Here is a 144,179-nt window from a genome sequence, read left to right as displayed (position 1 = left end):
ATTTTATTTTATTATTTTATTTTTTAATTTATTTTGAGAGAGAGATAGAGAATGAGCAGGGAGGGGCAGAGAGAGAGGGAAACAGAATCCCTAGCAGACTCCACCCTGTTAGCACAGAGCCCGATTCTGGGGTTGAACTCATGAACCATAAGATCATAACCTGATCCAAAATCAACAGTTGGACATTTAACTGACTGAGCCACCCAGGTGCCCCCAGAAATTAACAAACTTTTTAAAGGTCCATGACTGCTAGCAATACTATTTTATTCATTTTACTCATAGATATCAAATAGATTATGCATATCTTGTGTGACCTACATCACCAAGGAATGTCCTAACTTATCAATAAAATTACTCATTCTATTAACATTATAACTTCATGCTTATACTAATTTAAAGGAATGTATGTTATTGCTCTTGAAAATAAAAACATACATCTTCAATTTCCCTTTCCCTGCCTCCTAACCCAGTGCCAACCTCACTGGCTACTCTATATGGACCTAGAAAAGTTAAAAATAAAACAAGGAACAACCCAGTGCCCAGGACTGATGGGTAATTGATTTAATTGGCAATGCCCAATTTACTACATAGGAAACCACTCTAGTAAATTATTTTATAAGGTATAAAGAATTCCCATTTATACCACTTGTTAATTTTTAAAGTATATTTCCTCAATCTGAAAAAAAGTCTATCATTTTCCAGATATGGTGGTTCTTCTGCACAGCCTCTACTAGATCCTTTGCTATCTGTCTTCCACTTGAGTCCGGCCACTAGGAAGTAATGACAGAAGATCACAGGATGGGAAATGAGAAAAATCAGAGGATTTCTCCCTACTTGCTCCCTGCTTCCCTCCCTAGTCTCCGACTGTGTGTGTCTACCCATCTAGAGCTTCCTCCACACTCCCAGCTCTCCATGGACTCCAATGACAACAATTCCTCCCAAAGGTGGTAATGACCTCCCATTACTGCTGGTCTCCATCCCCAGATTGTTCCCATAGCCCCGACCACCTGTCTGTAATTAGTCTTGTCACCAGAGTCTCTTGTCACCAGGGTGAGCTCTGTTTGTGGTTGAAACCCTGACAGGTACACTAGATTTCAGAAATGGCATAGTTCAAACCCCAAAGGAAGTGCTTCAAACCCCAAAGGAAGGATGGTATTTCTACTGAGAGTCACATTGGGCCCTAAGTAAAGCTCTGCCACCTCAGAGTTAGAAATTCTATTGATGTCCCTAGATTGGTGAGATTGTTTTAGATAACTAGAAGATGTATTTCTTTAAAAAAATTACTGTTTTTAAAGGTGGCTTCATAACTTGCCCTTTGAAATATTTGATACAATTGGTCCAGTGGTTCTCACCATCAGGTGAGTTGTTTAATACCAATTGTGGTAGGCCGAATTCTAAGACAGCCCCAAGATTTCCTGCATCCCCATTCCCAGTTTCTACACCCTGCATAATACCCAGGACTGTGAGTTTGATAGCTTACATTTCTGTAATTAGGTGCTGTTGCATACCATGTGGCTGACTTTTAGAAAGGGAGATTATCTGTTAGCTAACACCACAATGCCAATCATATTGCAATATAAATGTATCAGATCAATGTTATATACCTTAAACTTACACAATGTTATATGCCAATTATATCTCAATAAAAAAATTGAAAAGCCAAAAAAAAAAAAAAAAAGGGAAGGAAGAAAGGGAGATTATCTGAATAGGCCTGACCTAATCACTCCAGCCATTCAGAAGCAAAGAATCTTGTCCAGCTGGTCACCGAAGAGAAATCAGAGATTTGAAGCATGGCTTTGACACCACGGAGGTTCTCCACTGCTGAGATGGAGAGGGCCAGGTGACAAGGACCTCAGACTGACCTCCTGAAACTGAGAGTGAACTCCAGCCAAAAGGTAGGAAGACAACAGGGACCTCAGTCCTAGAACCACAAGGAAATGAATTCTGCCAACAGTAGTGAACTTGGAAGAGAATCAAGAACCCCAGAGGGAACTAGCCAAAAAACTGATTTCAGCTTGATGAGAATCCAGTCACCATGTGCCCGAACTTCTGACATATTGAGACTGTGAGAAAATAAATTTGTGTTGTTTTAAGCTCCTAAGGTAATCTGGCAATTAAGCAGGTAATGTGTTAAATGTAATAGAAAACTAATACAACAATGCTTCAACCTCCAAAATTCTAGGTTTTTTTTGGTTCATCTGGGTTGGGGTCCAGGCATGGGCATTTTTCAATACCTTATCCTAGGCAATGCTAATATTCAGTCAGGAATTTAAAAACACTGCTTCCCCCCTGCTCCATAACAGAACTGGAACTAGCTAAAAAATAAACCCCCTACAATAGTTTCATCTTCCCAGTTCACCAATTCAACAAATAGTTATTGAATGTTTACTGGGTGCCAGGTGGTTGGCCCTGGGGATTTATTTAAAGGTAAACAAAATCAGACAGTCACTTCCCTCATGGAGCTCACAGTTAAGAGTAGGAGATAACACGTGTTTTTTTGAACACCGTATGTATTTTCTGCACATACAGCTAGGTTTCTTTTTACAAAAATTGGCAGAAAATAAGCATTTCTTAATACTTAGATGTTTGTGCTGCCTCTCATATTTCAGGGTGCCCTCTCTGTTACTTTAGTTTGAACCACAAAGGCCTGTGTGGGAAGATAAATTTGCTTGAAATGACCTTGATTAGCACTAGGATGGTGTGCTTATAGAGGTCATTTGATTAATTCAGGAAAAAAAAAAAAAGGATAAGAATTCACCATAGACCCAGTCATCATTCTTGGCACTAAGACACCAAGATTGCAAGTGTTGGCTGTCATAGTAAACAAGTCCTTTACAGATCACTTTAAAAAAGAGTTGGGAGAAGAAAAACATTAAACAAATAATGTCACAAAGAAATGTAAAATAACTACTGTGATAAGAGTTTCCAGAGGGAGATGCACTTTCAACAGGGGGATATGACTTAGGTTGGGACAGGGGAAGATCAGGGAATGTGTCTCCAAGGAAGTACAAAGCCAAAGGAAGCTTAAGATTAAGCAAGGAAGCCAAAGATTGAAAGGTGGGCTGACAGATTATGGCTTACACAGTGGTTGCAAACTGAAATACCCTGGGAAATTTTACCCCAGAGATGCTGATTCGGTGTACGGGAGGTATGGTCTGGGCATCCCCAGGTCACCCCAGTGTACATCCAAACAGGAAAAAAAAAAACCACAGTATGTGTAAAGGCCTTGTGGCAGGAGGGAACTTAGATTCTAGGGGCTGAAAGAAGGCTGGGCTGAAGGAAGTCACGGCCCTCCCAAGATTTTTGATAACTATAGGCACGTTACAGACACATGTGACACAAACTTGCCTTCTCTGAGTTACTGCTATCCAAAGTATTTCTAACATGTTACCTTGTGTTGAAAAGCACTCTCTAGGAGTTCAATATATGAAGTAAGAGAGATTTCACCAAAATGCAAAGAATTGCCCCAGGTTAAAACGTAAAGGAGTCAGGCACCTGGGTGGCTCAATCAGTTGAGTGGCTGACTTCAACTCAGGTAATGCTCTCATGGTTCCTGACCTGAGTTTGAGCTGCACAACGGGCTCACTTCTGTTAGAGTAGAGACCGTTTTGGGTCCTCTGTCCCCCTCTCTCTCTGCCCGTCCCCCTCTCAGGCATGTGCACTCTCTCTCTCTCCCTCTCTCTCTCTCTCTTAGAAATAAATAAACATTAGAAAAAAGTAAAGGAGCATATAGCTCATTTCAACAAGCAACCCCACTCCCTGCCACGGAGCCTTGGTCCAGGCAGAAACATGTTGAGAGAGACAAGAGCACTCTCCTGAAAATGAGAAAGAAGGCAGCATTTAACAGCCCATGCATTTTCTTTCCGGCCTGCCCAATTGTGCAGTCAGTTATATTCCAGATAGCATGTAAAGAGTTCACTGCTACTGACAGGAGTGCAAATTGTTCTCTTAATGGCATTTTGGGATCAGCTATATAATTTGCATATAGCATAGGGAATAAAGTTGATTGACATAGGATAATAATCTAAAAATCTCTTTTGGCATAAAAAGACCTGATCACTCTCAAACTGCCAAATCAAACAGGCTTATGGAATTTACCTCAGCCACTGTCCTCTCCCTCAGCTTCAGCCAAATTGGCTTAATTGCTATTTCTCTAAAAGCCCAGCATGCTCCTGTCTCAGGTCCTTTGCACTCTGGATTCCCTCTCTTGAGATGTCCTGTATGCCCACCATTCACTTCGTCACTTCCCTCAGAGTCATCCTATCAGAGAGTTTCTTGACCACCTAATTAAAAGCACTCCTCGGATACTCTATACCCCCACCTTGCTTCAATCTTACTCACACCATTTATTGACCTGTGACATATTATAAAATTATTTATTTTTTGTCTATCTCCTCAACACTGACTCAGGCTATAATCTGATTTGGTTACTAAGATAGTACATACTTATAATAGTGCCTGGTGCATACTTAGTGCTCAATATATACTTTTTAAACCAAAATATGACTACCAATAGTAACATAAAAGAACAAAAAAGTGGTCTTTTTTCATTTTTTTTAACATTTATTTATTTTTAATAAACAGAGAGAGACAGAGCAGGAGCAGGGGAGGGGCAGAGAGAGGGAGACACAGAATCTGAAGCAGGCTCCAGGCTCTGAGCTGTCAGCACAGAGCTTGATGTGGGGCTTGAACTCGTGAACCATGAGATCATGATCTGAGCCAAAGTCGGACGCTCAACCGACTGAGCCACATCAGGCACCCCACAAAAAAGTGTTTTAACAAAGAATATGCTCTTACAAAAAAGTTAAGGCTCTAAGATACAAATGGACACATGAATGAAAACTATAACATATTTCATAGTTATTTTCTAGATAGTTGGTGATTAAATTTTACAGAATGTCAACCTTCATTGAAAATTGCTCTTTTATAGATAGAGCCACTTTAATAAAAATTAAATTACTTTTATGTAGCATATTCCATTAAATTCTGCAGGCATTTTATTTCATCAAGGCAAATAAAAATAATATGATTTGAAGCTGAACAGTTCCTCATCTTTCTGTTAAAAATCTCTGTGGAATGGACAGTGATATGTAGATCAAAAAAAGTTACATAACTTTTTAAATCAAAAAGCAATATACAAGGTACAAAGATGTTCAAAGCATGGAAAATAAAAAGTGTGAATAAATATATTTTCAGTTCCATTCTTAGTTCTTTACTTCCCAATTTTGTTTAGTATTGTACTAAGATAGCTAGTATAATAATAGATATATTTAGTTACACCAAGAACTGAAATCCCTACTTTAGATACCCACATTTCTCATTGTAGTCTTCTGGAAACCTCCTATATGCATTTCTCATGGAGATTGGAGTAACCACATGTGACTGCTATTTGGTGAATGTGGGAATTGCTTAGATACATTTAACTGTTCACCATTTGAAAAGAAGTTATGATAGTTTTTCAAAGCTGGGTGTACACCAGAATCAAATGATGGCTAGTTAAAACAGACTGCTGAGCGCCAGCCTGAGTATCTTGATTCAAAGTTGAGGGGCAGGGTCCAAGAATTTGTATTTCTCTCAAGCTCCCAGGTGATGCTGACGCTCTTGGTTCATGGACCATCCTTGGAATAACACTGGTCAGTTGGGTTCTGAGGGTTCCATTCCTTTCCCCTATTCCTATATTTCAGAACAACCCCATGAAGTGGATCCACCGAAGAAAGAGTGAGTTAAGCATACACACATAATTGCATGTGCAAGTGTGTGTGTGTTTTCTTTGTTTTAATTTTCATAAATAATATCATTCTCTATAATTCTTACCTCATCTTGCTTTCTTTTACTTAATATTTTGTTTTGAGGATTCATGTCAAGTGCTAGCTACATCTAGTTTACTCATTTTCACTCTGTCATGGGATGTGTCATATGACTATCAAAACTTTAACTTTTCTCTTGGTGAAGGGTCTTTCCATTTTTTTTTAAATAACTACAAACACTACCATAATCAATGTACCTATACATGTCTTCTTGTACATATGGGTCAGAGATTTTATGAATGGAATTGTTAGGTCACATAGGTCACATAGGATATGTGAATCTTCCATGGCACTAAATGAGTTAGATAGATTGGGTGAATGGTGTCAGTTAATTGCATCCTTTTCTCAACACTGCTTCCTATAATAGTGTAACCTTGAGCTTGGGTTTGTGATTTGCTTTGGTCAATTGGATGGTAGCAAATGTGATGCAAACAGGCTTAATAAGTGATTGTGTGTTTCTGCTTGCATCCTTGCATGATTAAACAGGTCACACTTGCTTTTCTGAGACTGCCAGGAGATTGTCCCTAGTCTGCTGAAAGAATATAACAGACACATATATTAAAGAAAAATGAAGAAGAGCCCAGGCATCTCATTGGCCATCTTAGACCAGCCTTCAGCCAAAATCAACAATGTGACTTGTCTACACTTGTTTGATGTATCTAGCTGACCTACAGCCGACCACAGATGCATGAGTGGGCCCACCAACAGTAATAAATGGTTCTTGTTTTAAGACATTCTGAAATAAGCTCTGAAATGGCTTGATATTCAGTATTATTGTTGTACAACATAACAGATACACTTGATATTGCTAAATATTTTCCCAAAGTAGTTGAACCAATTTACATTCCCATCAGTGATAGTTTCCCACATCTTCCTAACACTTGATATTAAAGACTTAAATGCTTTTGCCAATAAGACGATTATGTAACTATACCTTGCTAAGAGTTTACCTCCATAATTACTAGTGGGCATGACCGTATTTTCACATGCTTTTTGGCCATCCATTCCTTTGCATGTTGTACATTTCATTGCCTCCGCATGAATTAACAAGAGTTGAAACCATTTTAAGATTTTAAAAGTTAGACTTTCTGAGGGTGCCTGAGTAGCTCAGTCAGTTAAGCATCCAACTCTTGATTTCAGCTCAGGTCATGATCTCACGGTTTGTGAGTTTGAGCCCCTCATAGCACTCTGCACTGTCAGTTTGGGATTTTCCTCTCCTCTCTGCCCCTCCCCTGATCACATTCTCTCTCTCTCTCTCTTTATCTCTCTCTCTCTGTCAAAATTAAAATAGACATTGAAAGAAATCAGACTTTCTGAAAAACAGAATAAAACTTGACTAAATTGGGGTGACTCCAAAAGTTAATTAATTAATTAAAATAAAATGGCAGTGCCCCCTTTAGAATTAGACTTTCAGATAAAATTAGGGGAATATGATCAATGGGAATCATTCTCCCAAAGACTCATTGGATTATCAATTATTCTGACGTGTGTGTGTGTGTGTGTGTGTGTGTAACACATATGTCATTATAATATCCAACTTAAGTGTAGAGTAACATTGCTGGATTTGCCATAAAGAATACTAGCAACAACTGCATGAATTTGCAATTTGTGATTGCATGAATTTGGGCTGCCAAAGCAGTGCTGACTTGCTAAAGTCAGTGGGTGAATCTCACTCACACAAGACATAGGACAAGATCAGGGCTCCTGGCTACCAACAGTGAACAGCTACCCTCGGGCTTGAGCAGCACTCAGCCATTTGTATTCTGATCCTGGGACCTCTGGAGGTGTATAGCACCTGAAGGCAATGGGTGTGGCAGAGTCATCCTTTTACCCTGTGAGCTCCCTGCAGCTGGTCCCCAGCATAGTCCCACCACCCCTCCTCATGTCTTGTGTCAGGAAGTTCTCCAAAGTCGACCATGCCTATCTCCTCTAAAGGATTTGGTGACCATTAGCCCCCAGGGCCAATGGACTCTTCAATACATGTGGTAGAACGATGCTTTCCTAAATAAATCTTAAACCATGTCTCATAAGGGATGAATATCCCTTGCTCTTATGAAACCATTCCACCTATCCCTCTCTCTCCCCTTCTCTTCTTAACCACATCTCTTTCTATTTCCCGTTTCAACAAACATTCATTACATATCTACATGTGCCAGCATGGCAGTGTAGAGACCTGCCACGCTGCTACTCTCTTGCCTAGCACAGAAGAAAGGCATTTAAAAGGTAATTACAGTTCTCCCAGGGATTACATTAGCCATCTATTATTAGCCCATACCTGAAGTCACAGCTATAGTTCAATGCTTTGCATTGAGTGCCTTAGAACTTGAAGTACAACCCATATATTTAAGCTGCTATTTTTAAGTTAAGATTGATTCCTGTCCTTAGTCTATAGCCAGAGCCCCATTCTCATTTTCTCCATAGTAAAGAACACACACACACATAAAAAAAGAATAAATTTAATTATGAATCTGAACATAGTGTCACATTCATTTCAATCTTGTGGAAAACCTGGTTAAACCTCCCAGAGGATCCCTCTCTGTGTCACAACATCATCTTCCTTGTGACAGATTTCACATTTCTTTTATATCATGGGGTAATGACTAAATTGCTGCTCAGGGAAATGGCATTTGGCTAAAGGAAAAAAAAATATTGGTGCAGGGGGAGAGATTTGTGCAGTCTGAATGCCTAGGCCAATGTCTGATCTGAAGAACAGAATACAAATTATGTAATGAATCAATATATTCCCCATACCACCACAGAAAAGAAAAGAGGCTGGGCTAATCCCAAATAAGATACGTTGTAGAACAGAATATGACATCAATTCATGGAAATTTTCTACTATATGTGTCCCATGCAAAAAAAGAAAAGGGGGAAAGTGCCTTTTATGCCAAACATATATCAGATAATGACATATAATGAAATGCACACATCTTCTGCGGGAAAAAGAGAAACTATTATATTCCATTGAGAAACGTAATGTATCAAGAAACTAAAAGCTCCCTTCAATGCCATAATTTTCTCCAAAATATTTCTGGAAGCATTTCACCACTTTAAAATATACCCATTAAGACCAAAGCTATCTACAATAATTTGGAAAACTATAGATTGAACTTCAGTATAATCCTTCATATATATTCCCTTGCATACTGATAGGGTGAGAAAGAAAGCAAATTCTGTGTTCCATAATGCATACTGCCAGAACTTCCAAATAGTTCCACATTTCTCTACAGATACTTTGTGATGGGTTTTTTTTTACATCCTCCACTCATTACTATTCAACAAAAATACATTAAATACCTACTGTGTGCCAAGCCTTCTTCCATGATTAAAAACAAAAATGCTAAAAAGAAAGATTAAATCTCAGGCCTCCTGGGACTTATGTTGGGCAGAGAGATATTAAACTTTGAAACAAGTACACCTGGGGAGTAATAAGAGTACAAAAGAAAATAATGGAGGGCAATGAGATAGAGAACATTGGGAAGAGTTGGGACCTACATTAGATAGGGTGGTCACAGAAGGCCTCTTTGAGGGCATACAAAGGCATGAAGGATGAAGGAGGCAGCCACGTGTAGATATGGGGGGGAGCGTCACACAGACATAGAAGACCAAGATGGTCGTGGAAGGTTTGTGAAGCTACACTGCTCCCATAACCTTATCTCTGTAGTGCACATTATTGGTAATCTGCCCAGATGCCGACACCAGTTTCCTGCATGCTTTACTTCTAATATTGTGTACCTGCAGCTTTGTTCAGAGGCCTTCTCTTGAGCAACTTTTGAGCCACTTTAAACAAAAAAATCAAAAGTCTGTGTTTCCTGAGCGGAGCTGAAGAAGGATACAGGCATGAAAGCTTAGTTCTGTGGCCCTGAGTGAGGGATGGGAAGTCTCTGCAGTGTAATTTGCACCCTTGAGACCCTCATGGGATCTGGCTGAGGCTGAACCTTTGCCTTGAAATCACATCCTTGCTTGGCTTTCTCTTCTTCCTTGACCTGCTTCTTCTGTACCCTCATTGGTTTCTCCTGGGAACACATTTTAAATGAATCACTTTCATTCCAATTCTCATTGTAGGATCTGCTTCAACCTCCATGCCAACATGAATGACTGAAAATATGTCATGGTGCATGATTTGAATTATCCTAGTATTTCTGATAATTGTGGAGTTTGGGGAAGAAACTTTGTTGGTAATGATGATGATGGGTTCTGCTTCCAGCTTTTCTAGCATGTAATTTTGTGAACCTAGGCAAAGTCACAGCTGTGGACTTCAGTGCTTCATCTGCAAACTGGGGTGTGGGAGGATTGATGACCTCCAGGGAATGTTTCCTAGTTTTCCTATTAGAAAATAATAGGCTTGGGGCACTTGGGTGACTCAGTCTGTTGAATGTCTGACTCTTAATTTTGGCTCAGGTCATCAGCTCACAGTTCATGAGCTTGAGCCCCACATAGGGCTCTGTACTGACAATGTGGAGCCTACTTGGGATTCTCTCTCTCCCTCTCTCTGCTGATCCCCTGTTCCATCTATCTGTCTATCTATAAAGAAACAAACTTAAAATCATATGCTATGTATACACATGGGTACAGATGATATATTGATACACAGTCACATATGCTGCACACATCTAGAGAGATAATGGTGTTACACCCAACGGGATATGGAGAGATCAGTGAGTGAGTGTTCCAGTAAGTCCGTAAGTGATCTTTACTCGGTTACTGCTGTGAGAGGTAATGAAAAGCAGTTGGTTAAGGCCAAGAACAATGATCAAAGGAGGTCAGGAGGGTTTTGGTGTAATTGTGCTTTTACCTTAGACCTAAGTAAGATTGAGAGATGGGCAACCTACTCAATGAAAGGAAAGAAAAAGGAGCCAAATAAGAACACACGTAAGAAATGTCTGCACTCACAGGGGAAAGGTGGAAACTGATAAGAATCATGACAAAAACTGCCAAATCATGATTGCTCCCGAGTCACTGGACCTGGACATGTCCTCTAATTCCTGCTCATTGTGGCTAAAAAGTAACCTCCAAATCTTACAAAAGGAGGGGGGGAATAATAGAGAACAAGCAAAGAGAAGCTCAACTTTACATCATGCAAAGGAAAAAGGTGTTCAGAATGCATTATTTAACATTACCTTAACAACCATTGTGGTAGAAAAAATAGATCTAAAATTAGCTGTGTGATGTCACTGACACTACTGTGTCTAAGATTTCCTGCTCTGTAAAATGGAGAAAATGCCTGAACTTCAAAGGGGCATTTTGAGGTTATAGAGTAGAGAAATAGCTGACATGGGAGGCACCACAGCTTGTAATGGATGCTTCAGAATTAGAGGCATCTGAGTCCTCACTACCCCTCACCCGATCCCTTGATAGCTGTGTGATCTCAGACAAGTCACCTAACTTCAAGTCTATAATATGTGACCATCATTGTACACACTTTATGGAATTGCTAAATGTGAAGCACTTTTGCCTGTCTCATAATACGATCTGCCCTCTGGTCACATTTGCTAAGTAAACTTTTTCTGGAATACGTAAGTGATGTCAATAACATCATATCCAGTGCTCACTGAGCTCTTTCCACCCCAACTATACTCTCTCTGTTATTTTTTTCTTTTTTCAAGTTTATTTATTTATTTATTTTGAGAGAGACAGAGCCAGCACGAGTGGAGAGGGCCAGAGAGAGGGAGACAGAGAATCCCAAGCAGGCTCCACACTGTCAGCACAGAGCCTGATGTGGGGCTTGAACCCATGAAACCATGAGATCATGACCTGAGTCAAAACCAAGACTCAGATGCTGAACCGACTGAACAACCCAGACACCCCTACTTTCTCTGTTCTCGTCCCATGACTAACTCTGTCCTTACTACTCAGTGGTAATCCCACCTCCTTGATAAAATACCAATTATTGACATGTTTTTCTAGTTTATCCTTTATACATTTCCTCAGAGCACAGATTCTGGCATTCACTCCTAACTCAATACATGGTAACCATAGATATGAGACACCCCACATTCCACTAGTCTGTAGTCTCTGGATGCCATTAGCCAGGGATATCAACATTGGAGAAGAGTGCCTGACATCAATCCCCTAGCTCCTGCCTTTACTTCCCTTCCAGTGAAAATCACAACATTCTCAACTTATCCTGTGCTTCCTGCAAGCTTTTCTACACAATCTGATCTTTTAAGGGGAAAAAAATATATCACATCTTTACATCCCCAGGCACTTTATGTCCTCAGCTAAAATTAGTATAGTTGCTGCTCTACTATTTTAGGAAATGCAGGACACCCCTTGCTCTTCAGACCCACCAGCTTAACCAGTTGAGTAGCAATTATGCAATATGTAGTATATAGGTTAGGCAGCAAACCCTACAACACCAGGCTACTCTTTCTACCTCAGTTTACCAACATAGCAACAGTGTGATCAGGTGAGCACAAGAGCTGTTAGAATGGACAAATGTAAAGATGTAAGTGAAAGAATGAAAACCCCAGAAAGATAATGTTTTAGGCCAGTTTCCCTAGAAGCAGAATCTGAGATGGAGATCCTTGACAAGTGATGGAGTGTTCTCGGGAGACACCTGTCAGGGAGAGAGAAAAGCAGGGTAGTACAAAGAGAGAAGGTAAGCAAATATAAAGCTTCTGGTGAAATCTAGTCTCAGTTTGACCCTCCAGGGAGTTGGAAGATGCGAATGGCACCGGGATCAGTCTGTCATTGTCTGAAGGCTGCCTCAATAAAGGGTACAACCTACATGCATTTCTGGATGATATGGCTCCTGGAAGCCTACAGCAATCCTCTCAGGAGAAGGGGGCTGCTGTGAGCCAGTAACAGCCAATACTCATGGCGGCTGGGAGGAATCTTTAAATTTAGGGATGATATTTGTTACATGGGTTAAAATCTCCAGCACTAATATCAGTCCATAGGTGAAATACTCAATGTTAGTAATCAATGACTAAACTAAATATGAAACAAAATAGCAATTTATTTGAGATGGAAAGAATAGGAAGAGGAAATAGTTATTATTCTCCAAGTAGGGACATCTGAGTTAATAGAACATGGAGTTTATTTCAAGAAAATGGAAAATCAAGTCTCAAGATTCTGTCTGATTTTACCTCCGTGTCTGTCAGCAGCAGGTTAACTGTGTGTGAGGAAGAAAAGTGTTGGACTTGATATAAAAATTAAAAAAAGAGAGAGAGAGGGAAGTTCTAATCACAGCCTGGTCACTTACTAATTTGTATGTCTGTAAATCAGCATCAAATGAAGAGTCTCAGGTAATTAAATTCCATTATGGGAATTATAATAACTAAGATGCCTAAATCATGGGGTTCTTCTGAGGCTCAAGTGAGTTAATGCACTGGGAAGGAAACCTGTGTCTTTTCAATGCAAGTGAAAGACCCCAAGTCCACAGGCCCAGGGTAAAAAGTGATGTATAGGGCCAGGGATCAGGTGGCCACATGGAGTGGCATGACAGTTCCCTGCCACCATCTCTCATGTCTCTTTCTATTCCAGTGTCAACTTCATTCTCATGGATTGGGCTGCCTTTCTCATGAGACTGGATACATGACAGTGAACAGCCTTAAGCTTTATCATATGAGAGGGAGGAACCTTCTTCCCTGGTTCTTACTAGAAAAAAATTGCTCTCTTGATTGCACTGATTGTAAGCCCTGTGAAAGAGATGTCAGTAGGGCACAGTGTTTGGCAGCCACTCTCTGACCTGTGAAATTGGGGAAGCAATAGTTTCCCAAAGCAAAGGCTGGCCCCAGGAGCAAAGATTTGGGGGAGGGGAGAGAAAAGATGGCTATCCACGGGGTTGCTAGATGTGGTGTCAGAAGATTGAAGCTAAAGTGTCTTTTTTTTTTTAATGTAGCCTGTCCTTGAGTACATCAATAAATCTCTCTGAACATCTTCTTCATCTACAAAATGGGAACACTAAAATATATTTCACCAGGATGTTTGAGGATTAAAATAGATAATTTATGGGTAAGGACGCTTTGAAAAATGTAATGTGCTTTCAAAATTTATATTAAGGTGTTATTATGAATTATTGTGCATTAAATACACAGCACTTCCCAGGCATATATGCATTTTCAATTAGTTTTTTAAACGAAAAACAAAAAAAAGAGAGAGAGAGAGAAAATGTTTTAATGCCTACCTTCTCGCAGTTTGCAGCTGAATCAATCCACCACATGGCAAGAAAACAGACAAGAGGTCCAAGAAAACAGCCTTAGATGAAGGTGGCGCTACCTTCAGTCAGTTCGCCCTTCAGAACAGTTATTCCCAGTAGGGAGTGACATGGGGTACCGTTTAGAGAGGTGTCAGTTCTACAGAGGTTTCTCCTTTCATTCTGAGAAATCGAAAGTGATCCCAGCAGAAAGCATTTGCGGCTGTGTTGGGAAATGAGCTAGTCACGCCTCGGCAATTTATGGCCAATTTTCCATTAATAAGAGAGAATGGAGTGTGGTTCAATCACTTTACAATCTAAACATTTGTTCTTAAGAATGGGGGAGACAGAATACAATGGTTTTGTTCTGTTTCTGAAAGAGCATTAATTCAATATTGTGTATCTTTGAAGAAAAACATTTAGATGGCTTTAAGTGATGGGAAGGTAAGTTTTACAGGAAAATACTTATAACGACATGCACTAGAAATACCGCCTAGAGTTCACCGGTGAAAGAAGGGCCTGAGGCCATGACCATGGTACAGGTAAGAGGAAGAGTAGAGTAAAAGAGAGAGAGAGAATTGGAAGTGGGACTGGAAGTTTCAGAGCATAAAACCAAGACAGGAGTCTCAATTAAGTGATGGATTTCTATAGTCAGGGGCCTAGAACCACAGGCACATTGAAGGCTGGGTGAAGCAGAGGTAAGAATCAGGGTGGGAAACAGATACTGGGACACAGATGAGGCTGTAGGCCCAGAAGAGCCAGGTGGTAATGTTCAAGGCAAACTGACAGTCATAGAGAATTATTAATTCAGGGAGGAGGCTTGCGATAAGACACCAAACTCTTACCCCAGCCAGAAGCTTGTGACATATTCCCCAAAATGTGTCTTCCTAGGGTTTGCAACAAGAAAAGCAAAATGTTGGCTGGCACCATGTGTGTAGAAAATGAAGATGGAAATTGCTTACAGGTCTGAAGAGGCAGAGACCAAAGGAGATTTCCTAGAATAGTGGAAGGTTTCTTCTGTGGCATTCAATCCACTGGACATATCCATACCCTCAGTTCTCTTGACACAGCATATCGCCAGGTGCTTCTTAATGTAGGTTCCCTCCAAAGAACACCTGGAGTTGAGAATTTGGGTGCAAATTTGGGAGGTGATATGGGGAAGACCCCTGAAGGAACAGAAGCCAATAAAGGGGATATCAATGAGCAGGTGACCTCCGTTGGCACCTGGGGACAGAGTAGAATCTGGCTCAGAACCCACCAAAGCACAAGACAGCCAGAGTGTTCATCCATCAATTTCTATCTATCATGAATCGCATTCATTGAGGGTGGCTCCTTGAGATGCTAGCTCCCCAGCATTTCCAGACTCTCCTTAGTCACTAGAGGGAGGAAGTCCCCAAAGCTACAGGTGACATCCAAAGTGGGTCAAGGCACCAAAGAAGGGGACAGCCAACACCTGCCACAGAGCCCTGAACATCCACACCCTTCACTCAAAGACTTCTCCCTAGGGGTGCCTGGGTGGCGCAGTCGGTTAAGCGTCCGACTTCAGCCAGGTCACGATCTCACGGTCCGTGAGTTCGAGCCCCGCCTCAGGCTCTGGGCTGATGGCTCAGAGCCTGGAGCCTGTTTCCGATTCTGTGTCTCCCTCTCTCTCTCTGCCCCTCCCCCGTTCATGCTCTGTCTCTCTCTGTCCCAAAAATAAATAAACGTTGAAAAAAAAAATTAAAAAAAAAAAGACTTCTCCCTAGTAAACCATTGCCCTTCTACTCTGACTTGAAAACTTACCAGTGCTTTCCAAGAGTCAGCTGAGTTTATTACCAAAGATGTTAGAGTTCTAATTGTATTGTTTTATGTAAGCAAATTAATTTTACGTAAATTAAGTGTATAGAATCCATGAAATATGAGTGCACAAGAAGAGATGTTTTCATGAAAGATCAGTTGAGTTCTTCAGAATAGTTTGATGCAAGCAAGCCAATAAAAATTTATACAAACTGTTGAATTAGGTGGGGCTGAGAAAACTGAGAAGGGCTCAGGGAGCGATTATAACAATCGAGGAAGATTATTCAATCAGATTGCTTTGCAAGTCACTTCAATTCTCACTTGAATGTAAAGAAACCAAAGTTGAGGATCTTAGGGGATGCATTAAGAGTGTGATTTATGATGAGAGACCACACATCATGCCAATTAAGAGAAAAGGCCTTAGCTTTACATCAAAGATTGGCAAATGAATGTCAACTTATATGTTTTAAGTTAAAATAAAAATGTTTAAGGCCTGTATGAATCATTTTTTATGACCCCATGCTTTCAGTACTTTTTTTCCCAATTAATCAACCAATTGCTAGCCTTGAGAGTGTTGCATGAGAGGTACCTCAGCAGCACTCCCAGAAAAATGCTCTGAGACCACGGCTCTTTACCTCGTACAAAGTCAGCTGCCAAGAGTGTTTTATTTTAAGCATCCCACGAAAATTGAAGTACAAGGAACAAGTGCTTCCTCAGGGGAAGAGAGGGGATTAAGGGTCAAAAAGGTTAAGATTTCACTCTGGGAGCTATTTGGCCCAATCATAAAGAATCACAGGAGAGAAAAGCTAATGAAATGAAGTAAAGACGGGATGGTGAATACCCGGGCTTAGCGGCTTCACCCATATCTCAGTTAGCCTTGCAAAGTTACAAGAGGCACAGCAGGACAGTTTTGAGGATAGAAAAGGGAAGACCCAACAAACAAACTTGTAACTAATTTTCAGAATAAGAAAGGTGCCAAATTCTTAAAGCCACACAATGTAGATGCTGAGACTCTGGAGATTGCCTGGAGTCCCCCCTTCTTCCAATCATTTAACACCAAAATCAATTTGTGTCATGCTTTGGCTACCTGAATGCTTGTCAATTTAGAGAAATTCATTATGTGGCTCTTCAGGTTGGCAAGATTGAGAATCACTGAGGTTTGCTACAAGGTTTTATAACTCAGAACAAGTACCTGGCTTACCACAGATATGTTCTTATTACCCTGGAAAAGCAACATCAGAATAAACCTAATGAGTTTGTTTTTCATAATGATTCAAATTTTCAGGACACCAAGGTAACCACAGCATGGCCTCTCTTCCTCCTCAGCCCTGGGGAGCTTTCAATGGTAATGGGTCTGCATTCATAGGATGGATGAGATAGGCTTAGGTCTGCTTAAGAGGAAGATCCTGGAGTCCTGGTGTGGTGGGCAGAATAATGGCCAAATACCCAGAACCTGTGAATATGTTACGTTACCTGACAAGGGAGAAGTAAGGTTGCAGATGGAATTAAGGTTGTTAATCAACCAACCTTAAACTAAGACTAGCCTGGATTATCTAGGTGGGCCCAATATAATCACAAGGGAAGCAAAAGTCTAAGAGTCAGAGTATTTCAATGTGAGAAAGCCTGGACTAGTCACTCTGGCTTTGAAAATAGAAGGGATGTGAAGAATACATGTGGCCTCTAGAAGCTGGAAAAAAGCAAGGAAACACATTCTCCACTAGAGTCCCTAGAAAGGAACCCAGCCCTGCCAACACACTGGTTTGGGTCCAGTGAGACCCATCTCAGACTTCTGATCCGCAGGCTGTGAGACAATAAATTTGAGTTGGTTTAAAACCACTAAGTTTGTTGTAATTTGGTACAGTAACAATAGGCAATGAATACATCTGGGTACCTGCTGTTTGGTTTCAAAGGAGGTGTAAGGGCTCTGAGTAGTCACACTCCTTGACTCTGTAGACCCCTGTCCTTGGGGGAAAGTGTGGCTAGAAATGAACTAAAGGAGATCCTTCAGAGGGCAAGGGCTTGAATGCTTGGGTCAAAAGGAGGTAGGTGCTTCAATGTAACAGGAAAATGATGCAAGCAAAGAAGAAAGCCTTACTGGACAATGACAATGGGGGGACCTGAATTTACCAGGCAACTTGGAGGGATGAGGTAGACCAGTTTACTGGAAGGGGACAAGCCCTCATGCTATATCCCCCTTCAGACTAGTGTTTGGCCTCTGGGTTAGAAATGGCCACATTCTGCTTTGCATAATGGAAGGAGGGAAGAAGGGGATTCTGAGCAGAAAAATGAGGACAGAACAGAGGGAGTGGAGAAAGAAGGAACTGAGCCAAGGAAATGGTGTGAAGACCACTCCCCACAATCTCCAAAGCCTGGTTAAATTATACTTACTAAATACTTTGTTTGGATAGATTTCTTATGGAAACTGGCCAACTAATGGAGCTTTGTGCCTGCAACAACGTGGGCTACAATGGATGCCAAAGCAGATCACACAAAGCCTCTCAGGAGCCAGGCTCTCATGCTCTTAGCTTTCAACATTGTCAGCTGCTATTGGTGCAGAACTGAGCCTTTCCCTGAGAAATGTCCTTGCCAAGGTCACATCCCACCCAGGGAACAGCCTGCATGCAATGAATGCCATTCAGAGTATGAAGGCTCAAATGCAATTTGAGACACAGGGCTACCCCCAGCTCCAGAGCACCCCTTAGGTCAGATGAATATTCTATGACAATTAAATCACAGCTAAATTCTCCCCGGGGTCCAACCTGCCTCTTTCACCCTCCCACCTGGGATCCCAAGAGAACTTCCCAAAAGAATTCCTACATGGAAGGGGCGCCTGGGTGGCGCAGTTGGTTAAGCGTCCGACTTCAGCCAGGTCACGATCTCGCGGTCCGTGAGTTCGAGCCCCGCGTCGGGCTCTGGGCTGATGGCTCAGAGCCTGGAGCCTGTTTCCGATTCTGTGTCTCCCTCTCTCTCTGCCCCTCCCCCGTTCATGCTCTGTCTCTCTCTGTCCCAAAAATAAATAAACGTTGAAAGAATTCCTACATGGAAATCTCGGAGTCTCAAAATCAGCTTCCTTCAGAAATGGATCTATGATAGGGGTGAAAAAGATAGCAAAATGACCTCTAGGGCCATGGAATTAGAAGAAAATTGGGGAGGGGCACCTGGGTGGCTCAGTCCATTGAGTGTGTAACTCTTGATTTTTGCTCAAGTCATGATCCCAGGGTCATAGGATTGAGCCTCACATCGGGCTCTGCCCTGAGTGTGGAGTCTGCTTAAGATTCTCTCTCTCTTTCCCACTGCCTCTTGCCCCTACTATCTCTGTCTCTGTCTCTGTCTCTGTCTCTCTCAAATAGAAGAAGGAGGAGGAGAAGGAGAAGGAGAAGAAAAAGAAGCAGAAGCAGAAAGTTGGGGGAGAATGGCTCTCCATTAGAGTGAAGTCTGGATTGTAACAGACAGCAGAATTGCAGTAAGTTAGATCCTTAAGGACCAGAACACCTTCCAGCCTCTCACCAGGAGCCACAAATGCCTTGTAAATCCATATGTGGCCTACCCAGGCTGCACAGGAAAGGGCATTAGGGAATTTTCATCCTCAGGTCACCCAATAATTTCCAGGTCCTCTACATTTCTGTGTGCTTGACTAAGAAGTTGCCTTTTAGGTTTTAATTAAAAAGCAAAATGTCTAGAAACTGGAAGGCAGGGCAAGATATGATTAAAGAGGCTGAGGAGTGACCACATATCGACAATTTGCCTGTACTGTCTACATTCATTCAGAACATAAAACCCTACACGAATGTCCTAAGAATGGGCCAGGTTGCCTGGATAATCAGTCTAATTTGGCTTGGCATTTGTGAAGAATGAAGAAAAGCCTTAACAATTCAGAACCCTTAACCCATTCATTGCAATAGCAGGAATGGCAGGAATAGCAGGAGTATATACTTGAGAGTAACCATCAGTTTATTTCTGAAAGCATGAGCAAACCATTATTTATAATGCTCAACTTAGGAAATCAGAAATTTCAGTGATCACAGAAAAACATGCACAATTTTTGCAACTTCTGACATATCCATGTGACAGAGTTGTGCCTCCAATAAGAAATCCTGTTTTTAAAGGACTTGGAGTGGTATAAGGAATATGATACTAAGCAAAAACAGGAATAAAATTATTTATACAGTCTGGTCTTTACCATGTAAAAATATATGAATATGCATTATTAAGTTTTGGTTTTTCAGCGGGAGAACTAAAAGCATGCAAATGACTCTTTTTAAAAGGCAGCCTCTTTTTACAATAAATGTTAACATTTTAAAGTAATTTTAAAGGCCAATTTCTTATATCCTTCAATTCCCTGAAAGAACATTGTTCGTATTTTAAATAGTTCAGTTGCAAGATATGAATCAATACATGAAGAACTATTTAACGTTGCTGTTTTGATCCCAATGGTGTCCTAACAGAGGCATCAAGAGTGTAGCCCTTATAATAAACACAAATTGAGACTCTTTAAGTGGTCAAGTCTCACTCTGGAAAATACTGTAGAGTTGGAGACGTGTGATATAGCAGAGCTAGTGACAGAACCATCAGTCTAAGGTTGAGAACAGTGGCTTTCCATGTCTGGTCCCTGCACCAGCAGTGTCCACATTACCTGGGAACATGTTATCTTGTCAAAAATTCAGAATCTCAGGTCCCATCCCAGCTCTACTGAATCAGAAACTCTGGGGCAGGACACAGAAAGCTTTTACAAGCCCTCTGGGGGAATATTGTAGAGGCTAATGTTAAAGAATCACTGCTCTACATCAATGATCCTTTCTTGAAATCCATGAACTGGGGGGCATGTGGGGGGAGTGTGTATGTGACCTCATGCCCCTACATTTTCCAAGGGAGTTGATATAAAGCTCTCATTAGATTCTCAGAAAAATTTGTGATCCAGAAAATGAAAAAAATATATATATCACAGGTACAATAATAGCACCAGTAAAAACAAGAACATAACGGTTCTGAGCAATCAGGAACCTCTCTGTCTCAAGGTCCTCAGTAACTTTATGTGGTTAACATGATAGATTTTGATGTCTCACTATAAAGCCCGTGGTGACTGACTGCATTAAAGTCCCCAATTATTGGCCTCCCCGCACCCTGCAAATGGATGACCTGTAAAAGAGTGGTCTCTACTTTTTTGGTATGCCCAGCATTTCCCTCCCCTTTCTAGTGAGACCACCTCCCAATGTGGGGGACAGGCCCACCCTCCATTCCGTGTGATACTAAGTAAGGGAGCTGTTCATCACTGCATCCCATCTCCATGGCCACAGGAATGAATACATGGTTTCCAAAATAGTATGGTTAAGCTGATTAGCCAAGAAATGTTCACTTGACCCAAAATGGGCCAAAGGAGTCCTTTCCTGGGATTTTATATGCATATACTTAGAGACAAGAAGTGGCCCTTTTCCTCTGAAGTTTCTAAGCTGAATGGACATGAGCCTGTACCTGAGTGTAATGCACCTACACATAGAGGAAACCATATGTGTCAGGAGAATGAACGTACTAAGAATCACAAGAAAGAGAGACAGAGAGAGCTAGCAGATTATTCACATCCTGGGCGAGAAAGAAAGAGAGAGAGAAGGTGGTGGAGGACTTTTTTAAAAATTAATTTTATTTAGTTTACTTTTATTGTAGTGGAGAGTTCTGTGAGTTGGCAAGTGTATGCAGTTCTGTGTGTCCATCACAGTCAGTACATGGAATAGTTCACCACCTAAAAAACTTCCTACGTGTCTGTCTGCAGTCATCACTCCTCCTACATCCTGGCAGCCATGGATGTTCCTTTGGCCCTGTAGTTTGCCCTTTGCAAAACTGTCATATAAATGGAATCATATAGTATGTGGTACTTGGGGTCTCATTTCCTTCACTTAGCGCAATGCATTTGAGATTTTTCCATTCAAGTGTCCATATAAATACTGACACTAATCTTATCAGTAGTCAGTTCATTTCTATTGCCGACTAGTATTCCATTGCATGGATAAACCTTTCCCCATTTGAGAAACATTTGTTTCCAGTTTGGGGCAATTATGAAAAAGCTTCTAAAAATGTCTGCATACATAGGATTTCATCCAGTTTGGGTAAATATTTAGGAGTTGGATTTCTTGTTTATATGGTAAAGATATATTTAACTGCATAAGAAACTGTAAAGCTGTTTTCCAAAATGGCCGTACCATTTTGCATCTCTCCCTGCAGCACATGAGAATCTCTGTTGGGTCTATCCAGAAGTTCTTAAGGCCAGTCCTTCCCTTGATTTCCTATGTGAGTGAACTAATAAATTCCTAACTTGAGTTCACTTTCTATCACTTCCAGCCACAAAGTCTTGACTAACATACGAAGTTTCTAATTAATATGGCCAGCAACCCTTGAATATTTTATTATTCCTCTGAATTCACCCTGTCATTCCCAGAGATACTTATTAGGTATCTACATGAAAAATACCATTCTAGGAATTACAAAAGGATATAATTTTTAACATTAATTTTTTTTCCTCAAGGGGTTCTAGAACCTGTTGATATCATCAGCCAGGACAAAGTCTCTCTCAGTGGCTTGGATGGAGAACTCCAGCAACATCATGCCTCCCTTGTCCTAACACCCACAATATGATCTAGCCTACTGTTAGGAGTCTGAGAAGGAAACATAAAACCATACGACAAAGATGCATTATTAATTAATGTTTGCTTACAGTGATGGGGACCATTTCCATGGCTATATCAGAAGTTGTTTTATCATATATTATGTGGGAATGTTCTTTGTTATGTCATATATTACGTGAGAATATTCTTTGGGAACACCAGAGATTTTCAGGGAAAGATATTTTTGCCTAGACAATTCCCACCAGCTCAATGAGGTTGAGTATCATCTTACAAGAAACAGTTTCCCAGTAAATACTCAGAGGTCATGCCATAAATAAGACCCCTTTGCCCTTAGGGAAAAGTGGGCAAAAGATAAGTCTATCTGAGACCTTGAGCCAGGGAATTTGTTACTAGCAGAACCAAGAGAATAACAGTTTAACAAATTTTCATTCATATCACATCTTGATACAAAGCTCCTAGATATGCATTGAGGAGTAGCTGTGCCCTTTCTTAGGAAGTAAAATGTCCAGTTACTTCTAAATCTCTCCTGCATCTTCAGCAAACACAGGGTGGGGGAAATGGACTACATTTTCTTCCCCCTTCTTTCATTCCCAAGAACAGCCTGTAGAACTTTTATGTGGGGCTACTAGTAGGTTCTGTCAAAAATATGGCATGAAAAAGTGACATATCAGATAAAGGGTTAGCATCCAAAATCTGTAAAAAACTTAGCAAACTCAACATCCAAAAAACAAATAATTCAGTGAAGAAATGAGCAAAAGACATGAATAGACACGTTTCCAAAGAAGACATCAGATGGCTAATGGACACATGAAAAGATGCTCAACATCATTCATCATCAGGGAAACACAAATTTGAATGACAATGAGATACCACTTCACACCTGTCAGAATGGCTAAAATTAACAACTCAGGCAACAACAGATGTTGGCAAGGATGCAGAGAGAGAGAATCTCTTTTGCACTGCTGGGGGGAATGCAAGCTGGTGCAGCCACTCTGGAAAACAGTGGGGAGTTTCCTCAAAAAGTTAAAAATAGAAATACCCTATGACCTAGCAACTGAACTATTAGGTATTTATCCAAGGAATACAGCTGTGCTGTTTTGAATGGGCACATGCACCCCAAAGTTTGTACCAATGCTATTGACAATAGTCAAAGTATTGAAAGAACCCAAATGTCCATCGACAGATGAATGGATAAAGAAGATGTGGTATATGTATATACAATGGAGTATTACCCAGCAATCAAAAAGAATAAAATCTTGCCATTTGCAACAATGTGGATGGAACTAGAAGATATTATGCTAAGAAAAATAAGTTAGTCAGAGAAAGACAAATATCATATGACTTCACTCATATGAGGAATTTAAGAAACAAAACAGATGAACATAAGGGAAGGGAGGCAAAAAGAATATAAAAACAGGGAGGGTGAAAAAACATAAGAGACTCTTAAACACAGAGAACAAACTGAGGGTTGCTGGAGGGGCTGTCTGTCAGTGGGGTGATGGGCTAAATGGGTAAGGGGCATTAGGGAGGACACTTGTTGGCGTGAGCACTGGGTGTTATATGTAGGGGATGAATCACTGGAATCTACTCCTAAAAACATTATTGCACTATATGCTAACTTGGATGTAAATTAAAAATAAATTAATTAATTACTTAATTAATTTTAAAAATATGTCATGAAAGATCTCCACTACATACAGTCCTCTTTCAATGTCCAGATTTGAGATTAGTTGGGAACACTTTTTTTCTTATACTATACATGAACTACATCGCTGAACTATTTCCCTGCTACTAAAAATGAAAACTGTTAAGTGTGAGTGCTTTACCTACTGTCCAAATAGGAACAGAGGGTTGGACTAAACCATTGCTCAATGTCCAGTTCAGTGACATTAATCTCTGGAAATGAAGACAAAGCGGAAATAACCAAGAGTGTTCAGTCTGCCCCAGTTAGAATGTAACAGAGAATTGTTCATTTCACACAAATCTATGAAATGGTGAATAACACAGGTTAAATCAGAAAGACTTTCTGAGAATACTAACGAGTGATCCTAACTTTGGGAGAATAAAAAGAAGGCATTGAGGAGTGTGTGTGTGTGTGTGTGTGTGTGTGTGTGTGTGTGTCCTGGTATTTCCTACACATTAAATGAATCCAATGAGGACAGCAGGAAAGAATTTATAGCACAAACAGCAAAAACTGATCGGACTAGGAGTATCTACCATGCAAAGGCTACGAAGGAAACAAAGATCAAAACAAAGGTTTTACTCTGGTAGAGCAATAGCGAGATTAGGCTGAAATGAGAAATTTCATCATTAGTCTGAGATGGAAAATTAAAGTTGGTAGACTTAGGGGGTTGGAAAACAAAAACAAGACCAGAGCACAAACACCAATGTGTGACACTTCCTTGCACCTCAGAGGTCACACAAAGAACTGTGTTTAAGCCCAGTGGCAGGACAGGCAATTGTCCCACACCCAGGCAATTTGTCCCACACCCAGGCAATTACTCCATTTTGATCTTGTGGCTGGTGATTGCCTAATGAATCCTTACAGATGCAGTGTCTCTCCCCAACCAGAATAAAGATACTCACCTGCTTTAGTAGATATTTTAACATGCTAGACCTCTATATTCCTCAGATTTAGCAATGTTTCAGTCAAAGATATAACCAAAGTGAAAAACTACAGCTGTGACCATATGCCCAGCATCATATTAGGCAATAAAAGGGGATAAAATATAGGTAGTATATAGTGCCTAATCTCAATGAATGTATAGCTCATTACAGTCAAGCTAAGAAAAAAACTTGTGGCTGGGTGGTATTTGAAAATATTAGCTTACAGTTTTCTCTCATTTTATGTCCTCATTTCTCCCATTCAAGCATGTATTCATTTGAAGATATTAAGAGTTGAATATAATTACTTGGAGATCCTCATTTGTGGTTTTCTCCAATTTATGTTTCCCCTCCGATCTTCATTCAAGCACTCCCAGAGTAAGATGGAGAAGGAGGGGAGGCCAGTCCAAGGACATGTTATCAAGTTGTATATCTCTATCCTGCTAGGGACCTCATGAGACACAGAAACACCTCTGACTGCCCTCAGAAACAGGGAACAGGGGAGTGTTTATCCACCAGCTTCATAGGTTAGTGTGTGTGTGTGTGTGTGTGTGTGTGTGTGCGTGTGTGTGTGTGTGTGAGTATGTGCATGTGTGTCTTCATTTGGTGGGGGGGGCACTGTTTTAGGTGAGAAATATAAAAATATTGTTTGAAAGACATCTTGGCTTTTGTTTCCAAAGACCTAAATCTAATGAGGGGGAGGATGTTGGAAGTAATAAACCGAGTGACCTCAAGAGGCAGGGAGCCTTCTTTTCCTGATGAGGCAAATGAAAGATACTCTGTAAGATCTGGAGAGTAGAGAGGTGAGTGGGTGAGCAAGCATTTGGGAGCTGAAGTCTTGATTAGAGTTGGGTGGGGATTTCCTATCAGGTTATCAGGGTGAGTAGAGGGGATTCAGATGTTTCTCCAACAACACTGAAGCAAGAGCTCCAAAAATGTTTGGTTTTGGAAGAGATAAGGAGAAGTATGGAGCTAGCCTTGTAGTAGGGTCCCCTCCCTAAGGAGAGAAAAAAAGAGAGAAAAGAAACTTCAAGGTAACCTGGCTATGCACCTATGTGACAACATCCCTCATGACCTTGTAAACTGAGACTAGTTAATCAGACTACATGTTTGTGTGTGTTACCATATATGGGAGACAAAGAAATAGAAAATGTATTAAAAAAAAAAACTGCCACAGGACATTCGGGGCTCAGCTCTTCAGGTACGAACCCAAATGAGTGGAGTTGGCAGGAATAAGTTCGCTTCCAGGAAAGAAAAGCCTCAGTGTCATGACTCTGTGTGAGAATCCTGCTACAGTCTAACATTTACTCCACCTTCTGGCCCTGAGGTCCAACTTTGGCTTGATGGGTGCTGTAACACAGCCTCTTACCACCTTCTTACCTTCTGTCTCCCTCTTTCCCAGACCCCACTCCTGTTCCTTGGGATCACTTTCCACAATAAATTCCCTGCACTCAAGCCCTTTCCTTGGGCTCTATCTAGGGAAGAGGGCAGGGAAACCCAAGCCAGGACAACAGAAGAGGTGAGTATGACTTGAGAAGCTTTCAGACCCATTTTGAAGACGTTGGTCCCCATTTAAACTGCATCACTACAAATCACTCTTTGCTCCTATTCCAATTGGTTTTGTAAGACTCTATTAATACTGGAAAGTCTCCTCCTGGATGTCACACTCAACTAGCTGCTCTCACTTTCAATCCTTCTGGAACCTCTTTACAATATTTGACAGTGATGACTTGATAAATCCTTTAAGCTCAGGTCTTCTTAGCTCCCCAGAGTACTGCACTGACCATGTTCTTTCCCTTCCTTTCCAAGCATTCCTCCTCTGGCTCTCTTTCCTGCTCCCATTAGCCTCAAGAACAGGTTCTTGAACCTAATCTGTCTCTATCTCCATCCAGTTCAGTGTCTTGAAACTCACCACTATGTTTTTTCATAGTGGGTTTCAAATTTGGATTTCTCTGAGATTTCTCCTGAATTCCAACCCCATACTTTGAATTCCGTTCAGGATGTTATATACAAGCTCAGTATATCCATAACTAAATCAAACATTCCCTCCAAACCGGAAATGCAAACATTTAAAGCAACAACAGAAAAGAATGAATATGAGGAAAACAAGAAAGAAATAAATCGCACATCTGGAGGTCTCATCTTAGGGAAGGATGAGAAGATAAAATACAAAGAAATAAAAAGAATCAAAAGTAGAATATTCCAGCCTGGTAAACCAGAAGAATGGTGACATTTTGGGAGCAGGCTGGGGGGAGTTGAAAGAAAAGCAATTTTAGGATGAAAAGAAAGATGAGGAGTTCTGTGTTGATCATATTAGGTGTCTGTCCTGACTTTTCTCCCTGCTATGTTGCATACATATCAGAAGACCTGGGATCCTTTTCCATTTTTCTCACTGATCTTGGTCACATGCTATGTCACCTCTTTGATTTCTACTTTCTTTAGTTTCATGGGGACTTCTTGAGGAAAATGTCACCAACTTCCATTTCTTTTAATTTTCTCCTGAAGCCAAACTTGCTACTTTATAAACAAAACAAAATTATAATACATGCATAGAATCAAAAATAAAAACAATAAGAATTAAAACATACAATGTATAAACATCACCACCAAAACTCCCACTTGGAATCCTACAGCTATCAAATCTTCTAAAACCATTCCTTACTTTCCAGAAATGACTTAAAAGGTTTACTTCATATTATTTTAATACTTGAGATGCACCAGGAAAATACCACTCAACCAAACAACAGAAGGCCTGTGACTGGAAGCAGGTCTACAAATTCATGTGAAGAGAACCAACGCATAGAGCATCTATTTTATTTTATTTTTAAATCCTTCAAGCCCTTCACTCTGTTTTTGAGGTCTGAAAGCAGCCACCTTCCTAACAGCCTGTTTTACTTGTCACCCACCTTTGTGCCATTAGAAACCTGTTAATTGCTGTCTTGGTAACAAAGGAAAACAACAGCATTGTGCTACTAATAAAAGACTGTGTGAATTGCTTCCCCTCCAAAAGGCAATGATTTTAATTGACTTTATTTTCTTCCAAAAAGAAACAGAGATGCACAATCATAGTGAGGTCTGCCCTCGTGAATGGAGATGCACCGCTAATTTAAGATTAAAACTGAAGGCTGGTGAATATCCATCTTTCAGCTCCCGGAGCCTGTAATACACAGAGTCTGGTGCGTGAGCTTCTCTTACTCCCCTCCCCACTCAGCTTCCTCCTCCCGGGACGGAATAAAGGCCCTGGGAGAAGGTAAAAAGCTACATGTTATTCTGTAGCTTTATCCTGCCTGCACTTTGGAAAACAGAATTGCAGGCTCTGAACCAACAGGCAATAAGTCACTCAGCCCATTTTCTGAGAATTATGGCTGTGCCGTTACTGTTTGCTTCCCAGTAACTATAATCACGGACAGTAACAAATATGCAGAGACATTTTCTTGTCTGCACCTCAGAAAGCTACCCCTTCATGAATATCTCTTCTTTAGCTATTTTCTAATCCAATTTTTTCATGTCAGAGCTGGGAATTTGTGTGACAGGGTTTCTAGTGCATTTCCATAAGGCTACAATTAGCCACATTCATGCTGATTCTAGGCAGCTTCTAGTTACAGCTTCACAGGTTAAGTCTGTGATGATTAGCTGGATCCTCAGATCTGGGAGTGGCCATATTCATAAGAGCCCCAGATTCTAAAAGAAAGCCAGGGGACAAGTATTAATGGCAGGTGTTAGATAGATGCCTGTTCTGACCTGTTGGCAGAATTAGGTGATAAAAATTTCATGTACTCAACAAATACTGTGTACCAACTCTGTTTATGGAGCACCTACTATGCTATGTAGGGGGAATGTAGCTGTGAACACCATGCCTAATATTCTTGCTCTCCTGGAAAGTGCATATTTGGCAGGGAGTGACAATTGAATTATGCAATTAAATTCATGCATTCACAGAGAAAGTCTAGATAATTGTCCTATGAAAAAAATCCAAGAGGTTTGTGACAAACAGTGATTCTGGGGAGAGGGGGCCCAGGAAGGACCTCTTGGAGGAGATGACATTCAAGATGATGTGGTCATTTTAAAATGTGTCCCCCTAATTCTTGGTAATCCTTCCATCGAGAAGTGGAGTCCATCCATGTCCCTATCCCTTTCCCCTGAATCCAGGCTCTCTGCTGGGCAAACAGAATAAAGCAGAGGGAACACGATGCCAATTCCCCAGCCCTGGTCTTAAGGAACTGGCAGCTTCTACTTCTGTGTCTGAGGGGGCATGCTTACTCTTGGAACTGGGCCACCATTCTGTGAAAAAGCCTAATCAGCACACAGTGAATGTTCTACCACATAGAGGTCAGCCCCACATTGCAGTCTCCTGCCACATATCACTTCCAAAACCAGAGATGACATCTATCATTGATCTATAGCCCCTTTCTAACCCAAAATGCCCCTTAGCATGACAGTGTAGAAATGTAGCTACTGAGATGTAATTCTAACCTCCCAGGCCATTTGCTATATATGTGGTATCTATAAGTCAAAATATTTATGATCCATATACATGCCTTATTCTTTGCATAGGAAAAGGACACCAGAAGACTGCCACCACTGGGATGTAAACTTTAAATGGTAGACAAGTGACAGGTCAACATAAGACATAACTTGGGGTCAGACGAGCACTTGACCAGCCTTTGAATATATGGCACTTCGTTGGCTTCTATACACTTTCCCTACATACATCTGTGCTTTGGCCCCCAGATAAGACAAAGGGAAGTCAAAGCCAGATGCCTCTTCTTCTTGGAATGTCAGCGGTTGAATGCTTCATCAGTATTTTAAATGGTGACTCGAGATTCTTTTTCATTTATTCTAGGAGGAGCTGATTAAGTCATTTTATTTCGTGAGCAATGAAGGGTTTAGAGTTGATTTTTCTCCTGGCAACAGTTAATTCTGGTAAAACAACATCATGAAAATATTGATGGAGAACAGCAATATTAATCCATCAGATGTTATTTATTAGCAATGTGTTATGTAACAAATACAAGCCATAAATTTAAGGAAATTCAATGTCATTAATCATTCACCATTTATAAGGAAGGCCCACAGAACTTCATCTGAACATTCTCTTCTCCCAATCTGCTTATTACAAGCTCAACTGTGGCTGCCTTTTTTATCCTGGGACAAATCTCCTTTCCTTCTTTACTTCCAAGTCACTAATCTCCCTTTCTAATTCTGTGAAAAGTAACTATTCTCTCTATCTGTTGTTATGGTTTACCAGCCTAAAGCAAGTTCTGTCTTCCTTCTTGCTGAGAGTAAACTGAATTTTTGTTTTCAGGTAGTAATGTGCCAAACCCCCAGAGGACAAATCTGATTTGGTCTAAGCGAATCAAAGAACCCATTCTGCTTCATCTATAATTTGTCTAGAAGTAGATGATGTAACAAGTTTTAGTCAATATGACAGATGGAGCATTCTGCTGGGGCATGTGGGTAAGACTTTTCATACTGAATAGGAGATATTAGGAGAAGAAAACCTGCTTGATGCCTCCTTGCTTCTCACTCAGGGCACTGTCATGGGACAATGTGATACTTAGAGCTGAGGCAGCCATCCTGTGAATATGAGGACAGACATCTCTGTTCTAAAGAAGGAAATGGCCTGAGTCTTTGATGCTGTCCAAGTTGCTCAACCAACCCTGAGACTGCCTGACAACAAGATTCTTATTAAGTAAACAATAGTCTCTTCATGAGTTTAATTCATATTTATCCAGGTATTTAGCCTAATGAGTCGGTGTTTAGCAAACTGAGAAAAGAGCAGGACCATTCCTATCACTTATGAGACAAGGGCAGGATAGTAACAATGGCCCATATGCCCAAGTACTTAAAAATAGTAAGTTAAGCTACAAACTGCTACTACATAAAGTATGTTCTGTCCCTATACCTTGGAAAATATTACACCATAATAATATGAAAACCCAAATTGTAATTATGAGTATTTAGACTCCTTTTGGAGCATCATGTTGGGACATAGTGGTGCAAAGTGGTGCAACTCCAGTCCCAGACCCATGGGTCAGCCCTCTTCCTTTCTCATTCTCTAGCCCTATCCTACCTGTAAGGTGTCTTGAGAGAACATCTTTGGACACTTGCTTGCAAGTTTAATTTTCATTCACATTCTCCCACACTTCAAACAGCCATCTTGGCCATACCTTGGGCCTGACAGTATGTGCACTTTTGGAAGAGTGGACCTCAGGAAGAGGCACATGGAAGCCCTGAAAGCAAATTTTCACGGCCCTTTGGAAAGAAATTTTAGGGCTCTAGGTACCTGAAGAGTAATCTAGACAAAAGGCTTGGTTGGTTACTCTCTGGATCACAGTAGGCATGGGCCCTTCCAAAGTACAGGGCTTAGAGCAAGGGTCCCTCCTGACTGGGTTTAAGTCTATTAATAGATGATGTTAACCCAAACATGACAGGAGGATGGGCTGAAATGCAAAGACCCAACCAATATGTTTGTCCCAGGAATACCAAAAATAATTTCCATTTTTTTAACTTTATTTGTAAGATCAAAACTTCAGCAATTTTCAGCAAATAAAAAAAGTAGCTGTTTTTAGATGTAAACACAGACATGGGTTTATCATGAAGCTAATGAACCTTAAGCTCCAAGACTCCTCACTGCAAAGGTTCTGAGAAAGAAGGCTTGGCAATATGCTCACACGATAGATGCTGATGTCGCCATCTTGTGAACAAGAGGGCAGACATCACCATATACTGAAGGTAGCAGAATGTTTTACTTGTAAAATGTGTAAAGGTAAAATTTTTGAAATTCTTAACTTTAAAAGGAATGTCTGGTGTGATGAAAAATTTCTGGAAATAGATAGTGTATAAAGGTCTCCAGAGAAACAGAACCAATAGGATATATACAGATATATATAAGAGAAGATTTATTATAGGAATTGGCTCACACAGTCATGAAGGCCAAGTCCCACAATCTGCTGTCTACAAGCTGGAGAACCAGGAAAGCTGGTGGTATAATTCAGTTCAAGTCCAAAGGGGCCCAAGAGCCAGGCAGCCACTGGTGGAAGTCCAGAGTCTGAAGGCTCGAGAACCAGGAGCTCTGATGTCTGAAGGCAGCAGAAGATGGATGTCCCAGCTCGATAAGAAAGAATTTCCCCTTCCTTTGCCTTTTTGTTCCATTCAGACCCAAAAGAATTGGATAACGCCCACCCACATTGGTGACAGCAGATCTCAGTCTACCAAATCAAAGGCTAATCTCTTCCAGAAACACTCTCACAGACACACCTAGAAATAATGCTGTGCCACCTGTCTGGGCATCCCTCAGCCCCGTCTAGCTGACACAGAAAATGAACCATCACAGGTAGCCATGGTTACTCAATATTATGAATGTTTTCAATGCCAATGAATTGTACATTTAAATGGCTAAAATAGTAAATTTTATCTTATGTATATTTTACTGCAATAACAAGGATCCTCCACATTTATCACATTTAGGCCTCACAAGATTGACTTTTTCCTATTTGCCAATCACTCAGTCCTTCTATCACACAAAGCATCATGAGCGTTTAAGGAAAGCAGACAGCATCTTGAAGGCGCTGCCATCCTCCTGCCCCTTGCTTCTTCCCTGAAGAATATCCTGTGGGTGGGAATTTCCTCAGTCTTTTTAGTTTGTTAGACATGGTGCTTGACCTCAAAGAGCTTTGGCTCCATGTCAAAGGCCAACCTGTGCAAGAATAAATCTCACACAAAGCCAAAGTAGAAATTTCACAACATAATGTGTGTAAGGCACTCAGCATGGGCCTGACAGGTATCAGACACCATCCGTGTAACTTCACCCTGTGATTCACAGCATTACCCATGCCTCTCCCAGCTCCTGGAGGGTATTATGACAAAATCTAAGAGAGCACGGACTAATGCATTTTAAAATATCTTAAGTATTTTGCCAATTTTATGCTCAGTGTTTGGGGAAAACCAAAGAAGAAAAATATCATTGCCTGTTTCTTAAAAGTGCTGGACTCTAAGGAACACAGACAGGAAGGATTCAGTCTAAATCTGCTTGAGGTTGGCCTTCACCAGAGGCTTCCTTGATGGAAGGTACAGGTATTTGCAGGTGAGCCTGGGAAGCACTTTTAAGGAAGGGAGGGTGAGAATAGCAAGGGGAGGGGACTGAAGCAGAGTGAGTGGATAAGCAGGTCACCACTGTGGGTAACAGGGGCTCAGCTCCACTGGGGACCTCTGGGACAGAGTGTAGAATACCTCACGGTAGCCCTGCCTAGGGGAGAAGCTGTGCATTGATCTTCCAGTTCCCCTCCACTGTTGGCCAAAGGCAGCTTCTGGAGGTGTTAACTTCTTAGCACATCCAACCTGCCTGCTTCATGGGCCAGAGAAGGCGCTTAGGTGGAGCAGTGCAGGTGTCTGCTGACTGACATGACCTGTGAACAGTGCATGCGAAAATGGCAAGGACTGAGGGGATCTGGGAGGGGTCCTGCCAGTGTCTGCCTGTACCACCAACTTGGATAACTTTGAGTACAATACAAAAAAAAATCCTCTGTATTATTTTCCTATGGCTGACCTAACAAAATACCACACACCAGATGGCTTTTACAAAAACAAACTCTCTCACAGTTCTGGAGTCATCAATGTGTCACAAAAATCCAAGTGTCAGCAGGGCCACGCTCCCTCTACGCCTCTGGGTAGAATCCTTCCCTGACACATCTTAACTTTTGGTGTGGACTTCAATCCTTGACATCCTTTGGCTTACAGATGTACCACCCCAGTCTCTGCCACTGTCCTCACATGGGCTCCTCCCTATATGTCTCTGTCTTCACCTGGCATTTTCCTGTTTATGAGGACAGCAGTCATATTGAAGTAAGGGCCCACTCTAGTGACCTCATTATAACTTTCTTATATCTGCAAAGACCCTAGTTCCAAATAAGGTCACATGCACAAGTACTGGAGGTTTAGAATGTCAATGTCAAAATATCATTTTAGGGGACACAATTCATCCCACAACGACTCCTCTGGCTTCAATTTTTTTTTGAAAAGTGGGGATAATAATTTATATTTTATAGGTTTGTTTTCAGTGAGGGGAAAAAAACAACCTGAATTGCATCAAACATCACTGAGCAATCTGTGAGGATCACACAAAGCCTGCCCTGTGGTAAATCCAAGGAACTTTGGATTAAAGGAAATAGGATTGTCCAGTAATAGTTCAATATTGAAACAAACAAGGAGTCAGAGCAGAAATATATAAAATCATTTTTAAAAAGGAATAATGGGTGACCTAACTGAAGTATCCACCTGTCTAAAGAATGTTTTGATCGGAGGTGGGTTTATTCAGTCCCGGAAATAAGAATAACAGAGTCAGAGAGCAAAGACATGCCTGTTCCTATCCTGGCAAACAGCAGGAAAGAGGATGCCCTGGAACTTTCCCTGCATGCCAAAGGTCATCACTACTGGAGCCCTTGAACCCCAGAACCTTGTCACTAATTTCTGAGCCTGGCTTTTGCTCACCTGTGCATCTGCTGAATCTGACTGGATTTCCCATGTCACCTGCCATCTTAGGGAGGTGTCCCTGTGCCATATCTCTCAGCATTTTTTATTTTTCTGATTTTATGCCTCAGACCTAGCAACTTGCTTCTGCACTCCTGAGAAATGCATCCTTTCCCTCTGGTGCTTAGGACATGGTAACTTTGGCCAGGTACCCTGGAGAGGACAATAGCCAGGCCTTCTCAGCTCAATGTGCCTCTTAATTGCCTTCAAAAGCACCTGTCTTCCTTGTTGGTGTCTATCCTGGTGTCTCCCTCTCATGAGCACTTGAATAACCCAGGAACCTTTTTAAAAATGCCAATCCTGGGGCGCCTGGGTGGCTCAGTCGGTTAAGCGTCCGACTTCAGCTCAGGTCACGCTCTCGCGGTCCGTGAGTTTGAGCCCCGCGTCGGGCTCTGTGCTGATGGCTCAGAGCCTGGAGCCTGCTTTGGATTCTGTGTCTCTCTCTCTCTCTCTGCCCCTCCCCCATTCATGCTCTGTCTCTCTCTGTTTCAAAAAAAAAAAACAAAACGTTAAAAAATTAAAAAAAAAAAATGCAAATCCTGGGGCACCTGGGTGGCTCAGTCAGTTAAGCATCCTACTTTGGCTCAGGCCATTAATTTGCGGTTGATGAGTTCAAGCCCTGCATTGGGCTCTGTACTGACAGCTCAGAGCCTGGAGCCTGCTTCAGATTCTGTGTCTCCCTCTCTCTCTGCCCCTCCCCAACTCATGCTCTGTCTCTCTGTCTCCCAGAAATAAATAAAAACATTTAAAAAAACGCAAATCTTGACTCAACACCTCTGGGATGGATTCTGAAAGCCTGTGATTCTAACAAATTCACTGGTGCTGCTGATGCTGCTGGTGTGGGGTCTACACCTTGAGGTGTGGTCCAGGGACTGGACCTGGGCCCAGCAGCCTGGGCATTGATAGGGGCTTGCTAGAAATGCAGTCCCTCAGACCCAAGACCTACTGAATCAGAATACAGTGTTTTAACAAGCCCTCCTAGCTCTCATACTCATGAGAATACTGGTCTAAAGCTTGTGCTAGCATGTGTACACTTGGTACAGCTTCATTTCCCCCTTGCCTTCCATGAAAGATGGAGGGAAGGAAGACATGTATATGATAAATCATTCTAGCATCAGTGAACACAAAGAACAGGAACGTTTGAGGGACCCCGGAAATTCTCTGTGATCATATCAGATAAGTGAGCTTATGCATGCCAGGGGGAAGGGAAGGAGGAGAGGGCCAAAACCTAGAGCCATCCAAACCCAAGACTATGCTCCTTGGTCCCAGAGGACACAGAGAACAATCTGAGATAAACAAAGGGACCCATGATTAGGGGAACCAGGAAACTTCACTCATCACAGCAGTAAATACTTATCTTGAGGATTTATACAACATGCAGGAAAGCTTCTCTCTCTCTGTCTCCTTTTATTGACTTTCCTGTGATTCCAAAAGCAATACTTTATAGTCATAGAGTATTTAGAAAGTATAGACAGACACAAAGAAAATAAAAGTTACCCACAATCCTACTTACTGGATATGCCATTTTATCCATTTGATATTTTGGTGTATATTCTGTATCCTGTCTAGATAGGGACATACACACACTGCTATGTTTGTGACACATCTTTTATAAATATCAATATACATATATACCCATATTTATACATGCTTATATAAAATATATATATGCATAGACATTTATCATATATATTACAGATGCATACATACTGATACCATATATGACATGCATATATGCAGTGTATACATATATATATTTAATGTTTATTTATTTTTGAGAGAGAGAGAGAGAGAGAGAGAGAGAGCGCGAGCAGGGGAGGGGCAGAGAGAGGGAGACACAGAATCTGATGCAGGCTCCAGGCTCTGAGCTGTCAGCACAGAGGCTGACACGGGACTTGAACTCACGAACTGTGAGCTCATGACCCGAGCTGAAGTTGGACTCTTAACTGACTGCCCATATACATATATTTTTAAAACCTTTCAGAACACAAATGTACATACATGCACATATTACACATACATAAAAATATGTTTATATTATAGATAAATGATATTTTTATACAAAAAAATGAATATATACATAGAAGTACAAATATATACTATTAAGATATAAATACACAGAATATATAAATATATAATATAAGTATAACCAAATTTTATATAAATATAAGCATATATACACAATTGTGTCACCTACTTTTTTACATTTGGCACTATATTGTACTTCACCCATTTATAAGGACATTTATGGGGTGCAAATTTTAAATTATCCAAGTGTCCACTAATCACTCCCCTTTCCAGCCCCCACCCCGAGCTAGAAGCAATACAACTTTGCGGATTACATGAAGACTCAGCAGAAAGTGAAGAGGTAAAAATCAGCTCCTCCTTCCCATTAGAACCAGTGAACCAGGTAATTACATTGGGAGAGCCAGCTCTAATCCCCAGGCACCAGGTCACCACCTCTCACATTGATGCCCTTCACACCCCAGCCCACATGACAGAACCAAGTCAGGGGACAGAGCCACCCAGCCAGCCTCTCTCACACTTTTCTGTACATTTCAGGCAGCCGCCTCAACTCTCCAGTGTTACATGGAGTCTAAAAATTAGAAGTGAACTGAAATCAATTGGTTTTTGAGATTTCTGTGTGTCAGGGGACAATTTCACATCATCTCTGGAGCTAACAAGTGATCCACTGTAGTGTCTTAAACACGGTTAGAAATCATGGTCATAAAACCATGCACAGCCAGTCTCAGAGGGTTGTCCCAGATCTACCACAAAACCTAAAGCCCTCTTCTTTCCTTTGTCTTTATCAAGAAGTCTATCCCAGTGGAGTCCAAAAAATTTTAACTAAAATGATGCAAGCTTTCATTTAAATCCTTTAAAAATAAATGATTTCACAGAGCTCATTTCCATGTTTATTCTATTGATTCAATTTAAAACAAATTGTAACATGGAGCTCATAATAAGCCCAAACTATCCAGGGATCATTTTCATTTTTGGAATAATAAGTCTTACTTTTTTTTCCTCTGCTGCTGCAATTATGATAGAATAGAAAATTAGATTTTAATTAATCAGCAAGTGTTCCTCTCCTCCAATCACTGGGAATTTTGAGGCTGCAAGCTACAGTGTAGAGAAGTCACATGGCTCCAAAAATAGCTGGAAAAAACAAATGGGTCCTTGCCCTGGTGCTTTTCTCAGAAGTTGTAAATAGTCCAAAGCATGTTTCTCGAACAAGGGTGGAAACCCCATGGGGGGTGGACCGGGGCACTTGAGCAGGAATGCTCTTGCTAAGGATGGAAACTAGATGCAGCACCCATAGTCCTACCTATGGTCTCTGAGGGGCAAGTTAGCTGCTTCTCTTGTGGGAGGAACTTGAGCCATCAGACTTCTTACCCAGAGACACCTGCTTCTTTCTGTCACCGGGAGCCAAGTTGGTATGCGGTAGGAACACAACCATAAATGCCCTTATACACTTCTCTGCTCTCTCTTCCCAGCCGCCCAGAGATCTCTTCTGTCTCAGGTACTGGCATTATAAGCCTTATTAATTATAGATCAATCTCTAATTTGAAGGTATGAGCCAAGACTGCAGGGGGTCTCATTAACATAAGATTAAAAGCTGACTCAGAGACTAATTATTTTGTTAAAACAACAACAACAAAAACAGGCTGTATTTAGGTTTGAGCAAAGCAGTTTTTCAGCAATGAGCACATTTGTAAAGGATTATTGTAAGATACACATGCCATTTTTGAGTCTTTCGGTTGACTCTACCTTTGTTTAATTTTTTATTGCTGATGGTTAAATGTGCATATGTGTGCTTCTATACAGACACACATATCAGGATGCAGCAGGTGAGAGCAATTTATGAACAGATCAAAGGAACTTCTATAGGAAGGTGTTGACTGAGAGTCCTTGTGTGAGCCAGAAAGATAGTCAAGTTCAAACATACTCATGAAATGCTAAATGAGCTTCATTTGTTAATGATTACTGATATAAGCTAAACAGAGACTATTCCACAAATGAGTATCTTCAGTTGCTTGGACTATAGTTCATCAAGGAGACAACGTAAGGCATCTGCTAGCAGCTACCAAATGTTGGTCTGGAGATGTCTGGAGATCTCTGGCAACTTTTCACTTATCTTCATCAAAATGAAGAATAACGATGTTTTCAAAAGCTAGATTTAGTCAATTAAATTTTTCTACCTTTTTTGGGTAGGTTAAAATGCCCTTTATTATTCACCATGATGATGGTGCTAAATGGCTGTTTTGTAGTTTTCTTATGTTCCTGGGTTTTTTTTGTTTTGTTTTGTTTTGTTTTTATGTTCTTAAGAGAATAAAGTCTGATAAGCTTAGGCCACTTGTTAATTTTTTTTTAATTACACAGATGGTTTCTTATCAATTAGGAGTGGTTTTGGCTATAAGTAACAGAAAATTCAATTCTCTGTGGCTTAAACAATCGACTATTGTCCCACATAACGCAGCCTTTGAAGGTAGAGGTTTTTAGCACTGGTTCTGTGTTTCTAACTGGCTACTTTGGCATCTTTATTTTGTCAGCCCATGGCCTTTTTGTATGTATGCTTGTGGTCTCAACAAGGCTGCTTCATTTCCAGCCATCCTATCTGTGTTCCAGGCCAGACAAGGGAAAATGCAGTGCCATTAGAGTAGAGCAGTAACTTCCAGGATTGTCCCATACCCCTTGCAGACTTCTGCTTAGGTCCCAATGGCTAGAATTTTGTCAGAATATCACATGCTCACTCCTAGCCGTAGACTAGTCTGACAAAGTGAACTTACCTTTTCTTAGATTCTGTATTGAATAAAGCCATGGGAAAAATGGGTCCTGAATGAGTATTTGGTTGGCCAAACAATAGTGTCTACCATATGAGTGATACCAAGATCTGACCCACGTCACAGTATTTTGCAAGCCCTTAGTTTAATGTTTGTCAAAATGTGGTCCCTGAATAAGCAGCATAAGCATCAAGGGAGCATTTGTTAAGAAACACAAATTCTGGGACACTATCCTAAACCAAGTGAATCATAAATTGGAGGTTGGGCCCAATACTGAGGTGATTTGATGCACTTTCAAGTTCAAGAACCACTAGCTTGGCTGTTGAGAGAATCATTTCCTGGCAATGATTCTTAATTGGAAGAATGAAAGCATGCCTTCTAGAAAAATATCAAAATAATCACCTGGAGGTAAGAAGTGTTTCAAACTACCCATGGCCCTTTTGTCCAGATTTTGTTGAGCTCTCAACCACCAATTCTCAAACCTAAGCTTTAAAGTCACCCTGCTGGTCCCAGCCCTCAAATCTCTAATTTGAGTCTTGGGTGGGGCCTCCAAATTTGCTTTCCTAATAATTATGAGGTGAAGCTGATCCTGCTGGTCCCAATGGTACCACTCAAGTGTAGCCAGCAAACCAATAGCCTTGGCATCACCTGTGAGCTTGTTAGAGAAGCAGACTGTTCTGGCCCCACCCCAGGACAACCAAATCAGTCTCTATAATAGGGCACACCAATCTATATTTTAACAAGCTCTCAAGGTAACTCTGATGCACCGTAAAGTTTGAGACCCCTATCCTAGACTAGTACTTTCTCAAATCCCCTTATACACTTGTTAAAAATTCAGATTCTAGGGACACTTGGCTGGCTTAGTAGAGCATGAGACTCTTGATCTCAAGGTCATGATTTTGAGCTCCACATTAGGGATAGAGATTACTTAAAAAATAAAAATCTTTTTGAGGTACCTGGGTGGCTCAGTTGGTTGAGACTCCGACTTCAGCTCAGGTCATGATCTCACAGTTCATGAGTTTGAGCCCCGCATCGGGCTCTGTGCTGACAGCTCAGAGCCTGGAGCCTGCTTCGGATTCTGTGTGTGTCTCTCTCTCTCTGACCCTCCCCCATTCATGCTCTGTCTCTGTCTCAAAAATAAATAACCATTAAAAAAAATTTTTTTAATAAAAAAAATAAAATCTTATAGAAAATTTTTTTTAACATTTATTTGAGAGACAGAGAGAGGCAGAGCATGAGCAGGGGAGGGGAAGAGAGAGAGATACAGAATCTGAAGCAGGCTCCAGGCTCCGAGCTGTTTGTTAGCACAGAGCCCGACATGGGGCTTGAACTCACGAACTACAAGACCATGACCTGAGCTGAAGTCGGATGCTCAACCGACTGAGCCACCCAGGTGCCCCTAAAAAATAAAATCTTTTTTAAAAAAAATTCAGATTCTCATTTAATTGGCCTGTTAGTCTGCTAGGACTGTCATACAAAGTACCACAGACTGAACGACTCGGACAACAGAAATTTATTTTCTCACTGTTACAGAAGCTAAAAGTCCAAGATCAAGGTGTATGAGGCCTCTCTCCTTGGCTTATGGATGTCATATCCCTCTATTTTCACATGGCCTTTCCTCTACGCACACACACATGTGTCCAAATTTCCTCTTCCCATAAGGACGCCAGTCATGTTGGATTAGGGCCCGCCCTAAAAATCTCATTTTAACTTCATTACCTCTTTAAATTCCTTATTTTCAAATATGGTTACATTCCTGAGGCACTGGGGATTAGCACTTCAAATATGAATTTGGGGGAAACACAATTCAGCCCATTATAGTAGATACAGGGTTAAGTCTGAAATTCTGCATTTCTAACAAGCTCCCATGGGATATCTGTGCTATTGATCTGTGGACCATCCTTTGAAAACACTGCTCTAGGAAAGAACAGCTGCCATCTCTGTGACCCTGCCATTATGCACAGCTGTTATTAATGGAAAGGTGCCCTATTCCTCAGATGTGTTGAAGCCAAATTAATTTCTATTGTTCTCAGACAGTTTCTCTGCAACTTTAATGTGCATCCAATTCATCTAGGGAGCTTACAAAATTTCAAATTCCTGAGTCCCACCTCCAAAGGCTTGAATACTGAGTGGGTCTATGAAAGGGCCAAATGTATCTTTCCTTTTAGGTCACTCAGATACAGATGATCCTCCAGACCAAGCTTTGGGAAGCACTGATCTACCATGTTTGTATCTTAGCTCCTCAACCAGCCTACTTGGTGGGAGTTCTTTAAGACAGGAAACATATCTATGCCAGTGTGTCTGAAAGTTTAATATGCATGTGCTTCACCTGGAGACCAGGTAAAAATGCAGATTCAAATTCGGTAGTTCTGGGATGGAGTCTGAGAGTGCTGCATTGCTAACCAGCTCCACGTGATGCTGATGCTGCTGGTCTGTGTACATTTTGAATGACAGTGACAAGATTCTACATCTCACACTATGCCTGGACAGGGACTGATCTCACAGGCTCGTTTAAGAAACTCTTTGTATAATTCGTGCATTGACCATTTATCTTTCATACATCTTTATGCTTTAATGCAGTACATAATATAATAAACCTTCCATTATCTGATCGTCTCGAAATTGATTCCTCCTACTGTTCATATAATTCTTAATTCAATTGTCCTGGGGACTCTCCTTGAGTAATAGAAATTAGAATGTTGGACTGCAGGATCAGAATTCTAAGTAACTGTGACAAATTGAAGAAATGCTACATTATAAATGAACAGAATAAAGTCCAGTAGGGATAGGTACAAGTCAGTGCCCTTAGGCATGAAAAATAAAAGATGTGCCATGAGGAGACCTGTAAAGCACACATGAAGGGGAAATCCAGAATCTCATCACTCAAGGTGAGATGTTATACTAAAAATGAGCATCCAGGCAAGAAATTGCGGAGGAGCAAGGCAGCAAATGTCTCTTTTATAATGCAAAGCCTGAGTTAGGAAGAAATATATAACTAAGCATTAAAATTACTCTTCAGATTACTATATTTTAAATATTATACTTGTGATACTTATGTTTGCATGGCTTCTAAACTGGTTTTGACATTTTCTACTCAGGTTATACCTGCGATACATTTATTTCTCTTAATAGTTATGAATACCAATCCTGGCACATTAGAATCATCTGGGCCACTTTTAAAACTGCTATCCAAGACCATCTATGTTAATCTCCTAGAGGTGCTGTAACAAAGTACCACAGCCTGGGTGGCTTATCACAACAGAAATGTATTGTCTCACAGTTTCAGAAACTAGAAGTCCAAAATCTGGGGATCAGCCATGCTCCCCCTGAAACCTGGATGAAAAGGATCCCTCCATGCCTCCTCCAGCTGCTGGTCACCTGGAGCTCATCTTGAGGCAGCAAAACTTCAATCTGATCTTACCATGGCATTTCCTTTATTTCTCCCCATGTCATCTCTCTGTGCGATTCTTTGTATTTGAATTTCCCCTTTTTATAAGAACACTAGTCGATTAGATTGGGATTCATGATAATGGCTTTAATTTAACTTGATCACCTCCTTACAGATCCTACTTCCAAATAAGGTCACATTCTGAGGTACTGGGGGTTGTGACTTCTACAAATCTTTGCAGGGGGCAGGGGCGGGGATGGGGGCAGGGAGGGGCACAGTTCAACTCATAACAACATCCCAGACCAATTACATCAGAATCTCTTCAGTGAGGCCCAGACATCAGCATTTTGTAACTGCCCCCAGGAGGTTATAATACACAGCTGAGGCTGAACAGCTCTTCCCTGGGAGAAGGTCTACAACAGCCACATTGTCATGGGAAGCCACTGGTACTGAGAGTAGTGAATGTTTTGGTCGCTAAGCACCAAAACTGAGGCAAGGGGAGATGAATAACTAATATTCTAAAACAGTTTTTGTTCAATACAAAGTGCATATGGAATAAATTAGGAGCTTTAAAAGGACACTGCAGCCTGGGCGTACCCCAGAGATTCTGATGTCATGAGTCTGAGGTGAGACCTGAGCATGGAAAACTGTTTAAGTTCCTCCAGGTCATCCTGCTATGCAATCAAGATGAGAACCTCTGTTTACTGAGACAGATTTGCTACCAAGTGACCAGCCTGGCTCTCAAGACCAGAAAAGCTGGGACAGGAACCCCATGCTTCTAACCGTAGACTTTGTTCTTTCCACTTACCATCTTACCTTTTCAACAGATCATCTTACAACATCACACTGAAGGATCTTTAAATATTATCTTTCCATTTCTCATGTAAACTTGGGCAGGCCTTTGTCATCTTAAAAAATATAACCTTCCCCTAACTCTACTTTCAATCAACTACCTTTTCTCCCCTCACTATCAGGCAAAGGGAGATACTCCAAACTCGTCTTGATTAACTTCTCACTTTCCATGTACTTCATAAGCTTCTGAAACATGAGTTCTGCCCTGATCATTTCCCTGAAATGGAACTCACCAAGGTCTGCTCAGAGGCCAAATACAAAAGATAGGCAGTCCTCATCTTACCTGAACTGTGCTATATGGTTTTCAAGACCTTCATTGGCTCCGTTTCTTCGTGTGCTCCTCCTTTCCTTCCATGGAATCTTCCCTTTCACTTTCCTTCGGGGGCTCCTCTTGTTCATCTGCCTGTTAAATTTTGGTATCCATTTTAGAGTTATTTTTGTCTCATTGTGGCTTAGGTTGAAGCATATGAAATTGTGCTTTCTGCAGGCCAAAAGTGGTTAAATATTGGTCACATCATCCTGTTTAATCTAATGCCCTATCTCAGTACACTGTGGACCACACTACCCATGGCTTCAGCCATCACCTGTATACAGTAACTGATACTCAGTTGTCAAAATATTGTAATATTTCCCACCAGTTGGTAAATGGTTGGCAACCAGTGCCCTCCTCTGACCAGTGCCATCTCATGACCAGGTCTATCCTACCTCTTTTCCTGGGACTCCTACAACCTCCCAGTGATCCAAAAAGGGAAAATGTCCAGCATAACCAAGGACTCTCTGAATCCTGCTTCAAGGCTACAGCCAGTAACTGTTCTGACTGGTTAGCATCCATGTTATACTGAGTATGGAAAATTTTCATATTACCCCTATGTATCCATGATTTCCATATGAATCTGTCCAGCTAAATCACCTTTTCCTAGCCTCAGACCCATATTGCACCTGACTTTTCCCACTTAGGTATCACATAGACACATCAGAATCAATATGCCTAAGATGGAACATCAAACCTCCCAGAGTGACAGACTAACTTTGATAGCTCCAATGAACTACATCTCCAGGCATTCATGCCCTTGTGTAGTCCCTTGTCACACTGACTCTTGCTTTGGCCAATGGGACAATATCAAACCTAATGGAAGCAGAGGCTTAAGAAGTGCTTGTCTATTTGGAATGCTTGCTCCAGGGGACATCAGCCAAACTCTAAAGTAGCTCAGACTTGATTTCTTTGTGATGAGACCACATTGAGAAGGAGAGGCCAAGGGTAGGAGCATTGAGTCCCCAAATATCATAGAGCATCCACACTCCATCCTGTCAAATGTCTGACCTACAGATTCTGAGATTTAAAATAATTGTTGTTTAACCTTCTCCATTAGGCAAGGTTCTCCAGAGAAACAGAAGCAGTCAGATGTGTATGTGTGTGTGTGTGTATTTATATGTATATGTTTGTTTGCTTGCTGTAAGGAATTGGCTTATGTGATTATAGACACCTACACATCCCAAGATCTGCAAGGTAAGCTGGCAAGTTGGAGACCCAGGAAGGCCAATGGTGTAGTTCTAGTCTATGTCCAAAGGCCTGAGAACCAACAAAACAGATGACGTAGTTCTAGTCTAAAATGAGAAAACGCAAGACCCAGAAACAGCTGATGCTTCAGTTTGAGTATGAAGCCAATAAAAAGCTGACATCTCAGTTCAAAGGATGTCAGGCAGAAGGAATTCTCTCTGACTCAAGGAGAGTCAGCCTGTTTGTTCCTTTAAGGCTTTCAGTTGATTGGATGAGTCTCAGTCACATTAGGGAGGGCAATCTGCTTAACTCAGACTATCAGAAAAGATGTTAATCTCATCCAAAATACCCTCACAGAAACACCTAGAATAATGTTTGACTTAATATTGACCTGACCAGTCAAGTTGACATATAAAACTAACCATCACAACTTGTAAGCTTTGGGTTGGTTATGTACTAAGACATGAGAGAGAAAAAAAAATACTCCTTATGCAATATGATATAAGATTGGCTTATATAATACAGACTCAAATATACACCTTGCATAATATGACCCACTTCAAGAAATGACATTATCATTTATCTAGTACCCAAATCCAAAATCTAGGATTATCCTAGAAAGATAGTTTTCCTTCATTGGCAGTAGATCGCCAACACTTTTTAATTCTGCCTCCTAATTGATTTCAAAAGACTCTTTAACCTCACTTCACTGCTCTTGGTAGAACAAAAATGGCAAGTACCTGGTACTGTACTGTCATTCCTCCCATCAATGACCATGGCAAACATAGCCAATTCATCAAGGCTCTGTATTCAGCTCACCCAGGAAAGTGCCCACATAATTCTCCTCAACACCCCACTCCAGGCATTTACTATAAATCAATCACACAGCATGCAACCTATTTGCTATCCCTGTTCTAGACACTCCTGATTTATCACTTTTATTAAGGCAAAAGCCATTTTGCTGGTTACACCAACCTCCCCTACCACTACCTAAATCAATTTATCTTCTACCTTTTTAGAAGGATTACCCAATTAATCTTTCTCAAATGCATTTAACATTGTCTGGGTTGCCAACCTGTGCTCACCTCAGGACTCAGAAGTGATTTGGGTGTGTGGCAGATTGGTAGCAAAGATAGCTCCAATTCTCTGCCCTTTCCCATGTCAATGTCCCTTATAATGTAATTTTGCAGCTCCTCCCACCAAGAGATAAAGTCTATTTCTCTACCCCTTCAATCTGGTCTAGTGAGTGACTTGCTCTGAGTAGAAGTCACATTGTGGAGATTCTGAACCTAATCCTCAAGAGATTTTGAATGCTTGCTCTCTTTCTTAGAAGCTTGCCTCTGCCATGAGAATAAACTTGGGTTAGCCTGCTGGGGGATAAGAGATGATGTGGCATGGAGCCTCATCTCCTAAGCTAAATGCCCTCCCAGATAGGTCAGAGAGCATGGTCAAGATCAACACAACCACCTGACTACCCACAGCTGACCACAGTTTGATGCGCAAGCCATGGCCACTCAGATGACCCATAGACTTCTGAGGCTTTCTGGTTGTTTGCTACACTGCATTTCATGGCCACAGGTAACTGATGCAAGGGTTATATGAAGGACCTGTGAAGCAGACCCATCATAGCTCTATTTGCATGAGGAACTAAAACACTACTCCAAGAGAATTCATCCAACTGATTCAAAAACCCAACTATAACAACCAGTAAAATCCATAGGTGGCCATTGTAGGACAACCTTTATAAGGCTATAAGAATACAATGGGGCACCTGCAGACCCAACAATGCTGATGCTAGCACTTTCATCCCTGGTGGGAGACAAAGCCTGCATCAGCACCTAAGTATCCCCAGAATCTTCAAAGGGCATTTGCCAGCATCAGCGGCCTTAGCAGCTGACATCCCTACAGGGGACTGAAGCAGAGAAAAATGGTAGACACCACATGGCAGCTAAGAAGATTATATTTGTGAGAACATTTGAGATGCCTCTGGGGACTTCCAGATATAAAAGAAGGCACATTGAAAGGTCCTGCCAAAGAAAGAATGCTTTGTGATAATGTTTTTGACTCTGTCTTACCCCACAACCTGGTATGCACTTGGGAAATGATTTACAAAAGTCTAAAATCATTCAATGATTCTCCTTTGCCCTCAAAAGAATAAAGCTGGTTAATGTTGAAATACAAGTTCATTCATCCCTCACCTCCCATGTATGCATACCCACACATTCACACACACAATTTTCACCTGCATTGTTTCTACTCATTTCTATCTTTGCTCTCCCCACAACTCTGACATCATGTGGTTTCTCATTTCCTGCTGTATCAATGGCCGAGGTGAATTCCTCTTTCTGAAAGAGCATCTCAGAGGCCCCACAATTGACCTCCCTATAGAACACAGGATTTTAAACAAGGAGTAGAAGCTATAGTTCTTTTCTTTAAGCTACAGTGTAAGCAAGGGGAAAGGTGGTCCCTTCCCTCAAGTGGCAGCAGCAAAATTGAACTTGCAGTAGAATATGCACAAAAAAAAAAAAAGAAAGAAAGAAAAGAAAAGAAAAGAAAAGTCCACAAATTTAAAATTCAAAATTTAAATTCATTGCAGGTCTTGCCTTTAAGAGTGAAATCTATTTCTCCACTCCCTGAATCTGGGCTTGACCATGTGACTTGCTTTGGCCAATAGGACATCAGCAAATGTAATGCCAAGAGGGGGTTGAACAGTGCTTGCACTCAATTAAGGCTTGCTCTTTTTCTGCTGTACTTGGAACTCTGAAGTAGTAATTTGAAGGAGCCCAAGCTAGCCTACTGGAAAGGCCACGTGGAGGAAAGATAAAGCACTCCAGCTGTCCAACCACCAAACATGTAAACGAGGTCATCCTCTCCTATCTAGTTCCAGCTGAGTTGTCAGATGCGGCTGTTACAAGAGTGAGCTTAGGCAAAACCAGCTAAGGACTGGCCCGCCTATCCCAGTCCAAATTGCCAACTTACATAATTGTGAGCAAATAAATAATTGTTAGTGCAAGCCACAAAATTTTGGGATAGCTTGTCTACGCAGCAAAGGCTAATGGGTGCATCACTAAAAAGAAGGTACCCAATGTCAGAGGAAAATAGTGCAGTGGGGAGTCATAACAATGCCTTGTATAAGATGGGCTTTCTACACCACAGCTAATTGCAAAGGGGATAGGATGGGAGAATTTATTTCTGTCTCTATTAACAGGATCTTATTTTAAAGCCTATATAGGAGAGAAGACAAAATAAACAACAAAAAACAATATAAGATAAAATCCAAACAATAGCTTCTTTCAAATCTTAGGGAAAAAAAAAAACGGGTGTATTTTTCTAAGAAGAGTAGTTATATGTACATAAATTATGTAATTGTCCATGTTGTCTTCTTTGGTTTAAACAAATTCAGGGGCATCTGGGTGGCTCAGTTGGTTTAGAGTCCAACTTTGGCTCAGGTCATGCTCTCAACAGTTCCTGAGTTCGAGCCCTGCATCGGGCTCTGTGCTGATAGCTAAGAGCCTGGATCTTACTTCAGATTCTGTCTCCCTCTCTTTCTGCCCCTACCCTGCTCATTCTCTCTCTCTTTCTCCAAAATAAACATTAAAAAAATTTTTTTTAGGGGCGCCTGGGTGGCGCAGTCGGTTAAGCGTCCGACTTCAGCCAGGTCACGATCTCGCGGTCTGTGAGTTCGAGCCCCGCGTCGGGCTCTGGGCTGATGGCTCGGAGCCTGGAGCCTGTTTCCGATCCTGTGTCTCCCTCTCTCTCTGCCCCTTCCCCGTTCATGCTCTGTCTCTCTCTGTCCCAAAAATAAATAAACGTTGAAAAAAAATTTTTTTTTAAATTAAAAAAAAAATTTTTTTTAATTCAGATCCATATTTACATCCTGCCTCTAACATGTGACTAGGATTTTTCAGATGCAATGCATGTACTGGTCATTTATTTATTGGGGGATCACATTTTCCACATAATATACAAATTTTTACTTCTATTCTACTGCTTTTTCACCTTTTACCTATTATATTTGTCCTGATAGCATTCTAAATAGTTTTTGAATGAATATATGATATATGCAACATTCACTTGTTCATTTGTTCTATTTTGACCTATAGGCAAGTGACAATGTCCATTCTTCCTTGTTATCACCTTCTACCTTTTTCCACATGGCCACCCAGAGTAATGGGAAGGGAGGAGGAAGTGGGAAATAAAAGTGGTAAAACATTTTGCAATTTTCCCAGTGCTAGATATAATCTAAGAGATGTGAATTTTCTATTGAAATAGTTTCCCCCAGAACAATACACACTCTTATTAGAACCGTATTTTTGCTGACAAAGCCAAGTTACTTCACTCAGCATTCTGCATGTAGTAGAAGAAGGAAAAAAAAAAAAAAAGAAAACACAAAACATGCTCATCACTGTGATATTAATATACTTTGATTTGCCCAGTCTCTCTTATTTATTTTTTTTAGAGATCCACAGTCTTCCTTGACACTTCCAAATGACTCTGAGACTGACTGCATTCAAAGAAACTTATTTGAATTTTGATCTACATCTTTAATCAGGCACCTTGCTTTGAATGCATTAGTTTGAATAGTAGTAGAGTCAAATGGCTATTGTTTTTTCTGTAACGTGAGTAAGGAAATTAAAAGGATTTAGGGATTAGCTTGAATGTCTTCTTTTATGTGACCTAAATAATATAGTGTCTTATTATTACTGCATTCCTGACAATAAAGCATACAGTGTTTTCCAATGAGTTAAAACAATAGCTATATAACTAGAAAACATATTACTCATGTCTGTTATGTATTTAGTTGTCCATTATTAATATTAATCATCTTTGCTTTCTTCCAGAGAGCTTAAAGTCCTATATATTTTACAATCAAAACTGTCAAGAATTATAACACTACTCTATGTGATCTCTATAAAAGGAGATATAAATGCCAATCAAAAGGACCATTGGTTGCTTCATTTATATTCAAAATGCTTCTGTCCACAAATTACATTAATAGTTTATATTCTCCTTACCTAGTCTCAGAAAGAACTCAAAGCATGTCCGTTCCTTCTTTCTTGTAACCTCTGCTTGAGGAGGAAGAAGCCCTAGAAGAGCCCTGGGAACCCCCTTGCCCCACACCACCCACAAGACATGGAGAACAGGCTACCATTTGCCTCTCTTCTAGACACTCCCAGATTCAGGGTCTTGATGCAACAGGGAGTAATGGAGATCCTGTGTGCTGCTGAGCTGACTCAGGTGGCACACTTAGGTCACCATTACGGTCCTGTCCACCATATTGAAGATGTCTGGGCCCATGACTCTTGTTTCTTTCTACTTTGGCAAGGGGAACAATTGTCCAATGCTACATACACTGAAATGTCACTGTAAGCCTATCTCATAACAGAGTCTTTTTCAACTTCTGGAAAATATACCTGACAGTGGGTCCAGGGCATTCCAGTCTGATTCCAACTTTACTGACTACTACTTAAGAGAAACTCAAAAGTACAGGTAATTTAAAGGATTCTTTACTAATCCATTTTGAAATGTCATTCCTTTACTCCAAACACATCTGGAGAACATGCTAATAAGCACAAGGCAGGGAATACCTGTTTAAAGAGCCACGCAGAAACAAGAGAGGCCATTCCTCAAGGATGGCAAACTGTGTGATGACAACTGTGTGATAACATTTGAACAATGACTTCAAATTTAGATGTCCCATTTTCTAGGACATCTAAATTGTGGACATTGGACCAGATTGGGGGAAAGCCACCTTCTGACTGACTTACAGGTCAACCCCTTCAGATAACAGACAATGGAGGCAAGATCAAGCAGACACCTAGAGGTTCACTGCCAGAGCTGTGTCTATTCTCCTGGTCATCCCCTGTGATTTTCTCTCTTGCCATTCTTATAACTTCCTGGCTCTAACTGGAAGCTGGAGTGGCACTGTTAGAGCAGAATTTAATATCCACATTTGCTGGTGCCATGACTTTGCAGATGAGAAGGGGGTATGCATCGTGAAGACATGACTGTAGATGGGAAGCTGATGGTTTATTGTTGATATTTTTTCAAACTGAGAAACAGTTTAAAACCACTATATTTAACTAGTTCATTAATGAAATCATCAGAGAGTGTCTATAGGCCTGGCACTGCACTCGGGACCTACAGATAAAAGTAAATGAGAACAAATGGTCACTGCCATTTCTTGTGTCCTATGATGGCAGATGTTCATTAATTTACTCAAACAAATATTTATTGAGTCCACAACTATGTGCCAGGCACTCTTCTAGCTCTGGGGAAAAAGCAATGAATAAAACACTAAAATCCCTTCCCTTAATGGAAGCTTACAATTTAATGAAGGGAATTGTAAAATTAAAAAAAGCAGAATAAGTAAGTAAAATATACAGTATGGAGATTGTGCCAAGTTCTATGGAGAAAAAGCAAGCAGGGAGGGAATTAGGAAGTGGGGTGGGTTTTCATTTTGCACAGGCCACCCAGGGAAAACCTTGAAGAGAAGAAAATGCTTGGGTAAAAAACCAAAGTTATCAAGGAAGTGAGCCACATGCATATTTAAGAGAAGAGCTTTCTAAACAAAGAGAAAGCAAAGGCCAAGCCCTGAAAGAGAGCATGCCTGTTGTAATGAAGGGATGGTTCCTGATTTTATATTCCCCAAACATGGCCACCACAATATTTCCCATCCCATATGACCTTCCAGAGCCTTGCCATCCTGCCCTCTATCAAGAGGTGGAGTCTATACCTCCTCCCCCTGAAACTTGACAGGGCTTTGTGACTGCCCTGACTTGTAGAGTCTGTCAAGTATGATAGAAATGACACAGGGTAACTTCCAGGCAAGTTCATGAAAGGGAGTACAGCTTCTGCTTGGCTATATTTCTTGGGATGCTTACCCTGGGAACTCAACCACCACGTTGTGAGGAAGCACAGGCCATACAGAAGCCCACATTATGAGGGACTAAAGCTGAGCTTCCAATGATGGCCAGCAGCCACATGAATGACTGGTCTTGGAAGCAGTTTCTCCAGCCCCTTGTTGTCCACTGTCAGCTGATACCATGTGCAGCAGCAATGAGCCTTCTCCGCTGATCCCTGGTCAAAGTGCAGAGTTGTGAGCAAAATAAATTGTTTCTGTTGTTTCTAACCACTCTATTTTGGAGTAGGAAGAGGGCCAGGTAACCAAAGCAAGTGAGGATGGCATTGCAGTTGGATTAGGAGGCAGTTGGAGGAGAGGAGGCAAGCCAGACCCTCCAAGGTTTATAGATTATTGCATATCCTTTGCCTTTCACTCCATTCAGAAAGCTACTGAACTAACAAGTAAATGCTGGTCCCTCTCTGGGTCCTGGGTGTCATCAAGAAGACAGCTTCTAACAGGCACACATCTCCTTAACCCTCCTTGAGCAGAGATCTTTTTCCAAGAGAGGGAGACCTCCTTCTACTTCCCACAGTTTTACATTTATGGTGACAAACTCACACAGGCTAATCTGACCAGCCTGTTTCCTGACACCAAAATTTTAATATTTGCCAAGAGAATATCCCCCAAGGAAGCCCCAAGGAATGTTGGCCCAGCCACTGCCTTCAGTTACAGGGAGACTTCAATATCCATGCTTATATAGGTTTCAGCCAACTTAGACCCACAAATGCCCAAATGGGGTAAGAAAAGGGTACTTTCCACAGAGGCTTCTAGACTTTGTTTTCCCTCTGGCTTAATAAGCCTCTAGTTTGCTGACTTTGAGGGCTGTGGTGTGGCCCATCTGTCATGGAGACATTTGCTTGGTCGTGTGGGAGGACAGGCAAACACAATCCTGGAAACAAAGTGTTTTTCAAGGGAGGCTCAGGAAGACAAGCATTAAAATAATCCGTCCTTGCTGAGGTTTTAAACAGGTTAATGCACCAATGTGATGACGTGCAGTATCTGTCCCCATTTGGGGCCATATTTATAAAATTTCCTCAATCTGGGCATTTGTAAAGCTAGACGAAAAGTGGGGTGAGGTGAAGCCCCAGGATAATGGCACCTAAGATGAGTCTGGAGGGAAACAGGTCACTGCTCCTGAGTCACAAATGGATTAGGGTCATGTCTGACTGCCTCTGGGGACAAGGATTCTGGACTGAGGTCTAGGACTAGAGGGAACAAGCATTCTATTAGTCATTCACTCAGTTTGAGGGAACTAGTAACAGTGATAAATTTCTAAATGTTACATTATGTTCCTGGGCAGATTCAAAGGGAACATTTGGGTAGGTGGATGAGCAATAGGATCCAGCAAAATACCCATTAGATTAGACCCAGTCAGGAAGAAATAAACACTTCTGTTCTTGCTGTTTTGTTTTGCGTTAACAAACAGGATCATAGATAGGATGGCGCTATGCTGAATAATGTTCGGGTGAATGTCTTCCACGGCTGCTTTGAGAACCTTAATGTTCTCATGGAGAGATAGAGGAGGGTGGTACTTGCAATGAGGGGTAGACCAAGCACATAGAAGAATACCGGCACAGTTTTTTTTAAGTGCTTATTTACTTTTGTGAGAGCATCAGTGGGGGAGGGGCAGAGAAAGGGAGACAGAGGATCAGAAGCAGGCTCCACACTGACAGCAATGAGTCTAATGTGGGGCTCAAACTCACAAACTGCAAGATTATGACCTGAGCCGAAGTCAGAACTAAACCGACTGAGCCACCCAGGTGCCCTCATGGCACACTTTTTGATTTTTAATTTGTTCACATAGATTTAAAATCATGTCATTCCATCAGAGGGATGTTAAGCATTTCTTAAGAGAATTTGGTCAAAGAAAGTGAGAACTAAAGGGTTTCTTCAAGATGTTCTTCTCATCTCAAAGATGAGAACCCTAAGGCCCAGAACAGTTAAGTTTCTTTTGCAAAGTTCTTAGCTGTTTGAGGACCAATAATCATACATCCTAGAGTTTAGGACCCTTAACACTATTTACTTCAGTGGCTGATACATAAATCAGTCATTCCAACATCACCAGCATTAGCACCTGGCATATACAAAAGTCACTCAATTGGGGCGCCTGGATGGCTTGGTTGGTTAAGTGTCCAACTCTTGATTTCAGCTCAGGTCATGATCTCACAGTTTGTGAGTTCAAGCCCCATATCAGGTCTGCTCTGACAGTGCTGAGCCTGCTTGGGATTCTCTCTCTCCCGCTCTCTCTCTGCCCCTCCCCCACCTGCTCTTTCCACTGCCCTAAAAATAAATAAACTTAAAAAAAATCACTTAATAATGATGGCCACCCCCCACAAGCCTGTAAGATCTTTCACGGGTGGGTCTTGTTTATGCCTGACCCCTCCACCCTCAGGGTCTAGCAAATTGCCTCTCATAAGAGGGGCTCATTTTCAATAGATAAATGGACAAATGCTGGATACCACACACACTCAAAATGTTAACATTTTTGTTGTTTCTTGTTGCTGAAATACCAATATATTAAGCCTCTTCTTCTTCTTCACTCATTCAATAGATGTGATTGAGTATCTTCTATGTGCTAAATGCCATGGATATAGTAATGAGCACAGCAGATGGACAGATCTGGCCTCATGGAGCTGATATTCCTATGACTGCCCAGCTATCACTAAGCAGTCAAAGAAGTTGACCTGGCTTGACCAGGGCTGGCAGGCCAATCAGATGAGATGTGATTACATATTAAACCAGTCACAAAGCTATTCAAGACAGAACGGTGTCAGTAGTTTCAGGTAATAAGTTACATGGCTAGTCAATGGATTAAAGGATCGGTGTGGCCAAAATAGTCTCCAGAAACCCCCAAGGGCAGTGTGAGTAGCTTCTTGAGAATATGGTAAGATTTGAAAGAGCAGGGAGGAGAGAAGGAGGATAGCATCCCAGGGAGGTGGAGTGAGTGGGAGAAACAACATGAACATGAATAAGGGGCCAGGAATGATTTCAGTCCAGTCAGATTTTAGGCCCGAGGGTGTAAGTTTAAGTAGGAAAGGTAGGACCAGATGGGAAAGGCACCAATTATGGAAAAACCCAAAGATAAAACAATATATTTAATATTCACTTTGAACAATGGCTGGAAAGTGAATGACAGATCATCTGCAGGTGTATAATCTATTTCGACATGTTTCTGACCAGAGTGAAGGTATACCTCGAGACTCACTCCTCCATGAACCTTCCACTCCCTTCAAAACAATAGTTCTTCAGGTAAGGAAACCCACAAGGCTATGAACTGTCAAAATGTGAGAGATTAAATTCCATGATTACTTTCTTAGCTTACACTCCCGTTGTTAATACTTTACAATGAATGCTCCATAGTTAATACTTTAGAAGATGAATTTTAAGTATGTGCTTTCACTTGTCCGTCTATCTGTGGATCTACTCTCTGTAAATGGAGTCCAGAGCACAAATAGAATTAAAGCAAATTAGGCTTTTAAAAGTAGAGAATAGGTGCATATTGTATGCCAAAATGTCAATGCTATAGCTATAGGTCAAAGTTCAAATATTGCCCATAATGAAGCGGTGTGAATGGGGAGGGATGAAGGTAGAGACAATGAACAGATGTGTGAATGAAATACCGAACTAAGCCTTAAATTAACTGCTCTGAGAAGTCAGTTGTAACACTGTAAAGTTAGGGATTTAGGTCTAGGTGGTAGATTCCACATATTGTTGGCCTCAGTTATTGACCTGCCTCTGTCCATACACATGCCCTCTAACTTTGGACTCCCTTCCTGCTCTGACTCTGAGCCAGCCTTGGGACTTGCTCTGGCCAACAAGATGGAATAGAGGGAAGACATACCATCTCTGAGCCTAGAACATAAGAAATTCTCTGTGTTTCTGCTCTAAATCTTGGAGCCCAGCCAGGCCACCAACTGAACATGCTGGGCTACCCTGAAGGATGAGAGACCACAGGGAGCAGAACCCAGTTGTCCCAGTTATGGACACCTTAAACCAGTTACCAGCCAGATGATCCCCAACAATGTGACCAATCTGACCAAGATTGGCAGAACCATCTATCCCAGACACAGCTGACCCCAGATGCATGAGTATGCCCAGCCTAGACCAGAAATACTGTCAGCTGGCCCTCAGACTCAAGAATAAGGACAAATGCTTGTTATTTTAATCCACTGAGCTTTGGGCAGATTGTTGAATAATAACAGCTATCTGACAGAGAACAGATCCTGGCTGTACATTATAGTCTCTTGGGAATTGTAAAATATAGCAATGCCTACCAATTTTCTCCCCACACCAAGATTTTGTTTAATCCACATAGATATTGTTGTATTTTTTTTAAGTTCCCCAGATTTCTAATGTGTAACCAGTGTTAAAACTTCCTGACGAGAAAAATCTCCTACCCCCTTGCCCCCATCTCTCCAAATATTAAAATTCTAGGTGGGTGAGGCATTTGTTGTCTTAGGTCTGGATAACACTAAAATGTGTTTGCTTTTGCACTTGCATCACTGAAAAGATGCACATGAATCTATTTTCCTACATGCAAAGTGATCCTCTAAATGTCCACCAGTTTGTCCAGGCAATAAGAAGTGATTTCTGTCCCAAAAGTAAATATTCAGGGTCCCAAAGGCACCTCCATCCCTGTGGATGCTGGCTATAACAGACCTAAACCCCTTTGCAATTTAATATTTAATTTAGGCTATGAATCGGGCACAACCAGACACAAAAGGGATCAGACAGCAGTAGGGAGTGGGGATTGGGGGAGGGATTTTCACAGGGGGTTACACTGCTTTTATAATCTAATTATCTGTCAGAGGGTGGGTTTGTGAGAGTAAGTGATCCACTGGGAGGAGAAACTTGAAAAAGAACTTTTATTGGATAGTAAGAAGATCTGTGTGGTAGATTCCTTGGTGCCCTGTCCAAATCCTCTTTCCTGGGCAGGTATAACTCTTTCCCAGGTGTATAGATGTCTCCTGCCAATGGCCCACTACCTGGTCCCTTTGCCAGAAAATGGTCTGTAGCAGACAGAAGGTACCTGCCTGGAAATCCCTGGGAGGTTGTGCCCTCCCGCACCTGACCTGGAGGCAACTTGCCACTGGCTGATGACCGACGGGCACACAGTAGGAAACCCTGGGCTCTTTTCTTCAGGCAGAACAGCCCTCTGGTGCCTCTGACACTCTAGAACTCCCCATAGGATAAAGCTGAGCCTCAACTTTAGCAGAAAGCCTGTTTTTGATGACTTCTTCCCTTGCCCTCTCCTGCTTCCCTCCCTCCTTTTCCAAAGAGTTCTCCCTCCATAAATCAGCTGCACCAGAATCCCTATCTCAGGCTCTGCTTCCAGAGAACCCAGCCTAAGAATATCTGCTTTCCTGAAGGTCTCTAGCTCAAGTCCTGTCAAGTTCTCTGTCTGTCCCTTCCTCCCTTCGGCTGGCTCTGAGGAAGAGCCATCCCTCTTCTCATGAGATGTTACCCACAGATGCTCACTCTTTGCCATCTTCTCCAATCACGGGTATTATTGCTGCTCCACCAGTACCCTTTGCATCCTTCCAGGTCTTTTTCTACCAACCTTCATTCTGACTTCATGTATCCCGCATGGCCTTCATCTCGGCCAGGGCTCCAGGGAACTGTCCCTGGCTCCACTCCTTTTAAGAAAGTACTCAAGGTCACAATCCAGCCTTACTGCCTCCCCCAACTCCAGCCCACACTGATCTCTTTAACCTCCTTCTTCACTTAACATCTACCCATGCAATTTAGCCCTGAAAGAAATCCCTATGTGTTGTCTTTATGTACCACACTTGCCTTCACTACATGTTTTACTCATTTGTCTTGTCTCTCTAACAAAATAGTAGGTCCTCATTAGGGACTGTACCTTTCTTATAATTTAGTGCCTGGTTCTAAGATACATACTATCTGCTGAGCTAAAAAGAAAAAGGCTAGAGTTACACTTAGGTCTCATAGTGCAGGGGTACACAAAATCTAACCTTACTGTCAGAGCACACAGGTAACTAAGTGGTTGGGACTTGCCAGCTCAGAATATCACATCTTTAACAATTATATTCCATGCAAGAAGGACCCAATAGACTGAAATGCCCAGTTGCCAAGTTTCCTAGTTAATTGTGAAGATAGATACATTGTTTCCCCTTTGCAAATGCTACTGTTGTTTCACATAATGACTTTAACTATAATGGAAATGAGTCTGGACAGATCAATTTTTAGCCCTCAGCAAGTTAAGCGTGTCAATATAGCATGTAAACAGCAATAGACATTGGTAATTAATAGTACAGTTTTATTCCTATATTATAATACCTCTCCTTTCTCTTTTCCAATTAAATTAAAAAATCTTTTGTAATTAGCACAATTTATACCACTACCATAAAAACCATTTCTCTAAGGGCACATTATGCAAGATGATCTACAATTTCAACTTATATGTTGCAAGACACAAAATATACAGATGTAGTCAATGTATATAAAGGAGGCTTTAAATTCTCTCCCAGAATTTTTATGCCACAAATTTTAAATTATGAAGATTAACTTCCAATAAGCATCCTTACCTTAGACTTAAATGTATTTCTCAGAAATGAAGACATGTTACACTAGTGACAGAGTAAAGTGTAACTGAGTTGTACTTATCTGAAGGGCAGTCTTCTACTAGGAAACCCCACTCAAGAAAACAGCAGACAGAGCTGAGAAATCCAAAGTCAGTTTGCCAAAAAGAGAGAGAGAGGAGGAGGAAGAAGGGAGAAGGAGAGAGAAGGAAAGAAGGAAGGAAGAAAGGGGGAGAAAGAGAGAAAGAGAAAAGAGCAGAAAGAAAGAAAAAGAAAAGAAGGAAGAAAGGAAGGGATGGAGAAAAGAATGAAAGAGAGGATGGAAAGAAAAGAAAGGAAGAAAGAGGAGAAAGAGAAAGGAAAGAAAGGAATGGCGGGAAGAAAGAAAGAGAGAGAAGGAGGGAGAGAGGGAGGGAGGGAGGAAGGAAGGAAAGAGGGAAGGAAGGAAGGAAGGAAAGAAGGAAGGAGGGAGGGAGGAAGGGAGGGGGGAGGGAAGGTAGGAGGGAGAAAAGAAAGGAAAGAGGGAGGCAAGGATGGAAAAAGGGAGGGAACAGAGGAAGGAGAGAAAGAGTCAGTCTGGTTTGTTGAAATGGCTGTGATAAAGCACAAAAGCTAAGGGTCATGGTTTAACAGGTAGGCCCTCAGTTCAGCTCCTGAGCCTTTTGAGGTACTTTGCAAATAGTTGTTGCATACTTGGTTACCTAACTTGCCAGCTCCAGCAGATTAAAATCAGCATTTTGTTATGGCAGGAGAACTGCAGGAGGTCAGCTAGCCACCTATGAAGCCACAACTTGAAACTGGAGAAAAGACAGAAAACACCGCATGACACAAAAAGTGGCATTTGCTATGACTATTGTGAACCAAGAAAAGACAAGTCTGGTTCTGAATCTTTGTTGAATAAGGCAGAGAAATTGTAATATGTTTCTGAAAGACTTCTGGCAAACATTCCAAAAATTGGTCATGTTTTAAAAGGAAAAAGCTTTGAAAACCAACAATATTCATGGATGTTTAATTGCCTTGATTCCATGGGTCAGTTTCCACTTCAGATACTCTGACCCAGGTCCTCATAAACTAAAGGAATGTTCCTCAAACGTCCCAGACTTTCCATTAGACCTTAAGATTTTTACTTGGAAGATAGGGTGACCATAATTATTATGACTAGCTTATTACTCAAGGGAGGTGGGGAGGAGAGCAAGGGGTGCACATAAGATAGACTGAGATCATCAGGTAGGATGTGGTTCCATTTTCACTCCATCTATGTGGATGACACACAGATCTCAAAGGCAGTTGGGTAGAGCCAAAACAAACAAACAAACAAACAAACAAACCCAGAGGAAGAAATACATCCTTACTCCACTTTATCCCAAGAATCTCCTATCTAGATTGAACTGGATTATTTCAGGTCTCCCTTATGAATCTAAATTGTCCAAGTCTTTAAAGTAATGTAAATCTGTTCTTCATCCACCCATGGCCCATGAGTTGAAGCCAGGTCATAAGTGAAATAGAAGGAAACAGTTATTATAGGCTGAGGACTCAGTGCTGTTAAAGACAGAAAAGCATTTAAGTGCTTGGTATGGCTATAGCTAAATCAGAGAGCATAAGTGGGGTCGCTGTGGGAAAGACTTCCAGAGATACAGAAGGGTGTGTGGCCTGGAGTAACCAGGAGGATCATTGATTAAATGGGTGCTGGACTTGGTACCCAATGGAACAAAAGTTAAAAAGATGAGAAAGTTGAACAAATGCACTTTGAGCCCTCAAGCTTGGCCACCTGGAGTAAAGAAGAGACGGGTGGTTGTTGTTAATTTTATTTAATTTTATTTTAATTCCAGTATAGTTAGCATACGATGTTATATTAGTTTCATGTGAACAGTACAGTGCTTCAACAGGAGACATTGTTAGTACACACAGGAAGGTAAGAAGATGGTGTGGTAATGCTGAGGGCAGTCTACATATGAGCCAGGAGAGCCCTCCAGCAGGAAGTCTGAAAAATCAGTTTCAAGTTCTTAAGAAAGAGCTAGAACACAGTGCCATCTATTAGATACAATCATCTGACTTCCAGAGCAGTGCCACTTCAGATATGACCTAGATAACAGTAGCATCATCTAGGAAAAGATTAGAAATGCACCATGTTGAGCTCCACCCTAGCCCTTTTTAGTCAGGATCTCTGAGATGGGGCTGACAGTCTTCTGTATTTTAGCAAACTCTCCAGATGATTCTATGTGCCCCAAACTTGAGAAGCACTGGGATAGAGAGTAGATGAGATGAGGGAAGGAGAAAGTATACACCTCAAAGAAAAGAAGTGAGGAGCTGAAGGAGCTGAAAAGCAGGGAAAACAAAACAAAACATGCACCATAGAGGGACTCTCAAAGGAGTGTGAGAAAAACTATGATGCATTTTAATGTGAAAATCAAGGTAAAATAAAATTACTTGTGCACTCATTTTAGGCTCCCTGATAAATTGTTAAACTCTGAGTGATGGGACCTGTTAGGGATAAGGTAAGAGTTAGTGTCAGTGGCTCCAAGAATAATCTATTCATCATGGACAAACCAAGACTGTTCTATACGAAATAGGGCTTTGGTCCCCTCTGGATAATGATAGAACTATGGATGACAATATTCTAGCAGAGCGGCAGGTCTTTTGGCTGCATTTGGCTCTTAAGCCAAGAACATGTGTCTTTAATCTCATGCTCAAAAAGACAAATCATTTGTCTAAGAAGCTACAACACAGGAAACATCAGAAATTTGCAGTGGGTCCCAGAAGAAAGAAACAACGGAGCTCACTGTTCTTGCTCACCTGTAATTTATCAATTTTATTATTTCTCACACAAATATTGAATTAGAGTGTTTTAATAACTTTCCTCCAGCAAATGAATTTCTCTCCAACGTAGACTAATAACAAGCACAGAACAAGTTCTCTATGGTCCCTGATGCTGGGAGAAAATTACTTCCGGCCATTATAGCTCAGTAATGACAGCATTTAGTGTTACCCCATCATCAAAGCAATCACAAAATCATCCAGAAAAGTACCTATTTTCACAGAGCACTGAGCTGGGCTCATAATTCTCATAAGGTGTCTGGCTTATATGCAATGCAGGGGCTGGCATCCTCGGGCAGACTATCTGCTTCCCTCAACTGATGTGGATAAAGGACATGTCCTTGGGGTAAGAAGCCACCCCCAGTTTATTTTTGTTTCACCACAGAAACTTGTAGTTCCATTTCAAGGGCTGAAGTGGTCTTTGTTCAGTGAATAGATTCTTTCTAGCAGCCTCTGCCCTCAGTGGCTTAATATCATAGTTAAACACATCAAGGTTGGCAACACTCTCATTTAAGTAGATAGAATGCTGGCTCTAATACCTAGGGAAATAAATAGTTGAACTATATGTGTTTAATGTATACAAAAATTTACACATACTAGTAGACAAACTTTGGCCATTACTTTCTTTGCCACAGAACCTTGTCCTTTATCCTACCCTATTCAATGTTCCACACCAAAAAGAAAAGGTAACATGTCCAGAATTTTCAAAAGGTCCAGAAATGATCAAAATCAAAGCAAAAAAATTTAGGTGTGGAAAATGACAAAAGCAGGCTGTTAGGAAGTTGAGGTCAGGAGTCAGAGAGACCTGGGTTCCAATCCCAACTCTGACACTCGCTATGTGACCTTGACTAAGTCACTTATCTTGAGAAGCCTCAGTCTCCTGATCTAAAAAATGAGAGTTGAGATCCTATCTCCCAACAGAGGTGTTTTATGGTTTAAACGAGACGATGTATACATAGTGTCTAGTTTTCAATGAACAAGAAACCCTTGTTACTATCTAGTACAGGTTCCATATGTTGCTATACAGACACATAGTGGAAAATACAGCCCCAGATTCAAATTCTCCTTTACTGCTTATTAGCTAGCATTTTTTTTCCTTTTCTTTGAGAGAGAGAGAGAGAGAGAGAGAGAAAGAGAGAGCATGAGAATGGCAGAGGAGCAGAGAGAGAGAGAGAGAGAAAGAGAGAGAGAGAACCTTAAGCAGGCTCCACACTCAGCATGGAGCCTGATGCTGGGCTCCATCCCACGACTCTGGATCAGGACCTGAGCCAAAACCAAAAGATGGAAGCTCAACTGACTGAGCCACCCAGGTGTTCCATAGCTAGCATTTCTTAAGTCACTTGACTCTGGTTTTCCTCTCCACTGGTAAAATGGAGGGGATGAGTTATAATATTCTTAAATCCCTTTTATCTTAAATATTTTATACACCATATACCTTTATCAATTGCCCTGAGACTTTCCTATCCTTAAATTAATTATAAAATGAACTTTTACGTGCGAACTATATAAAAGGGATTTTATAGATGTGTCTCTATTTTTCTGATTTCCAAAATAAGCTCTTTATTGAAAAAAAAAAGATATTCAGATAGAAAAATGACAAATTAAAATTCCAGGTTGGATGGTAACCTGTGCAATCAGCATCCAAATCAAGGACTAGAACTTTACCAGCTGAGTCTCAGATCATTATGTTTTCTTTTATACACTTAGAGAGTATTACCAGATAAGTACATACAGGAAACTGTTAACATAGAGGTTTTGCTTCTAATTAAAACAACAATAAGAACTAAATTAGAAAAAAAGAAGCCAATTGAATAAAAAGCCTTCTGGATGTGAAAAATAAAAATATGGATCGAGATAAATAATCTCAACATTAAAACATTCCACAAAGCTAATTTTTAGGAAACTATTGTGTCCACACTAACTCAGCCACCAAGAAGAAATCCAAATGCTATCTATTTCAAAATAAAACTCATTTCTTTATAAGCCCACTACCACTGTTGGCTTCAGGAGGTCCCTGTCCTGAGCCTTACTGTGCTGCTTTCATTTTTACAGTTTGCTTCTCAGATTTGCAGCACTTTCCCCTGGCTGGTGGTAAAAGGATTTTCAATGCAGACAGGCCTGCGTGCATTTGGAAATGGCATCCAGTTCACTGAAATAGAGTTTCCTTTCTGGTCGCATCATTATCTTTTAAACATACCTATATGCTGAGTTCCAGAGAATGGTTCTCAATGTATGTACACCTTCCTTACTATCTATCACACAGTAGCTTTAAACATAAAAAGACTCCATTAAAGTCACAATAATATTCTCCCAAGCTTGACATCTCAAACCATGTATAAGAGAAATATTTTGCAGGAAATGCAAACTCTCTTACATTTTACTTTTGCTGTAGCTTACAAAAAAAAAAATTAAAAGGAAAAGAAGAGAAACTTTTTAATGCTATTGAGAATAAAAGGCATATGGATTCTCTGAGAAGGCGATTTCTTTGAATTCAGGCGAGAAAAGGTGAAATATCTTTGACTTTATTTATCTTGCTCAATCCCATTGCCCCTGCAGTCTGACCTGCAATACCTTAGGGAACCGAAAACAGAGGAAGATAAGGAAGGAGAGGAGAAAGAGGGGAGAAAAAAGGCGAATAACTGGAGGAAGAGAGCAAAGGAGGCCTGTGTAGGGGTTAGTTCGAAGCTTCTTAGCCCCTAAGAGCACAGTGGTGTGACAGTCTGAAATATTACCCGATATGTTTTCATTCCTGGTGATTCTCACTGCCCTTCCCACCCACCTCCCTCCCACTCAAGCTGAGGGATCCGGTGCTTGGGGGTGGAGCTTGGTGAGAAGAAAACATTCAGAGCTGGATCTTAATTCCAAATTTGCCTCTGGAAGCCCATTTCAGGGAGGGAAAAGAGTAAGTGTTCAATCCAAAGCTTCCATTTGCAAAAGGAGAAATGTAAAAGAAAAAAAGGGGGGGCACCTGGTTGGCTCAGTTGGTTGAGCATCCGACTTCGGCTCAGGTCATGATCTTACATTTTGTGGGTTCGAGCCCTACATCAGGCTCTGCGCTAGCAGCTTGTTCAGAGCCTGCAGCCTGCTTCAGATTATGTGTCTCCGTCTCTGTCTGCCCCGCCCCTGCTCATGCTCGGTCTCTCTCAGTCTCTCAAAAATAAATAAACGTAAAAAAAAAAAAAAAAAAAAAAAAGAAAAGAAAAAACAAATCTGGAGGGCTCAAAGGAGAAAAAGGAGTATTTTTACTTTTGTTTGTTTTGCTAACCAAAAGCCAAAAAGGAGGGACGATTCAGGACAGGGTGTGACTTAGGGCATTTCCTGAATCACAAAAGCTGAAATAAGCCTTCCTGGGCTGGAGCTAGTTGGGAGGACCCAGAGGGAATCTGTCAGCAGAAGAGAGGTGCCTGGGTTCCCTTTTGGAACTCTGGGAGGAGAATCTCCCAGGAGACCCCACAGTTTGCAGGGCAGCCTCGTGGGTGGCAGGCAGGCCCTGTTTAGGCAAAAAGACCAGGAACACCCACCTCAACCTACCTCCACTCTCCCTACCCACAGCACAGGGAGATCCAGAAAGCTCTGAGAGAATGAACTGGAACCCTGACCAGCAAAGAAGGTAGACATTCCAACTGGACCATGAACACCCACCTCAACCTACCTCCACTCTCCCTACCCACAGCACAGGGAGATCCAGAAAGCTCTGAGAGAATGAACTGGAACCCCGACCAGCAAAGAAGGTAGACATTCCAACTGGAAGCCATGGCCCAGGACCACAGACAGGAGCAGTGGATAGCAGAGCACATCCAGTAGTCAGAGTTGATGTGACGTGGAGGTGGAGGCAGTCCCCTAGAAAAGGCAGTGATGACTAAAATAGCATGTACTAGATCCCTTCCTCTCATTCTAGATGTGTATCCTCTGAACCTAGCTCAGGATAAAATCAGGATTAGTGCTCCTGCATATCTGTCCTATGTGTCCACATCACAGATCACAACAGCTTCAAGAGCTTCCAAGATTTCCTCCTTAGAAATTGCTGTTTTTTCATATCTCTACTTTCTAGTAAAGGCATCCCCTTTCGAGGCAAGAATGCTCAGTGTTGGTAACTGTGCCATCAGGGTAGTCTAATCAGCCCTCCAGCAAGGGGGTATGAGGCAGTACTGATATGAACAGGGAATAGCCTTGCAGCTTAGAAACCCTCCATCCTTCACATGGCAGAAGATGTTCAGAAAGCCCTTCTCTGGACTCACACCTGCACCCCAATACCTGTAGCATCACCCTGAATTCGGCTCTTCATTTCATCTCTAGGGGCTGAATGGGGAAGAAATGATGCCCTCCTCCCTATGACTGTTCCGTCCTTGCACTTTTTTCCAGAAGATTGTTTCTGGCCCAGAGAAATGATCTATAAGAATTTTTGTTGTGAAGGAATCTATGCAATCTATGGAGACGTTCCCAGTCAAATGTTCCCTTGCTGGCTTTTAAAAAAGTTCTTCCGAAAGTGTGGTCAAAACCAGCAGCATCACCTGGGGGCAGGTTAGGATGCAAATTTTCAGGACCCCAACTCAAATCCATTGATCAGAAAAGTGAGGAGTAGGAATCTGAACAACCACCCACCCCTACTCCCAATCCATGCATGTTAAGTAAGAGATGCATTGTCTTTAGAAACCTAAGTGGTCCCTCTGTATTGAGCCCCACTAAAGGTTGAAGGTATCCTCCAGATATAAGCCTTAACATCCTCTGCTTCCTGAGCCTACAGCAGCACCTCAGGAGGTTCACATTAGTCCTCCAGCAAGAATCTCAGTTCATCCAACAGTCTCGAGGATCTTCCATGCTTGCAATTCTAAATTCTCTCTCTGAGGCTTCTCACTGCTATGGCTCTGTGATATGAAGAAACAGAGGAGGCAAAATACATGGGCCATTTGAATGCAGTCCACTTGCCTAAATGTTTATTCCAGAAAAGAGGTGGCCCATGAGCTTGGGACATTAGCTGCCCCTGTCTGACTGCAAACAGGATTCCTGTCTGCAGGGTAATCTTGTTACCTAGCTCCTCTTGCTACTCAAAGTGCAGTCCATGGGCTAGCAGCATCAGCATCACCTGGAAACTTGTTAGAAATGCAATCTCAGGCTTCACCCCAGACCTCCTGAATCAAAATCTAGAACCCAGGAGATCTGTATGTTCATTAAAGTTTGAGAAGCATTATCTATAGTTTGGTTGGTATCAGTCCAGACTGCATGTTAGAGGCACCTGGGAAAGTATTATAAAAGCACTAATGAGAGGCACCTGGGTGGCTTAGTCGGTTGAGTGTCCAACTTCGGCTGAAGTCAGGATCTCACCGTTTGTGGGTTCCAGCCCCACGTTGGGCTCTGTGCTGACAGCTCAGAGCCTGGAGCCTGCTTTGGATTCTGTGTCTCCCTCTCTCTCTGTCCCTCCCCTGCTCATGCTCTGCCTGTTTCTGTCTCTCAACAATAAATAAATGTTAAAAAAGAAATTATAAAAGCACTAATGGTGGGTGATGGGCATTGAGGAGGGCACCTGTTGGGATGAGCACTGGGTGTTGTATGGAAACCAATTTGACAATAAATTATATTTAATATAAAAAACTTAAAAAAAATAAAAACTTTACACACATTAAAAAAAAAAAGCACTAATGTGGCCCAAAAATTCTTATTTAACTAGTCCACAGTGAGTCCTGGGCACTAGTATTTTTTAAATTTCCCCAGATAATTCTAATATGTAGCTTGGGTTGCAGCCTAATGCCCTGGCTAAACCAACAGACTCAGAAATGTCAAGCTTCCCTGGCTGAAAATTTGCAAGTGGCTTAAAGGTATAAAGAAGGAAGAGAGGTAGATGGGTGTGCCAAACACATTACAAATGTTAGCTCATTAGACTCCATGAATAGCCCTGAGAACATGCTATCTGTAGAACCCTTTAACCAATAATAAAAATTGAGGCTTTGAGAGTTTAACATAGACAGGATTCCAAATTAGCAATTCCAAAATCAGCAAGTTGTGGCACCAGGAATTTACTGAATCGAGAGGCGCCTGGGTGGCTCAGTCAGTTAAGCGATGGACTTCAGCTTGGGTCATGATCTTGCAGCTCATGAGTTCAAGCCCCACATCAAGCTCTGTGCTGACAGCCCAGAGCTTGGAGCCTGCTTCAGATTCTGTGTCTCCCTCTCTCTTTGCCCCTCCCCTGCTCACCCTCTGTCTCTCTCTGCTCTCTCTCTCTCTCAAAATTAAATACACATTTAAAAAATATAAAGTAAATAAAATAAAGACCTGAACCAAAAAACTTATTTGCTAAATACAGAAACTGAGTGATACAAAAATGAAAAAAAAATAGAGGTATGCAGTGGAATATCAGTGAGACAAGCCAGTGTTCTGATACAAGGAGTATCACAATACACAGGATTCTGAATTGATTCATACCATGATCAAATATAAATGCTAGACAAAATGCTAGGCTAAAGGGGGTTTATCTGGACTCTTCATGTAAGATTTTCAGGGTCTATATTCTTTCTCCAACCCTTCCTTTCAAGTGGAGCTCTTGGGGTGCCCTCCCCAATGAGGAATGTGAGGGCTACCAGCTTGCAATATCACTCTGCAGAAGGCTTACGTTGTAAGAAATACCAAGCAGTGAGATATAGCACTTCTCTATGCAACCTGACAATGTGTCTCCCATGTCACCTTCTCGACCCCTGATTCTCAGAGCTGGGTGTTTCTGGGGCAATAGGAAGGCAGTATAATTGGCCAAAAAGAATATACACTCCTCCCCCCCCCCCCAAGCCTGCCATGCCAACTCTGCCACTTACTGTGCAACTTTGGACAGGGCACTTCACCTTCCCACGCCTCAGAGAACTCAACTATAAAATGTAGGAAAGATGTGCAACATGATCCTCCTCGCCTGGCTCTTGTAAAGACTGTAAGGATATATATAACGCATGGAATACAGTGTCAATGGTGGAATTTATTACTATTTCATGACTCAGTATGGGCTTATGCCCTCTTCCTCCTTCATTAACTGAAACCCTGACACCTATCAATGTGGACACTTCCTGACAACCCCTCTTCCACACAGAGCTATAAGCCCCATGCTCACCATTAGCACACCTAGAATATATGACTGAAATAACCCAATAAACGGAACCAAGTAAAGTTGTCTGCATGCATAGCTGCCTTTGTCATTTTGTCCAGGAGCTCCCCAAAGACAAGGACTGTCTTATTTCCCATTAAACCCCCAGGACCGAGCCCAATGCCTACTTAAAAAGATACTCGATGAATTATTTGCATAATAAATGAACAGAATATAAATATTTGGGGCTGGACCTTCTGGAAGTGGCTGGTGCTTTCCCCAACCCTGAAAATCTCACTGTTGGGTCTCTGAGTGGAACAGAAGCATTGCCACTCATGATCTTCTCCATAGCTCCTTATCCATCACTGGTCCACCACTCTGGTCCTCCAGATTGTTGTTTCTTACTCATAACTAAGGCAGAATGAAGTATCAGGGTATTCTATAACCCCCAAAACTCTCCCACAAAGGTCTTGATCAAGGTGATTTCCACTTATCTGGTGCAACAGAAGAACATTTGGAGGGCATTCTCTGCTGTTCAAATCAATTTCTGCCCCATGAGTCACATATTGGATACACATAACTTCAGTCTCTGAGAAACATTCCCTTAGGTTTCCTTAAAATGATCCATTATTGATAAACATATATACATATCTGCCACATACCTATTTAATCTCTATACTACCTCATCAAAAATAAGTACTTTACGTGATTTAGGGATGGGGAAATGCTCCTGGGAGCCTTACCAATTTTCCTGGTTCTAGTCCTCAAAAAAGAGCTCCCCAAAATACTACTTTCCCCACCCATTCTTGAAACTAAGACATGAGAATATATCACAGTTTTGGCCAGTGGGACCTGAAGGGAAATCTTCTTGGGGAGGGATAAGAGATAGCAAAATATTTTCACCTCAGCAAAAAGAGATGCAAGGAAGAAACACCATTCTTCTTCAGCTGGATATTGTCATGGCTACATGCGATGCTTGGAACAGTAGTAGCCATCGTGCAACCTTGAGGAGAGAGAGTTAAAGGACCAATTCAATATGGCAATGATAGGGAGCAGAGAGAGGGTCCTTGATGACACCACTGAGTTGCTCTCTCACCCTGGAAACTACCTATTTCTATGCTTGCTGCTATGTGATATAATAAACATTTTCATTGTTTAAGCTACTTTGGGATAGGTGTTATGTTATTTGTAGATGAAACATCCTACCTAATACAACAAAGAAGAGGACATGAGAAGCTAATTACCTTGGCCAAAAAGACCACACTGCAATTAGCAAAAGAAAAAAACATTACAGCAGAGGAAAGGAAGTATTATTATTTATAAATTGTTTAATGTTTATTTATTTTTGAGAGAGAGAGAGAGCAAGCATGAGTGGGGAAGGGACAGAGAGAGAGCGAGACACAGAATCCGAAGCAGGCTCCAGGCTCTGAGCCTCTGTTAGCACAGAGCCCAATGCAGGGCATGAACCCATGAACCATGAGATCATGACCTGAACTGAAGTCAGACGCTTAACTGACTGAGCCACCTAGCCACTCCAGGAAGTAATATTATTAACTCATCATGAGTAGCACTCTATCAAGAGTCATATATGAAATTCACCATTCAATCCTCACCAAAACCCTATAAGGGTATAATGGATATTCTACTTTATAAAAGAAAATTCAGAAAGGTTAAGTAACTAATGATGGTCAAGTAGGAAGTGGCAATTTTGGTATTCCAAACCAAGTTGGTATGACTCCAAGGTCAGGAGGGATCCACCATGTTACATACATGAAAATTAGGTGTTCCATTAGCTCATCCTTTTGTATGACTGTGTTCCTCAGATCTTTTCCTGTGGAATGATTTTTCTCAGGAGTATTTAAGGTATAAGGAGAGGCAATGGTGCTCTCAGACAGATGAGAGAGTATGGGGTAAAGGGACAATCACAGAACACTTGAAAACTACCTGGGAAGACATCAAATTATACACAAAACAGACCTAGATAAACACTTCTCTTTGATTGAAAAAAATACACATATGCATACATGCATACACATACACATTATCAATATCTTGCAGTTTTTATTAACTATAAGTTAGTTGACTCATATAAGTTGACTTATATATTTATGACATAATTAAGGAAAACTTTCACAAATGAATTGGATCTATTTTTGGCTGGATGACAATATATCTATTTACTTTTGTTAGACGTTGGAAATTTCAATACACTGTAATTGTATTTCTAATGACAGAGGATTCATCTCAGCTCATAGTGTATGCATTTCATTATTTACCACATTTATATTCGAGTAAATGAACTTGTTCATTATACATTGTAATCTTTTTGTTGCACAATGTTTCCATTTTTGAAAGCCATGTAATCACTTCATTGTGGTGTTGGCAATTGTCATTATATAATATATAAAATTTCAAAAGGATGCAATTTAAGGATTTTGATCTTGCAGCATAAATATATTCATGACACGCAATACAAATAAACTTATTCCAGATGGTTGCTTAAAACAGATAAATCAAATTTCCCAGTAGTAACAAACTAAATCTTCAACCAAAGAGAGTTTTTTTCACTGATTAAAATGCCCAAACATTCATATCACTCCAAGCAATAAATGTGACAAAATTAGGATGGGTCATGATAAAACTAAATTAGATTTTTCTGGCCATTTTAAGAGTTTTCTGGGGGGCTACTGAAGACGAGAAAGTCCAGGTTTCAAGTTCAATTCTGTCATATTTCAAAAGACATGCAAGCTCAGCATGTTTGGGTTTCATGGGGAAAGAAGTGGACCTAGTGAGTTTTAGCCACCAAGACGAGGTTGGCAATACTTTTTCCTTCCACACACCTTCAAACTGTATTTACAAGCCTTTCCAACATAGGCAAAAACAGAACGCTACAGAAAATGTTAACTAGAAAAAAACATATTGGCTCAGTAAACAAATAACCCTCAAAGTCAGAGAACTGCATGTTTATTGACTCCACCCCCGTTAGCCCTGCCTTGTGTGGTTACAGTATGGCCCAAGTGCATTAACAAACAGCCCAGCTCTTTCTGCTCTGTTGCTAGCCACCTTACTGCTTTCAGCAGCTAGTAAAATTAAACCTCTTCCAAATAATTCTCATGCGCACAGACTGTAAAGTGAATGTAAATTACAGCAATACATTACCCAAAACTTCAACTTCTTTAGCGAGCTGCCTGCTAGTCCCATGTTTACAAATATTCTTCATTTACTCTGTATGCAAGCACTTAGGTGTGGTTCACAGAAACCCACCTTTGCTTCTGAGCACCATTATATAACCAACTTAACCTGGCCACACAGCTCATGTACGCTCCTCAGTGCCCTCAATACCCATGCTACTGACATCATTCAAGGACCAACATTGTTCAAGGCTCAACAAACTTTTGTAAATGAAATCTTTCCAATGAATAACAAAAAATGGCAAAAATACCAATGGAAAAAAGGTTCGTGTTGATGAATAGATCAGAAAGAGAGAGAAAGAAGCAAATATCCAATAAACATAAGACAAAAATACATCCATTTCAGGAGTGACCAAATAAAAACAAATTAAGGGTGACTAGGATTGACTAAGATTTTTTTTTAAATAATACTGTTCTATCTTGGAAATGCTGAAGAAAAATGGGAGAACTTCTTCAGCTGTTGTGGCTCATGGAAGTGTGAATTGGTATCACAACGGAAAATAAAAGTCACTTACTAGCTGACCCAACAGCTCCCTTTCCGTAAATAAATCCTCCCCTTAAAAGTCAGAGTTACACACAACTGTGACCACCCACTCTAAGCTACAGAACCCCATTAATGCAAAAGCGCTGGCTAAATTTTGACCATCAATCAATTAGTCCAAACCAGAAACACTAGGGATATTAAAAATTCTCAGTTTACCAATAACTAGTCAATGCCAAATTATACCATCTGGTACATAATATATTCATTAATCCTCATGTAGAATTATATTACAAGGAGCATATTCAATCAATTTCTCACATCGTATCTAATAGGTGTTGTAATAGCATAAATATTCTGCATAGGAGGGGTCTATTCACCCACTGATGCTTGACAAATGTTTGCCCATGACTTTCATTAATGCGTAACAAGGTCATGTTTAAACACCAGCACACAATGAAAGACTATAATCCTATGGCTTTTTATGCAGAGATATCTAAAGCAAATTCATAGCAAACCCACCATTAATGTAGGATATAAATACTCATTAGATTTTCTTCAATAACAATTCCAGAAGTAAATATGATTACAGTATCACATCCAAAACATCTGCAGAGATATACCAGTGGCCAGCATAGGCCCAGGTACACGAAGGAAATGCCTAACGTTGTCATTTGCAAGCCATTATCTTTTCTCACTAGCATCTCTGCCTCGGTGAGTCCTTTAAATTGAATAGAAGCAAGATGTGTGAGTTGCTTGATTACATGAAATCAGGCTGCACAGAGTCCCACCTGATGTCTGGCTGAGACTCATCACCACCTTTTAGGAAACTTGTCATTTTTTAAGAAAAAGGAGCTGCTATCGCTGGGCAGCCATGACTGTTATCTGCACTGCAGGTCGCTGGCTGAGCCACATTTTCTGCTAATTAAATTCACTGTGGGAGATTCCTAACGTGTGTCTCCATGGGAAATGGATCTGAAAATCTGGATGATGCCCCTAATTGCTTCTGGTAACAAGGTTATGAAACTTGGGCTGTCATACCTAGGGAAAGCAGAACTCAGATAAGTGGGTCTATTCTCACAGACCATATGGATTTCTTCAGCCTACAGCTGAAAAAGCTAAAATAGGGCTCAGCTGCAACTGGGCACTTCCTGAACAAGGCCTGTCACTTTGCACTTTTCAATTACTTACCTGGAAACACAGCAAGCAGGTAATTGTGAGGAAGCACAATGGTAAATCAGCAGATGCTGTTTGCCTAACCTGAGCTGGTCACCTCTGGCCTGGTCTAAGGCGTGCTACTCAAAGTGTGGACATTGTAGCGTCAATGTCACCTGGGAGCTCGTTAGAAATGCAAATCCTCAGACCCAATGAATCACAGTATCCAAGGAGTGAGCCCAGGAATCTGAGGTTTAGAAACTTCCCCAGGTGATTCTGATGTTCACTAAAGTTCAAGAAGTCCCAAGTCTCAAATACACTGGATTACCAGTCAATCTAAGAATGTGGCTCTGTCATGAATTGTGTTTGCCCTTGGGGGGGTGCTCATTTAGCCTCTGTGACCTCAGTTTCTTCATTGTTCTGATTATCTACTGCTGTGTGAAAGCAACAATTGTTTAATGAGTTGAGTGGACCCAGCTGGCAAATTTTCACTTGGGGTCTCTTGTGTGCTTGAACCAGGTAGTAACCAGGCAGGAGTCACCTGAATGATTGGCTCAACTGGAAGTCTAAGATGACTGTCGTATTCACATGCCTGGCATCTGAACTGGAATGGCTCACGGCTAGCTGGGCATCTCTCTCTCCATATTGCCTCTCCACATGGCTAGCTTGAGCTTCCTTATAGTATGGTTGCCTCAGAGTGGTGGACCTCTCACATAGTGGCTCACTTCCCCCAGAGTATGCATTTAAGAGACCAAAGCAGAAGCTGCCAGGTCTTGTTAAGGCTTAGCCCTGCAACTGGCACAATGCCATTTCTGTCACATTCTCTGGGTAAAAAGCAAGTCATGACGTCAGCCCAACCTTAAGAAATAAGAATGGGATTGTATAAGATTGGGAGTTGGAAGAAACTTTTAGAAACAAGTTGGTACACTCACTTGCAAGATGAAGGAAGTGGCCTACACTCCTAAAGGTTTTTATAGTCTATGGTTTTTACAGTATATGATTCTCTGATACAGTCAATACCCATATTTCTTAGAGTCCATTACACCTATCTCAAGGAGGCCTGTTTCTCCGTAATATCACTGCCACTCATTTAGCACTAAGCACATGCAGTCTTGCATTATGATTTACCTTATAAATGTAGCTACTCTGACTTCCCAACTTGATTATAAAATCCTCAAGGCCTTTATGCCTCCTTGAAACTCCATTACCTAGTGCACTGACTTATATATCATATTAGGCTTTCAATAAAGATGTGATAATGATGATGATGATGGTGATGATGATGCTGATAGAATCACTGCTGTTAAATTATCCTGTCTACTTAAATGAGTACAAAGCAACCATTTTCAGAGTTGAAAAATAATGTCCCATGCCTTTTGTAATTTTTTACAGGTCTTTTTAAGGTAGACACCTTATGATAGACAAAATATAACTGTAAATATTATTTCTATTGAAGTACAGTTTGCTTTAAAGGTGTACTCTTCTTTTTTTAAATTTTCTGGTGTGGAAGGGACAGTGTTCTGTGGTTATGAAGCCACTTCATTTTCCTCCTAGACATACAGGAAGGTCACATTTCTTTAGCCCCCCCTGAGCCTTGGCAGGACCACAAAACTGAATTCTGGTCCATAATCTCGTCATAACCTAGTACAGTCACAAGATAGAAAAACTTGGTCCCTGAATCACTGCTTGGAGCACAGCTACTCAACCAAAAATATCCTCATTGCATTTTGCACATGAATGACAATTAAACTTCCATTGAGTCAAGACACTGGATTTGAGGAGTACTTGTTAAATTTGTTATAGCAGCTAACCTACACTGACTGGTATATCATGTAATTTATTCCCAGAGTCAACCTCATGTGTCATTGTCCTACATCAATACATTAAATTGATGTTTAAATTGAACAGTTTTTATCAATTAATCTATTTCTACATCATGCTAATGGGAACCTGTAATTCATTGTTTACATATTTCACATTTTACTTTATCAAATTCACAGTATTGTGAATTTAAAGCAGAGTTTCATTAAAACAAAGTTTTAATCAGTTGTATTAAAACAAATTGATTGACCTTGACAATCAATTTCTGCAATGTATTTTCCACTACATCCTCAACAAGATCTCACAGCAAGTTGTGTATATTTGACTCACCAGTGTTGTTACCTTTGCTCATTCCATCCCTCATCTCATTCAATCATTTATTCAAAAGTCATTTGTGAGCACCTGCTATGTGCCAGACATTATCCATGTACTGGATGCTGGAATAAATAGAACATGGTCAAAGGAAAGATAGTCACAACACACTGAGCTCTGGAAGAGGGGGTGAATAAAGTGCAACCAGAATAAAGAGCTGTTTTTCTTAACAACAATGAAAAGGCAGAGACATTTTTACAAAGTTCATGACATCCATAGTAAGTTTTGAGAGGTGAATAAGCAGTTCACCAGATACAGAAGGCAAGGAAAGGTAAATTAGGTATAGGGAATATGAAAAGGCTCAAAGGTGGGAATCATGGTACCTTGTGGCATGGTCCTTACAGTGGTCTAAGAATCTGGTTAGCATGACCCCAGAGAAGACTAGGTAACCAACACAAATTGAGGAGTGATTTTGGGTGGGTAGCATTATCCTAATCACAAGAGTGATACATGAGATTTGTGTTCATGCCTGATTGTTCTGGAATTTACATTGTTTGACCCAAGACTTAAGTGAAGCACCTAGCCCAAGTGATATGATTCCTGACATATTTCTACCTAAGCTTAAAGGAAGAACTTACCCAGTTTTCAGTAAGACTGGGTCTGCAAGTTAGGACCCACAAAGGTCTACCATGAAGATCATTTATTCATACATTATTATCCTCTGCTATGCATCTCTTTGGTGAGGATTTTGTAGCCAATAAGATTGCACTTCCATCCACCTTGAAGAAGGTGGCTAGTCCCTCTGCCTTGAGTGCTAACTGTGCTTGACTTCTTTCTGTATCCTTGATTTCCCCCAAACAGCACCAGTGCTTGTTATCTCTGCCCATCAAAGCCAACAAATATCATTTTCCAATTCAGTGGTTGTGCACAGAACACAATGAGTTTGGGAAACTACAATTTGCTCAATATTGCTAGGAATACACTGGTGATTTGTTAAAAATTATGTAAGAAAAGGAATTCAGGGACCAGATCATGAGGAGTGTTATACACCATGCTAAAGAATTTGGGTGTAATCTTATCAGACCAAAGAAATCCAAGATATGGGTGTGACATGACAAAAACATATTTGAAAAACAAAACAAAACAAAACAAAACACTTTACTGACACTTGAAAGGCATATGTTGTAAGTTCAACCAAGGGGAGACTCTTGAAAAAAAATCTGCAGAGATATTTGACTAAGGGCAGGGGAGTGGAGAGGAGAATACATGTTTCCAAGATATTGAGGGAGTAAAATAAATCAAATCTGATGATTTTAAGTTCAAAGAGGGAGAAATCTTGGATGACCTAGGGGGGATAATGCAGTGTCATAGTGTCATTAGCCAACACTGGGGCTAAAACCTGGAAGAAAAGAAAGAGGTAGGAGTGTGGAAGGTAAGGAGCTTATGTTTAGTATATTGTGATAGGCCTTTGAGATTTAAAGGTGGTAATTGTTCCCAGTTGTAAATGTGGGCTAGAATTTAAAACTAATGTCTTGGTAGAAAAATGGATTTGGGAATCATTTGCACACAGAAATGGTAATCAAAAACTATGCTATTGATTGAACCTAGAGCTAGAGAATATGATGGGCAGTCATCCAAGAAGAGAATCCTGAGAAAAAGGATTATTAAAGAACCAATGGAGAGAGGAGACACCCAACAGAGACCCAAGATATGTCATGGAGGCAGAGTAGAAGGAAGAACAAACACTCATACAAGGATCTTCCTTAGGTCTCCAAATCCCCTTTATCTTTCAAGGCCTAGCTGAAACTTTATGTCCTCCAAAATGTGAAGCCTTCACACATGGTCCTTACTCATCTGATATCTCCTATCCTACATGTATCTCTATCATTCCATATACCAAACACGACCTGGTAATATTGTCTCCTCACACTAGCTATAGGGAAAGAGGACTATGTCTCATTCTGTTGCAAATGACAGAAAACTCATATCAGCTTAGGAAAAATTAAGAAAAGGCCAATGGTAGATTCTGCCTTTAGATGTGGTGACACAAGAAACCAAATGTGCTTCTTTCTCTATTTCATGACTGATTTTTCCTGAGATATCTTAATTCTTATGCAGACTATCCCCATAGACTGACACTCACAGTTCTATGCCTACAATTTACTTTTCACCCATCCCAGTGGGAAAAGACGTCCTTATTCTTGGTCTTTCTCAGCACTGATTGGTGCTCATCAGGTCACATGCCTATCTTTAACCAATCACGGAGGTGGGGTAGGGGTGGGTATGCTAGGCTTCAATTGGCAGGGATAGATCATGTGACAGGGAAATGGGAGCCAAGCCTGTTTCATACTGGGAAGACACTGATGCCAACCAAATGACATACACCAAGAAAAAAGAAGGATTATCGGGGGATTGGGTGGGGATGGGGGGTGAGAAAGAAATCGATATAGGGTAAACAAATAAGAATTTTGTGTAATGAGGCCTGTGTATGCAGTGGGCATTGGACAAATACATCTTGACTGCCTGGTGGTAAGCCAAAATTGTTCAATTTGCTCTCATCGTTAAAAGACAAGAAAATGTATTATTATCAAGAGAAGTTACTTTTGTTTATGTGATAAGGAGGAATCAGAAAGAAGAAGAAACAGTTGATATTTGTGCCCATTAGCACACTGATTGGTGGAGCTAGAGTGAATTCAGAATAGGTGAGAAAGAGACCAGCCAGAATGCTGAGGACAGTGAGGGAGGCACAGGTCTTCCCGGGAGGCTATGGCATTTGAAGGTGAGTGGAGACAGGGGTGCCTTGGTTTGAAAGCCACCAAAGTTCTAAGGCTTCTGGGTAGTGAGAATAACAAGCTTGGCTGTATAAATCAAATCTACATTATTAGAAAAGTTTGACATTTGCTAAATTACCTATGAAAACTTACCCTGGTTGTTAAGTGGAACCAAAAAAAAGTGTGTTCATTTCAAAGCTAAATGTCAGGCTCCCTTAAAGATCTAACACCTACAGATGGGGGAGGGGAGGACAGGGGAGGAAATGCTGAGCAAATTAAGGGCAATAAACTTTCCAGACATCTCCATCTCCATAACTGCTCAGAGATGTCTCCTGGCATTCTTAACTGGGTAATTCTGTCTTTCTATTATATCTGTCTATCGGCAACCCATTTTTTAAAGGTATGCTCACAGAGAAGCCTTTGAAAACTAAATTGAAACACTGAAAGATAGACACAGCAAAATTGACTCAAACTCATTTTATTTACAGATGCGGCCAGAGGGGTGTTAACAGGGAAGGCAACCAAACAAATCATTCTGGAATACTAAATGAGCAAGTTCTAGAACTGGGACACTATGGCAAACAGCCAAAACTACTCTTTACAAAACTAGAATTAAGAATCCCCTTACCCCTATATACTTCAATGAGTCAATTATCCATTACTAAATTGCGCCATTTATTAGGAATAAAATGGGAAAAATAAATGTACTTTATACTGAAATATATTGCAGGAATGGATCAAGTAAAAATATTTCCAAATCAGTGATTTGTCAGAAAATTTTGCCTTCTAAAGTCTTCCAAATATACCAGTTTCACATAAAGATGGTTATTCCTGAATATTTTACAGATGACAGTTACACTATGCCTTAATTATACTTTTAAAAAAACCCAAAATACATACATGTGTAAGAATGTACATGTACACACACACACGAGTTTGCTTTATGCAAACATGTTAAAATGTGCCCCAGTGTACAACAAACTTTGCCACCAAACCTAAACTTACATGGTGGCTTTCATTTATTTCTTAATGTATGGGAGTTGATGTAGTAAGAAACTTGAGTTTACTAGGAAGACAGTAGGGATGTTCACTCACTCTGAAAAGCTACAGGAAAGGAAATAGAAGCATGAATGCTTCCAAAAAGAGATTCAATGCCTCCAAATACACTTTATGCATGAACATGCATTTTTCCAAACCATGTGTATGAATAGATACTTAATGGCTCTTGGGCATTGTTTAAAATTTTATCTTTTAAATGTTTATAATTTAGATTCTGGATAGAATAGAAACTATTTGTACACATATCCACATCCACACGTGCACCTACATCTTTTTTACATTGTGTTCCTCTTTTTTCTTGAAATCCATACTCTGCAGTTGAAAAGAAAATCCTTCTTAACTACCCACGGGACTTCTCCTGTAATCTAGAAGCATATGACCAAAATACTTTAGTGGAACCAAAACTGGCTGTCTTCCATGGGGAAAGGGTGTGGATTTCTAAACCAGTGCCACAGAATTATTTGTAGAGAGACCCCAGGAAAAGGGCAGCAAAGGAGCCACCAAACCCCAGGCCTCACCCATCATGAAGGCACTCAGAGTGACCATGGGTTGAATTAACATGATACCATTGCCTCTATTGGATTAACCTGTTCATTGAGATCTTGTCTTTATGAAGATGGAATGAGTATGGCTTCCTTTCATGCCTTTCCAACCTCTTCAAAAAAAAGGCCTTGGTTAAAAGGAGAGAAAGAAAATGACACTGAGGTTCATGGCAAGGTCTTCCATCCACAAGCAATGTGGCCACAGAGGCCTCTGATGAGTTGCAGGGATTCATTGCCCCAAGTCACCCTTTCATCCATACTCTTGGGCATATTTTTGCTACCTCCCTGGCATTTGAAAGGTAGGGGAGTCCTAATGCGATTACATACATAACCATCTCAGTCTCTAGGAACAACTCTCTAATAAAGAACAAAGACTCTATTGATTGAAGCAATTGCTATCATTAGGGCTATAAGAGTCTTGATTACATCAACCTAGTTAACAAAATGCCAAAGACCCTTAGAGAATGGCCTATCTTGTTCCCTTTCCCAACCTCGGGTTGTGACCATTGTCTTTTGCTACCTAAGCCCATCTTCTTTGGGGAGAATTCCAAGAATATCTGTATGGTCACTGAATGTGGTGTTTTTTTTTATTTTTTGTCATTGTGTAGACAGCTAGAAAGGGCTGGGGAAAGAAATTGACTTTATTTTTCTACATACTTTTATGATTTATGAAAAATTGATCTACTCCCTTCAGTTAGATAACCATGAGTCAGAGAAATACAGTTACAATAAAGTGGCAGTGTCATTTCTAAAGTAGACCACGCTCCAGTTCACGAATGATGGCCAATTAAAGTAAGTTATTCCTGTCTGGTGGGGCTGTATGTCAGATGAACTATCACCCAAAATGAATTAAAGCCCAGGCTTGGAAGATTTCCTGTTGACTAGCCTGCGGTATAATTTATAATTACTTCTGTTTACATGATAGGTGGGGCAGAGGTGCCAGGAAGAAAACTGGCCTGGAGTTCACCTGGATATGAGTAAGAGCAATGAAAAGGGCATCTGCTTATTAATGTTTTGATTCATAAATATTTTTTCAGTCATCATCGTGTCAGGGATCTACATGGATATAGATATATGGGGTAATCTCGGCAGAATGCTCAGAACCAAAATATCCAGCACAATGGCTTGCCAGTGAAGTCCAACAACACCTGGACCCAGCTTACATCCTGGAGGACTAGGGTCCATCTTGATGCACTTTCTGTGTTTCAAACTTAATTTTGTCATCATAAGTGACAGGACTCTCTTTTGTAAAGAGTACTTTTTCTCTGTTTTGAGGGGAATTTTCTTCTTTTTTAAATCTCAATTTCTCTAATCTTCCTAAGATCTAAAAGAAGTATACCCCTAGAGTTTCAATTAAAATAAAAGCGACCCCATCCTCAGTCATTCCAACCATATGATTAATTGGGGGAGGAGGGGAGGAAGAAATTCCACTAGGCCTATCCTTGACTCTTTCTATACCTTCAATTTTCTTGTTCTCTTTCTGTCTGTATACCTCTGTATCTCTCTATCTCACACTCTCTCCATATCTCTGTGTTTCTCTAATTTCTCATTCTGTATACTCCCTCTACCTGAAATTCTCTCTTAAACACAGACACAAACACATATTCTCACATACACCCCACTTAAAGCATGAACAGCAACATTAAATCTCCTTTCCTGCCTGCACTCTTTTTTTTTTTAAGATTTAATTTATTTTTATTTAAGCCTGGATGGTTTAGTCAGTTAAGCATCCCACTCTTGATTTCGGTTCAGGTCATGATATCATGGCTGCTGAGTTGAAGTCCCACATCAGGCTCTCTACTGTCAGCACAGAGCCTGCTTCAGATCCTCTGTCCCCCTCTCTCTGCCCCTCTCCCTCCCTCTGCCCTTTTCCTTCTCTCTGTCCCTCCCTCGGCTCAGTCTCTCTCTCTCTCTCTTTCTCAAAATAAATAAATAAACTTAAAAAAAAAAAACACCTCAATCCCACAACCATGAGATCATGACTTGAGCCAAAATCAAAAGTCAGACACTCAACTGACTGAGCCACACAGGTCCCCCACTTGCCTGCATTCTTAAACATGGCCCTACAATATGAGTTTTCCTGGAGCCAGTTGAGCCAAAGAAAACTGGCTCCTACACTTTTCAGATCTGTTTAGCTGGGGCCTCTTGTCCCTGTGCTAGAGATTGCTCCATCCCAGGCCCAGATAACAGCCCTATGTCTAATCAGCACGAATGTAAAGGCCATTGACCTGAGGATGAGACATTCAATATCAAGCAGGCCTCCCAGCTAATTCTTTCTTTCTTAAATTGTGGTGGTAAGAACACTTAACATGAGCTCTACCCTGTTAACAAAATTTTAAGTGCACAATATGGTATTGTGAATTCTAGGCATTATGTTGTATAGCAGACCTCAAGAACTTATTCATTTTCACCCACTGGACAGCAACTCTTCATTTCCTGCTGCAGCATCTGAAAACCACCATTCTATTCTGTTTCTATGAGTTTCACTATTCTAGATTCTGTAAACAAGTGAAATCATGCAGTATTTTTCCTTCTGTGGCCTGCTTATTTCACTTAACATAAGGTCCTTAATGTTCATCCATGTTGTTACATATGGTAGGACTTCCTTTTCTTAAAAGGCTGAATAATATTCCATTGTATGGATATATCACATTTTCTTTATCCATTTGTCCATCAATGGACATTTAGGTTGTTTCCATATCTTGACTATTGTGACTAAGACTGTAGTGAACATGGGGAATCAGATATCTCTTCAAGATCCTGATTCTAATTCTTTTGGATACATACCCAGAATCTAGGCACATTAGATTAGAACTTATGCCTGGTTCTCTGCTTCTCCTGATGCAAACTTTGATGACCCCATTTTCCACATACCCCTGTGACCATCCTACCCTCAAATCTGTCTAGTTTGCTGACCCCTCCCCATCCTGCCTGGCCCATCTCCTATGTCAAAATGATGCTGACACCTAAGAAAGATGGAGGGTTAAGTTTTCTCAGCATGAAAGTCATTCCTTTCTCATAGAAAGCACACACTAATCTCCTTCTTGGCCTTAAATATAAATGAGGAAACTCCTTCACCATGGACACACTGTGGATCTCTGCACAAAGTGGAGAGCTCTATGTTAGATTTTCTTCACACATTATAACAGGGGCAAGAGCTAAGCTTGGCTGTGAGCAGAGATGCTGTCCTTAATCCCTAAAGCCTCATAAATAATCAGATTCCATGAAAGGCTGGGTAAAGAGTCTCAGAACCCCAGGTACCTACTTGGCCTCCTGAATAAAAATCTCTTCTCACTGTGAAAGGACAGTGGCTGTTAACCCTTTCATGTCAAGATTGTGTCTGTGTGGGGGTGTATTTAAGTGCTATCAACCATATCCTTGAAAGCTGAAATATTTACTCATCATGTCATTTTATATCCCCAACACAGGATATCAAGAGTCTCGGGATTCACAAAATTTTTGCACCCAATGCTATGACATCTATTTCCAATGAGTCCTTCTATAGCCTCATTGTATAGCAATGAGAAAGGAGTTTCTACATTCCTGGGAAGCTTATAATGAAACCATATTCATAAATCTGTTCACTCTTTCCACCACTTTGCTTTTACCAGGATTCTTGTAAATGTGCTCTCTCTGTCTTACAGTTCATATATTAAATGAATAAGTAACAAAAGGAAAAATGCTGGACTTCAGAGCACATTGCAGGCCAAAAGGTGAAATGGTCATAGAAATTACTTGTGCTTGTTACTGCCAAACTCTGGGGTGTGGCTGCCACAGCTTTGCAGGTGGGCAGGGTGCAGGACCCCTCCCTGGGGTCTTGATCCCCTGGGCAAAATCTTCCAGCAAAGCAAAGGAACGTAGTGTATGTCAGTTACTATGTCCATGGTTAACGTTTCATACAGTCCAACTCAAGGCAAATAAATATTTCAGTGAATAGAACTGCCCTGTGATATATGTGAATGTCACTGAATTAAGAAAGCCACTAAATTCACTGCAGTCACAGAGAAGTAGGAGGAAAGGACAGGAGAGAATAGGTTGATTTATTCCCTCCTCAGCTCTTCCAAGATCTTTGCTCTCCCCTCTATTTTTTCCCCTCTCATATTTCTCCATGCGTCTCCTCAAATGTTTCCCTTGATTTTATCATCATTACTCTTATTTTCTTTATTCAGACTCCTGAAACAGAAATAAGAGTAACACGAGTGTGAATTTGTACACGCTGTTTTCCAGAGGAGAACCTAAACCCAGAGCAATAAACATTTCTCCCAACCTCTTTCCGGCCCCCTCCTGCCCCCAGCTGAGGGTTTCAAACACTTCTGGGAATGCAGAAAGCTTTCATTTGTTTAAGCAGAGACAGGGCACAGGGACTAGAAATTGGTAGTAAATTCCACAATTAGGGAACAGAGCTGCTAAAAGCTCTTACTCAAAGGGACTTGAGATTATACTGTGAAGAAATTAAATTGCCTGCTGCTTCCCTTCTCACCAGGTGACCAGGGGCATATGGTGACAAAAGAGTAATCAAATATATTCAGTCCAATTTGGGGTTCCAAAAAATGTTGGAAAAACTGAGAATCCAACATTGAATTTTTAAAAACTGCAATTCCAACCATTGGAGAGAAGGGGGGCTTGACATCTAATACTTTTTCAGAACATGGGGATCTGTTCTTTGAGCAACCTACTTCCAGTAAATGCCACCCTTTGGCACTTGTGCAAGTGGAGAGTTACAACCCTTCAGTCTCAAAATACCTAAAGCCTTAATTAACCTCCCCATATCTTCTGTGAGGCTGCATTCTCACCTGGCCAGATTTGCATAAACGATATGCAGTTTGAGAGAGAGAGAGAGAGTCCACTCAAGGATCTGATGACAATGGGGCACCAAAGGCTGCTCTACTTCAAGATGCTCTCCAGACATTTTTATCATATTGAGTTGCCAACAAGAGCTCAGGCCAAGCAACAAAATTCCTACATCATCAAATTAGGTGATCTTTCATGTAGGAAATTCATAGGCTAAAAGAGAACAAGGACTAAAATCCAGTCATTTAATTAAGGAGTTACATCACCTTTGCCTGGATTATAGCGAAAAACTCTAGCATGGCCCTCATCAAGCTAAACTGCCCAAGGGGACCCACTAAAGTGCCATGTCATGTGGATTTGGCAAGGTCACACAATGACATAACAGTGAGACATAAACTGCCCAGACTACTTGGACCAGCACAAGGCTAGAAGTTGGTTAGTTCATGGTAATCAGTGGGTTTTACCAAACCCCAAAGGCGTGAGCCTCCAGGAACTGAAAAGCACATCCCAACAGCAGCCTGTCAACCATGAATTTGTAAGGTCACACAGACTGGATTTCCATGTCTAGTTCCCTTTCTGTGGCAATCTACCCTGTCCTATAGAGTGTCTTTTCAGTCCCCAGAATGTAGAAGACTCCCACTCCCACCCCATCAGGAGGTTTATTTATTTACTGAACTTCTTACAAATTGCTGCAGGGAAAACAGAGAGAGGACAACAAAGCAAATTTACAACAGATGAGCAACTTATACAGTTCTTAAAATCATCATTGTCTATAACGTAATCCTGATTCTGGTCTTAGTTGCTCCTCCAAAAGCTTTTTTGACTTTACGTTTTCCTTTGTTGTTGAGGTATCTAACCTGCACCCCTTCACACACACCATTTGTGAGTGGTCAGAGAAGTCATCATATTTTCCAGCTCCTGCAGGACCCAGTCTCAGGAGTGCTCTCTTTTAGGGACAGACCTGAATATGCAATCAAGATAGTACAGTAAGCTGTCATTGATGTCATGGGCTCCTCTCTTGCTCAAGAGGGTAACAGCATTTTGGGAACATCCCAAGCTGAATGCACTCCTCCAAATGGCCTGTAGGCCACACCCTCACATGCCAATAAAGCAAACAACACCTTCTATATAGGTAGGAATGTCTGGGATACTATATATTGGTAAAAATTCACTTTCAATTTTAGGAGTGGTCTATTTGGAAGTCTATTGCATTTCATCATGTGACCAACCCTAAGCCAACATTTCTAAACCATATATATAATGTAAATTTACCCACAGACCTTTCCTATGATTCAGCAATTCCACTCTCAGGTTTTATTCCATAGAAATGAAAATAGAAAACCCCACCAAAAGTCTTATACAAGAATATTTATGGCAGCTTTATTCATACTGGCCAAAAATGGAGAACACTCCAAATATCCATCAACAAGAGATTTGAGAAAGACACTACTATATAATCATACAATAGAATACTATTCAACAATAAAAAGAAACAAACTTAGGGTGCCTGGGTGGCTCCGTTGGTTAAGCGTCCAACTTCGGCTCAGGTCATAAACTCACAGTTTGTGAGTTCGAGTCCTGCATCAGGCTCTGTGCTGACAGCGTGGAGCCTGGAGCCTGCTTTGGATTCTGTGACTCCCTCTCTCTCTGTCCCTCCCCCACTTGCACTCTGTCTCTGTCTCTCTCAAAGATAAATAAAACATTAAAAAAATTTTTTTTAAAAGGAACAAACTTGATTTACTCAACTCTACAAATTCATCTTGAAAACCAAATGTAACACTGGGTGAAAGAAACTAGTGAAATTCAAGAACAAACAAAACTATTCTGTAATGATGAAATGAAGAGGAGTGATTGACTGAAGGTGGGGGGGGGCTGACAGGAAACAGGAGAGTTTCTAGAGTGATGCAAATGTTTTGTATCTTGATCGGGATGTATGTTACACGGATGTATATACATCCATTGACCTATGAAATTAATATCCATGCATTTCACTCCTTTCAAACGATATCTCCATTATGAAAAAAGATTTAATCAAAACCATAATATTGGCATATCTGGAAACTATATTCCATAACACAGATGGGTTTTATACACTTGATGCAAAAAAGTTCACTTTGTGTTATTAAACAGTTCATCATTAACTCAGTCTTTCTGAGTGTCCTTGTAACTTCTGGTTAAACAAACATCCCAACATCTTGACAGTACATTCTACAATTGGTAGCTAGAGAACCTTAGGTGACACCCCAGACCTTCCTATCAGTGCACACTAGCAGAAACACACCCAATCAAATCAACTATAAGGAAAAGGAAAGAGACCAGGGGCTGTGTTTTAGGATCTACCAAATGTCTCCATAGCACTGAGTGCATCTGAAACAGTCCCCAAATCCACCTACAAAACAAAACAAAACAAAACAAAACAAAACAAAACAAAACAACAGAAAAACGAGAGAAAGAGCTAGAGTTGGCAGCATTCAATAAATCATTAAATACTATCAGCATTGTTGTCTGCTTGGGATGAGCGTTAAGCCTTGATTGAAATTTCTCCAATAAATCAATTGGAGCAAGGTGATTTTGTAATTACCCGTAAATAGCATTTCCACCCTTATATCTTAGACAGAAAGCTAGAATTTGAGAGCTGCCGGCAATAAGACAAGCCTCAGATGGCAATACAGCAAACATGTAATGGTACCAGCCTTAATAATATAAGAGCAAGTCCAGATTTGAAGAAAATCATCACGACTTAAAAAAGAAGTACTGTCGTTGCCAGGGAATATTCTCATATAAGCAAAACAGGATTGATTTTAATGCCTCCATGCTTAGGTCTACCCTTGGAAAAGTAAGCACAGACAGAGAAAAATCCAGAGAAGTACATACTCAAGGGATTCTGTCTGTCCCTATTGGTTGGATTTTGTGAGTAGGATAACTATGGTGATTTATAGTCTTAATACAAATGCACTGAATATTCTAATTTATACATCTTTTTCAGCTCTAATTGCTCGTCAGTTTGAAAGGCAAAATGTTTGTGGGAGCCTCATTTCCTTCCAATGACATATTATGGGCTTAAATGTCATAATTAGAGAGAACTGCATGGGTCTTTAACTTCCTGGTCAGGACCCAGCCAGCCACTCTCAATATTTTCAGGTAATAGCAAAAAGATTTAGAATCTTAATTAAAAATGTTATTTTCCTTCATATTAGAACTAAAAACAGAATGCTAATCAATGAATGAATTTACTGTTTTCACTCTGCTTAAGAATATAGGCTAAATTATCTTTATGAGGTCAAGTTATGAGTCTTAACCTATTTATGAAATAAAGTGTGGAAAATTAAGATGTGAACTCTCTTTTTAGTAGGTCGCTGTAGCAGATGGTATTGGTGCTCCAATAATGGTGACCTGCTGCAAGCATCTGCCAACTTCCTGTGTAAAGACTTTCTCTTTGCTCCCCGCTCCCCACCCCCCACAGGGTTGGTCAGAATTGCTGGAAAGTTAATACCTCCAGAAACCAGCATCAGTGGATAAGGAACAAGAATTGGTGAAGACCTACCCCAAGCTTCTCACCATTTAGGTGGAACATCTTTGAAGTGCTCTACACTGCCCCCTAGAGATCCCAAGTGGTATTGAGCCAAGGTTACCCAGGCTGTAATTTGTCGTTAACACATCCGGGGCTTCCTTCCTTTCCCTGTACCAACCCTTCACTGCCCTGTAGGGTACATCCTGCAATCACAACCCATATAATTGACTTTCACTCCAATCTTAGTCTCAGAGTCTGCTTCTTGGGGAATCCACACTTAGATAACCATAAACAGGGTTTTGGTTATCTGATTTTGGTTAGACCCCAGCCTAGCTGCCTAGATCTTGATAAAAGCTCTCAGCGATTCAAGAAAAGTAAAAAAGAGGCTCCCTCACTGATCTCTCTCTCTGAAGTATCAACTGCTCCTGTGATAGAACAAAATGGGAGAAATCCAGACTGAACTTCTAATTATAGACAGTGGGGGACTGTCTGGTTGTCTGACATTAAACTCAGAAAGATCAGGGAAATTATTTTTCCTCAACTATGTAGGCCAAAATAACATTTCCCCATAGTGTTAACCCTACTCAAGAACAGGGGTATGGCATGCCAGCAGGAAGACAATTGTTCATCCTAGCCCTCTTGGAGTAATTTTCTTTTTTTTTTTTTTTTTTGCTTTTTAAAAACATTTTATTTAGTTATTTTTTAAAAAAATTTTTTTAACGTTTATTTATTTTTGAGACAGAGCATGAATAGGGGAGGGGCAGAGAGAGAGGGAGACACAGAATCGGAAGCAGGCTCCAGGCTTTGAACCATCAGCCCAGAGCCCGACGCGGGGCTCGAACTCACGGACCGTGAGATCGTGACCTGAGCTGAAGTCGGACACTTAACCGACTGAGCCACCCAGGCGCCCCTTATTCAGTTATTTTAAGCAATCTCTACACCCAGCATAGGGCTCTGACTCACAGCCCCAAGATCAAGAGCTGAATGCTCTACCAACTGAGCCAGCCAGGAGCCCTTCTTAGAGTAATTTTTAAATAGCATATCTTTCAGGACATTTTCTCCCATTTCTGTCCCTATTAGCCAGCCTGTCTGGTCTACGTGCCCATATCCATCAGGATAGTTGGTGGATTCCAATCTAAGACCCTTCATTAGTATTTGGAAGTATCTGGAACTCTTTGATGCCTGTGGAATTCAGAATGGAAAGAATCACAGCAGAGTGTTGGAGGTGACACTTCCTATTCACCTTCAAAGAAAGAAATAGTAGCCAGTCAAGGATCCAAGAGATAAAGGCAATAGATTGTTTTTAGCAGACTGGAGGAGACCCTGTCCGCATATTCCTTAGGCAGGGCCATGTGTGTGGGAAGGAAACTGGACCAGGATTAGGAGGTGTAGGTCTCATCCCCACTCAGCAGGAACAAGCTGTGTGACATCTGTGGGCCCACTCATCCAATCTTGGCCTTGGACCCTTCCTTTCTGAAATAAAAGGAAGTAAACTAAAGAATTCTTCAGCTCTTTAATTCTATTCTCTAAGAGTGATGTTAATTTATTATTCAAGTAAGTGATGTAATTGTGAAAAAGTGTGCGTGTGTGTGCGTATGTGTGTGTGCGTGTGTGTGTGATAATCTCCTAGACTTGAATGTGTCTTAACTGATGAATATTAGTTTAGGAAATTGTGACTTTTGTCATTCAAAGGCACCCAAACCTAATGGCTTTAAGAAATTCCCGTAATAGCCTTGCTGGTGAAATTCAGAAAATCTCTCTCTCTTTCAGCAAGGTAAATCCAGAACCTGGGAACAGGAAATGTAAAGGGAAAAGATGTTCAAGACTTTACAGGAGATAGGAAGTTTGATGATAAAGTTAGAAATACACATTTTGACAGAAAGTGTGCTCTAATCACCATGTCAGATGGGAATATATACAATTAATATTTTTGTGCCCAAGCCACTCGTAGTAGCAGCAAGTGAGATTTGGGGTAGATGTGGGGCTTTGGGCCCATCTCTGGCTTCCCATTCTACTGGTGGATACACACATTCTCAGATTTCTGATTTGTATGTAAACTGCTTTTCAAATCAACCACAGATATGCATGCTAGCCCTTACCCCACCCGTTTCTCCACAGTTTGCTATACCTACAACTCCATGTAAAAATTGTGAACACATAATCATGTCAACCTACAGAGGTAGATGCTATACTCCTTTCACAGGTGGAGAAAGTAAGGTTCAGAAATATTAAGGAATAATAGTAGCTAAGACTCTAACCCATATCATTGTGGCTCCAAAACACAGGTAGCATTTTTCTCCTTTGAATATTACTCATTTTATTTTTCTTATTACATACATAATAATGCTCACTAAATGATCCTCATGCAAAATAGAAGGACAGGGGCACCTGGGTGGGTGAGTCGGTTAGGCGTCTGACTTCGGCTCAGGTCATAATCTCATGGTTTGTGAGTTCGGGCCCCGCGTCGGGCTCCATAATGACAGCTAGGAGTCTGCTTCAGATTCTGTCTCCCTCTCTCTCTGCCCCTTCCCCACTCACACTCTGTCTCTGTGTCTGGCTCTCTCTCTCAAAATAAGTAAACATTAAAAAATTTAAAAAAAATAGGACATACAAAAAATAAGATAATCATTGTTTAACTTTAGACTCCCGACCTTTTGAAAGGCATTTGTGTCATATTAAAGACTTAATTTTATCTAGTCATATAGGTGGGTCTCTTACTGGTCAAATATATATAGATATTCCCCTAGAATTTCTACTAACTTTTCTTCTTCTACATTTGCATATTTGATGCATTTGGGAGTTATTTTTATATGGCAGTGAGACATGGATGTAGTTTTATTTTCTTCTATACATAACCAATGATCAAATAAAGCATCTTTTCCTAGTGAATTGAAATTCCACCTTTGCCATATATCTAGTTCCTATTAGTAGATAGTTCTAATTCTCCACCATTTTGTACATTCATCTATTTGTCTGCTCTAGTAGCAAGTTTTTTTTTTTAATTTTTTGAAGTTTATTTATTTATTTTGAAATAGAGACAGTGTGAGTGGGAGAGGAGTCGAGAAAGAGGGAGAGAGAGAAAATCACAAGCAGGCTCCACACTGTCAGCACAAAGCCCGAAGCAGGGCTTTGACTCAAACAGTGAGATCATGACCTGAGCCAAAACTGAGACTTGGACACTTAACCCACTGAGCCACCCAGGTGCCCCATAGCCAACAGGTTTTGATTATTACAGTGAGCTGAAAAAATGGCCCTCCAGAAATAGCCACACTTTAATCCCTGGAACTTGCTAATATTCTTTTTTTGGAAAAAGGGTCTTTGCAGATATGATTCAGTTAAAAATTGGGGGATGAGAAGATTACCCTGGATTCTCATTGTGGACCCTATATGCCATCACAGGTGTTCTTATAAGAGGAGACTGAAGTTACCAAGACAGAAGAGGAGGAAGGAGGCAGTGTGAACAGGAAGGTAGAGACAGGAATGGTACAGCCACAAGTCAAGGACTGCTGGCAGCCAGCAGAAGCTAAAAGAGGCAAGGACAGGATTCCCCACCCCACTCTGACCCCCACCACTGCCCCACTGCACCCCACCCCCACCCCCCTGAGCCTCCAGAGGGAGCAGGATCCTGATAACATCATGATTTCAGACTCCTGCCTTCCAGAATTGGGAAAGAATAAATGTCTGTTGTTTTAACCCACCAAGTTTGTAGTAGTTCGTTACAGCACCATACAGGAAACGAATATAGTAACTTTTTGCATTTTTAATAAATGTTAAGTCAAGTTCCTAGACATTACTCTTCTCCAAAATTGTCTTGGCTTTCTTAATCATTTAGTCTTCCAATGGAATTTAATTATTTTGACCAGGTCCAATTCAGATTGAAATTGCATTAAATTTGTATATATTAAATTGGAATGAATTAGTATTTTTATAATCATCCTCACATCCAGGAAGATATTTTCCTCATATATTTTTGTCTTATTTTATATCCTTGGGTAAGATGTTATTGGTTTTTTTTCCATCTGACCTATGTTTTTTCTCACTTTATTCATTAATAAATATTTTCTTTTTTGGTCACTATTATGAATAATAGTTCTTTCTTATTACTAACTTGATATTTCAGTTATGGAGAAAACCTAATGATCGTGTATACTCATCCTATCCCTCTCAATCTCAATTTCCCTGTTGTCTTAGTGATTTTAGTAGTTATTTTAGTTGAGACCTTTTGAATTTGGTAAGGATACAATAACTAAGTCTCTTTCTATGCTGTATTTATGCAGATTTTTTTATTTACTAGTTTTATTGCATCAACTAGCATTTGTCAAACATTATTCAATTTTAATAGTAATAGAAGTTATCCCTAATTTTTCCACATTTTAATGGAGTTAGCTTCAGGGTTTTACCATTTTTTTCTATGATTTCTTTTTTTTTAATTTGCTTGTAATATTTATATATTTTTCAGAGAGAGACAGAGTGCCAGCAGGGGAGGGGCAGAGAGAGAGGGAGACACAGAATCCAAAGCAGGCTCCAGGCTCTGAGCTGTCAGCACAGAGTCCAATGCAGGGCCGGAACCCTGGAACCCTGAGATCATGACCTGAGCAGAAGTCTCCGACTGAGCCACCCAGGCACCCCCATGTTTTCTATTAAGTAAATAGTCCTTATCATGTCTACTTCTTTCCTTCTGTTCAAGTTTTACTTAGAATTTTTAAGAGGAATGGATGCTGGAACATTTTAAATACTCCTTCAGTATATATGCTATATCGTATATATGCTATAATCATATGGCTTTCCCTCTCTTTAATTTCTTGAGGTAAACAGTTTGGTTGATATAGTTCAAAACTTGAAATCCCTCTGAATTCTTTGAAGAAATACTATTTGGGTGTGGCATTAATATTCTACTATTGATTGGAATCCCTTTACTAACACTTTGCTTCAGAAAATCTGCATCTATACCCATGAGTAAATTAATTAAGAGCTTTATTTTGAACCTTATCAGATTTTGGTATTAAGATTACGTAAATTTAATAAGTTGAGCTGCTTAGCTTTCTATCACTTCACTGCAGTCTCTAATCACTTAAATTACAGAGAAGTTTTCATATTTTTAGAAGTTAGAATAAGTTTACATTTACTAGAAAACTATCTGGGCCTAGTGATTTTTTTTTAATGTCAGATACTTAAGTATTTGACCACCAATTTACTGGTTATTGGCCTACCCAGATATTTTAATTCTTGTTGAATCCGTTTTATTCAATTACACTTTTTCAAGCAATAACATTTGTGACAACATATTCATGTGTAATATTCTCCGATACATTTTTAAATCTCTCACAAATCAGTGATTTCTCTCCTTCCTCGTGCCATAGAGTGCACATTTTTGCCTTTCTTCTCACCACTCATGCTTGCCAGTCTATCTCACTCATCTCTTCAGTGAAATTGCTTTTTGTTTGATGTTTCCTTTCTATTATTTTTTCTATTTCTTTAATAAATCAATTGCATCTTTCCTCTTCACTTATTTTTTTTTACTTTATTTGTCCTTTAGATTTCTTAATTTGAAAATGAAGTTCACTTATTTGTCATCCTTTGTCAACAATAGAAGCAATAAAGACCTATTTTTGCCTAATATAGTTTTAACTATATCCCATAGTTTTTTTTTCTTTTGTACAAGTGTTCTTTTTACATTATTTTCCAAATACCTCAAATAGTGTGTAATTTCAGTTCAATTTCCTTATTGATCCAGTAATTATTTAGAAGAATAGTTTTAACTTCAATTTAGTTAATGTGTTTTCTGGCCTTTTTAGTACTGATTTCTAGCTTAATTGCAACTAATCAGTGAATATAGTCTATAAAATGTCTATTTAGGATATTTTATTAAGATTTTCTTTGTGGCTGAATACATGATTGACACTAGTAGTTGCTCTGTCAAAATAGGGAGGAAGGTATACTGTTTCTAGATCACAAAGAAAAAGGTCTATAGTTACTGTTTGTAGCGTCCATATCCTACCATGTTTCTACTACAGTTTAACGATTATGTTCTTCAACACATTGTTTCTTACTTTTTGTTTATTTGATAGTTGAAACACAGAAGCCACTTATCAACATCTGCATTCTAATTATACTTTGTCACAGTTTCCTTAAATATCTACTTTGTTTTGTTTCATTCTGTATTTGGCAGATGTGACGGCTTGATGGGTACATTTTTACAACTATCATATCTTCTTTGATGAATAAAAATTTTACCATTATCTGTTTTTCTCCTTTTCCCTATTTGATGCTTTGTCCTTGTATTTCATTTTGTTAAACATTAAGAGTCTCCCGTTTGCATCATTTTGAATTGATTTCCTGGATATTTTTGGTAAGCCCTTTATCATCCATATTTTATTATCACTTGGTTTTATGTATAATAGTCCTAAATACCATGTAGTTGATTATTTTCAACGTGTGCAATCTGATCATCTTTCCATTCTGAAAGGGGAATTTGGCTGATTTAAATTTATTTTATTAAATTTATTTTTATAAATTTATAAATTTATTATTTACATAATAAATAAAAATAAATCTATTTATAATAATATAATAAAATAAAATAAATCTATAAAAATAAGTTTTTGTAAATTTATTATTAATAGTATATTTGTCCAGATTATTTTATTTTTGCCCTCTGTTGTGTTTTCTTTTTCCCCATAACTATACATGCATAAAAGCAGGGGGCATTGCTGCTCTTGTCTTTCTGTACTTTGCATATTTCCTATCTTGAGATCCATGCTGTGAATCAATTCTTATTTGTTAGACTGTGTACTTAAATATTTCCCTCAAGGTTCATGAAGTTTTATTTTCTAGAAATACTCTCTCTACACTTCTCTCTGGGACTTTGCAACTCTGAGAATAGATGCCCTGGCATTTGATATTTTGGCTAGGTATAGGATCATAGAACCCTAGTTTTCTCTAAATTGCTTGTTAATGAGAAGTCCAGGGCTGAGCATTCCAGGTGCAAGTGCCAACCCTTTCCCCATACAAGGACCAGCAACAGCACAGCCCACTGGTGCTTCTCCTCTAGAATGACAGAGTCACAGGCTCAGAAAGTACCTCCAAAGGCTCCAAGTATGTACGTGCATCTTCCCTCCAAGGCTTCTGCTGGGTGGGCCTCCCTAGAGAGCAGCAAATCTATGGACTTCAAGGTGGACCTCCTAGAATGAGCCAGCCACCTCTGTGTGGGGTCCTGGGCTCTCCTTCCCACTGGCTCCCTGGAAAGTTCTGGAGCATGTGTGGCCTCAGATATTCCCTTCCAGTTCTCAGACTATTTTCTTTCTACATAGAGGAAGCAGCAGGGGTAGGGGTCCAGAGAGTAATTCTGATATATGCCCCAGGGTATCATCATGCCTGTATACTGCATATTTGTATGACTTTTTCATTTTAAGTGTATTTATTTTGAGAGAGAGAGAGCCAGCAGGGGAGGAGGAGACAGACAGGGAGAGAGAGAAAGAGGGAGAATCTCAAGCAGGCTCTGTGCTGGTAGCACAGAGCCCGATATTTGGCTCAAAATCACAAACGGTTAGATAACGTCCTGAGCCAAAGTCAAGAGTCAGACGCTTAACCAAGTAAGCCACCCAAGAGTACCTATTTGTATGACTTTTATATTTTTTTTTCTCATTTTATCCTCACCATAACCTTCAAAATAGAGAGGGAGACTATTTCACCCCATATTACAGAGGAGAGCATAGAGGCTCAGGAAATGGTCAACTTATCCAAGTTCTCATAGCTAGTGAGTCATCAGGACAGAACAGAACAAGTGTTCAAGTGTTCTGGCACCTAGTCCAGTAATTTCATTACCCTAGTGGTTTTCCAAAAGTGCAGTTTGCTTTACTCAGTTCCCAAACACATCAAAAAATATGGTACCAGCAGTAAAATTCTCTTATCCTGTTATCTTAGCAGCAAAAAAAATAAAAAAAAAATTAAAAAAGCAAATAGAATTCTCAGATATTCAATAGCTGTTCCTCCTTTTAGTCCTCCATATATTTTTTTTCCTCATATTCAGTATTGCTACTCAGACAGGTGTTCAGCTCTATGCACAAACCCGTGAGGGGTTTAAGAGTCCACATGATTCTCTTACTTCTTCTGGATCAAAGAAAATTGTGGAAAATTATCTCCTGCATCATTTATAATTATCATTAATAAGATTTGTATCAAAAGTTGCTCTTTTCTGGGAAGAAGCACAAGCGGGGTGTGCAGCCCAGTGAGAAATGACATCATTCCACGATGTAAGTTTGCAGCACAAACATCGTCGTTGCTAATGGGGTACACAATCATTAAATTCTTCTCATGCTGGAGGAAGTCTAATATTTTATAAAAGCACACTACTGCTACTTATGCAGAGAAGTTGAAGAAAAGTGGATCTGAGCCAGCGGGTTAGCTCAGTGCTTCCCAAAGTTAAGTGCACATCAGGGCCACCCGGGGGGCTTGCTGAAACACAGCTTTCTGGACCCCTTTCCCAGAGATTCTGATTCAGCAGATCTGGGGTGGCCGGAGATTCTGCATTGCAATGAAATTCCTAGGTGGACTCTTACAAGGCTCTTTCTATTCTCATACGGTCCCTCTCCCTCCCATCTCTGAGCCCTGAAATCTTTCTAGTTTTTAATAGCCCTTCACAATTCCTGGCTGAAGTGAGAACTGCTGAAGGTAGCACCATTTTCCAGAGTGTTTTCATTTTAATAGGATATACCTGAATACCAACGAGCTCAAAACTAATACAAAAAACCCTGGGAAAACGTATGCATAAATGGAGATTCTACCTGTCCTGCACCACTCAGACTGAGAGACCAAGGTGACTGCACACCTGATATGCCATTCAAGCTGAGGCTCCTTTGTTTCAGAAGGGGTTCAGCATACTAGGGAGAGGCAAGGGGAGATGGAGAGTGCTTAATTAGTTTTTCTTAAAGAGGCATCTTCTTGAAAGTATGCACTCATGTGCTGCCGGCTTTAGAATTGATAATACATATTTCATAAAGGAGAGAAGAAACTGTCTTAAGGCAGGGAGGGGGGTAAGGGTTGCAAAGGGAAGTAGGAAAGTACAAATATATGAAAGAACACTCAATGCATTTTCCTCGAAATGCCCAAATTCAAAAAGACTCCAGAGAGATGTGTGAAAACCTCAGCAGGAGATCTCTTGCTTTGTAGAGGAAAGGTTCTGGAATAGTTGAGAGATACTAGGCATAATTGAGAGATATGAGGTAATGATAGTGCTGCCTCTGTCCAAAAATAATCAAAATTGTAACAACCCTGAGGGGTCAGACCTTGGCTTTATTTTTTAGCAGGCAGAGATATTAAGCCTTAAGGGTAAAAACTCTGTGATATCTGGCTTCATTGTTTACTTTCAGGTGACCCAGAGAAAGACCACAGGACTGCCCATTAACCTTGGGAATGCACCTGGATTTGACTTTGAATGCCAAGAGCTCTCAAAAGAGGTCATGGGACAGAGGTCTGGGAAATGTTTGGCCCCTTTTGTTCAAAGTTAAGAGTCAAAATGTTTCTCTTGGTCAATTTCCCTTCAAATTCTGTTTCTAGTAGCAAAATTCCTAGTTTATACCATATCACAATAATCTGGCTATATTTTTCACTCACTGACTGATCTCTAAATTCCTTGAAGGTAGCAGCTATGTCTGACGAATTTCTTTGTCCCTAGTCTATACTATAGCACCTGAAACCACAGAGGGGGTGAATAACGCTTCATGTTGTGGTTCCACTGGGTCAAGATAGTATTCATATATTAAGCTATTTCTATGTCTGATGAATGCAACTGAGAAGGAAGGAGAATGAGAAAGTGGAAACTCATAATATTAATAACCCTCATATTTTGAGTGCCTGACACATGCCAGCAATTTGCATGTTTCAGCTCATGCAGTTCTGACAACTCAGTGAAGCAGAAGTGATACTGTCGTGCTATAGATGTAGAAACTGAGTCTTAGAGATAGTGATGAGGGAGCATAAGGCAAGCTGACACCCTGAAAACACCCGCTCCATCCACCCAGGTGGGATCTGTGTGACATTCCTCAGGCACTCCTGGCTGCCCAAGGACAAAGGAAAGGAAAGAAAACAAATGGTTAAACTGACAGTCTCCATCAGTTCACAAATATCTTAGTAAATTACAAGAAAAAGGCAATCTTATCAATAGCCTAATTTGCAGAAACCTATAGACTCCTTTCCTGGAGCCCCAACATCTCCGTCCCTTCCATAGTGATGTGAGAAACAAAGGGAGGAGGAAATGGCAGATAAAATTCAGTTTCCTTATAACCTGCAGCCCATTGACAAATACTTGAGGCAGGCGAGTGTAACAGTTCTCCAGGAACTCCCTACTGTCCTAATGTTAATGCTTTGCTAGAGGGAAAACAACCTTAGCTTGACAATAGCTAGGCCTCCAGTATCCTGTGAGTCTTCTTTGTATCATACGAGAATCCCTTTGGAAACTTCTTGTCTTGATCTCCCCCAACTCCATAGTATATAAATGGTCATCTCTCACATTTATAACACAGCTCTTTCTGCCCAAGTGTCCTATCCTTGTGCTTCAATAAAATCATCTTTTTGCACTAAAGACGTCTCAAGAACTCTTTTTTGGCTGTCGGCTCTGGGCCTCCCCACCACTCTGGACACCCCACCACTCCAAACCCCATCAACAGGACTCATCTTGGGTGATGCAGCCAGGAAACAAAAGACCTGGGGTTTGTCAACAGAGCTCTCTGATCCCAGGCTCTTATTCTATTTATTCTGCCATCCTGGATCCCTCTTGGTCCACGAGGGTATAAGGACCTGGGGAACGCAGTGGAAAAGCATTTCAGGGATGTCCTCTGGTGCCTAACAGTTTTAATGATATGGAGCAGTTTTCCCCTCCTAACTGGAACCTGGATAACCCAGAATCTCAGCCTTTATTCAACCCACATGTATCAAGTATCTTCTGTGAACTAGACATCGTACCAAGAACTAGAGAAACCACCACACCAAACACTCGTTCCCGCTTTCAGGGATTCTCAATTACAGGAGAAAAACTCAACAGGCAACCAAGAAGCACTGACTGGTGTTTCTAAGTACAATAAAGTATAACACAAGAGTTCAGCTTTCAGAACAACTGGGCTTCCCATATAAAAACAGAAAATGGTGCACACCTGCAAATGCTTCAGATTTCTCAAGCAATAGTAGGGCACCCCAGCAGAGTCATTCTAATCTACTTGCACTCCCCAACCAACACATTTTCTGGCTCATCTTTACAATGGTCATGCAGACAACGTTCTTTGAGAAGGCAGAGATTTCTGCTCTTGGTCATTTTTAATTCTCTAACTCTGTGTGCCTGTTCACTTCTTTTGATGGTGGATCTGATTGAATTAGATAGCCCTATGGTGCCCACAGATGGCAGATTCTTACAATCTACGAATCTTCAGGGGTATTTCCCCCGTGTCTGTCAGACACACAAAGGGGTTAAATTAGGAACAGACCACTCATTGCAAAGGCTAATTCTATTTCTTCCTTGGTAAAAAGAGAGGGGCAGTGGTGGGCTGGAGCCAGCTCACAGCAGCCCAGGAGAGCCGATTGTGAAATTTTCAGTAACTCTGTGAGCCGGTTGTTAAACAAAGCCATTATGAAAATTTAATTATAGAAACTCAAAGTTAAATAAATAATAATAAAAACAAAAATAACAAATACTTAAAGCTCATCTAATTCTTTTACTATCACCATGCTCTTGAGGTTATTTACAGCCATTATATCTGACTGGTGGGAATACTTCCCAGCCCTGTGCTGCTTGACATCAGGTTGGTAACTTGAAATCGACCATGGTGAGAGAATTTATGCCATGATATTCAGGAAATGCTACAAATCAAGGCATTTTTAGCCCAGAGAGCCCATTTTTAAACATTTAGCAGCATGGCATTGGGGAAGAGGCTTTTCTCCCAGAGAACTGTAAGCAACATAGCTTGAGCCACAGGCCCAAAGCAAACATAGGCTTGGACACAGCTGTGGAAAAAAGCCAACAGGAAAGACAGATGCAGACAAGACAACTTGAGGGTGACACTAAGGCCAGAGGCATAAGATGGAACCCAGGGCAACCTTCTCAACCGTGCTGCCCAGAGTGGTCTGCAGTCCCTGTGTTTGGGTCCCCTTTCTTGGGGACTCAGTCCCAGATTTCCAAAAACATACAGCCTAAAACAGGCTGGCAGTGGCCCCTTAACACTTGCTACAAGCAGCGAAGTCCAAATGATCGTTGAGACAGAAACAAACCCAATTGTCCATGAACCAGAAATAATCCGGACACAGACTCAGTTAAGAGCAAAATCTCTGTCATCTTAGAGACAGTAGCATCACCATGGGAGCTGAGAAAGGTGAGTTCTGGTGCTCCAGTGCATGTGGTGAACTTGACTTTTTAGATTACACGTTTTTATTCAGTTGACAAGTAGGAACCACTTTACGTTTTAGGTTTCTGAGGGAATAGCCCCTAGTGCAGTGTTGTCTGATAGATCTTTCTGGAGAGATGAACACATTCTAACCATATGCACCACCCTGCACAGCAGCCACCTCATGGGCTGTTGAGCACTTGACTAACCCAACTCAGGTACTGAATTCTAAATGGGGCTTAATTTCAATTACTCTGAGTTTAAATTTACATGACCATGTGTGGCTCATGGCTATTGTATTGGACAATGCACCTCTAGTGCTTTGAAGCTGAGAAATAGCATTCAATCAGGGGGAATGTAAGTAATAAAGTTCGGATGATAACTAATAGAACAAAGTGTAGTTTCTTGGTGTGGCTAAGCTTATTCTATTTGGCTCATTCGCTACACATCCATGATTATGAATTCCCAAAGGGTCCACTTTGAATGCTAAATTGCTGTTAGATTTCTGAAAAATCCAGTCTCATCCACGTAAGCATGCCACCCCAATCAGCATCCCAGGAAATGGTCAGGCACTGGGGTGAACTCATCTCTCCTAGCTCTTGCCCCTACTTTAATCAGCCTTTGGATGTAATGTAGTCCCACTCTGAGTCCATCTTGACAAAGGCAGAAAATACCATCCTCTGCCTTGTCAAATCATAGGATCCTTCAGGTACTAACTGAGCCGTGACCTCCATCTGATCCCTGCCATGTTTACACTCACTGTGGGAGCAAGTGCTACCTAAATCCCTTGTCTTCATGTCTCTGATGGTTCTGGAGCTTTGAGCAGCAGCCTGCACTTTATAGCCATGATAATGTCTCGTGCTCAGCTTCTGGCAGGGTCTTCTGTCAAAGTGTGCACCCACAACCCCTGGCGAATTGCAGGGGCATTCATGGCCCACTCACCAGACCTAAACTCTGTAGGTTCTGAGGCCACCCAAATACCACTTGTGTTTAGTATGCCCATTTTCTCAAGGTCAAATGAAACTCTGGGTCACCCTTCTGAAAAGAGAGGAAGGCAGTCCCGAGATGCCCTTCTTGGCCAGTGTGACAGAATTGGGACCAGAAAGAGAATCCTATGCTTATCTTGGGGGGACTTCCATGCTAACTTTCAAAATAACTCAGTTTTTGAGGCTAAGTGGAGTTTTATTTCTAATAAAGAATAATAGCTGGGCTTTCAGAATAAAGAAGGCTATATTTATTCTACTTCAGTTGTTAAATGAGAAATTACAATTTTGATTGGTTTGGAACTTTTTTTTAAAGAGCTGGTATTTTTGTGTTCTTTTTTTTTCTCTGTGGTCATGTTTATTAAGGTATAAATTACGTACAATAAAACACCCCTTTTTTGGCATACAATTCTATGACTATTGACAAACACATATGATCCTGTAACTACCACCACAATCAAAATATAGAACAGTTCCATCACAACAAAAAATTCCCTCATGTCCTTTGTAGTCAATCCCTCCACCTACCCCCAAGCATCCATTGATCTGTTTTCTGTCCCTATGGTTCTGACTTTCCCACAATGTCATATAAATGGAATTGTACAGTAGCTAGCCTTTTTAGTCCCATGTCTTTCACTTAGAATGATGCATTTAAGAGTGAAATGTTCTATTTCAGCTTGTTCACAGTCTAGCTAACAGTTGCCAGGCTGTGTGACAAGTGCTATACTCAGGTGTATCCAGGAAGCCATAGAGTCACCCACCAACATTACCGAGAGCTTATAGAAGCCTTCTCAGTATTTGAGGTCAAAAAAGAAGGTAGAGAGGGTAGTGTAGGGAGGATAGGAGGAAGGTGGCCAAAAGGTACAAATGTCCAGTTATAAGATACATAAGCACTAGGGATATACCCTACAACATGAAGACTGTAGCTAACGCTGCTATCTGCTATACAGGAAAGTTGCAAAGAGATTAAGTCCTAAGGGTTCTCATCACAGGATAGTTTTTTTTTTTCCTTTTTTCTTTTCTTCTTTCTTTGCTTGTTGTTGTATCCTTATGAGAAGATGGATGTTAAGTGAACCTATGGTGGTAATCAGTTCACAATATACATAAATCGAACCATGATGTACACCTTAAACTTATACAATGATATGTGTTAGTTATTTCTCAAAAACTGTGAAGAAGAAGGAGAAAAAGAAGGGAAATGAGGAGGGGGATGGCAAGCATCAACTACTAGGATAAGGAAAGAGCCTGATAAGTAGAGGAACCGATGGCCAAAGACAAGGAGACATTAGAACAAGCTTCCTTCCTAAAAAGAAAAGCTATTAAATACAAAGAGCCCTATACTTAGGTCTAGAGACTAAGGCAACAGAAATCTGTAGTTCTAAGACTCAAGTAAAATGTGTGCATCTAACTAGCAAGGATTCCAATTTCATTCCCACATATGTCTCCCCATTTGCTCTGACAGTGATGAAGAGGCAGAAATCTTTCAAGCTGGAAATCCATGTGTTGAACAAATTCTAGAGCAAACCCCACCCCAGACTAAGGGTATGGAGAGGGACAGGGGACTGGAGAGGGACTCTGGACTCCAGCTCTAAACTTTTCCTTGACTGGTAAACAGGGGAAAATCATTTATCACTTAATGGGACTGTGTGTCCATTATCTTTCCCATAGGAATGTAAACAGGACAAAATTGTAAAAAAAATTATCTGCAGAGTTTTGGCAGATCGGTTCTGTGGCCAACCAACTGCTTTATCTTGGACAAGTCTCTTGACTTTTCTATCTTCTTTCACTTCTTTTCTGTTACAAAAAAGAAAAAGAAAGGAAAAGAATGGGGTTGGAGCAGACCATTTTAGAAATTCTTTCCAGGCCTTCTATTTTATGATTTTATAAGTTGACGTCAAAACCATCGCACTCAGGGAAGTTTGCAGCACACTCAGAAATGTGGCTGGAATAAAGGCTCCATTCATGGCACCAGCGTTCAGTGAGCACAATGAGGCTTTTTGTTGGGGGGTGGGTGGAAGGGGAGAGAGAGAATCTGGGAGGTCTGGTGTTCACTCTCTCCACCACACATCCCCAATGAGTCACTAAAATTGTGGTAGCAATGGTGGGAGTGAAAAGAGAAAAGAGAGCACCCGTCACCTCTAATCACCTTGGACCTCTATTGGGGTCATTGGAAGCAGTTCCGCAGGTCACTGTACCCGGCCAAACGATCTTGTTACAAGTCAAACTCGGCCACCTCCATCCATTCTCATCAGCTCAAATATTATTCTAGTCTGTTTACCCGTGGACTACTGAAAACACTACTCTAAATGAGGCTGGAATCATGTGTCACAGGCTCTGGAAGTTCTAGCTGTTCCCTAGTGGAAGAACATTCTCCAGTTCTCTACTTTTACTATTGTCTTTCTGCTGCCCACCCCCACTCTCTTATCTCTGCTTTGTCTCTGCACCCTGCTCTGTAGACAAGCCACTGCCAGGAGCAATTTCACCCTTTGGGGTGGTACAAGGCCTCTTCCCAGCCCCCTCTGCACATAGGTGGGGCTCTGATCACCGGGGGACTCCAGGAGGATGGAGGTTGTGGTGTCAGCATGAGCCTCAGGTTCCTGGAATGTCAGGGCTAGAGGGGACCCCAAAGAAATGAAGTTCACTGGTACCCAAACCTTTTTCTTAAGTAGAGAAAAGCCTCTTCTCAAGTAAACCTTGCAAGGAAAACCAAACTGAAAAAAGTGATAAAAACTGCAGAAATGAGGCACAGAAGTAGAGTGGGGGGGGGGGAGTGTGTGCTGAACGCACACACACACACACACACACACACACACACTCTCAGACACCCACACACATAATTGGGGAAGTAAAATTTTTTAACAAATCTCCCAATCCAGAAACCCTCTCCACAAAGTCGATAGAGAAAGAAAACAGTTCTACTCCTGGATAAGCATGAAACTAGAATGTGATGTGCAGTCACAGGCAATCTGCTAAAAGACTGCAAAGATGGAAAGAAATTGCACCCACCACTTTGCATAGCCAAGCAGAGACCACCAGTTTACGAGCACAGTTTCAAGATAAACAATAACAAGGCCTCAGATGAGAGGACTTGACTGCACTGTGGGTCACACATAGTTCACCCTAACTTTGCAACTTAGCTAATTGACTTTATCCAAAGGAAAAAAAATAAACTCCTGTCTCTGTGACAGGCGGTAATTTTACAACTCAAAAGGAGGTGCCCACCAAGGTCTCTGCCTCCCTCAGAGACCCGGGAGGTAGGGGATGCTGTCTACTTTTCAAGGAGATGGCTCCCAAGTCCTTAAGAAAGACACTCCTGGGTCATAAAGCTGGTTTCTGAAGGCAAATGTTCTAAGGTTAATGTTCTGACAAAAAGGAAAACGGGAATATCTTCCCTTATTTTCAACAGGGAAAATAAGCCTTTTATTCTTAATTCATATTTGTCTTTATGCTGCACTTAACATGCACGCACATGCATGCACACACTCACACACAGCTCTTATTTGAATCCTCAATAATCCTGAGCTAAACTGTCTGACTCCTGCTGTTCTGAGACAACCCAAAGTCATTCTGGGTGAGGACTTTATCAGCAGTGATAAGTCAGGGTCAAGGCCATATTGCAAACCCTGCTTGTCTATCTCCTGGAGCTCTCAGCAGCATTAAGAATTAGAGCAGGGACACCTGGGTGGCTTAGTCAGTTAAGCATCCGACTTTGGCTCAGGTCATGATCTCACAGTTCCCAAGTTTGAGCCCCTTGTCGGGCTCTGTGCTGACAGCTCAGAGCCTGGAGCCTGCTTCAGATTATGTGTCTCCCTCTTTCTCTGCCCTTCCTCACTTGCACTCTGTCTCTGTCTCTCTCAAAAATAAATAAACTTCAAAAAAAAAAAAACATTGAAAAGAATTAGAGCAGTGATCCCCATCCTGGATATACTGGAACAATGTGATGCTTGGTCCCACCCCAGATCAATTAAATCTGAATCTCAGGAGATAGGCCCTGACCACTGGTATGGTTTAAAGAGAGAACTGGTACTTCTCATTTATTTGCATCCAGGTTGAGAACCACTTAGCTACAGACTTAATAAGACAGTGGCCCCTCAGTCCTGGCTCCCCACTAGAATCCTAGGAGACCTTAAAACTCCTGATGCTCAGGTATACCCCAGAGCTAATATATCAGGATCTCTGAGGCTAGGACTCAAGTATCCACATTTCTTAAAGCTTCCTGGGTGCGTCCAGGATGCAGCAAAGGCCCAGAACCACTCAGATGAGAGTTCACCACTGCAGAGCTGCCAATCCAAAGCCTGGTTCTGGGGCTGTGGTCTCACAGGCAAGGACCTCACCCCATCACTTTTATGTGGCCAACTGTAGCATCAGTTTGAACTGTTGCAGGATTTTTTCCCTCAATACCCGGATTTTGTTGTCTCACCGCTTTGAAGAATGAAGAGGTGGACACAAAATGAGCAGCACCCAAAAGTTTATTAGAGTAGAAGATCAGAAAGGAGGAATAGTATGGAAGCTCTCTTTACAGAGAGGGGGCATTCGAAAGTGAATGTGCGAGGACTATAGACAAGGGTCTTTTTTTTAATAAGGTTCTGGTCAGCCCTCCCATCCCTTCCCCTTGTTTCTTCTCAGGTCCTACCCTTATTGGCTTGATAGCTCTAGGTGCTGGGTTGTCCATCCTGATCAGCTCAATTCCATTGTGTGAGGGGTGGGCTGTGGCCATATCCTTCCTTGTGGGTCATACACTTTATGGTCTACTTCTTATTCTTAGTTAAGTCTTTTGTCAAATTCCCGACAGGAACCTGAGGGAGAGTAGGTGCTGTCTGTTACATTCTTAAGAGGGACCTTAAGCCTGAGGGGGTTGCTGTGGTCATCTGCTGGCTCCCAGCATTGTTCCAAAATATGTGTTTTTCCCCACCCAGGAACCAGAGGTCCTAACCTTTCCCTCTCTGCCTATCTTATCCTATCTTTCCCTATCATAGAATCATGTTTAGTACGAAGCATGTCATATGTTAAACAGAAATATAGTAGCTATACTATTATGGGTTCATGTGATATTTAAATAAAAACTTAAAACTCTGTTTCAACAAATTTCTGCTCTGGATATAAAGTTTATTCTCCCTTGTGGAGGACCCTGTCTGCTTTGTAAGTTTCATTTCTAGCTGTTATTCCTTCTGTCCTTAGCTATCCTGGTCCCTTTTTTGTCATCCTACTAAAGAAAAGTATTCCTTACATGAAAAAGAACCTACTCCCCACCGTCCTACCCCCACACACAAACATTGTCTGGAAAGCCCAGCCCTGCACACCTGGGCAATCCACATCCTCCTAACCAGTGGTGCTTGGCAACAGATATGAGGGTTTCTTACTGACAGTGAAGAAGTAAAATTGTCAGTCCCAGTAGTCCTCAAACTTTACCGTACATTGGAGTCCCCTGGAAGGCTTTTTACACCATAGATTGCTGGACCCGCCCTTGGAGTTTGTGGGTGAGCAAGTGTGGGGTAAACCCTGGGATTCTGTATTTCTATTAAGTCCCCAGGTGGTGCCAATGCTGCTCGTCTAAAGCCCATACTTTGAGAACCACTGCTCTATCCCATTCCTTTCTGTCAGGCAAGCAAGAAGTGCCTGTCTCTTGTTTTTCTGTGCCTCCATTACTATGATAGGGAAAGATAGGATAAGATAGGCAGAGAGGGAAAGGTTAGGACCTCTGGTTCCTGGGTGGGGAAAAACACATATTTTGGAACAATGCTGGGAGCCAGCAGATGACCACAGCAACCCCCTCAGGCTTAAGGTCCCTCTTAAGAATGTAACAGACAGCACCTACTCTCCCTCAGGTTCCTGTCGGGAATTTGACAAAAGACTTAACTAAGAATAAGAAGTAGACCATAAAGTGTATGACCCACAAGGAAGGATATGGCCACAGCCCACCCCTCACACAATGGAATTGAGCTGATCAGGATGGACAACCCAGCACCTAGAGCTATCAAGCCAATAAGGGTAGGACCTGAGAAGAAACAAGGGGAAGGGATGGGGGGCTGACCAGAACCTTATAAAACAAAGACCCTTGCCTGTTGTCATAGGTATTCCCCGCTCTCTGTAAAGAGAGCTTCCATACTATTCCTCCTTTCTGATCTTCTACTCTAATAAACTTTTGGGTGCTGCTCATTTTATGTCCACCTCTTCATTCTTCAAAGCAGTGAGACAACAAACCTGGGTATTGAGGTAAAAAAAAAAAAATCCTACAACATCACCACCCCAGCTTGGGAATGGTTTAGGGTGGCTCTTGAGAAATGCTTCACAAGACTCCAATTCAGGCAGTTTTCAAAAGAAAATAATATCTACGTAAACAGACTTGGTGGTTTTGAAAGAGGTCCCCTGCCCATTCAGCACCCCATCTGAAAAAGCTCTTTGTACTCAGCACAGGGAGACAGGGTTGTTGGTGGGGGCTGGTTTCAGACAAAATTCTTGTTTTCAGTTTGCTGTTGTTTTTCAGCTCCACCCTCATCGGTTTCTCCCACACCCTGAGCTGACTCCCGTTCTGGCCTCAGGAAATTGTCCACCACACAGTAGAGAAGAATGAAGCACTTTAGAAATGTAAATTTATGGACCTGTCTCCAAAGATGTGGCCACACTAGAATATGGTAAATAAATAAGAGCTGTTCCAAAAATATCAGTGAATTTGAATTGGCTTTAAGAATAGAGCTTCTCTTTTACCAGAAGTGGAGGGCACCAGGAAAACAATAAACACCAAGTCAAGGAAAAGTTCATTTTAAAAACTAAGCAAAGGTAAGGGAAAGGCGAATGGGGGAGGGGAGGTGGGGAGACCCAAGAAAACTGGAACCGGGAGAGTAAAGAGAAAGGTTCTGATTTAAACCAAAGGTAGGTAACATGCTTCAGTTCATTCTAAGTACAATGTCCTTGCCAAGATTTCTGCCAAGTCAATACAAACTGTGTTTTATGAGGGCTCAGAACCTCAGCTCCTGCTTCTCATGAACCAATTTAGGGTTCATCATAAAGTTGCTGGATTGAGCAAATAAAAATACAGAGTACCCAGTTAAACGTAAATTTCAGATATTTCAAATATCACATAGTGTATACTTGTACTAAAAAGGTTTTCATTGTTTAGCTGAAATTAAAATTTAATCAGGTGTCCCATATTTTACCTGGCAACCTGTATCATCACCCCACTCTGAATGTACATTTTCTGTATAAACTCAGGCATTGGGCTCAGCCCTTATTCCTTATTTTCCATAAGAGGTGCCAAGCATGTGTAGTTTTTACTACAGTTCTGGGAAGATAGAAGTCTTTGTGTCACAGAAGTACATATAACTTAACATTAAGTGTGGGGTCCAGCTTCCCCCCAAAGCACCTCAGCCAATTCCACACCTGAGGTTTCACGTGGCTCAGCTTCTTCCTCTACCTTCACTCTTTACTTTCTTACTCTTCTCACACCCAAACTCCAATTCTTCTCATGTGCCAAGGATCTCTAAGACCTCTGTCCCTTGACTCTTTCTGGCCTTTCTCCGGATCTCACCAAGATCAAGTCACACCCCTCCAAATAGTATATTGAAGTGTCATCTAGAAGTTTTAAATACATACCGATGCCTGGGCTCACTCCTAAAGATTCTAATTTAATTGCTTGGGGGTAGGGCGGGGCATTGGTATTGGAATTCCATGGAATTCTCATGTGTAGCCAAGTTTCTGTAGGGGCCCAGGGCAGGCTGCCCCAAGATGGGCCACTTTGGCAGAAAGATTATTTCCAATGAAAAGTCATCCAAACCCAGCAAATTCAGGAAAAGCTCTCTGTCTCTCCCTCAAGAGCCTAAATTTGTATTGGAAAGGACAGCCTGTACCAGGAAGAAAGCTATAACAGAGATTCCCCTTTACCTAAGAAACTTATCTGCATATTAAGGTAACCTTGTTTTTCAAAACATCTCCTTTCACCTTGCTGCTAATGTCCTGACTCCCCTTTGTATCCTCAGACCCTTACCCCTCTCTTTAGCTCATATAAGCTTCAGGTTGCCTCATTGTCTTTGGAATTTCCCTGTCTGTGTGAATTCCCTGCACATACACCTATTAAATTTGATTTTCTCCTGTTAATCTGTCTCATGTCAATTTGGTCCAGATAGAAGGACCATAAGGCAGAGGAATTTCTTCCTTCTGGACAATTGAGATATGTATTCACTTAGATCAGTGCTTCTTTAAGATTAATTTGCACAAGAATCTGGGAGGATCTCATCAAAAAAAAAAGGTTCTGGTTTGGTAGATTGGAGTTCAGACTGGAGGTTTTGCACTTCCAAGAAACCTCCAGGTGAGGCTGATGCTGCTGGCCAGAGGACATTTCTAGCAACAAAATCTTAGAATCTAGTGCCATGTGTTAAGACCTTCCATTAAAGTGATGGGTCTTCATTGACAGAATGGAACAGATTCATAGATGCCACAGTGTGCCAGAACGCCAGCTACCCAGGGTGGATGGTTGGATATTCATAAGAGCATTAAGGCACAATAGCATTTTCTTGATCTCATGAGTTTCCTCAGTGTTTAGGAAAGTACTTAGCTGAAAGTACTTAGCTGAAAAGATTTCCTTACTGTAAATTTTAGCTGTACTTAGCTGAAAGATTTAAATCAAAGCACTTTGTTAATTAAGACCCCATATTTATATATCTCTTTATTTGTTCCAGAGCACTTTATTATAGCTATAGCTTGATTGCCTCAACTCCTTTGAAAATCATGAAAGAGAGTTATGAGTCCCCATTTGACAGATATAAACACTGAGACCCAAAGATCGTAATAGATCTGGGGTCTTTATTAAAGTGGTCTCTGAATAAATGTTTTGTAATACAATGTTTCTATTAAATCTAGATGTAGCCTCTAATTTATAACATAATTAACTAGAAACCAGTCCTTCTCAAATGCTAACGTGCATACAAATGCTCAGGGGCTTGATAAAATGGAGACTGATTCAGCAGGTCCCAGGGAAGACAAACTCCTCGGTGATATGATGCTGTCTACCCATGGGCCACACTTCAGGCATCAAGGAACTCAACCTCACCTCTGTGGATTCAGTTTTCTCAGCTCTAGCTTTTTTCTCATTATTTCCTTGTGTTACTAAGCACTTAGCAAATGTAGCGAGTCTGAAATGGACTGAGAGTTCTGTGCTTTGGAATCATTCATCTCCATTAAAAACCTGAGGGGTGCTTGGGTGGCTCAGTTGGTTAAGCATCCAACTCTTGATTTCGGTTCAGGTCAGGATCTCTCAGTTCATGGGTTCAGGCCCTGTGTTGGGCTCTGTGCTAACAGCTGAGAACCTATAGCCTGCTTCAGATTCTGTGTCTCCCTTTATCTCTGCCCCTCCCCCACTCACACTGTCTAACAAAACAAAACAAAACAAAAAACAAACCTGAAGACAATGCTTTGGAAAAACATAGGTTATTTTCTTATTGAACTCTAAGCTACCATATACAGAAATTAATGTAAGTAATATGTAGTCTCAACATTTCAGCCTTCCTTATTTTATTTCAGATGCTTACCTGTAGGACTTTATTGGCAACACCTACCTATATGCAAAGGAAAAGATTTACAAAATCAGTATTGGTTTATATCTTTTACTATCTTCACTAAACATGGGTCTGTGAAAATTCATAACTTTTACTTTGCAAAAATAACCTATCCGTGTTGTGTTGCTGATGGTAGTGGTGGGTTTTGTTGTTGTTGTCATTTCTATTCACTGTCACTTTTAAAATAATTACTTTTTGGGGCGCCTGGGTGGCGCAGTTGGTTAAGCCTCCGACTTCAGCCAGGTCATGATCTCGCGGTCCGTGAGTTCGATCCCCATGTCAGGCTCTGGGCTGATGGCTCAGAGCCTGGAGCCTGTTTCTGATTCTGTGTCTCCCTCTCTCTCTGCCCCTCCCCCGTTCATGCTCTGTCTCTCTCTGTCCCAAAAATAAATAAATAAACGTTGAAAAAAAATAAAATAAAATAAAATAATTACTTTTTCTTGATTTATGTCAGAAAAAAGTAACCATCTTTCCAGAGATGAATCCCAAGCTAAGAATGCAAGCAGCTCATGATGTCAAAAGCGAGAGCAGTGTTTGTTTGGAAAGATCTCCCACTTCACAGTGTCCTTAAAATCTTCCTCTTATAGTTCCCAAGAGGATTGACAGAAGCGTTTGCAAAGGCCTACAAAACTCTGGGTTTTTTGGTTTTTTTTTTTTTTTGCTCTTGGTTTGGTGGAAAAAGAGAAAAGAATGAGAAACATCACCCCTCCACACACAGACACACATACTCAGAGTCACCTGCACTCACCGTTACCTGACCATGATCCCATTCTTTGTTTTCATAAAGTTACCACATTTTTCAGCAATGACAAAGGGAATAATGGCTCCATTACCCTCACACAACCATCACTTTAAAGTTTGTGATAGATTTCTTGCATTAGTAGCTCTAGTTCTCTACTCTTTCCTATGACTTTGGTAGTGACCTCCCACACTTTAGACTTGGCTGTGTGCTCGTTTTGACCAACAGGAGAGTAGCAAACTTGATGCAAGCAGAAACTTGTAGAAGCATATTATCTGCTTTTCCTCTTGCTTTTCTGAGGACCTGACTTAGCTGTCCTGTTGGAGACTTATGAGGGGCACATGGAGGAGAGTGGCATTATCTAAGATGAGGCAGACCAACGCAGCCATTCTCCAGCTGAGCCCCCAGCTGACAACAAATGCATGAGAGAGGCCAGTGAGGTGAGCTGTACCTAGCCTAAGACAGCAGAATAGCCTGGGCAGCTCCTAGACTCAGGAGAAGTAAAGCATGGTTGTTATTGTTGTTGTTGTTGTTGTTGTTGTTGTTTAATAAAAAAAAGAAAACACTGTTTTGGGTGATTTGTTCCTAAATGTGAATGTATCAATCTTGGAGAGTGGCAGAGTCATGGTATTTCTGAGTTGGAAGAGTCTTCAGATCTTCCAATTAAGAGATCACAAACTTAAATGCTCCCGGGAAGAAACTTAAGACCCCAGGAAGGATTTTTTAAAAGTGAACCGATCCATAAATAAATAAATAAAAATCAATCAATCAATCGATCAATAAATAAATAAATAAGAATTGATCCAGCCATAAGACAGCAAAGTAGTAGTTACAGATGAATTGAAAACATACAATCTTATCTAAAAGCATTCACACTGCAAAAATCTTTAAAACACTGTGTGATCCAAATAAAACTCCTCGGTTGGCTTAAATACATCCCCTGGGGCCCCATCATCTGAAGTCTGATTTCTAGTTTGGTCTCTAGATTAAGTGATGTGATAGTCTGGGCCAGGTTCCTACCTGGTTGAAGATCAATCTCAGAATTGTTCCAGCCCTCTTTCCAGGATACCTACAAGGTAGTGATTTTAGTCCCATTGTTTTTTATTTTTTTTAATCTTTATTTTTGAGAGAAAGAGAGCACAAGCATGGGAGGGGCAGAGAGAGAGGGAGACACAGAGTCTGAAGCAGGCTCCAGGCTCTGAGGTGTCAGCACAGAGCCTGACTCAAGGCTCCAACTCACAGACCACACGAGATCATGCCCTGAGCCAAAGTCAGATGCTTAACTGACTGAGCCACCCAGGCACCCCAATTTTATTCCCATTTTACTGTTGAAGGTCAGCAAAGCTCAGTCTCAGTGACTACTCCAAGGTGACACTGTTAGTGGATAGTCCAGGATTCAAACTCAGACCTGTCTGGTGACCACACTTACTATGCTGCCCCTTGTAGATTCCTAATGTCCAAGACCAGAGGTCTAGGTCAGCAAACTATGGCCAAAGGCCAAATCCAGCCCACCCACCTGTTTTTGCACATAAAGTTTTCCTGAAACCCAGCCACACTTATTGAGTTATGGCTGCTTTCACACAATGGCAGAGTTAGATAACTGTGACAGAGGCTGACAAAACTGAAAATATTTACTACCTGGCCTTTTGTGGAAAGTTTGCAAATCCCTGGCCCAGAGGGCTTCCTTCTCCTGCTAGTAACCACAAGCTCTCCAGGATACATAGGGTCTCTTGCGTGTCACTGGTGGGACCTCTAATAGAGGCTTGCCATAACTGCATGAATGTGACCTGCTTAAGGTTCAAAGTGGACGAAGTTGAACGATGAGAAGAGAGTAAAAGAGCATTTTGACCTAACATTAGCCTAGAGTTCCTTAATATTGAAGTTTGCAGCGTGAAGAAACCCATTCCCTAACAGCAAACTAAACAGCAGCTGCAGATAGCATCAATATAAACACACCTGCAGGCTCCTGGGCTTCCAGCCTTTCATTTTGCATTTCATTCAAATATGCGAAGAAACCATCAGCAGAGTTCCTACAAGTTTCTGGAGTCTTTAATCAAACAAAGGGTGAGGAAAATCTGTCAGTCCTCCCAAATAGTGAAGCCCCATTTTTTATTAGAAAAGGAGACAAAATATTGTGATTGAAGCTCATGTTAGAAAGAAGGGAAGGGAACGGCTTTTAAATAAAATGGTGTAGTGTGAAAGCCCTGTTCTGCAGTAAGACAGAGCAGAGTCACACACACTGCTTATGGAGACTGAATGAGGTTTAGCCTTTAGTTGTATTTTCATTTTTGCATTGGAGGAGCTGGAAGACTGTTTACCAGGCCCCAAAATCCATCTCTACCCAAGATGGTAAATCCTTGTAAATGTGTTGATTCCATTTGTTCACTTGAGGGGAGACAGCAACAGGGGAGACAAAGGAATTTGCTCTGGGTGAAAAAAATGGTCCAAATCCTATGGGTCAATTTCCTATTTTCTTTTCCCACCTTTTATTGCCTTCTGGTCCCAGACTGCCAGAGGCTTGGTCAAGCCAAGAGTGTAACATTTGGCAGGCTTGAGAATTAGCTGGGTAGCAGTTGAAAACTAATCTCCCTAATGCCCACCCCACACTAGTTGAATCAGGTCTTGCAAAGGATGAAACATGGGGCTTCATATTTTGCAAACGTCCTTCAGGCAGTCCAACTCCATGGCCTCCACTCAAGCCCATGAGTGACTTTAATGCAAACTTACCTGCCCTTACCTCCTCTAGATGAAAGTGATGCGAGGAGAGGCAGGTTCTCCTTTGAATAAATAAATAGAAACAATTTGAAGTTCTACTTAATGCAAATATACTCAATTGACCTTATTCATTACTTGTTACCTGTTAGACTTTAGAAAATAATTTAATCTCTCTTGAGTTTTATCCCTCAGCTGTCAATTGGTAACATCAATTGGTAGAACTTCTCTGACTATATATCTCTCTTATACACCAAGTCAGGAATAAGCTCTGGACTATTTCTTTTCTTTTCTTTCTTTTTTTTAATGTTTATTTATTTTTGAGAGAGAAAGAGTGTGTGTGTGTGTGAGCTAGGGAAGGGGCAGAGAGAGAGAGAGAGAGAGACAGAGTCTGAAGCAGGCTTTAGGCTCCAAGCTGTCTGCACAGAGCCCGACGTGGGGCTTGATTGAACTCATGAACCATGAGATCATGACCTGAGCCAAAGTCGGACACTTAACCAACTGAGCCACCCAGGCACCCCAAGGGACTATTTATTTTCATTGATATCCAAGTTCTTACCCAAAATACTCTCCTTGAAGATGGATGAGCCATCTCCTTGACTCTCATCCCTATGGCTCAATAGGCACCTAATGCGAGCAAAAGAAAATTAAAAGAGGGGAGAAAGAGGAGAGCAGGTAGAAGATAGAAGAATTTTCATTTCTGATTCAGATTTCTTCAAGGTCCTCTATCCCCATGGGTCAGTCACTCAAAGTTATTATGTTTTACATTGAACAGGCATAAGGCACACAAAAGATATTCAGAAAAGACTTGTAGATGATATTTGTTTGAATACAACTTTTGATCAACTTCATTCAAATATGTCCAAGAATAACCAAAGACCCAAAATGGTCTCTGTTGAAGACAAACTTAGTATGCTAGACGAGGAAAGCTAGATTCTTCTGTGAGGAGTTAAAGCAGGCCTCTCCTAATAAGTAGTAAGAGCCAAACAGAGGGCAAGTAGGAGAAAGTATTTTCTAAATTAGGAAGGATCCAAATGGCACTTTGCAATTGTTACAGAAAGGGACTGAAAAGTGTCATTGGGATTGGTCATTATCACTGTATGTCATCTGCATGGTGTTATCTGCTTCTCCAGTTTAATACTGGAGTGTAGTTCTCAACTGAGTCCAGTATGAGTTCTTGGAGGTTCAAGCTGGCTTTGGGTTATACGGGGATCAAGTTTTCTGTGAATGGTCAAGGTTCAAACATAAATTTCCTTTATGAGGGGTGCCTGGGAGTCAGGTAGTTAAGTGGCTGACTTCGGCTCAGGTCACGATCTCACGGTTTGTGAGTTCGAGCCCCACATCAGGCTCTGTGCTAACAGCTCAGAGACTGGAGCCGGCTTCAGATTCTATGTCTCCCTCTCTCTCTGACCCTCCCCCACTCGCACTCTGTGTCTCTCTCACTCTCAAAAATAAATATTAAAAAATAAATAAATAAAAAGGAAATAAATTTCCTTTATGACAAAAGTGAAGTAAATAAGATCATACTATATGTATTGCTTTATAACCTGCCTTTTGTACCTCATGATACACTAGGATGTCTTCTACCAAAATATATTAATCTTTTACAGTATTTGTAATGACTACAAAGTATATCATTATATGAATGGGTTGTCATTGTCACATACCCTGTTGTTGATATCCAGGTTGCTTCCATTTCTCTGGTATCATAGACGGAGCTTCAATGCAAAGTCTCAGAGCCAAATACTGCACAGACCTTCATTTATTTTCTTTAAGAACATTTCTAGAAATACAACCACTAAACCAAAAATGATAGGCATCTTTAAAACTATATTTACTGCCAAAATTGTCCTCTAGAAATGGATTATCGTTTGATACTTGCAGCACCAAAGGCCTGGGCTACATCACTCGTGTGAGATCACAGGCAACAATAAGCAGAGAACTGAGGACTGACTGGGCTTGCAGGTCCCTGCTCCTTCTCCACTGGGGAATGGCTGGCCACTGGGCATCCTGGTTCTGTTTAAGGTATAGTTAGTTCCTGTCAGAGTTAGGGCCACTCCAGAAGCAGACCCTAACACAAGGATTCATTTATAAATGGTTAATTTGGGAGGTAATCTCAGGACATACTAATTGTAGGGTATGGGTGGAAGAAGGAAGAAGTAAGACAGGGTATGAGAGGTAGATAATAAAGAGTATGCTATCAAACAAGTTACCACTACGAGCAGCCGAAGATTGATCTTGCTGGGAATGTCTGCAAACAGTGTGGAAGACGCACCCCAGAGTTACCTTCCTGAAGGGCAAGGTAGCTACAGTGTCTACACATGAAGTGCTCCCAGACATTGTTGAAGACTGCTCTGGGAGGATCTGATTCTCCTGTATGCCCAACCTGCTGTGAGCATAGCCAGGCAGAGTGAGGCCTAGCCAGTAAACTCTGAAAAGGTAAGAGCCTTAAGGGCTGCAGTAACATTATAGGTGATGTATGTGTGGTGTCGCCAAGTGGGTCAATGATAAACTGCTCTGCAGTTTCTAGTCAGACTCTCCTGCCACATTCTAGCCCCTACACAATATGGCAAAGTCTCACAAAGCTACTCTGAACATCCAGTCTATGGTGCAGCCTCAAGGAGAAGAATGCATCATGACATCTGCTGAAGTCTAAATCACATGAAGTAAAATGCACCCATTTGAACCTTCCACTTCCAATCATGATGAAGTAACAAAAACCAGAAATGCTCTCCTAACAACTAAGAAAACTGGACAGAATAGGGGTACCAGGCTGCCTCACTTGATAGAGCGGGTGACTCTTGTTCTGAGGGTCATGACTTTAAGCCCCATGTTGGTATAGAGATTACTTAAAAAAAAGTGGACAAAATATATGAAACAATGGTTTTCAGGGACTGGACAACAAACATAGCAGGACAGTGGTCCACAAGAGAGGAGAAACGAGCAACATGAATCTGAGATTGGTCCAGCTTACCAATTGGGGAGTTTTCAGGCTTCAATACAGGGAGGAGGAACTCTCACAGAGTCGGAGGGGGGATGGGGTAGCCAAGGAAGCTAGAGTTTGCAGGGCAGAAAACCAGAAAAGAGACAGAAGCATAGAGAGAGGGAGCTGCAGAGTTCTGCATGTGGTGCCCATCAAGTCCATGGCGGAGCACTGATAAGACTCTTCATGTGAGGAAACTATGCAAGGCCAGGGAAAGAACCACAGGAAAAGAGGAGGTAGAAAATTACTCAGAGCTCATTCAGAATTAAAAATACTTACCATTTCCCACAGCAGAATGGAGAAACATCATAATATACATTTGGTTGAGTACTGATTACCCACCTGTTTGCATATGCTTATTTGAGATCTGGTTGAGTACTCAGAAAGATAGTGCCTCTGCAGTGTGACCAAATTAGCCATAGAATAAAGGCTTTGGTCCTGCTGAACAAAGCTCACAAGCAAGCCTCAAATGAATCAAATTATTTCCTAGTGTAAAACTCATGTGTATTTAAAAGAATACCAGAAGAAAAAAATCCAGCACCCAACAATACAAACATTAAAATGCCTGATATCCAAAAAAAACCCCAAAAAAATTAAAAATAAATAAATAAAAAATAAAAAAATAAAATAAAATGCCTGATATCCAATCAACAATTATCAGGCACGCAAAGAAGTAGGGAAAGAGACCCCATAATAAAAAGAAGAATCAATCATAGAGTAATGACACAAATGATAAAATTAAATATACGAGGACCTTATACAAGTAATACATGGGATCATAAATGCATCCCACATATTCAAGAAGGTAGAGGAAAGCATGAGCATAAGGAAAGACACAGAGGTAATAGAAGACCCAGATGAGCCTCCAGAGATGAAAAACACAATGCAACACAATGTTTGCAATAACAACAACAACAACAAAAATACTATAGAAGATAAGTAAACTTGAGGACTTAGAAGTAGAAATTGTTCAAGATGAAACCCAGAGAGAAAATACATTCATTTTATGTGCATATTTTGACACATCTGTGCAAATGTACACACCTGTGTAATCAGTACTGCAGTCAAGATATAGAACACTTCCATCATCCCCAAAAGTTCCCATGCAATCACCAACCCCACCCAACAGTGTCTGTTTCTGGGCAACTCCTAACTTGCTTTTTGCCAGTGCCAGTATATACTAGGTTTGTCTTGTCTTATGTTTTATATAAATGAGGTAATATAATAAGTACTCTGAGTTTGGCCCCTTTTATTTATGCGTACCCCTTTTTATGGCTGAGTAGTATACAACTGTATGGATGTGCCATTATTAGTTTATCCATTCACCAGCTGATGAACATTTGGGTTGTTTCCACTTTTTTTTTTAATGTTTATTTATTGTTGAGAGAGAGACAGAGAGACAGAGCATGGATGGGGGAGGGGCAGAGAGAGAGGGAGACACGGAATCCAAAGCAGACTCCAGGCTCTGACCTGTCAACACAGAGCCTGACATGGGGCTTGAACTCATGAACCATGAGACCATGACCTGAGCTGAAGTCGGATGCTTAACCCACTGAGCCACCCAGGTGCCCCATGAGTTGTTTCCAGTTCTGAATAATTTTGAATAAAGTTGCTCTGAACATTCACATACAGGTCTTGTGTCAAAAAGTTTCCCTTTTGGGGGGTAAATAGCTAGGAATGCAATGGTTAGGTCCAACAGTCAGTGTATATTAATAAGAAACTGTCAAGCTGTTTTCCAAAGTGGCTATTCTCTTTTATATACTTACCAGGATGTATGAGAGCTGCAGCTATTCCACACCACTGCCAGCACTTGGTATCATCAGTCTTTCTTTCTTTCTTTCTTTCTTTCTTTCTTTCTTTCTTTCTTTCTTTCTTTCTTTCTCATTTTTAAAATTTTAGACATTCTAACGATTCTGTCATAGTTCCTCATGGATTTAATTTGCATTTTTGTGATGACTAAAAATGTTGAGCATCTTTTCATGTGCTTATTGGCCAGTCATACATATTCTTTTTTAAAGTATCTATTCAAATATTTTTACCCATTTAAAAATTACTAATTGTCTCTTCTTTTTGAGCAGTAAGAGTTCTCTATATAGTCTAGGTACAGATCTTTTGTTAGAGATATGTTTAGCAAATATTTAAATATTTTCCCCCAGTTTGTGGCTTGCCTTTTCATTGTCTTAATGGTGTCTTTCAAGGAACAGCCAGTTTGCTTTACTTTATTTTTAACAATTACAATTTCATCTTACTCGCAAAGAGTCTTATCACCTAGGTGAGCCTGGTATTGTTTTAACATTTTAGAGATAAGAGGCCCCATAGTTTCATTGCCGGGTTCAAAGTCACACAGCTGGTCAATCAAAGACAGTGTCAATATGAAACCTTCAGTTTTCTGATTCTAGATCTGTACAGAATTTGTGTGTGTTCACACAGCAATTCAGGGGTTTCCCATCTTGAATGGCATCTAAGTGAAACCTGCTTTATGTAGTGATCTGGCATGTGGAAGATTTCAAGGCTCTAGTATAAATTTATATTCCAGCTACAGCTGTGTCTTCCCACCCACGAAGGGAGATGTGGAGAAAGAGCAGGAGCTCCTTCAAGTTGTAAGCTACTTATTAAACCTGACAGACGACGAGGAGCAGGATAGTATGCCCTCTCATCACCTCTGACCGCCCCCCCTTCAATTTCCATTCCCTTTCTGGACTTTTAAAAAATTGCTTTTTAATAATATCCATAATTCATGAAAAGAAATGATAAAATCAAAACATATTACCACTGGCTTATAAACGCCAGTGCTATTAATTATTAACAGCCCAAGAAGGAAGTCAGGAATGATCCCAAAGGTGAGAGAGATAAAGGCACTAGTGGGGAAAAAAAAAAGTTGCATATTAAATGAATTTAATTCCTCTTCTCAAAGAGCCAGCAGAAGTTTAGCTAAAATAGAGGCCTTGGCAATCATCTAATGAAAAGGCCTCATACCACAGATAGACAAAACCTGAAGCCCAAAACACTGCCTGCCTTGAGTTACAATAAAGCAGTGAAACATATTTCTTTTTATTGCTGTCCTGTTCTCTAACTCTGCCTCTATCAATGTCACACTTGACATCAGGGGGGACAAGTGTTTTCTAAAATAAAGGGATTCATTGTTTGCAAAGCCTAAGAATCAGCCTTCATTTTAGTGTTCCAAAGCTCCCTGCCACTTTTCCAATGCAAATAGAATCACCCAGAGACACCTAGTGCAGAATGAGCATGCACAGGTGGGGCCATTAAGTGATGTACCTAAAGAACATCAATGTCCACAGCCTCTCCCAGCCCCCAGAATTCCTCTAACGGGAGATATAATCCTTAGAGGTGTAAAAGTTGCCCGTCTTCAGAAAATCCCAACTACAATGTAAACCCTGCAGGAACTTGGGGCAGTTACTTTTGTGAGTCTCAAAATGGGGCCGGCCAATGGTATATGGCCTGCCTCATCAGGCTGTTGTGAGAGTTAGATGATGCACTAATAACCTGAACACAGGTAGAGGGTTAGGTGAGGATGGCCAGGAACCAGATGAGAGACCAAGGGGAAAGAGAGACACCCAAGAAGCTTGAGGAGGGAAAGGAGGTGTGCTACAAAACCAAAATTTGCTGTAAACTCCTATACAGTTTTGCCTAGGACCAGGTTGGGGTTAACACAACCTGGGTTAAAAAACGATCCTTCCCTGGTGGGAACTGTTCCCGCTCTGCCCCAAGTGAGGACAGGTGCAGGCGGGTCTGTCAGGTGGAGGTGGGCTCTGCTACATTTCCTACTGCAACGAGAGTTGTTGAATCAGGTGGGCAGCTCGCAGCTACGAAGAGGACACTGATTATTCTCTTCCTGGGACCCTCTGGTTCACCAAATCATGCTATCTATTCTCTTATTTCCAACAAAAGGACATATTTAGATGGTGTTTCCATCATTTTTTTCCCCTCAGCATTTGAATTCCACCAGACATCTAGCAAAGAACGTGATAGTCAATCCAAGGCACACATGTCAGTTGAGAGTGGAAAAATTGAAATTTTAGAGAAGCCAGACACAAGTGGCTCTTTTAGTTAGACAGCATGGGAAAGGCCTTTTGGAGAAAACACCTGCTCTCCTCAGAGGTTAATGTTCTTCCCCATCAGCTTCTCCTTCCCTCTGCATCAGGCGCCACCTCCTGTGTGCCTTCTCATACAAATCCTGCTCTGGGGGACCACGAGGTGCCGATATTCTGCTTAAATGCGTTTCAACTGTATAAACAATTTAGAATGTTGGCCTGAAACCCAGACAGCATATACCTCTCCCCTTTTCCTCATTTTCAACCCAAAGGCAAATTCACCCTAGGACTTTCCAATAGGATCTTACCTCTGAGAGGCAGAAGACTGAGATGTCAGAAGGACTTTCCAACAGCTTTACACCAGGCTTTTACTTCTAGCCATGCTATGATACCCTCTTCTATTTTCATTTTAAAAAGTCACAATGTATTACATTGTTCCTCTTCATTGGCTCTATTTTGATTTTGAAAAGTACACAAACATGTAATAGTACTTCTTTTTCTCATTCCTTTAATGCATAGTTTATATTTTAAGAACAGAAGACAATGGCAGCTAATCACCAATAAGCAGATCCAATTGTCTGTTTGGGACTAGACACTCCTCCCCACAAAACCCCCACTTTGCCTCGGTTTCTGTGGGAGGTCTGGCATCAGTGGGAAAGATGCTTACACTCTGTGGGGAGGGGGGCGGTTATGTGCTGGGCTTTGGATCTCAGTGATTTCTACAGTAACTCCAAGATGGATTGTGTCTTCTATTTTTGGATTCACACTGGGAAGCCAATTAAATTAAAAGGCTATTCATTTCACTATATTTGTCTCCAGGCTGCTCAAATAGAAATGCAAACGACTTCTATTGAGTGAGTTTTCTGCCTCAAAAAGAATGCCTTCTCTCTCACATGTGTACTTCAGAGTCCAATCTGCATTAAGGGGGAGACACATGAACCCCAGCCTTGTCGCTACTGGGAGGCTTCTTTCTCAAACTCAATTTGAAGTTATCCTAAATGAAAGCATATACAGCTTCTATGGCCACTCACAGGTCCTTAGTGCAGTTGGCAAAAATGGGTCTGTGTTTACTGAAATGATCACAACTGGGAGGAAGGGAGAAAAAACTCATTTTTCCAGCTTCACTAAGAGTGAACCAATGATAGAGCCTAAATATGGCAAATGCTGCTTCTTTGGTGTTGCTTCCATTCACAACAGGCCCTAGCCTTGCAGAGAAGATAGCTGCACCCCAATCTCCAGTTTCAAATCCTACAAAATGAGACAGTATGCTGTCCTAATAGCACAAACCAAAGGCCTAACTTATAACGTATGGCTAATGATGACCAGATCAGAGGCTCAAGTGCAGTTGACTTAACCCATCAGAGCCCACTCTGAAGTCATGTGTAGGGATCAACACATGTTGAGTGTTCTTGTGAAAGGATCAATGGGGAGTGGATGCCGAAACCACACATCTACTACATGCTCACATGCGTAGAAAGGACTTCTCAAAAATGGGTTAACTGGTGGCTTGCCCAAGAACTAGAAACAACTAGAATTTGCAATTTTTTCCTTAAAACACATGCGGCCTGTGGAACATAGAATTGTCCTCCAACAGTCCTTGCACAAAAGTAATTTCAATTTTGAATAGATGAGTTTCCTTAAAAGGAACAGGACTTTCACACTAGCCTATAGTCTATGAAATAACAGCTTGCAACCTGCCATTTGTAGATCATTTCGGGGCCTGGCCAGCCCAAATTGAAACTTGCCCATCAACAATGGCAGATGAAATGTTAGGTTGCCTCTAATGGCAGGACTACCAGGGTCTCAGTGATGGAGAGGATGCGGGTTATGATGTCTGTCGTGGCCTTCATCATGGCTTATTGAGACCTGTCTGGCAGGATGTAATAAGCAGAACAAAATCTGATACAACAAAAATGTTTCAATGTTTATGGAAGCCCAAAACTATTTCCAGAAAAAGAAGCCATTGGAGCAAATTGAAAATCAGTTGACATCATCTTAACTTTCATGGAAAAAAAAAATCCCCATCTGAGGGAAATTCAACTCCATCTTTGAAATTCCTCTTTACTTAAAAATGACTGGAGAGAAGGAAGGAGGTAGAGGGAAGAAGGAAAGAAAATAGGAGGGAGGGAGGGGGGAAAAGTTTGGTACACAGAGCCTGGAACATGAAGTACAATTTGACCATATCTGTACCTGCCTCTCCAATTTCAAAACACACTCTATTTTCTTTTTCTCATAAAATGGAGCAAACACAAACCCAAGGCCTCATCTTCTAGCAGGTAAAATGTCCTCTGAAAAGTCTGTTGCTTTTTCTTTTTTTTTTTTTTTTTGTTTTGTTTTTTTTTGTTTTTTTTGGTGAGTGGTCCAAATTAGTTAATTTAATCAAAACGAATGGGCAGTTTTTGATTATATTATATTCCTAATATCCCCTAAAAACAGACAAAGCCATCCAAAAAATGCATGCAAACACGGACCGAATATTCACAGCAGGTCTTTTCAGAGCAGCCCAAAACTGGAGACAGCCCAAACGTTCATCAGGAATAGAATGGATAAATAAATTGTGGCATAGTCTTACACTGGAATACTGGCAATAAGAATAAACAAACGACAACTAGGGGCCGCAATAGGAGAAAATCTCACAAGCACGGTGTTTAACAAAAGAAAACAGATGCAACAGAATACTTATTAGATGATTCCATTTCCATTAACATTCAAAAGCAGGCAACTAATTTATGGTGATGAAAGCCAGATTAGTAGCTACCACTGGAGAAAGGGAACATTTGGGAACCCCTGGAGTGTCTGTCATGTTCTCTTTCTTGACGCCAATGATGGATACCCTTCATAAAAATTCATCAAGCTTGTACTTGCTTGTATTTTACTTCAATAAAAAAGTTTACTTAAGGTGTCTGTGGTAAGAACAAACTTTGGGGCATGATGAAAATGCACTGTATTGTATTTCAATTGTGATGGTGATCATGTGACCATAGATATTCATTAAATGTCTCACCAAACTGTAGACTTAAAGTTGGGTGAATTTTATCATATGTAAATTATACCTAATAAAGCCAATTTTTTAGAAAGTTTAAAGAGTTTAGGAAAAAGAATCCTACTCTCTACACACAAAAGCAGTTTGAGAACAAATTCAGAATAAAAGCAACTGCCTGCATTTATTCCTGTCCTTCATTTTACAGGAGAAACAAGTAAATCAATGGCTCAAATGCTCAAACGTATATGAATTATCAAAATATAAGTCCTCAAAGACAGAGATCCTATTTATATATGAATCTTGTACCAGCCAATTGGAAAACCAAGCTTAGTGATTCTCACTGCAGTTCTAATTCATAATCCTCTAAATGTCTCCCGGTGTCACTAATGTGCTTGTATCGGCACATTATTGTGGCTGTGCACAATAATGCTGCCAAATACCCACAAAACTTCATTTATTGCTCACGCATTTAGAGTCAGCCAGGGGTGGCTGGGCAGCTCTGCTGATCTTCCACAGCTTGCTCCCATGCTTAGGGTTAGGCTAGCTATTGGCTGACATAAGTGGGCCTGAACTGGAATGACTATGGCAATTTGATGTGGTTACGATCCTCCAAGATAGTCCCCAGTAATGCTTGCTTCCTGGTATCCATGTCCTTGTGTGATCACCTCCCACATAAAATAGAGCTGTCCTGTGTAACTGATAGAATACTGCAAGGATGACAGTCATTCCAAGGCTTGGTTTCCAAAGACACTGTGGCTTCTACCTTGCTCATTTGGACCACTTGCACATTTGAAGCCAGGCACCATGTTGGTGAAGACACATAATCAGCCCTATGGAGAGATTCATATGGTGAGGAACCAAGGCCTTAACATCCAGCATCAACTTGCCAGACACACGCATGAGCCATCTTGGACATGTATTCATCAGTCCCAGCCAAGCCCTCCAATGACCATAACCTTTGAGCCAGAATCCTGAGCCAGAACCAACCAGCTAAACCACTCCTAAATTCCTAAACCACAGAAACTCTGATGGATAATAAATGCTTATTGTCTTTAGCTGCTAAGTTTGGGGATAATTTGTTATGCAGTCACAGATAACAAATATACATGACTCTATACCATGTAGCTCTCACCACTCAGTGGGCTACCCTGGATACATTCTCATGGTGACAGCAGGGATGCAAGAGAGCAGGTGAAGACATGCAAGCATTTTCAAATCTCTACTTGCATGACATATCTCCAAAGATCCCTTTGGCCAAATTAAGTCAAATGACTCAGCTCAGAGTATAGGGCAGGGCAGGTTAGCTCACCTACTGCGGGAAGGCACTGCAAATTTATATGGCAAAGGACATGGTTGGTGGTTTTAAAACGTGTACCCAGATTTTTTGGCACTGACCTATTCAAAAGGAAGGGCCTATTTCCCCTCCCCTTAATGTGGGCTAGACTTTGACTCACTTCTAATGAATAAAATGTGGTGGAAGTGATGTAACTGCACTGGCTGGGTCATAAAAAGGACAGCTTCTTCCTGGTTCTCAATCTCAATCTCTCTCTCTCTCTCTCTCTCTCTCTCTCTCTCTCTCTCTTTCTCTCTCTCTCCTCACCCTCCCTCCCCCTTTCCTTCCTCCCCACCCTCCTTCTTTTTCATGGATTTCTTACTTTGGCAAAAGCCAACCAATTGTAATGAAGATAGTCAAGCAGATCTGTAGATAAATCTACATGGAAAAGAACTACCAACAATCAGAACCAACTTGCTGTCATGTTAAAGGTGGATCCTCTGGCCCCAATCAAGTTTTCAGATGACTGCTGTCCCAGCCCACATCTCAAGTGCAAAACTAAGATATTCCTGAATATTTCTCACCCACAGGAATTGTGATAGATAATAAAGTTCTATTGCTGTTGTAAGCCACCAAGTTATGGTATAATTCATTACACATATCAATAACTAATACAAGGATGATGAAGAATTAGAGCTTTTATTTTTAACCACAGTTCAGCATTCTAGGTGAAAAAAACAGAATCTACTCTAGCTAGTTTATGCAGAAAAGAAACATATTAAAGGGTACTGAAGTATCTACAGGAGGGCCAGAGTGTCAGGTCTAGAGCTAAAAAGGTAACAACAATGCCCAGAGCACAGGGTACCCATGCTCCAGCCAGAACCCCATTCCTCTGAAGCTGGATTAAGATATCTCGGCTTGCAACATTAAAGTTGGTAGCCAGGTACCAGAATCTCCAACATTAATATCCTGGAAAGCTGGATGCCTTCATGCTCCCCACCCACCAAAAAATGGAATCTGTGAAATGCCAGCTTCATCTTTCTGCTTTCTTCCAGTCAGAGGTCTTATACATGTGCATATAATTATTGGAGTCTATCTGCAAGGGAAGATGGGAAAAAATGAGTTGTGGGCTCCATTCCTGGGGAGGTGTTATTTATAAGATAGGAAATACCCCAGAAATAGGAAGGGTGTCCAAATGGTGCTGAGCAGCTAGGAAAACTGACAAATGCTCACTTCTTGTCCCATATAAAATCATCATTACATTACTAAAATATAGATGATTAGAGAAACTACTGACCTGTCTCCCTAATACCTGAAACTCAAATTGGTAAAAGAATTTCATCTCCAGTACCATTTCCAGGCAAGTGTTAATGACTGCCTAGAGTTACATGCTAAGAGGAATTCTAGGCTCAGTTGGAAAGAGATCTGGGATCAAGTTGTGATGATGCCACTGTGTGCTACATATTTGAGTTAAATAATAGGTACCTACAAAAATAGGTCTCTATGTTTTCTCTCTTTTCCTGAGAGGAGGGTCTGAAAATACTCCATGACCTTTTACAATTGTTTAGATTAAAGCCGTTCACACTGACCAAACTCTCTTTTATTTATTTTTTTTAAAAACTTTTTAAAATGTTTATTTATTTTTGAGACAGAGAGAGACAGAGCATGAATGGGGGAGGAGCAGAGAGAGAGAGGGAGACACAGAATCTGAAGCAGGCTCCAGGCTCCGAGCTGTCAGCACAGAGCCTGACGCAGGGCTCAAGCCCACAGACCACGAGATCGTGACCTGAGCCGAAGTTGGACACTCAACCGACTGAGCCACCCAGGCACCCCCAAACTCTCTTTTAGCTATCTATCTGAAATGGCATGCAAGCCAATCCATGTCCCCACTGTATCACTCAGGACTTCGTATAACCCAGAGATATAAAACAGCTCTTCTAGCTAAATAGCTAAATATGGCCTCTTGTTCTGTCTCCTCATCACCTTCTTACACTTATGTCATCCCATGAGGGACCCCTCAAGAACTGCAAATTCCATAAGACACAGTCTGACTACCACTGACATATACCATTGGTATAATCAACTCTTTACCTCCAGGGCTCATTCCTTCATGCTCATTTTCTCTTTACTGTCACTCAAATTCAGCCAGTTGGTAAGAATATATTGTGGACAAACAGTCCCTACACTATAACCCATCCATTTCCCTGTTTGGATGGTGTGACTTTTTCCCATGTGAGTCAATAATTTTTAAAGCACAAGAACTTGGCATGATTTGCTCTCTTTTAGTCACCTCACAGAGACCAACTTCAGGACTAACAATGGTAAGTCTACATTAAGTTGCTTCATCTTTGTCCTTGTGTTAATAGCAAGAGACTTCCCTATCTGAAGATCAAACATCACACCTATTGTGTCATGGTTTCAGTGGGGCAGATTTTCCCCTTACCTCCATTCTCCTTAGCCACTGTTGCTCTGAGTACCCTCAGAGTAGGATATTTGTTCCTGCCATAGAACAATGCTTCTCACACTTCAGTGTGCAAACAAATCACCTGGGCATCTGTTTAAATGCAGATTCTATTTCAGCAGGTGGGGCCAAGATCCTCCAGTCCCATCAAGCTCTCAGGTGATGTTGATGCTTCTGGTCCATGCCACACTTTACCTATCAATGTTCTCCAAGACCTAGTCTAACCCTCTATGGGTAAGCTCCTCGCTTACTGTTTTCCTAGAACTCTACTTATGTACTGTTTCTTCTTACCTCTCTCCTTTGGATCACATTCCTTCACCATCAATACCCTAGACATTGGTATTCATTCTCACTCTACCCTTGAGCACACTAACTTTATTCATTCAATGAACCAGTAATCATTAAGCACCTACCGTGAGCTAGACATCATGTTGGGCACTAGGGATACATCCACAAATAAGATCATCCCTGCTCACATGAAACTTCTACTCTAAAGAGAAAGACATTAATAAATAACTAGTTAACAATTAGTTATAATTGCCAGGAGTGCTAAGAATGGAAATTACAGGATGTCTGAGAGCAAATAATGGGGAAAATCTAATCAAGTCTCTTGGGCTATTGGGGTCTGCACTTTGTGTGACTTCCTCTAGTTTCATATAAACTCAACCTTGTCTGTGATGAGGCAGAGGATTAAAAAAGTTTCCTTCATGGTCCTTTGCCTTCCTCTTGACCATGGCCACTACTGTGCACTTGGTGTTTCATGGCCACATGCTCCTTTGGCAGGAAGATGAGCATGGCATGGAGCTTATGGTTGGCAAGCATGTCCTGGACTTCCATAACTCCAAATTAATATTGGATTGCCTCATGTCATTCTTTCCCCTTGGCTCCCCTTGATGATGGTGCTGGCCATCTGCAATGGCAAGCTGTTCCCTCCCAAATTCTAGTCAACTCTCCTCCTTGATCAAAAATGACAGCAAGTATAATACTCTAATTTCTTCCTCCTGTGACCTCTTTTGTTGATCTGCTACCTAGAACTATGACTTGGCTATACCAGCAAATTACCCTGATTAACACCAAGGCCTTTAGTATTTATTCATTAAGAACGACAAAGTCCAGGGGAGCCTGGGTGGCTCAGTTGGTTAAGCTTTCGACTTCGGCTCAGGTCATGATCTCATGGCTCGTGAGTTCAAGCCCTGCGTTGGGCTCTGTGCTGACAGCCCAGAGCCTGGAGCCTGCTTCGGATTCTGAGTCTCCCTCTCTCTCTGCTCCTCCCTGGCTCACACTCTGTCTGTCTCTCTCCCTCAAAAATAAATTTAAAAAAAAAAGGAATGACAAAGTCCAAATCTAGTTGCCATATCAGAGATTCTGGCCTCCTTAGGCTTAGAAAGCTTTTTTAGCTGCCAAGTTATCCTTCCCAGTCTCATGGGGTATCAGTTAGACAAGGAAAAGAGAAAAGGTATGGATATTGCAGAACCATTACAACCTATATAAGATAAGGCCTTCCATGGTTTCAGCCCTAAAATTCATTCTTGTATGGCATTATATTCAAAGAAATATGATCCATCAGCCAAACTGTATCTATAATGGAAGTTGAATCTTTCCTGAAATCTTTTGAAAGTGGATTCCATTAGTTCATTTTAACTTTAAGGAAAATTTAAAGTCCCATTTCCTGTTTTTTGTCCTTCTTAATATTTCACATCTAAAGTAACTGCCTGGGAGTGCCTGGGTGGCTCAGTCAGTTGATCATCCGACTCTTGGTTTCTGCTCAGGTTGTGATCTCGCAGTTTGTGAGTTCAAGCCCTGCATCAGGCTCTGTGCTGGCAGAATGGAACCTGCTTGAAATTCTCTCTCTCTCCCTCTCTCTCTCTCTCTTCTTCTTCTTCTTCGCCTTCTCCTCTCTCTCTCTCTCTCTCTCTCTCTCTCTCTCTCTCTCAAAATAAATAAATTAGCATTAAAAAAAGTATCTGCCTGAATGTCTTCTCTCTCCTGCCTCTCTGAAAACTCTGCTAACTCCCTTTCTAGCCAGACCCATTGGACATCGACCCTTCATCAGCAACGTTCTTCCTCTCTGGATTTGTTCTTCCAAAGTCTTATGACAATAGTTTTTTCCAATCTCTCCAGCATCAGCCCATCATGACCTGGCCCTGTCAGCCCTGTTGTTCTGCCCAATAGCCTGATTTGGTCCAGTATCTTGAGGCAGATCTAGAATTCTTCCACTTGGAAATTTACCACCCAGGATGAAGAGAGGGCAGGTGTACATTTTCTCATATTGTCTTAACACATTCATCAGCACAACCACATCATTAACCCAAGGAATTAACTCCTAATATTTCAAGGAAAAGGAGTGGGGCAGTTATTATTGACATTCTAGTCTTTGCTGATTAAGAAAATTAAAATGGCACAAAGCTAATATGAAATAAGTAAACTTTATATTTAATGACTAGCATCTACATTCAATTAAAAAATATATGTATTAGAGTCTGTATGCAAGTCTTTATACACATACACACACAGACTCCCAGTACTAGATGCCTTGCTTCTCCAATCCTGCCAAGAGTTTGAGTCCTCCCACGGCCCCTTCACCATAATCCTTTCTCCACAACCCACATGCAGGAATCCATAGACATCTGTCACTTAATTAATTTAGTTAATACTTAATCACATATCACCAACATTTTAAAACTTTACCTTGGCATATTACTTTTCATGAAATCTCTAAAGTATTTGATATTAGGAGCAAATACAACTCATTGTAGTCCTCAGTGTGTCATAATTTTAGGACTCTTGGAGGGATAGACTCTAATCAAGTGTCTTCAACACATATCTGACTTTTCTCTCTGTTCTGTGGAAAGCCCCATAAATCCTTACGCTGGCAGTCAGCTCTGAACCTTTACTTGTGAATGCTAATTGTACACAACATTAATGGAGAATGTGGATGACACTGGCTTCCTAACTTGCAGGTTTGTTTCATAATCCCTCGCTTGCCAGCTGGGACTTTGATGGGGCATTTTACAGCACAGCCTTTGCTACCCTCGTGAAACATAATCACGTAAAATGTGCTGTAGGATTGTATGTAATATGGAGCCTGCTCTTGGCATCTGTACCATAATCATCTCTTCTCATCACTTCACTGCCCACTTAGGAGTCTTTGGAAGGCTTCCTTTCATATGAATAGGGGTGTGGAGTTTAATCAGTCATGACTGGCAAAGACACCCTCATTTCCAATTCCAGTTCCAATTCCAGTTCAACAACTCACCAAAGGTGGTTTCAGGAAGTTCTCTTAACTTCCCTGTGCTCTTATTTAATAGGCATTTCCTCTCAATCTCTAGAGCAGTCATTTCCCTCTTTCAGGTATGGGATATTCTGGAAGGCCTATTATAGATGCTCAAAATAACTGACCCACACACCAGTCAACACTCAAGCCAAAGTCACATAGTGACCACTTAACCTGCTCTGAGTTCTATCAAGCAGACCTTGGCACCAGGAAAACAGTCCTAGTTCCTGTCTTGGTAAGATACTAGGAATGTGTCTGAACCAAATATTGGAATCAATGACATGATTCTTGTCCATTTCCAGTTCCATAGGGCCTATAGACAAAATAAATTATCTAGTGCCTCCCTAAGTGTCCATGCTGAATGTGACCCCAATGCAGATATAATGTAGACTTTCCCTCCCTGCCTAGAGTCAATCACTAGCCGGCTTCACCCAACTTCCTGGTGAATGCAAGAGCAATTTGTAGCACAAGTGTGAACCAGTCCATTAGTATGGGGAATGAGAACTAGGGTCCACTTTGAGCATCAACGTACGTAGAAAATATAAAATGGGATCATTCAAAGATAATGGGACGATATTATTGGGTTCAGGGCTTAGCTCAGCTTGACCTGCTCCTGCCTCAGCAGAGCTGGCCTCTGGCCTATGTGGGGTGCTCTTCTGAGGTCAGGCAATAATGTGGCTGTGCGCTCTGTAGGAAGGAAGAGCAGAGTATGCACTGCTGATGAGAATGGTACCACTAGTGTGATCAGGGTGCTCTTGATTCAAGAGTAGACCATTTCCTTTGATGTGGATGCCGTTGATTTTGGCAAATGTGTAAATAGGCAAACGTCAACCAACAGGGGCCAGACAAGAGGGAAGTCCACTCCTTCCCTTGTTCAAGCCTAAACATGCTGGTGTTCTTTCTGGCTCTCAAACACACAAATGCTAAAAGCCATGGCACAGTGCTCTTGGTCTCCAAATCTGCTGCATATCCCAGTCATCTGGGATCTCTCAAGAATCCCAGTGTCCAACTCTCAGCTCATCCCAATTATATTCAAATAGCTGAAGGAGGGGGCCAGGCATGAGTAGTTTTTAAAGATCCCCTAAATGTTCCCATGTGCAGCAATTTGGGAACTGCCAGCAAAGTGCTTATAAGCACAGACCCTGGGGTCGGATCTGGGTTTGAATCCTTGTTCCCCAACTTACCAGCTGTGTGACTTTGGGAAAGCTACTTACACTCTCCGTGTTTCAACTGTCTCATTTGTAAAATGTAGTATTTTACAAATAATACTAGCATTTACCTCACAGGGTTTCTATGAGGATTAAATGATGTATTATTTGCAATGTATTACTTGCGATGTAGATCAATTCCTGGTATATGCTAAGAGCTATAAAAGTCTGTTAAAAAGAAAAATACACATGTGAGCTCATTTCTACCTCAGGGCCTTTGCTCTTGCTGTTCTGTCTGGAGTTCACACTCCCTGGTCCTTATCGACAATAGGTAGCCCATCTATCCTAATTACACTTCATCTTAGGACCCTTTTTATTCTCATATACACACTGTGTATTTATAGAATATATTTTTGTTGTCTCCTCCACTACAATGTAAATCCAGGAAGAGCAGGATCTGCCCTATTTCTAGAACAGCACCTGAGTAAATGAGTGCATGAAGGAATGTGAACACTGGGGTAGATCTAATTTGCTGGAAATGTGAAAAGCAGGCATTAAAGGAAAGACCTCCACACCTTTTGACAGACCCTTCCACATGCTCCAAAATACTCAGGATTCAAATACAACCTTTGGGTTTACTGTGGGTGAGACATTGCAGTTGGAAAGAGGTACACATGTTAGTATCCCCAATTAAATCTTGTGCAATAAGAACCTTGCCTGTAAACAAGAGAAGTGGCCTCTCCTGAAAATCTAGAGCTGATGAAATGAACTCCAGATAATTACCTCATTTGAATTTTCTCATTTCATTTCAGTAGTTGATATCTATTTTATTTAATCTAAAGCTTATCTATTTTCATTTCATAAATTGTTGTCTGCCCCCCCACCCTGACCAGGGTCCTCAGTTCTCACTATGTGGATATGAGGATAATCTTCAAGAATTTTAAACAAGATGAAATACATGAGGACCATATCAAAGCTAGTGATGATTTTTATATCTTATACTAGGATAGCATGGCACAGGTTAGCAATAAGATGTCTAGGGACTGGGCCAGTCTCTGTGTATCTCATTAGGATTTGACATTTCCACGTGGTCCTATCCCTGCACATTCCAGATCATAGCTGTAAAGTCACTGACTGAGAAGCTGAGACAGAGAACCTGAGTCAGCCTAAGGTCCACTGGACATAACAAAGGCTCTCAGAGTGTCTAAGTCTATGAGATATCACTGAAATTATTAAAATATAATTCACAATAATGTTTTAGGAACAAGAATGTGATTTAATTTGAACATTTATCTCCAGTTCATCATCACAAGAGGCAATATGGCCCATATAGACTTCTCAATAGTATGCCTTCTCAAGGGTTGGGCACATGCTTGACTGAACTAATCAGAAGAAACTTCACAGCGGGTCCCCAGGCCTCAGGACAGGTCCTGGCCTCCTATGCCTCCACTGCATGTGGTACCCAGAACAGCGATCATTCTTCACCTTCAGATTCAAGAACCTGGAGATCCCCTGACCCTCATGTATCAAAGCAAGGTTCCAGGAAGTTCACAGATTGACGCTACCTAAAGCAAGCTCCTTGTGAGCAACATTCAACAGGGGCTGCAAACCAAAGTGTACCCTGGGTAGGTGGTGACAATTTGTCAGAGCATCACAGTTTTAAGTTTTCTGTTAACCAGCATTTTGTTGTAGAAGACTGCCTAGCAGGTGCCAGCCAGGCAATATCATCCTTACCCTCATTATTGTCCACTGGAGGTCCAAGGTTCTGTCCCCATGGGGCCACCAAGAGATGTTGTTATTGATCTAAAAGTTGACTCGTGGTCAGAGATCAGTCCTACATCGTTCACCTGCTTTCTGCTCCATGCACATTTTAAGCAATTTGATACACTTCCAGAATATGTATGCTTTGCTCACCAGGCTAAACTATCTCTTTCTGGCCCTCTTCCCTCCCCCAACACGGTGGCTGTGTGGCCCCATTTGAGTCTCCTACATCTGGATCAGTGCTTCTCAAATGCTAAAATGCACACAAATCACCTGGATGTGTTTTAAAATGCAGAATCTGATTCAGGAGTTCTGAGACAGTGCTAAGACTTTGCATTTCCAACAGGCACCCAGGGAGTGAAGTGCTACGGACCCAGAATTACATGTCCAACAGCGACTATCTAGACCTTTCCAGAAGCCTCCTCCAAGCCACCAAAATCTAACCATTGGAAGTGACTTTGGACCATGAAGGTTCAAATGAGAGGGGAGCCTTGGTGTGTTTCCATCCCCAGGAGCATTTTCCATTTTAGAGGACTGAGAATACTTTGCCAAAGAAGTGACAGTATTCTTGTGGAATTCTAGTGCTAGCGGGTCTGAGTTAGGCGCAGGGCACCCTGCTCAAATCATCAGAAATCCTGACTATTGTCTGTACCCTGAGGCCCCCCCCCCCCCCCCCCCGTAGGGAGCAGTGTGTAGCCTAGCCTAACCAGTGCTATCTGTGTGGCTGAAGCAGATGTAAAGGGGAGGTAAGGGCCCCAGCATGACAGGACACAAGGTCTCCCTCCACACAATAAACTACCTGACCTCTGCTGCTAGTTTCTTCTGTGTCAAGCAGGACCACAGAACAGAAAGATAGGCATGGTCACCTCTTGTGTAGGCTCGGCTGACCATAAATTCTGCTTTAAGACCTGTTCCCTGGAGAGACATCACCAGCAAAAAAAGGTAGCAGGTGGCAGTAAGTGGTTAAAAACAACTCATTGCTTTATCATCCAGAGCAGCCAACCGTGGGGGAGAGCATAAGTGAAACTCCCCCCAGTGCTCTTCCCCCACCTCGTTCTTCTTAGGATTATTTTATTTATAGCTAGGAAAAAAAATAATTACCTACAGCTGTGTTTCTCAGTTGCAGGGCACTTAAGGCAGCACTTCTACCCACCAGGTCCCTGCTTGCTGAGCACACCCCTGGGGGGAACCTCCTGACCCCTTTCTACACAACCCTGTGACCTCCCAGCATTTTCTATTCTGAAAAAAAACTCAGGTGATCAGCCAACGACCTTCCACAGAGGCACTCTCTAGGACTTGTCTGGGATCATTAGATTAATTTCTTTATTCCATGGCATTATCAGATGAATGGATTTGAAAGACAAATAACTCCCCTCTAAGTCCTTCTCGGAGATTAACAGACCCTGTGTGATTAGTTAAGCAGAGTGCTTAGTAGTAGTCAGAGCTCCAAATGCATTCAGATGGGAATCTTAGTATGCTGGTTCCTTCTTAGTTTCCTCATCTGTACAGTGTGGATGATAGATAATATCAGCAACCTCACTGGTGCAAAGATTAAATAAATACATGCCAAGTATTTACTCACATGTTTGAGCAGACGAGGTATTCAACACAAGGTAGCAATTACTACATGGGTGGTGGAGAGGGAGGGATAAACTGGAACCTTAGAATTAAAGCTGGAAGAGTCTGTAAAGGTCACCTGGGCCAGGGCATTGCAAACTTTATGGAGCATGAGAATCACTTGGGAGCACAGACTGCTGGGCTTCACCTCAAGATAATTGGACTCAGAAGGTTGGGGTACAGCTCATGAATCTGCATGTCTAACCAGCCCCAGGTGATGCTATTAGTACAGAGTAGCTAGACTAACCCTTTTTCTGATACAAGATGTAGTCCCACATCTCCTATTCCTGTAAGATCCCTTGGAAGCTCCATTGGGCAAGTCCTACGATGGTAGAAGAAAGGAAATGAGTCCTTGCTGGTTATCTCTAATGAATCACAAGCTTTAAATATATTACCTTATCCTCACAATAACTTATGGAGTGACTTAGAGTTGTTTTGTTGTTATTTTGTTTTGTTTTCTTTGTTTCTCAAGATGATGAAGCTGAGGCTAAGATAACTTAGGTTCCTTGGACACTTTAACAGAAAGAAAATGAAGAGCCAGGATTTGAACCCAGTCCCTGAATTCTTGTGTCAGTGATGTTCAGTTGTATCTGGGAATCCATACCTTACATTGCACTTTATTGTTAAGCAGCTCTTAAAAATCAGACTATGGTTTTGTTTTCATACTGAGCTACAATCTGCCTCTGTCGATTCACTGGTCCTAGTCACAGTTTCTGGATCTTCAGTTGAATTGGAAAGGACTTAATATTCTTAATATTATTTGGGTAGAGAGAGGACAACCATTACCTTTAGCGCACATTTGATCATGCTTAAGTGCATAGGTCTCAACCAAGGGTTTCTATGTTCAAATCCTGACTCCCCCACTTCTTATCTGGGTGACTTTGAGCAAACTTCTAACTAACTTGTGCCTCGATTTTCCTAAATCTGTAAAATGGGAATAGTATTTGTACCATCAGTATTTATCAGAATAGTGAGTGGAGAAAACAATTTAATGCATGTACAGAGTGACATGGAAATTTTAGCTTTTATTATTTCAATACATAAAGACTTTGTAAAGGCTTCATAAAGTCCTTTCTAACTGAGGTCTTCAAAATTGAGAGTTCAGAGTTTTTTCACCTCCTTATGGTATGACTAGAGTTCATTTAGCAGTGTCTTTGAACTTGCCGCTGGTGATTAGAGGTGCTGGATAAAAAGAATATGGGGCACCCGGCTGGCTCATTTCGTTAAGCATCCAACTCTTGATTTTGTCTCAGGTCATGTTCTTGTAGTTTGTGAGTTTGAACCCCACATTGGGCTCTGTGCTGACCGCGCAAAGCCTGCTTGGGATTTTGTCTCCCTCTCTCTCTGCTGCTCCCCTGCTTGCTCTCTCTCTCTCAAAAATAAATTTTAGAAAATGCTTAAAAAAAAAAAGAATATCAAGAGCAACTGTGCATTTCATTAGCAAGAAACCTGAGTTAAACCAACCAAGTTGGTACATAGTTACTTTGTTTTCTTGCAGAGGTGATTCTGCTTCTTGTATTTTAAGGTAGAGAAATAGAGTCTTCATGGTGCTAAAGAAGACTGCCCATGTGTGTCCTAGTCAGAGCCTCCTAAAACTCCAGGAAAACCAAAGGAGGGGAAGATAAAAATACTTAATCATCAAAGGAAGAGGAACATTTTACTGCTTGGGAAACATCATTCTTTAAGGTAAAGAAATAATACACATAATGAGGCAAAGACTCCTCAGTGAGTCCAGGCAAGATCAGTCAGGTCTGGTCCAGAGGAGCAGAACCACCCAGCTGGTCCAGAGGCTCATGAGACTCATGAAAATAGGGTTCATACTTTCATCCCTCTGGGTTTGGAGCTGTTTTTTTTTTTTTTCACAGCAAGAGCTAACTGATGCACTCCCTATAGAGTTGGTAGGAATAAAATTGCAACAACCACCATATTGAAAGCAAGAAGAGTACTACTCACATGGTCTGAACTGCAGAAAACTGTTAGGATTCAATCATTTTTAACTTACAATAATAGCAATTTCATGTGGGCCGACCTAATACTGTTAAGTACTTCTCACATGTCTAGCATTATTTTATATGAATTATCTCATTTAATCTTTACAACAATTCTATGAAGTAGATTACCTCCTATCTCCATTTTACCAGTGAGGACATATAAGTTTAATAAATATCTGTTGAATGAATGAATAAAAGAAATGGGCAACATTTCTCAAGGCCACATGACCAATACCTAGTAGGACAGGAATTCGAGTTTAGGTTGATTCTTCTGCCTGTGTACTTTCTACAACAGGAAGCAGGTGTTAATGACATTTATCAACCATTCACTAGGCATTGGCTATTATAAGACGTTTAAAGCCCATTTAACCATCATATATAGCCCTGTGCAGTTGGTGTGATTTATGCATGGGGAAGCCAAGGCACTCCCAGCGATCAGTAATGTAACCATGGCAATGCAGAAAGTAAATGGCTAGGCCAGAATTTGAATCCAGGCAAAACTCCAGAAACCATGGTCAACTATACATGCCATCTTTCAAGGAACTGATTAAGGAGAAATGGAAGGAGAAAATGGGATTTTTCATAAGCAGAACCCTAGTAAACGTTTTGTTCTCTGAACTTAAGGCTGTATTACCCCAGCCTCATTGAGTCAAAATTCTGCTTTATAAATGATCTTCATTTCTAAGAGGGCATGTATAGTCTTCTCTCATCTATTGCCACATTATTAGACAGCAACCTTTGGGAAACCAGGTTAATATTCTCACGGAGACATGCAAGGGGACTGTTCTACCAGGGCCTCGGAGAAGCCCCACAATTCTCCACAAAGATGACCACTCCAGTCTGAGATTTGCAGCATCAGTATCACACCTCTGAACTAAGGCACTATTGCCAGAAAGCCCTTGCAAAAATGCAGATAAACTACCTGTGAAAGTTAATATGAATTAATTTGTATTATGCAAATTTAAAGTAAGGGACACAAACTTAGGGACCAACAGAGACCAGACACATAAAGGAAATGATGGAGTGAGCCTGGTGTCATGTGAGAGCAGATGCTGAGGGCTATAGCAAATTGAAGAGTACATGTCCCTTCTAAATGGACACACTACTACTAACATCAAGGCAATTGTTGACAGTGACGGATGCTTTTATTTTACAAAAGAAGACAAAACCTTTAGATATTTGGGGATGATTTCCTTTTAAAATATTATGAAGGAAAAACTGATTCTTGGCTGAAATTGGTCTGCAGGAGGCTAGTTTGCAACACTGTGCTAAGATCAATGTTATCATTTCCTTAAGGCACAACTACTCCAAGTGTGGTCCCTGCACCAGTGACATCAACATCACGTGGGAAATGGTTGAAAATGCAAGATCTCTGGCCCCACCCCAGATTCCTAAATCCAAATCTCTGGGAGTATGACCCAGGTATCTGGGTTTAACAAGGCTTTCAGGTGATTCTTTTACAAATCAAGATATGAGTGGTCCAGAAGCAGCAAGTACCAGATGTGCAAGGTATGTGCAAGGAGTCAAGGACAGGGTCTGGGGCTGATGCTGCGGAAAGGATCCAGCCCTCTGGGTCAGGAAGAGGAAGAGGAAAGGGAAGGGTGTGACAAAAGATGTGACCCAATAAGGCATTGTGGAGCTCCACAAACAGGACTGTCACCTGTGAACAGACTCTTGGTTGCTCCTCCTCCAAAGCCAAGACACCAGGCTCTCTGAGGCTGGCACCTCGTCCTCCCCCATCTCCCGGGAAAGTGACACTGTGTTCCCATATCTGCAGAGCAGTGTCAGTGCTAAATCTGTTCTGAAGCATGTCTCTGAAGTTGTCACCATTCTCAACTAATTAGTCAAAGGCTTCCATCTGCCTAGTGGCTCACCACACTTTTCATATTAATTTTTTATGCAAATGTGGTGATTTTAGGGAGGAATGATGTCAAGCAAAGTGATAGGTACCTCACTTGAGCCAGAATAAGATACACCTGTAAAGTGCAATCTGCAAAATCTCCAGAAAGGTCATGTTGAAGCAAGCTTTTGTATTTGGGCTTTATGATGCTTAAAAATAACTTCAATTGAAGTCATGGGAGATGCCATTAAAAAAATATATATATGTATATATATGTATATATATTATGTTATATATATGTGTGTGTGTGTGTGTGTATATATATATATATATATATATATATATATATATATATAACCTAACCTCCCTACTGTAATCTTAACTGTTTAAGAAGCTGGTCACCAAGCCAATCATTCAAAGCACAGTTCAATTAATTTCTCCTTCATTATTCTTTTATTCCCCCTCATTTTTTTGCTTAGCCATGTAATCTTATTTTATTCTTTCCTTCTTTATATTATTTGCTGCCTTCTTCTTAAAGAAGCAGAGTTATCTTTCAAGAACAAATTCCATTGTAGCAGTGACCGTGAGGATTTTAAGGCAGTAGATTAAAACCCAGTAGTAGCTTGAAATGCTGGGGATGATTTGAAAGAAAGGGTCAATTGTCTAGTATTAATTCAGTAATAACTGGAGAGACATTATTCTTATTGCCTCCTTCCAGGCAGAACTATCTGGTGTCTCATGAAGTTCAATGCCACTGTAAGGTAAAGTAAAATAAAAAAATTGTATATAGGTCAATTCTGACTCCAATACTGACCCCACCTTTAGTTTCTACTTACAGATATTTGTTGGGATAGAAATTAGACTCTGGATTCAGATAATTTCCTTCCCCCTGTGTCAGAAAGCTATTGCTGCATACAAAGCATGCCAACAATTAATGGCTTAGAAGACAGCCATTAAATTAGCCAAGAATTCTTTGGGCTGACCCCATGGTTCTGCTGACATGGGCTGGGCTCCACCATGTGACTTTATCATGTGGTCAGAAGGCAGGTTGCCTAAGGGCTTACTGGTCTAGGATGGCCTCACTTTCTGTGGACCACAAGCTTTTGGAGAAGCTCATGAAGATGGCATGGTAGACACTGTTGGTGCCCTGCCCAAATTTCCTAGGATCCCTTCTGTTGGTTCCTTGTGCCTGCCCCCCAGGTTGGCAGTGCTTTGCTGCTAAGGAGTGGCCCCTGTGACCCCTTTCAGAGTGTTGTCCTTAGGTTGTTGCTTCCTTACCAGCACTGAGAGCTGGGAGTTGCTGAGAGGTATATCCTGCTGACCGGCCTCTAGTCCAGAGGATGAAAACCAGCTCCTTACTTCAAAGGAGATAAACTTTGAGGCCTAACCGATGTTCTAGAAACCTCACAGGATCAGGCTGAGCTGGTAATTTGCCTGAAACTGCACCTTTTCTCATCCTCTTCCCTACCCTTGTCCTGCTTTCCAAACTCCCTCATGGGAGCACTTTCTTATGAGATCATTCGCTTGGGGTCACCTGAGTGGTTCAGTGGGTTGAGGGTCTGATGTTTTATCTCAGCTTGGGTCATGAACTCATGGTTCGTGGTTTTGAGCCCCATATTGGGCTGTGCGCTGGCAGTGTGGAGCCTGCTTGGGATTCTCTCTCTCCCCTTCCCTCTGCGCACATACACCACACCCTCCCCCCAACTCTGTCTCTGTCAAAATAAATAAATAAATAAATAAATAAATAAATAAATAAATAAATAAACTTGAGAGAGAGAGAGATCATTGGCTTGTCTCAGGGTGTGTTTCTAGAGATCCCAACCTAAGAAAGCTGGTCTGACCCAACCATCTTCAAACTGAACATAGAGCAGCCCTGTACATCTGTGGGAAATGTACGTGTTTCTTTACAAAAGTTCACTAGAAGATAGATTTTCCCAGCCAAAGAGAGTTTAAAATAAAAACCACCTCAAACAGCCCCAGCCTTTTATGTAGGTGAAAAGACAAACAGGCAAAGAAGTGAAGCAACTGGCTGGAAGGCACACAGCCTGGGGGTAGAGAACAAATACAGTACTCCTTGGACCTGAGTCACATTCTCTTATGATACTAAACTGGGGACTCCCACTGGATTCACTGAGAGTCCAGGCCCCTTGAGAAAGGGAAGATAATTGTGCACAGGGAAGAGCCACAGGGGCACCTTAGCAAGATGGGGTACTCTTTGGTTCATAAGTCACTCAGTAAAGCCATTAGATATTTATTTTTTTTTAAAAAGGAGAAAGAGAAAGAGAGCGAGAATGAAGGAAAGAACTAATGGAAGGAAGGAAGGAAGGAAGGAAGGAAGGAAGGAAGGAAGGAAGGAAGGAAGGAAGGACAAGAAAGAAAAATGTCTGCATCCTGGGAAACTGGGGCTTCAGAAGTGGCCCTGCCCTTGTGATCCTCCTTCACCCCCTTCCATCCCTACCCTTCTCCTCCTCTTTCTTTCTCTTTACTTGCCTTCTGCCCTTTCTCCTGCTTCCTCTGTCTTCCTCCTCTTCTCCCCTTCCCTTCTTCCCCTCCCCCATCCCTCCTGCTCTCTCCAGCTCACCATTTTCACTATCATATTCAGAATACTGCCAGCTTCTCCATGATCCCTTCCCTCTGAAGAACTGCCCTTCTAATTTCTGTCTGTTTTCACCAGTAAAGCCCTGTGGGCCAGACATTCGGCACAACACGCAAATCTGGACTGCCTGTATAGTGAGGTGGCCGCTCCTGGGCGCTGCAGTGGGCAGCAAAGCCCTGGGAGACTCAGGGACCCAAGTGGAAGCACACACGCGGCTTCTTTCTTACCGGAGGCATTTTATTGGCCTTGCAGTTCACAGATCTGCAGGGCGTGATGTATGGAATGGGAGATCGATGTGAAAATACTGTCAAGCTTCTGGAACTGGGAAGATATTTAGATCGCTCCACTCACGTACATCATATTTATGAAAGAAAAAGGAAGTGGGTGGATTATAAATGAGAAAAACCTGGAAGAAGAAATGCTATCCTTTCCAAACTCAGTCTTTTACCAACTTCTTTCCAAAAGGCTGAGCCAGCCCATTGGTAAATTTACGTTTGTGGAGTGTGACAATTTCTGGCTTTCAAAGAGCCCCTCTGCAAAAGAGGCAGCCATCAGGATTTCCACATGGGCTCCCCCAGATCTGCCCACACCCAGGCTTCCGCCCCACCCCAGAGCCTCACCCTGGGCATCCACCAAGTCCAACATAGGAAATGAGCCTGGGGAAGTCAGAGAAATCATTGCCTGTCTCCATCTTTCTGTAGATGCAGAAACTGAGGTCCAAAAAGGCAAGGGTTATACAGAGATTCCAAGAACCAAACTAAGGTCAGCCCTGGAGTCTGAGAGTCAAGAGCCCCAGGCCTGAATCCCAGCTCTACTCAAAGTTTCCCTTTTGTGACCTCAGGCCAATCACTGTGCCTCTGGGGCCTTAGTGTGGTTGATTTAAAAAATGGCCACAATTATTTAAGCTTCCCCATATCCATACTCTTTGCATGTGACTCTACTGTATCTCCCATCAAGAGGAGGAGTCTATTTCCTGGAGCCTTAATCTGGGCTGGCCGTGTGATTTGTTTTGGCCGACAGAATGTCACAGAAGTTCTGAGACTAAGCCTCAGGGGCCCTGCACACTATGGCTCCCTTTCTTGGAACCCTATCCAGCCATCATGTGCAAGATCTCAGGCTAGCCTTTGAGAGCATGAGAGACCAGATGGAGCCTAAATGAGCCCCCAACTGAGGCCATCCTAGACCAGCCAGTTCTCAGCTGAGCTGGAGCTGCCCACAAATGTACAAATTTAGCATCAGGAGACCATAACAACTATCCAACTATGCCCATCCCCAATTTGTGACCGAGGGTATCATGAAATAAATAAATGGCTGTTATTTGAAGCCACTGTCTCGTTATGCAGCAGAAGTTAACTGATGTATTTGATTTCTTCATCTGCACAAATGCACAAAAAGGCTGGAACAAAAAGATCGCTCTTTTTTTAGGTGCTTTTGGGAATACCAAATCCATAAAAGGTTAACACCTAGAACTAATCTGCCCATTAGGGTAACCACTAGGCCCATATGGCTATTTAAATTTAAACAATTAATTAAAATTAAATAAAAGTAAAATTCAGTTGTTTAGTTGCACAAGCCACATTTCAAGTGCTCACTAGTCACGTGTGGGTAGTGGCTACCGTCTGGGGCAGCACAGGCACAGAACATTTCCAGAATCACAGACGTATGCATCACATGCTGCCATCCATGGTAGCACCAGACCTCTTGACCCACCTTGTCTACACTTGCTCCCCCAGCACACCTTGCTCCATAGCAAATGCCCCTCACGTACCCTCTGAAAATTTCAGATCTATGTTTGGAGTTTTCTGTTTTACTTGCAATATCGAAACCATCAAGGAGTCCTTGGATTGACTGTAAACAATTCCAGTATCTTAGTGAGAGAGAAGGGGAGGGGGGCTCTTGACAAGGTAG

The sequence above is a fragment of the Prionailurus bengalensis genome, chromosome A3 (genome assembly GCF_016509475.1).
Source record: "Prionailurus bengalensis isolate Pbe53 chromosome A3, Fcat_Pben_1.1_paternal_pri, whole genome shotgun sequence".
Classification (NCBI taxonomy): domain Eukaryota; kingdom Metazoa; phylum Chordata; class Mammalia; order Carnivora; family Felidae; genus Prionailurus; species Prionailurus bengalensis.
Note: the sequence above shows the minus strand (reverse complement) of the source record.